This window comes from Lichenostomus cassidix, chromosome 2 (assembly GCF_008360975.1).
Source record: "Lichenostomus cassidix isolate B80296 chromosome 2, HeHo_3.0, whole genome shotgun sequence".
Lineage (NCBI taxonomy): Eukaryota > Metazoa > Chordata > Aves > Passeriformes > Meliphagidae > Lichenostomus > Lichenostomus cassidix.
The window spans coordinates 64,861,879-64,983,774 of NC_139482.1; the positions used below are offsets into that span (position 1 = coordinate 64,861,879).

Sequence of the window (121,896 nt, forward strand, 5' to 3'; positions counted from 1 at the left end):
GGTCTAAAGATACACATTTCTCACAGGGCTCCACTCCCCTCTGCAAAAGCTGGGGGTTGTTTCAGAGGAGATAAACCTGCAACACAGCTTTGAGGTGTTTCTGAAATCCCCCCCTTCCAGAGCCACTCAGAAAAGTGCTCTGAAAATCTAGAGTCAAGTTACAGGAGGTCAGGACACACTTAGGAGTTTGGCCTGCTCTATTTCCCTGTCAAACTGCAAAGAAAATGGGATCCCTCAGTTTTTCCAAGACTCACACCTCCTACAGCCTCAGTGGCCCTCCATGACTACCCACCCAGCAGAGCAGCAGGGCAGGTCAGGTTCAGCTGCTCTCCCCCAGGCTGTGGGGATGAGGATCAATGCAGGTGTTTAGACCTATGTTACAGCTTTTGACCTCAGAAGTCCTCCAAATCCCTGACCAAAGCATAATCAGCTAAACAGCAACAACAACAAAATAATCACTAAAGCCAATTTAAAAGCACGATACCTGAGATGGTGTCAAGATGTTATGAAGTCCAAAGTGCAAAGTAGCAGCTCCCCATGAGCAAAACAAATGGGTTGGCTCTTAGGGGTTTGACCCATGTGCAGTAGGAATAACTGATATCCTACTCTATTATGTTATGAGCATGTTGGATCTAAAAAAAGAATAACTTTAAATGTTATCAGAACTATCTTTTCTTCGTCTCCCTGTGTAAGGGCTGATAAGAAACACTGTGGTGACATTTGCTAAAACTGCATTTGTACATATCTTTTAGCAAGGACAATGACAGGAGGAGGAAGTCAAATCCAGTCTATTTTGTTTAGATTTCACTTAACAGTTGTTACAAGTTCATGCAATGAAATCCACAAATTAATTCTCTCACTGAGTTTGTGGATTGTCTGTAAATGGCTGAATAGAACAATACATCTGAGTGAGTTCTTTAATCAGAAGATTTCCCTAAAAATTTGCAACAGGAATTCTCAAGCTGTCTATCCTTTGTAATCATAAATATGTGATGTATTCAAAGTACAAGGCAGATTGGATCAGTTTGAATGGCCTGATGGAACATATGAAATTGTTTCTGAAAAAACATTTATAAATCTCAGCTACACTTTGCAAAGGAAAGCCCCATTAAGAACAGAAGGTCATAGCATTTGTGTAAAAATTTCAAGCCTGAAAAGAATAAAATAGTCAGAGAACAGAGTAACATAGGTCTATGCAATACATTTGAATCTGCAGTTCCTCTTACCCTTTCCATTTCAGGGAGGAAAAAATGCACTCATTGTGTCAATAAATCTCTACATTAGAAGGCATTTTATTGCAGGCCTAAATGCAAGTCTGTGCTAATAGGACATAATTTGGCTCACAAAGCTGAGGACTTAAAAGCTAAGAAATGGCAATCTGAGATATCTCCTCTGACATATGCAGGCATGCACACACCTCAGTATGAGACTGCTTGGAGCTATAGCTCTCCAAGGCCTGTCAGGGATGCAGAATCTCTCTGTCCTTCAAAATACAAGGCCAGCAGTGGGAACCACACTTTGTTATCTGCTGGGGAAGGGATGGAGTACATCCTGGCCAAAATAAAGCTTATGGATAGAAGCAATATTTTTCATTAGCCCTATTAGGATAGTTTGGAAAAGGAGAAAACCTTCTAGGCAGACAAGTGCTTTTACAGGTCAGAAAGAGAAACAGCAAATTCTGAATAAAGCTGCAGGCATTTGCTCTGGAAAAAAAAATGAAACAAAAAACCCCTCTCCAAGCCCAGGACCTGAGCTCCGTGGAGGGAATGGCCTCCCCAGCAGATAATGCAAATCCCTGTAGATGCTTGCTTGCCTATCACAGGGGTTGAGACCTGCTTTACCCTGAGTTATGCTCCATGTCCTGGAGGAGCTCTTTCTCCCTGGCAGTCACTGACTGTGGCTGCAGAGGCTGAGCAAAGCCAGGCTCTCCAGTTCCTCTGGGTGGGAGAACAGTCATTGCACAAGCCTCAGGAGGATGGGGGCAGCACAAGGCAGGAATTAATCCCTCTGCACGCATGACAAGTCAGGGCATCTCCACCACTCAGCCCCAAAACAGGAAACCCCACGAGGCAGATTATATCCACACAGGTCTGGGTCTCCCCTCCCCGCTTAAATCACCTGCAGCCAGCCTGAGGCATCACTGTGCTCCAGCTGCCCATCAGCATTTTGGCACTTGCTCTCGCAGATCTGTCTTCCAAGAAAAGTTGTTTTTCTTGTATGTTTCCTCATGATGTTGGCTGAAAGGTCTAAAAATTGTGGGAGCTGCATTAAGGAAAAAAACCCAACAGATAAATGGAAAGGATAAACGGGAACATTTTGTAAGTAGTAGGCCAGATATAGCAAGGTTCCAAGGTGGGTCTGTTAGTAATTTGGGATGCATTTCTCACTTAGGAAAGCTGGTACCAAGAGCTGCAGATCGTAGGTGAATCATCAGGTATTTACTAAAGAGTAAGTGGGGGTAGTGGCTGGGCTGGCTGCCTTGCCGATGATTTTCTGAAGTTGGAATATGCACATAACAATTCTTCTCTCCTTATCTATTCCTCAAAACTTCTTGTAAGTATGCATGCTTGCAAGTCACCTCAGGTTAGCTTTGTCAGAGTAACAACAGATCATTCCACACACAGGTTTGGCTTTTCTGAATTCCCTTGAAGGTTGAAAGCTATTAAGTTGACATGTTTTTCTCTATGTGATTCTCCTGGTATGTCTTTGTGGTGTCCTGATGTCATACCTAACCACGAAAGACCATGATCTAATATACCATAACTGTTAAAAAATATAGTGTCCGACACATTGGTTTCCTAACCTCACAGGGAAAATATTTATGCCATAAAACTTCTTAGCTCTTCAAAAAGAAGTGCCCTGAAAGATGACATTTAAAATATGATGTGGTGTACTTGGGGAGCAGAACATTAAATAGGTGAATTTGCTTTTTTTATTATTTTATTATTTTATTATTTTATTATTTTATTATTTTGCATAAACAATTGGTACTTCTAGAATACAGAAAATATTCTAGAGACACGAAAAAAGTTTATTTTAATGTCCAGGTCTCTTTTATACCACACTGGTAGTTCAGCAGTTTGGCATTGCTGGAGCAGCATAAAGCAGCCTCTGGGTGAGAATGCAGTTCAGGCAGCGGGGAATTGCCATTTAACAAGTCGATCATTTGCAGGCTTGAATTGAAGACTTATAGGAGAGAATATGCAATTCATCTGCTGCAAAATGCTCTTGGTGAGTGTAAGGCAGCAGAAGATATTTTCAGGACATTGTGTACAGGCAGGAGACTGTGAGGGGACAAAAGTATATTAAAAAAAAAGACAAACCCTTCAAGACAGACTTCAGCATTGCCACTTATCGCTGTTTTGTTTCCAGCAACTGAGATTCTGTGCCTTTTTACAAACACACCATTTGTGTTTAGAGCTAAACAGGTTTATCTCGAAATGCAGCCCTTTTCCTGAGGGCTTGTGGCCTGTGCAGCTTTCTCCTTTTTTTTTTCTTTCCCCTTTGCCCAGCTATGGCTTTGTTCCCACATTTGACTAAGGTGGAAGCTGGCAGGCCCCAGGAGGCAGGGGAAAGGCTGGAATTTCCCAGGTCATATGCAGGACTCCAGCCTTCTGCTAGGCATGGGGCACAACCTCTGAACAGGAAAGGTGCTTACAGCTGCTTTCTGCTCTCCAAGACAAGTTTTATAATGTCACTGTCTAAATTAATTCATTCTCTGCAGAGCAAGAAATACAATCACTGCTACCACAGGCAATCTTCAATGTATGCATTTCTATTTCCCCCTCCTCACAGTGAGGCAAGGAAAGGGTGTCGCTCATTTCTCCCCTCACTGACATCTCTCAGGCTTTTCCAGCATGATAGTCGTGCAGCTGATTGTGGCATCTCAGTGATCCCAAATCCGGAGGTGAAGGCATGGGGGCATCAGGTATTCCTGGTTGCAGCTCAGGCTTGGCCAGATCTTCCTGGGGTGCAGGCATTCCACGTGATCCCTTACCCTGGTCTGACCCCAGGCTCCACACCTGGGCTGATGCAAGCCCAGATTTGGACCTGAGCTGCATGCTTTGGGACAGCTCCAGTGCACTGGGCTCTGCCTCAGATCTGGCAGGCTGAAGCTCGGGCTGCAAAAGCTGGGAAATCAATCTAAAAATAGGTGTTTCAGTAAAAGTTTGTTTTTCAGCTCTGTTTTCCTGCCTTACACGCTAGAAATGTGGGCAAGTGGTTTTTGGTACCAAGAGCTGCCTTTTCATTCGAAAAGAATGTCCCCACCAACCACATCCCCATGTAAGGAAAAAGCAGCAACTTACTGGTAAAGCTGTTAAGTGGGAAGGCAAAATTACATTCTCTGTTAAACCTTATTGTTATTTAAGTGAGGCTTCGATGGTTTCAGCTGCTCCTTACTGGGAGTGACTTAGGCACGGAGGTCAGCATGAAACCCACTCACCCAGCTGAGGGCTGCTAAAAGCAGGAGCCTCACCAGGCTGCCAGGCAGAGCCTCTACTCCCTGCTGCATCCTGCTTGTCGAGGTCTGTGTGTTTACCTAAATCAGAGAAAGCGTGGGATGAAATACCTCTTCATTAAGGCTGCAGCTGGGGCTGTGCCTTCCAATTCATTGAATGGCCTGGCATAACTAACATTTTGCACTTGTTATTTTTGGACTGAATGAGGATGTTCCCCCTGACAACATGAATGCATGGAGAGCATTATGGAAAAAAGTGAAAAGTTTCCCTTGCCTTGTACAGAAAGTGTGCCACATGCAGCTCAATCTGTCGGCTGAGGGAATTCATAAGTTGTTACCTGAAAGCTGTTACTGAAACTTAAAGGCTCACAGGAGCACAAGGCAGTCACTGCTGGGTATTTGGATGAAAAGAAATTTGATTAGTATCCATATATATACATATATGACAAAATATCCTGAAAGTAAGAAAAGGGTGGAATAGTTTTTATTATGAATTTGTAGACTAATTCTGGTTTTATAATGGAACAATCTCAAATTCGAATATCTGGGGAAACAATAAGCAAAAGGAAAAGTTTGGGAGGTACAAAGTCTGGATACAGAATGGCATTTTGGAGTAGGGATTCATCTCCTGTTAAAAACAAAACCAAATGCTGAACTCTTTAACCCAACCACAGTATCCTGCTGATTCAAGAAGCCCCTCCATTCAAAGAATGTAAACTTTGCTATGACAGGAGCTGAGAGCTCTCTTTTATGGAGAGCAGGAAACTTTTCTAAAGGGCCAGTTTATGACCTAGTTGGAGAGCTGGAAATAATTAAGTGTTCTTGTCAAAGGTCAAAGTCATAGGGTTAAATTCCTAGGAACTCAAAACAACCCTCGGTGTCTGTGCCAAGACTGATCATTTGGCCCCGTTCTACCCACAATGGGCAGGCAGTGAACAGCCTGGGACAGGAGTGAGGCATGCCTCAGTTATCTGCCCTTTCCAATTCCAAGTCTGACATTTTTAGACCCATCATATGCTCGTGGTCTAAAAAAAACAAAGCTGAGGTTAAACAAATAAAAATAAAATCTGGAAATAAAAATTGCAGCCAGATGACCTATTTATAGCCACATCAAATATGAACAAAATGACAAATGAAGATCCTGATTCATATTCCACTTCTGATGTAACCCTGCTCAATTTGATGGGGCATTAGACTCTTCAGGAAGAATCTGGCCCTTGGGGAGCTGTCACGCTCTACTGTGTAAGGAAAGACTGCACACAAGAAGTGTCCATATCAGTAGGGATCTCAGAACTTAAATTTGAAGCTGTGCATGTTGCTATTCCTGGGCAGGGCTCAAAACCGCAGTGAGGTGGAAGGGAGAATTCACTTTTTGGGTGTTTTTTCCCAAATGATGACATCAGAGAAGCAGCAGACTGTCTCCCCTTGTGACACTTAGCTGGAACACAGTGCAACCATGAGTTGCCAACACCTCTAACACAAGGTATAAGCTTGTCTAGTGAGACTCTGTCCAATGCACTCATCAGACTGAAAGCAGAGGCAGAAGGAGAGCAGAGGTGGAGAGGACTAACATCTCCTCCATAAACTGAGTGATACTGCGGACACACATTGCCCTTGGAGTTGCTTTTCCCTTGGCTTCTCATTCAAAGCCTTTTGCCCTGGTGTCTCCAAAAACTATTTTACTCTTGCTTTGAGCATCTTTATAAGGCAAAAAAATCACCCCAGAAACCCTTGGAGAGTGTTTCTCAGCTCTAATTGAGGTCAAATTGTCTGTTACAAGCCAAGCAGATTTTCCCGCTACACCAGGAGAGCAGAATTACAGTTTTGCCCCAGTGCTTTGAGCTCAAAATCATCTCCATTCAGCCTTGTGCAAATAATAGGGTCATTCTCTGTCCAAATCCCTTGCTTAAGTCAAGGCAACCTATCTGGTATCAAATTTCTCCTTTAACTTTCAAAGTCTCCAACCTCGATTCAGGTTGGATCTGAAATGTCCACAAAACCTGGTGGACATCTTGCTTCCCAGTGGGATGAACTGAAGTCAAATTATAAATACTTATGAGGTTTTGTGACAGATCAGGTCCTGGCACAGTCAGACAAGTCAGTCTTTACTGAAGATAGCCCTTCTGCCTTTGCCTTTTCTAATGCTGTGGTTCTACTAGTCCTCAAGTAATCCTGCTCAATCAATTCATCCTTATTCATCCCCCTCCTTCCTCCCCGTTCAAATTTCTAAACCTGAAGAGCAGCTGAGACCATCCGGTGACCTCCTTCACTGACTGCTCTGTCTTTTATGAATCTAAATTGATTTCCCTTGCATGGGAACATCCAGGATCTACCCTTTGACCTTCAGCCTGAGGTTGTGTATTAGGAGTAAGAGAGAATGTGAAAGTGGCATTTGACTGTCAGCATTGGCAAGAAATATGAGCCATCCTCTGCTAGGAAACAGTCTGTGTCCAGTGCCTGGAAATATGGGAACTGCCAGACTTGCTTAGGAACAAGGGTCAACATCCTGTCCCTGATGCTAGCCAGCACCAGATGCTTGAGAGAAAGGTCTGAGAAGCCTGCAGCTGGGCAGATATGGGATAATCCCATTCTTATCTCCCTGCTGTGGGGAACAAGCAAACATGGACACAAACACAGAAGCATGCATACACACTGGAAACTGCATGCCTCAGAGAGCTCTTTTCCTGGGAATAGTGCAGTATTCTGTGTCAAGTTTGACAAAAGTGTGTTTTAATACACATTACTGCAACATCCAACAGACCCCAGGGACTCAGCTCTGTTAAGGAAGAGAGTGAATATGGCATAGGATGACGAAGGTTCAGGAACTGTATTTAGCTCTTGGGTTTCTGTAATCAGTGTGTAGCTAATAAGTCGACTGAAAATGGCCATGTTCACCAGCCCAGACAGGAGCTAAAATATCATCATTTTGCAGAAGAATAATGTTGTTGAAAGAAATTACCAACCCTTCACCCCTATTCTATATGTGGGCATATTTTATAACCCTGGTATATTCTTGATCATGATGTAGGGTCCTTTTTCCATGCTTCTAGGGTCAACTGTTAGGCTTCCAGATTATGTTAGGCAAGTAGTCAATAATGTTCAAGTCTCTAAGGTATGTTCAGCTTGCACTAAGGCTCCTCCTAGTCCCTATCTACTGGAAGGGAGATGAAGTAGGACCAGGCTGAACTTGGATTCACTGCCCTGAACAGATCACTCTTTCTACCTATGATTTAATAATGTTGGGTTTTGTTGGTTTTTTTTTTCATAACAGCACTGATTCACAGGAAAAAAAGAGGCTTTCTTTGTGTCAAACTGCAGCTGGGGATTTGATGTGAGGTTCGTCAGGGATTCTGGAAAGCTACTGGGACAGCCACTGTGGATTTCCTGGCCCAGTTTCTTTCTGTGTTTTGAGTATATCTGCTGTCACATATATCTGGTGATTATGAAAACATTACTATGTTTAATACCCACAGCTCATATGAGAGGGGGAGGAGGAAGTTTGTGCTGACCTGTAAGAGAATCTTCTTATTGATACAGTTGAGGAAAACAGATCTCAGCACACTTTGCTTATTTAATTAGTGTCTGTTTCTAAGCCTCAGCTGTCCCACAGAATTCTTTCTGTAGCAGTAATTAAAACACATAAAATTGTACAGAGCTATAAAATGATAATCCACATTATCTGATACTGCTGCTATTTGATAGCTCTTCAAACAAAGTACAAAGCAACCCTGACCTTCCTAATGGGCTCTACTTGGAAAGAGACTCAACCCAAAGAGATATGTAACTCTGCCCTCTAAAATCAGTGGGCATAGAAAATAGGATTGCAATTTCTTGGCAAAAAAAATGAGTTTCCTTGGTATTAATGGAGTAAGCTATTTTTAGTTTTGTTCTGAAGTCTTTGTGAGGGGCCTCTCTGAATCAGTCCAAAACACTAAGTCCTCCTCCCTAATCTGAAGAACATTGTATTCTTTCTCTTGCAATGCATGCTATTGAACAGCAAAAGAATAACCTCATGGGCAGGTTTTTCTGGAAAGGTTCCTTAAATAAAAGCTCCCTCTGTCCTCCCTCATCCTTTGTAGATACGGTTCCATCCAGGGGTTACCAGCTCCTCTGCAAGCAAAGCACAGCCAGGGCTGAGTTCCAGGGTTAGCTCTCTCCTAGGACTGCTGCATGTCACACTTCGTTCCTCACTTCACAGCAGGCAAACTTTCTTCTCTTTCTCTTTCTCTTTCTACTCCTCCCCATCCTTTCCACAAGGGCAAAAGGCCCATGTAACTGCTTCTTTCCTCAGGCAGGGCATCATTTAGGAGAAAGAGTACATCCTCTAAATACTGCTGTTTCCAAATAGGGAACTGCCTGGCCATATCATGCACAAGCTGATCTGATACAAATTAATTCTGCTAGCTCAAGTTGCTTTAAAAATGTTGATGGTTACCCTTGCATTGGCAGGATTGATACCAGAGCCGACCTTGCCATCAGTACAAAGCCCTGGTAAGAGTGTGGAATCAGCATAAACCCTGTGCTGCAGGTTTTGGCTGACTGAGCAGGGTCTGGCCCACCCACCACATCCAAATGTCACTGTGAGTCACTCCCTGGTGAGGATCAAGTACATACTCATGAGTGGCTGCTCTACAGAGCCTTGCAACAACGAACATGATGCTGGGTGGTCCAGGGCCCCAGCAGGTTTGGCAGTGCCATCCACCACTGCACCTCTGTGCAGGGACTAGAGGAGGAGAAGGCATGATTCCAGCTTGTCAGTCACTTGCTAGCCCAGCAGGCAGAAAACTAGCCCTTCCTCACACCAAGCTGTGGTGTTTCAGCCAACTGTTCCCCATTTGACAGAGACAGACGCCTGAGACCCCTTTACATGCGATCCTGAGGATTCCAGTCCTCTTGAACTCCTGGTCTCCCAAGGTGTACTTCGCATCTGATGTGTCCCTGCAATACCAGAGTTCAACACAGACCTCAGTTTACAACCAAGAAACATCTCTTTATGTCTTAGTCCATCTTGCCTTCCCTGAGTATCACAGTCCAGCACTGGTCCCTCTCCCTCCGCCGCTAGAAAAGCCAAACCCTGCTGGTTCAGGGACTGTTTCCTGAGCAGCCCCACAAAGCTGTTTGGCAGCAGCTGCCCTGTAACTGATCCCACCAAGCTTGGTGGGACAGGCCTAGGCTTTCCAAAAAGAGCCACCTCAGGATGTAACAGGAGAAATTAGAGGACATTACAAGCTCAGAGCCAGAACAGTGCTGGCTCTGAGGATGTTATTCAACACGGTCAATCTCTGTAGCTGTTAAGAAATAAATTGCTACATAAAGTCGTTCTGTAGTCAAGCAGAGCCTCAGAAACATGGCAGTCACCAGAGAGCTGTGGAGTCCTGGTCTTGCTTGCTGTTAGAAACACTCCCTAGGTTATAAAAGCTTGCAAGGAAAACACATTCCCCCATAAGCCCAGTTGCCAGGGCTGAGGCTGCATTAGGTACCTGGTCCTGCTGGGTGGCCCATCACCAACTCTTTGAGCTGAAACAAAACCTTTTTCCACAGCAAATGCTTTCTTATGGAAAAATCAGAGGTTAGTTAAATGAAATTATCTGCCATGTACTTGTAATAAAGAGTAAAATGGTAAAAAAATGTCTTATATGCTCTTAAACTCAAAAAAGTTTAATCAAACCACTGTTGGTTTCAATACGCAGCCCAACTCAGTGTTTTCCACACAAAATGGTTTTAAAAAGAATGTCTGTTTTAGAGGGACCCTCCACCTTCCTATTTTCTCATTAAATAGTCAGGATAATACCACTGTTTTACTGTTAACAGGGAAATAAAAAAGTTATATATAGGCAGTTCAGAAACAAGTTTTTCCCTGCTTTTACATTCATGATAAATTACACTTTGAAGAAATAGAAAGATATACGATTGTGGAATTTTTTTTTTAACGGAAAGAAAATAGCAATGATTGCTTTTTTCTGATCTTGACATAAGCCTTTTTCCCTGGAGACTGCAGGAAGAATTTCCTGTATTTTCCCATTAGCTATGCCTTGCTCTGCTTGATGCCTTTCTGTGGTGCTCCATTCTCAGGGGCCACATTTGCCCATATGCTAAGGCCCTGCCCTTCCAGTTTCCTTTCTAACTTCACATATCTGTAGGAAGGAGATGGCATAATTGAAATAGGATTAGGCCTTAGTTCTGTAAAGTTTTCTTTTAGCAAGCTGAATATCATCCACACTAAAGAGATAATGTGAATTGGTTCTCTTAAATTCAGAGGATGCCCCCTGAAGAACATCACTCCATCTGTGCTCCCCGTTCATCTCTTTTTAGCCCTCATCCTCCCTGCCAACTGAGTCCTGCACTAAGGATAGTGAAACTTGACTATGAGTTAAGGAATAACTGTTCCTTTTGTTATCTGTGCCGTTTCCAGACTCTCAGTTGATTTCTAACTTTTAGCATGCCTGGACGTTCTAAAATTACAGAAAAAACATATATGGAAACTGCAGTGTTCTGTTCTAAACAAAGCCCAAATGCATTTTCTTCATTTCTTTACAACACCCCAGTGATAATATGGAAGCTATTGCCAAAGGATAACTCTACAGCAAACAGCCATTATGTGCAGCACCCTACTGTGTTTTTTGGGAATGGGAGGTATGAACGTCCTTCACATACTTCACATAAAATGGGACACATGAAGATACTTGCAGGTATGTGCTCTCCGAAGAAAAGCAGAACCAAAAGCACTCTCATAACTTTTATCCCTGGGAGTGATTAAATGCAGATGGCTACCAGGAAAGCTGGGTTTTGCAATAGCAATCATATAGGATCCTTCAGACTATTTGGCTAGTAATTTAAGTTAGGAAAGCTATTTGCAGAATGTGACCTCTGGAATGTAGTTATTCCAGGAAGATGTAACATATTATCAGGGAGTGAATTCCAGGACTGAGTTATTTCTGGTAACAATTGAAGGATGACAAAAATATTTACAACTAACTTATAAAATAAAAACATTCAAATATTTGTCAAGGAGTTTATTTACAATGAAAAGTTTCTGCAGATCTCATTAGTTTGTACTTAGGAGAGAAATAAATGGACAGAGACTTTGGAAATGATCCTGTATGTTCATTTACAAGATACATACCATTCCCATAAATTTTAAACAATGGGGCAATAAACAGCAAAGACTAACAAGACACGCAATCCATGAACTGCTGCAAGTGCCCTGCACATATTTCAGCCCTTCACAGAAATTCTCCATTTCTTCACAGCTGGTCTCCATATGACCCAACAGCTCGGTCCCAATGAAGACTTCACCCTTGTCCAAATAAACCCAAAGCAAAGGTAAGTCAGAGCAATGGCACTGCAGCTCTTTGCATGGAAATACAGACCTGTGCAAGAACAAGGCACAAGAAACATGAGGGAAGATTTAAATACTTCCTGTGTAAAACTGCCCACCAACTAAAAAGCTTTTGCTTTCACCACTAGATACTGTAAACCTTGCTGCAAATGAGGACACAAGATTGGGAAGGACTTTCCAACCCCAGGTCATACAATGCCTTTCCATCTGCACCTTCAAAGGAGGTTTGTTTTTTGTCCCACTAATACTCCCTGCTCTCATGGGTAGAGGTCTCCTTTCAGAGCTGACATGAGCATTGGAGGTTCATTTATTCTTGTGTCAGTGCTCTTCTTCAGCCTAAACAGCTTTCTTCTTTTTCCGGGGTGTATTTGCTGAAGTGTCTATAAACAGCAATTGTATCCCCTTGAAGCTTTTGTTTTGCAAAGCTAAACAAACTAATTGGCATTTTAATACCTTTTCCTAACAAAAAAACAACCCCTAATCATATGCTTAATGAACCTAATGACCTCTCTCTGCATTTGTCCCTGTATGAATTGATTTTGTTAGGAAGTAGCTGACTAAATTTCTAGATAACATCTTGTCAGTGCTTTGCAAAATAGCATTGATATTTCTATGCCCTGCATGGCAGTTTAATTCCCTTTCCTTAAGGGCAGGTCATGTTAGTGACCCGGGTGGTCTTGTGATCAATTAGCACACAACTGGCGCCCTCACATTGTTCCTTCCCGTGTGTACACAAACCAAGCACGGTGACTGCACGAGTCACATTCAGGCTGATCCTGCAATTCCTTCCTCTAAAGCTCCTCTTGCCTCCTGCACCAGCCTTGGCCCAGAAATGCAGCTTTAGATGGATGAAAGGTATTTCACCCAAATAAAGCTTTGCCTCTGAACACCTCCCACTTGGCAACAACCCGCAGACCTTAATGGGTGCCACATCTACACCTTTCTCTTTTTCCCTTCCCTGTACACTACTATCTGACACTTCTCCCCAAAAGGGCCTCCCAACCACCCTGCTCACCCCTGTCTTGTCAGAACACCCCCCACACAGCAGCCTCTGTGCTGCTCTGTCGTCCATAGAGTCAGATTTGCTGCTGCCTTGGGATCAGCCTTGGCTGTTTTCCCTAGCACCCAGAAAAAGAATAAGTGCTTTACTCCCAGATAGTCTCAATTGCTCTGTCCTCTTCCTACTACACCAAAAAATACTGGAACAATGCAACAAACTCTTGCTCAAGCAATGCCAGCTACGTACTTCATTATTTTAGGGACAACATTTTGCAGTAGTTAAAGATAGTCCTTGGGTTTTATGTTATTTACTTAAGTACGTGTTGAGCAATCTAACCTTAGCACAGATAAACAAAGTATCCCAGAGAATTTTACCACAATAATCTACGTGTCCTGAGAGAAAATCATGCCACACAAGTTTCCAGTTAGAAAGCAGTAAAAAAAAAGGAATTTGAAGTGCAGCTGACTAGAAATTATGAAGCTGATGCCAATCTCTTGTTTTACAGTATTTATTTCCATTTTTTCTTTTGACTGCAAGTATCCCAAAGGTGGGAGGTGAATGAGTACGCTGAGGACAACTGAATTGGACGTATCAGGCCCACTGCAATGGCTCAGTTTGTGCCACACCTTTCCTTCCCAGAGATCGCAGACCTGTCTCGTTTGTGAGACACAGCAGCTGCCTGGTCCGGTGGCGATTGTTGTGCACCATTGGCAATGCTTCCTGCAAACTTCTCCTGCACCCTGGCACTGAGGTGATCAGAAAGGGTTTGGGTGACACATTTATAACCCAGCTGTGTGTCATGCAACACTGCCACTTAGACCGTGCTCAGAATCCACCTCTTGGATATGTATTTTCAGTTTTGTAAAACACTCCCGGAAGCCACTGTTGTCTTTTCCCCTCAGAGACACCACTTTAGTCAGCATCCAAACCAACAGAAGTCTTCCAGTGGGTGAAAAACATATCAAGTGCTTTGTGCTACAGCCTTCCTGGCAAGACACAAAACTCTCTAAGTCGTACCCATTTTCAGACTGCAATGTCAAACCAGATGTGGGACCAGATTTACTGTAAAAGGTTCCTTCTGGGCCATGAATTGCCCAGTAAATCTCTAATGCCCTGAGCACAATTTGGAGCAATTATAGCCTCACTTGTAAACCCAGTGGGATGTAACATTTCACATAATTTTGAGACAAGCCCAGTTGAAACTCATTGGATGGTTTTACTTTTTGGTATCTGCCAATGCTCCAAGACAGCTTCATTCCCTCAGCAAAGGCATTAATTCAGGGTGCCAAAATGAGAGGGAGACAGTATATACCTGGTTTCAGTATCTCCATATTTGTGATTCTTTTAATGTAGATTGTTGTCCCAATGAAACAGGAAAAGGTTTTTTGGAGTATTTGGCAGAGCCAGAACCAAATCCCTAAAACACAGATGTATCTGAATACAAGTTTTTCAGGAAAACCAAAAGAAGCTGTTCCAGGATACACACTGATACAGACATCCACAAAGTATAATTTCCATTTTTCAGCACCAAGTCTCACTGGTTCCTTGTTCTTTATTGCTGTAATTTTTCAAGGTTTGTACTGAGGATCACTTCAAATGTGTCCATCTAATGTAGCGGCCAGGAGGAGAGGAAGCAGTTTTTAATGATGTTGAAAAAAATACAGGCCAGAAGTCAATCCTGACACAAAGAGACTCTGCAGTTGATATTGCCAAGGAGAAGATAAGAAGGAAGGCATTAAAAACTTGCTAGAATCTCTTACCAGAGACTTCACTCCATAGCAGAGCTGGGAAAAGAGCCTCAAGCCTTTTGGCTTTCAGTCCACTGCCTTAATCTTTTATACCGCTTTTGTGAACCCTTAGCTTACCCTGGGGTGGCACACCCACCTCTCCCTGAGTATTTATTCTGCTTGCAAGCTTCATCACAGGCCAATTTATGTCTAGGCATAGGAAGATCGAAAAATAAAAAAAAAATGCAAATGAGCCACAACCAGAGACTTGCTCTATTGAGCTTAATGAGCTGAGCAGTGCTCCAGGAGCAACTGAGGGACTGCAGACCCTGTCTCAGAGTGGCACAGGGCTAAACAGGACTGCCTGCCATGACAGCCACCTTCTGGAGGCAGTGAAAATGGGAAAGGAGCAATTACAGAAGTCCTTGAGCCTGCTGTGTCATTTTGTGCAATGTCTGTTTCATGTCATGTCTCATGCAACAACTGCACTATGTAAAAGCAATTTATGTAAAACTACCTTTTCCTGAGGAGCTGAGATGCAGATGCAGACACAGGTCTGGGGGCTGAAGCTCAGACAGAACTTGATGAGCCTAAACACTACAAGACACTAATTACCTCGAAGGGGACTATAAGCATACAGATTTGTGGGGCTATGGGAGGATGATTTGGCCACAGATTTAGCTAGAAAAACAGAAAAAGTTGGCCACTGGACTTCAGGGAAAATTGTTACAGATACTGTTTGGGAAAATAAATGGATCTGTTGGACCAGCGTTGAATAACAAAAGGATTTCTTTTAAATGAGGAATACATCCGGAAAACTTTGGCCAAGCAACACTGTAGGCAGTAACAGAATAAAAGAATTAACAGACAGCAAATTGTTCAGTAGTAAAGCCACTGGTGTTTATACCAGGAGTCCTTCTGTGAGGAAAAGGTTCTGTGAGCCAAAAACGCAGCAGTAGCTGATGTTTGTAATGGGGATGCAGTCTGAAAGAAGCTGAAGCTGCCTGAAAGGAAGAGTCTGTTTTCTTTTGGTGCTTGAGCAACACCTTGCTGGTGTTTTTCACCAAATCTGTGGCCATCAGGAAGGATTGCTAAATTCCTTTTTTAGGTCAAGTAAGCCTGGAACTTATTATACAACCAAAAACTTTGGAGAAAAATAATTTTCATACATGGAAAAACAAATTGGCTCCCATGTCCATTTCAAATAACAAGACACACAGCTGGCACCAATCTGGACACACAGCATCAGTTTCTCCAGCCTTGGAAAACGAGAAGCTGGGAATGAAGACTTTGACTTGAAAGAGAACAGAAAAACTAAGTAATTATATTTTTGCTCAACAAACTAGAGCAAAAGCATCAGGTTACTCTTCTTCATCTAAAGTTAACCTTTCATTTCTGGATGAAGGAGGGTCCTCAGACACAGTTCCTTACATTTACTTTAAGATATCTCTTATTTGAGTTTGCCAGAAGCATCTATCCCCATCCCAGCTAGAATTTCCTATTTGAAATTACACCTCAGAGTTTACAAACCTATGATGAGATTTCTGAGGATCAGGCAAATACTTCACCTCTCCACTGACACAAAACCCAGCAATCTCAGTGAAGCAGAATTTAATATTAAAAAGGTTATAAATGCCTACAAAAATATAAATTATTTTCACCAGTAACAAGCATCTTTTGTCAATATGTCACAGTTTGCCCTGAGGACTGTGCAGGTTAAGAAAATAATACTTTTACCTCATCAGAATAACAAATTTGGCCTGTTCAGGCCTGATGTAGTCTAACTAGTTGGATTTTCTAAGGTTTCCAAATGCCTGAGGACCTTTTCTGCCTTCTACCTGCCCTGTTAATTTGGAGGTAACACACACCCATAACCCACATACATGGTTGCAACTCCTGTCTTTGCTAAGGAAGATTCATTTCTGCAGAAAGCAGACTTTCCAAACATGGTCCACAGTGGCACTGAGATGTCTGTAGCCTCTGGGTCACTGTCTAACAAGTAAAAGGTGCAAAAGAGGGAGGAGTCCTTGTTGCTAGAGCTTGCTGCCTGCCCCTGTTTCATCCACAGCATCTCAGTGCAGCTTGGATCACAAGCCAGAGAGCTCAGCTAAGAGGTTCTGTGGCCAGGTTGAAGCTGATAGAGTTTATTCTTGTACACATGGTCATACTTAGTGGGAGCTGGTACCTTAGCCAGGCTGCTGTGCCTGCAGAGGTGATAACCTCTGGACCAGGCCAAGGCAGGCAACATGTTTTTGTGGGCCTGAAACTGAAGCCCTGGTATTGCCACCTCAAAATGAATTAGCACTCATGGAGCTAGGAACTGCAGCCAGCTTGGATCATGAAGCACAAGGGAAATACAAGCATGACCATCTGCTGGACATTAGTACCTTTCTCTTGAGTTAATTAGATTTTCCCCTGCCTCGATCTGAATTTTCAGAGCTACAAGGCTCTTTTTTAGCACTGTAGCAAGGTTAGAAAAATCCTCAGGAATTGGGACTGCCAAGTAAACCATGATGATAAAATGAAATTATTACCCATCATAGCTCCACCAAATTTGTTGACTACAAGACAGTCACAGATGACCACTGGACTCTCCCTTTGGGCTCTCTGATTCAAGGAGCACTCAGCCCAAATGTCTGACAGATTCTGACAAAAACAAGGCTTGCCACATGGAGAGGAAATAACTAAAACCGGAAGAAAAACATTTGTGGTTTCTGTCTTATACAAAAAAAAAAAAAAAAAAAGAGGGGAGATGGAGTAAAAATGTACTCCTACAACAAAGCCTTCCCTATCAAGCCAATGGGCAGATGTGGTTTCCTTGGATTACTCTGACCTCACTGATGACACGAGGAATCTGATGAGAAGGGGCAGAGGAGGGGATCAGGAACAGCATCCCTGACAAGGTAAGAGCCACCCAGCAAAACCTTTCTGTTGTGATTGCTGATGTTCTGGAGAGGTGCTGCTGTCCAGTAGCTGAGCTTGAGCCTGCAAAACCATAAACAGCCTGGTCCCTCTCCATTTAGATGTGCAGTGACCTTCTTGATTTTTTTAACAACACTAACAATTGCTTTGAAGTCTGTGCTTGTTAAAGGCCAAATTAATTGCTGTTTTACCCTTATGGACTTTTTTTGTTGAAATATTTTTTTCTGTGTGACAACTGATCATTGCAATTTAACTCCTCTGACTACTTGGATCTTGGTAACTTGTTTAAAAAGATGTGTTTCGTGAGTAATCCTGCCTCATTTCCAAGGGCAAACCAGGAAGCTGGCTGCTAGCAGTGAATTTATTTGCCACTCCTGTTTGAAAAGGGGTCAAAACCCATGTACCTGCTGTTTGCCAAGAGGAAATACACTGTAAAATCTTCTGGACAAAGACCATCCTTATTCCAAGCTATGTGTTATCAAACAGGTCATTATCTCTTAATATATCACTGATTATATTTACCAGATAAGAAGTTTTTTAATTTCTTTTCAGCATTGAGTTTACAGTAAAGTGTGCTTCAGTCAGTCCTGGAAGCATAAGGGTATACTGATAGTTCTCTAAACAGATGCTATATATGTGAGAAAGGTCAAATATAATTAAAGTAGAGTTTTAAAGATAAAAGATATCACTCTTTGCAAGTGCATATTTCACCGTAGGTCTGCCTCAGTTGATCCTGTTCATTCCAAGGCTTTCTAGCCTACAGATTTTCATGTGGCTGAATTTACACCAGAACTTTTATTATTTATTTAAGCAATTTACAGTGATGCAGGAACACAATGTAATTGCTGTACTTTCTAGTCTGTGGTGGTGGGTGAGCTGTTTTCTAATGCTATTGGCATTTGATTTCTGAAGAAAAACATGTTTTGGTAAGGAAGCGTCTGTGAATATTTTTTGAATAACAACTACAAAGCTGTGTCAGCAGTACCTGCCCCTCTTTCACTTTCTGCAGCTGTGCACAACTGATCTATGCGTGTACAGAGAACGAGCATGAGTACTGGGGAAATATTACGTGGTGACCTGCCACAGGCAGCCCAGCCTCTTTTAGTTACACCATACAGGGTGTGACAGGATATGACAAAAGGATATGAGAATAGGACTGGAGGCACATTTTGTATTGAAAGCAGCAAATGCATTGTTCTGCCCTCTTTTGGACTATTTGAAGGAATAATTGCCTGGGCTAAAAAATACACTTGGATAAAATGCTTGTAGAGTAAATTTTGCTAAGTAATTTGCAACACAGGTGAATTTGTACTGAACTGAACAATTCTGCCAAAATGACATGGCAAGGCCGGAGACACTTGTGTAGCAGCCTAACCTCACTAAAAGCAACCCTCAGCAATCTCCTTGTAGGTCACTGAAGTCTGTAGCTGCACATGCAATGGACAGACATCCCTAAGCCAGGAAAAAACAGAGGGAAAATCCAGCTCAGGGCTGAGGCTTCCTCTAAAGCAATGCTGCTTCAAAGGGTCTGCTTAAAAAAAGTTAACCTTTGCTTGTAAAAGCATGGTATAAACAGTATAAACAGTAGGCAAAGCTTAACCAAGGATGGGCGTTGGAGTGTTGTGCTGATGCTAAGCGTATGGAACATGAAAATTTCTTTTGCCTGCTTCTCAGGAAAGCAAAAAAGGGCTGATAATAGCAACTTGTGTTTCATCAGAGAAGCTACACTGCCTCTTGAGATAGGCTTTGACTCACTGGGAAGAGCCAGGGGACCTGCTGTGTCTGAGAGCTAGCCTGCACCTGGATAGCAGAGATAAATGGCATGTGGGCACCAAGTTTTGAAGGTGGGTGAATCAAAACACCTTGGAGCAAGAGGATTCAAAACTCAGGTCTGTGGCTGAGAACATGAGAGGAATGGAAACAGGGAAGGAGGAATCTGGTTTTTCAAGCAGGAAAGGGGATGAGGAATGGAGAAGCAGCTTGGGGAAGATGTGGCATTCTCCATCACTCTCTGAACAGTCCACATGAATTCCCCCTGCCAGTCATCCCACCTACCCTTTCCCCAAAAGGGAATTTTTCACCTTACCACTACACCACGCATTTTAATCTGTGTGGTTTCCCACAGAGCACAAACTTTAAGGAGCTGTTACAGAAAAATGTAACAGATTCCTGTTACCAGCCCCCTACTATGTATCCAGCCTGTCCTCCTACATCCAGACTTAGGACTGTTCTCAGCTCCTAGAGCTTGACCTAAGTAATCACAGTGGGCTAATTGATAACCACAGCTAAGATGATTTTATAGCTGCTCTGAATAACTTCGATTGTAGGTAATGGCTTGGTTTTCACAAACAAAATCTTTCTCATTAGCTTGCTCTCACTTAAATTTGCTCTTTCAAAGCAAAGCCTTCTCCAAGTGCCCTAGCATACAAGCTTGGTGACAGACATTTTATCAGAAGTAGCATATTTTAAACATATATTGACATTGTAAAGACACCTTACAGTTGTACTTTCAAGAATCAAAATTGGAAGCTATTTTTCTTGCCACTCAGTAGGAAAATGAGTGGCAAGAACTTTGAATTAATTAAATACTAACCAAAGAGAATGTCCTGAATATCAAACACTTAAAATACGCTAACAGTGTCTGGGGAACAGCCTGAAAATAAGAGACTCTTGTCTGCCTGTGAATGATACAACAAATAGTGTAATATATGCCATTACTTGGTTTGGAGCATGCAGTGGGCTGTGCTCAGACCCTCAGACATCCTGTCCAAGGTCACATCAACAGCTCTCCTCAGTCATCAGTTACAAAAAAGACATCTAAACAGATTACTGAAATTTTAGGCAGACAAGCATATTACAGAGCAAGAAATAATGGTTCTCAATTAATCTTCGTGATCCCTCTGATTTAAAACTCAGCGGTTGTGTCTACATGGCATGACAAGAAAAGCTGATCCACTCTGTATTCCTTTTGGAGTGACACTCAAGACATTGCCTAGACATCTTCCCTGAGGTAAGGAATAAACAGGGATCCAACCCAGATACTTGTGGTCTTGCCTATGCTTAATTACTGATCAAGATCCTCCTACCCTGTGCATGAACAGCACTCGGCTCCCTGCCCAAAAAGGGTATTCAAACCCAGTGTCTGCATCATGAGTTCCCTGCCCAGGCAAGAGAGCTGGAACTAGGTTGTCCATAAGGTCCTTTCCAATCCAAACCATTCTGTGATTCTGTGATCTTCTACTTGTCTTTCAGAGAAAGACTAATCTTGTTTTCTGGACCTGACTTGTTTTTATGGAAATGACTGCAGTAGCCGTGCACTCAGCATGAGCAGGAAAAGCTCTCAAGGATTCTGTGGCCTTTAAGGATGCTTAAACCAGAGCTGATTTAAGTTCTGTGACATTTTTTCTCTAAGGTAGCTTGTCAGTCTGTTGGCTTCCTCCCACTGGTTGTCTGATCCTAGAGAGGGACTAAAAGGCTCTTCCAGAGAAGTATTAGGGACTGAAACACCTACAAAGAGGTTATTTTTTCATGTGTTCATGGAAAGAATTAAAGAAGGGAAAATGAATCTTACTTCACACATCATCTGAAGTGCAAGAAATGACTCCTTGTCACCAAGGTCCATAGGCTGAGGGATGCTGCCTTGGCTCGCTGGGCACCAGAGTGTCCTTTCTTCACAAGCTTCACGTGACATGTTGAGGCAATCATATGATGGCCTGCTGAGGGACTTGGTTATAGGGGGTAGGTGACTATGAATTACCCACATCCCTATCCCCCCTCTTTGCCCCAAGCCACAAGGAAACAAATCAGCTTTCACTTAACTTCACCTCCTTCCGAGTAACAGCTTGTTTTTCTCTGAATAGATGAACTCTTGCCTGCCAATACAGCATCTCTAAATGTCTCAGGCAGGACACCTCAGCTGGACTTCACTTTGCCTTACATTACTCTTGTATGGCTTTCTGAAAATAAGACACCCTTTTGTAATGATAGCACTGATGGTTTCTACAATGCTTTGTAATTCAAAGCGGTACAGAAAAATCTTCCTTTTCTGAGCTGCAACAAAACAACTTACAACTTCAGAAAGAAACTGTGCTTCAGAAATTTTGATTTTCAGAGGGGCTTTCTCCTTCCTCTGGAACAGCTGAATGCTGATAGACAAGAGTAGCAAATTATGCTGTTTCTCCATTAATTAAACAGCAAATTAAAGCTAGAACACCCGCCATGCCCTGCCCAGGCCCCACAAAAAACATCCCTCTTAACACAGGATATCTTGATCTGAGGTGAGGAGAAGGTTTTTGCAGTCATTTAAGCCCCCATGCAGATACACAGCTCACTTTTCAGCCCAGATAGGGATGTGGCCCACTTCAATGGAGTTGAAAAAAGAGCTCCTTTTTTGCCTTTTGTGAGACAGACGTTCTTCAATTTATTTTATGGCTACAGATGACATAGCTGTCTAGAGGCACTCTGGTGAGGAGAAACGAGGAGGAGAAGAGCCAGCATGGGGGTGGAGAGCTGCAGCTCTGCCCCTCCATTTGATGTGGTCTCTTTTAAAGGTCACCCACTGGGACCTGACATCAATCAAACTATTTTTGTAAAAATGAAGATTTATATAACGCATTTGTGCTATAGCTCTTGGTTCTTTTTCCTTAAATTACTTAAAGTAATATAATAACTTTCACAGGCATATCATAAGAGACTGCCAACATTTCAAACATTTCCTTGATGTAGGATGATCACAATTGAAAGGAATGTGAATTTTATCCAGCCGTCGGTTAGGTTTTGTTTTCCTTAATCCCTGAGACTAAATCATTGGATGGTTTTCAGCCTCCAAACTAAATCTTAATTGAGTCTAGCTGTCATTTAGGTTACTGCACAACTCTTATAACCAAAGCACCGGGGTAAATTTGAGGAAAATTTGAGACAGTCCCTGGGATGGGGACCCTCAGCACTCCCCGTTAGTGTGAGCCAGTTGTGCAAGAGAGCTCTCCAACATTTAGGAAAAAAGCAATCACTGTTTCTCGTCACTATTAAAGCTCCTTCATTTGAAGTGTTCTCCTACTGAAACCTGTGAGCAGTGCAAGCCAGCCAGAATTCCCACAGACTGAAAATACAGCTCGTGGTTTGTGTCCCAGGGGATGCCATTTTGCTTCATGCTGCATACACGAGTGATTTTTCTTTTCCCCTTCAACACAAGAATTCAGCTTGTCTCTTGAACTGTACAAAACCAAAACCTTCCATCCCCCAATAAAACTCACTAGCAGCAGGGTTCCATCTAGATCTCTGCAGAGGTGTTGAAGAAAACAAGTGGTTCAGCTGTGATAATGAAACAAGTAGACAAGCTCCTGACATGGAGGAGAAAATCAGGGATATTTCAGTGCCATTTCAACTGCAATAACTTGGAATACCTCCAAGCACTCTGGCACACAAAAGGCAACATTTTTCCACAAAATTAAGTTAGGTCCCTTTTCATCAGGAACAGAGGGAAGTTTCTGTCCCCTTTGCCAGGAGCATCCACAGATGCAAGGAGATAGGAATGGAAACATCAAGAACAACCCCCTGATCGCCTCCCTAGTGGCAACAAATCCATGCCAACACTGGTGGAGGGAAAAAGTCCTGCCAAAGGTGGGAGTGAGAGAGGAGAAAGAGAATAGTGTGTTTACCATGTCCCAAAGTTCCCCCTCACACCCCACTCCAATCTCCATGGCACCCCTCAGGCAACATATGGGAAGGTCTGGAGACTTTGTTTAATTTGGAGAAAAACCTAGAAGTATTCTCAGTTCTCTGTGACTTGTCTGGGGAAGAACCACTTAAATCATAATGCCAAGGCTTAGCTTTAACTAGGATTTTAGCCCCAAGTCTTACTTAAAGATTAATAATTTAAACTGACTCTTCAGGTTCTGCCAATGCCAGTGAAAACAGACAGGCTATTTCTCACCCTGAAAACAAGTAGGGAATAGGTGAAATCCAGGAAACTCTGGAGGGACCTATTTCTCCCTTTCTAGAAGGACTGTGGATTCCTAGCCTGGGACTGCATGTCTAACTTTCTGACAATTAAAATCAGGTCAGAGGTGTCTGGGTTTCTGTGCCATGGCTTCTCCCTTTTAAACAGAGAGTTAAACTCATTCTTGCTTCACAAGGGAGTCAAAAGGGTGAATTCAACACTGTGCACACCAACACTGTGCTGAAAAGAAAATAAAAAGCCTGTACACAACCAGCCTGAGCACCTCAGCACTTCATGGCTTTCATTCCAAACAGCACCAGCATCTCCTAGAAACAGAATTAACTATTCTTTTTATGTGAATGGTTGAAAGTTCACACATCAAATTCCTACTTCTATTTCATGTCAGGATTCAGCTAAATAATGAATCCCAGTGAGCATTTTGAGTTAGGAAAGTATTCCCAATAAGTACCAACAGACTTTTGATTTTTTTTTAAGCTATAATGAATGCATAGCTTAATGATAATGAATGAGTGACTGCTGCTTCTTATCACAGCTCTCAGTCATAGCAAACCTTTGCCAAAACCCTACTAATTGAATAGTACAGACTGGGGAGTAACAGGTTGCCAGAAGGGATGTGGGAGTGCTGGCAGGGAACAAGGTCCACATGTGCTAGCAGCACACACTGGCAGCAGGGACAGGTGGCAGAGCCCTAGGCTGCACTAGCAGGAGCACAGACAGCACGTGTGGTGAAGTGGTTTTTCTCCTTTGCTCTGTGCTCATCAGAGCATATCTAGACACCATGTCCAGTTTCACCCATCCCAGCCCATCCCCTGTGCCAATACAGGAAAGAGAGCAATAGCCTTGGGTGAGTTAAGTGCAAGACCACTACAGTGGTCATGGCTGGAGTGTCCAGGCTGCAAAGAGAGGCTGAGGGACCAGGAGTCGTTCTGCCTAGAGAGGCAATGGCTTTGGGGGTGATCTGTCAGTGGCCCTACAGGACCTGTGAGAAAGTGACCATGAAGACCAAGACAGGCTCTTCAGAAGTGCTTGGTGGGAGAATGAGAGACAAAAGCTGTACTTCAAAACAGAGGAATTTCTGACTTGATATGAGGAAAGTAATTTTCCCTAACAACAGCCAAAGCACCAGCAGATTGCCCAGAGACATCTCAACATCTCCATCCCTGGACAAAGCCCTGAGTGATCTGGGCCGAGTTCATAGCTGGCCCTGCTTTAAGCAGGAGGCTGGGCTAGGTGAGCCCAAAAGGACCTTTTTCTACCTGAATTATTCTGATATTCTTGTACTGTAAACTGTTATTTGTCATTAAAGGTATGGGAACAGTATCAGTTATCACTGAATATCTGTTGACACACAGGGCAGTTAAGCTACAATGACTTGTAGGCCTCCTCTCCAATAGCACTGCATCCACTTAGTTAAGGACCTTCTGAGGCAAGAACTCCAAGATGATTGTCTTTATAACTACGTGAGTGATCATGAATAAATGCTGATCTGCCAAGACCTGGTCTGGAGCCAGGTGAAGTAACTGGAAAGTTTGAGGGTACATCAGCTGATGTAGATATCCAAACTTGAACTCATTATTGGCAACTCAATTACTCTCTGTGAAAAGACATAAGTCCACATACTTAGGCAGAAAGCTAAAATAGGTCAGACTGATTAATGCCAAAACATATTTACTCTTCCCTGACTACAAGGGGAGTCTGACTATTCCAACTGTAGCTGTGTACAGTGCACACCTGTGCAGTTAGATCAGCTGGCTGCTGCCTCTACTGACTTCAGTTGTGGGGTGAGGTGATGGATTATGCTTGAAACCTATCGAGGTCAGCACAACCAGACTGAAATAAAATGTAGAAAGTTCATGCAGAAATGTATTTCTGGTGCATCTTCCAGTTTACAGCTCTAGTCCTGCAACTTTACAATTGTAACGATTATTTATTGATAATATATTTTCCTTCTTGACTATCATGTGTGGAACAGTCTTGAGGATGATAACAAGAGACTGGGTGAAATTTTATAGTGGAAAACATGAGGTAAGCTGAGGAGAAAAATACCTGTCAGCTAGTACATCTTACAAGCTATGAATGTACTGTGAGATGTAATAACTTTCCCCTGAAGCCTAGATAGATTGTGCCACGCTTCTTCCCAAGTCCACAACAAGGGCAGTATGAGCCTGTTCTTATGGTCTGAGGAAAAGGTGGTGCCACCTTCCGTGTTAGTGGGGGAGAATTTCCAGTAGATGGGGTTGAGCTGCCCAGGCTGAGAAGGACTTTGGGAAGCCAGAAAAATCTGGGGTTAATTCTGTGCTTTCACAGAGTCTGTTTCACAGTCTGTTTCTGTTGGCAGAAGCAGGAGGCCACAGGGTGAAGTGAACCAAGACTCCAGTCCGGGTTAAAAATAACAGCGTGGGAGGAGAGGGCTGCTGGAGGGTAAGGAGAGAAGGTCAGTGGCCAGCTCTGCTTCCAGATGGGCAAATGCCTGGGAGGTGGCACAGGATGAAGGGTGGGACTACTGCTCCTGGCAGCCACCAGCTCATGGTGGTTGGAACCTGCTGAAGTGGAAGCCCAGCCAGCTGAGGAGCTGAGCCTGGGTGAGGGAAGGTGAATGAGGGTCTGACTGATGCCCCAAAACACTCCCAGTGGGGAAACAGAGCAGAAAAGAGTGAGTGACCACAGCTGAAAGACAGTGTCATTCCCACGCACTGAAAATATGTTTATTCTGGTCAGTAATATGTTTAGGTTGGAAATTAGAATAACATTTCATTTCCTTTTCAGTTCACTTATTTTCTTCAGTCTTCAGCATTTTTGCCTCCACAAATGAAACGATGTCCAAACCAGAATCCCTTCGGCATCCACCCTCCATTAACAAATGCCTGCAAAATGACTTCTCTGTCAGCACCCTGATGACAGGCAGAGCTACAGTACTATAAGCATATAAATGACAATCAGGTCTCAATAGCTTGCATTAGGCAAACTGAAATTAAGACAATGACAGACAAGCTTCCAAGTACAGAGGTCTGAAGAAATGTCTCGTGCCCAAACCTTGTTTCCTCTTCACAAATATGCCAGCCTATGAGAAAGTGTGAACTTCCCCCATCAGCCTTCCTCACACGTTTCTGTGTTGTTTAGTTTCCAGCTCACACTGTCCATGTTTCCATTTTATTTTATTTTGCGTTCTTCCTATGTTTACTAAGCCACCTCCAGGTACTCACCACCTCTGTATCCACACAGAGCAGCTCGGGACACAAAGTGTTTGCATGGGAGAGAGAGGATGAGGAGGGACAGCATGAGCCACAAAGGTCTTCCAAGGCACTTGTTTGTGTACTTTGGAAACTCCTTGATACAGATGAGTCCCTGAGTATCCAGGTATCATCTCTAGCTTTCTCCCTGCACGTTTTCTCCCTCTCCTCCTGCTGCAATGAGAGTGGACTCCCTGACACTTGCTCTCCATGCAGCTGGCAGCAGGCACACAAGAAACCGTGGCTTGTGCTGTGTGAGCTGCCACAGAAAAACCCACACTGAATGAGCTGCACATCTAGAAACAGCTCCCACCCAAAGGAAAGCATTACAATTGCCATCACAATCACAATTATCACAATTAACGTCTCATCTCAACTCCCAAACACCCAAGAGAAAATTCAGATCCATTTCAGACCCTCTTTTCCCACTTTTGGAAAGTAGCTTTGCAATTCTTGTGTAATTACTCAGAAAAAAAATTATAATAAAGCCAATTATATTCTCCTTGAGTCATGCCACTTTCAGGCTTAGTGCTGCTGAGCTGAATTCCCCAAGCAACCTAACCATGACAGCTCTGTGGAAAGCTGATGCAGTGTTTGGGAATGCCAAGCCAAGCAAGCAAGCAGTTTATCAAAACAAGCTTTTCTAAATCTGTCCCATGAAGCATAACAAGCGCATGGGCAACACCATTGCTATGAAAGGAGGACATGTAGGACCCCAGCCCTTAAAGCTACTCTATCCTTTGGCTCTAGCATAGCTGCAAAAATAAATATATTTTAAAAATCAGCCCACGTAAGGGTCAAAGGGAAGGCCCCAGTATAGACACATTCATGATAATATCACAAGTCCTTCTTCCAGTGGTAATGTTTACTCCAACTGGGAAATTAATCTGGGCTACAAATGCGTGCAAAGTCAAGGTTCTTTCAGCATTCCAAGAAATCAGAGTACACAAAAAATCATGGGATGTGTTACTCACTGCCTGTGCAAAGAGCCTTGCTCTGCAGTGTGTGCACTGGAAGGAAGAGGAAGGCCTTACAGAAAGAATCAAGAGGCCTATTTATTCTGCAGGCACTTTTTCCTGGCCCATGGCATGTTAAGCAGTATTGTTCAGGTATCAAACACTCACAAAGAGGATGGATACTCATACACACAGGTTTTACTGCACTATTGCAGCTCACACATGCCAGACAAGCTTCACAGATTGCCTGTGCTGACCTCTGAGGTGGTAGAGGCAGATAATTCAAGAGTGACACTGTTATCTCTACACTGAGAAATGACTCTCTGTGCCTCTCTTTCAACTCCTGTCTCCCTCTCAGAGAGGTTAGCTGCCTCTCATTCCTACTTAACTCCCACCACACATCTCCCTCTCCAGAGTGCAATCATTTCATATAAACTATACTGTGAAGACAGGTGTGCCTGCTGCCCTGCCCCTTTCAGCCTCAAAAGTTAGCAAGGAATGGCTTTGCAGTGTGCCTGCTACCTAACATAAAATGCCTTCTCTTACGTCCAAGTGCAGCCAAATGTCTAACATTTCCATCCCTATTGCACCCATGGAGGAAAGCTGGTGATGGTCAATATTGATTCACATTTGTACAAGCTAGTACTTTCAGTCACTGACAGGTCCCTGCTGTCCCAAAACTAGGATTCAGATGCCACAGTTAACTGAGAAACTCATTCTGATATTGACTTTCCTAAGTATGCAGTACATCTCTTACTGCTCAGCCTTTAATGTGTTAATGGACAGTTTGCCCAATACTGTGTTCTACATTATTTATATATTGATGATATAACAAACTTGAAAAATAGTTTTTGTAAGTTGATGCAAATATTCAGTGCCTCATGGACCCATGAAAGAACCATCCTGGTATCTTCCTTTGTATTAAGAACTTTGTCCTTTCCCATTCTTCTTGAAAGGCTGCCCACAGCTCACAAACTGCAGTGAAAACCTTCACCTTTGCTCAGTATTTGCAGTGTTCAGAAGTGGAACAAACACAATAGTATCATCCTGGCTGTGGAACCAAATAATTGGTAGCCATGAGGTGAAAACAATTATTAGATCTAGATTTCAAACTTGTTTGTGTTTTGAACAGGCCCATGATACTGACCCAAAATCTGTCTTTCCTCTCCAGGGAATTTAATCACTAAAATAGCAAAAATCATCTACAGGGCCAGACCTTCTTCTCTTAAGGCCCCCACACTGCTACCACAGAACCACCCCAGTGACCCTTTGCTGGGTCTTCTCACACATTTCAGCTCCCAAGAACAAGACACCCTTCCCCAAGGGACCCAGAGAAAGCCTTAAGCTAGGGGGACAGAGGGATATCCTGCCTGCTTCAACACACATTAGGAATTGGCACTGAGGGAGCAGGCAAACTGAGCTAAACACAGAGTACTGAGTGTGGGATAAATCAGCTCTGTACAGAGCCTCTGAAACTAGTGAGGCCTCACTTAGCCTGGCCTGCTTGAACTATAGTGCCCACAGTGTTTTTACCACAACACTGTGCCTTGACCACGTGCTCTTGTTTACCAGAATCCTATTTTTTTGAAAAGGATTCAGTGCTTACTTCATGTAACAGGCAAGCTCTGCATCCTGAGTTAAGTGGTTAGCTGCTGACACTGAAAGCAAAAGACATTTTTGTTGCCCATTTTCTAGCTTGAATTTGTGCACCTCCAGCACCCAATCACCTTGCTATGTCCAGAGATAATCTGCCATTATTAATTTTCTCCCCACTTTCAGTTGTTGGTGGACAAATATAAAATGTCATCTTTGACAAAATAAATTGATTTAGATTCTTTTGCCTCTCTTTAGACAGTACAGTTCAGCCTATGCTCATGCAGCTCAGACAGTCTCTGTTCTCTGCCCATCTGTCAAAATCCTTTTAAAACCATAAACATTTCAGAAAGGGTATCATTAATGTTGTACACATGGAAATATCACCTCCTTGACCTTTACTCAGCAATCTGCTCCCATCAGAGTCAGTAACATTTGCTTTCAGGTACACTGTATCATGCAGGGAGTGTGTGTTTAGCTGATTACTCTTTATAAACAAGCCTGAGTCACTGGTTTCCAAAACAATCTCCCAGTCAAATAGCACAGCTATAAAAGCACATCTTTGGTCTGAAAGCACCTTGAATTTGTCTGAAGATTCAAATACATATTTTTGGGGATGAGATCAGTTTACCAGATGTTGCAGAAGTTGCTAAAGAATAGGCCTGTCCTTGACATTGTCATTTATGACTTCATCACTGGTTGCACCATCATTGTCTTAGTCTAATGAAACATGGCATGGCTTCTTAGGTCAAAACCCAAGCAACAGAGTACTCTGAGCCTCACAGAAAGACCCCTTTGGTACATCTCTCAGGAGCATCAATTCTGAATGCCTCCTCATTTACTATTACTTTAGAAAGCATGACTATTAGCCAGATTGCAATTAATTTGATGCCTTTATTTAGTCTTATATTCTTAGAGTTTGGGGTCTTTTTACTCAGACCATCATGTGGAACAAAATTGTGTCTAACAGAAATTTCAATAGATGTATGTTCAAGTAGATATCAAAACCACTACATGTAATCAAACAGATACCATCTTACCAAAATTACTTTCTAATTAGTTCACAAGACAGTTTTATACTGATTGCCATGAATTTTATCTCCTTTTCCTAGTCCCTTCCTAACTTCAGTTCTATATTGGCTTTCCTCTGATTTGCCCCAGAATTGCTACCCACTTTTCAACTATTTGAGTCATAACTCCCATTTTTTCCATATTTTTGGCTTCAATGTCCTGACAACAGGCTTCATTCTTTTCCTGCTTCTGGTGCTGAAATATGATGGAGGTATATATGAGTACAGTAAGTAAGAACATATTTTTTTCTCAGGCTGCAGTAGAGAGAATAGTGATTTTGTCTTGGTCATTCTGACTGCCTCTACACCATGTCTCCCCTTTTGGATTAGAAAGAAAATTTCTGTATATAAACACAAGCATGATTGCTTAGGGGGAAAAGAAAAGGAGAAAACCTTGTTAAAACTCTCAAAACATTCACCTTTGCTCTTCTTTTGGTCAGGGGAAGAAACCTGTTGCAAGAGTTGTGGGTGGAATCTATCCCTTCTCACACCAACCTCTTTCTGAAGTGATGCAACTCCATCACTCCAAGCCACATCAGTTGTTAGGCTTTTTGCAGCACCTAAGTCAAGCATAGCCAAATCTGACAGATCCCTTTCCCAGCACTGCAGTGCACATAACCAGTAACAAGGGTAACCTTCCTGCCTTCCTTCAGCGCCTTCTTTCACTGAAAGAAGCAGCAGGTTTAACTCAGATCAAGGAAACCAAGCAAATACAATGTGGAAAAAAAAAGCTCCACTTTCTAGGCATATTAGTTCTTGATTCCTCTGATTCACTCAGGATAACCTCTCTCCATTGCACACACATTAGAGCAAAAGCAGATGCCAGAGGAAGGAGGAAGGTACTACTGACTTTTAGGAGATGACCAGCTGTGCTTGGTGCACAAACTTTAGTCATTACCACAGGTCTGCAAAACTTGTGCTATTTAAAGAAGGGATAAAGCTGTGATAATTTGAGATTAGCTGCCTGTGTAAAATGATAGTGAGTGACAGGAACATCCCAGCCTGGACCCAGTAAGATGGATTAGTGAAGACCAGTATCTCAAATTTCAGGCTGGATTCTACTGCTGTTTCTAGTTATGTAAATGGAAACACAAGGCAATCTATCAATTCACTGCTACCTCACACTCTAACTCACTGCTAAATGCCTGCAATGGGAGCTCAGGTGGCCTTCCAAACCCAGGTGGAAGGTTTTAAGAACTGAATTATTACTTACATACCACAGGAAAGTAACTGATACTCTGAAGTGTCTTTGACTAATATATTTTGTCTAACATTTCATGTGCTCCAAAATTGAGTCCTATTTATCACTTCTGGCAAGAAATAGGATCACTTGTGTGGCAAGCTTTACTGATTAAGGTTGAAAACAATTTGTACAATATTATTGCCACCTCTGTTGAAGAAAGAGCAGCTGCTACCCCTCACACCAGCTTTAAAGGGTAAAGATGGATGGCTAGAAATCTGCACACGCATTCATGTGGGGAACAAGAGGAAAGGAAAACACTGGCAAGACCCGTGCTATAAGCACATCTGGGCTCAGAGAACAGGCATCCACTATTTAAGGAATGGCTCCCTGATGCTCAGCTTTGAAAGTGGAACAAATATTTAGTGCTGGCTCTGAATTTTCCAGCTTTTGAGTTTAAAACAACATGAAACAGCCTTTGCAGCATGCAGCCATTCCACACCTATTTGCTCATTGGATTTGGCTTACAAGGCTACTCTAGGGATGGCCAACCTTCAAGAGGAGATCCACTACACCTTGGCTGGCTCAGGAGTTTTGCCACCGAAGATCATTTGAGGTTTTCAGAGGCCTCAGCAGCCTTTGGTTTGAGCACCGTTTTCTTGCAGATGGCAATACTTGGAAAACTAGGTAAGAGTTAAGGACTTCCTGGAATTAAACAGGGGTGTGACACAAGATGATTAAAAGGATTCTGGGAGAGGGCCTTGCACAAAATCTTGGACTCCACCTTTTTCTTCCTCTTAGTCAGCAATGTGTTTCCTCTCCCACAACCTGCCGCGGTGTTCTCCCTTTGCCAAGCGCACTCACTCCCAGCAGGAAGGGCAGCAGCAGCTATCACAACAGCAGGGTGGCTCAAGGGCAGAGAAAGCTTGCACTGGCCTAAGTTGTTTGACATAAAGTATGTTTATCAAGAGGCAGCAGGCAGCTGACCTACTGGGAGGCACCTCTTTGGTCAGCTTTTTTTAATTCAGGAAAGGGCAAGGTGATTTCACACTCATCTGAGGTATCAGTGGAAGGTGGAGCAAGAATTATTACATAAAGCCTTTTTCAACCTAGTCCATGCTGCTTTCTCAGGGCAAGTCGTCTGGGACTTCCCCAGCAGCTCCACTGCCATGCTTGTGCTTTGAGATAATCCTCTACAACTTTAGGTTGGAAATTTAAACATTTCAGTACAGAAGAAATGAGTATTAAGGCTGCTCTTGATGGTAGCAATGGATGGATTTGCTCAGACTCTGTTCATGGCAAGTCCGAGGCTGTGACTGCTCTCCTCATTGGCTCTCAAAAGCAGTGGAGAGCAGGGGAGATAAAAATGGTGGCAATAAAACTCTGAAGGAGGAAAACTCAGTGGAATAAAGCACCAAAGCAAAGAGACAGAGAAGAGAATTCTTGAAATAAAATCCTATAGGAGGTGGGAGAACAGAAGAGTAGGTCAATCGCTAACAATTCCTGCCCCATCAGCAAACAAATCATTGCTCCCAGGATCTTGTCCAGTTTATTTACAAGCCTATTTAACAGCAGTGTCAGCAGCCCTACAGACCACACAGCTTTACTAGTGGCTGTGGGTCAAGCAATGGGTAAGGAGGGTGAGTGATTTCAGTCCTACTTGGTGACCCTAGGTTGCTGGAAAACCCTGTAGGCACGGCAGCCTACTTGAAAAGCTTTATGTCCATCACAAGAGATGTAAAAAATGCTCCACCTTACCGATACATATCTTTAGTGGTGTGGGAAGGAGACCTCTGCAGTTCCTCAGTGTGGCAAAAAGGGGTCTGGGCACAGCTATCATAGCTGGGCCCCCACCTTGCTTCCTGTAGGGTGAGGATTTCAGAAAAAGCTGGAGTCACTAGAAGAGAGCAGTGGAGGTAGGACCAGGATGAAGCTCAACAAAACTCAGTTTTCATGTTGCCCAGCCTCCAGATACATGCTCATGCATTCAGTGGCATTTCACTGCACAGCCCAAACCTCCCCAAACCCTCTTCAGAGACACCATCCCTTTTACTGTATGAGTGCTGTCTGGAAAGCATCAGAGAGAAAGTAGTACACCTAACACCAGGTGGGAAAGGCCTCTGGTTTGAGTAGTTCCACTAAGAGACTGACTGGGCCAGATTTCCTTCTCTTCTCAAACAGCATTTGCAAAACTATCTATTGTTGAGGACTCCTTTACTACTGAATCCATAATAAAATGGACTAGAAATAATTCTCCTATGTAGGAGAAAATATTTGAGGCTCTGAGAGAATTATTCTTGAGAAAATCCTAAATGTACAAACCCCCCAAAACTAAAATACACATGGCTCTCCTCTCTCACTGTTTTTTGTTGGGGTTTTTCCCCAGCTTTGAGCACTGCAAAATATATTCCATTTCTTTTCTTGCTTTGGGGTTCTTATGACTAAGTGTTAAAATGAAGGTAATTTTGAGGTAGAGCGTTGGTTTTGAGCTAGAGTTTCCTATGCAAAAATATCAAAACAGGCCATTTAAATTAAAAAAATCTGAACTTTTTACAGCTAAGTCTCTCCGAACTATTAATTCTCCTAGAAAGGGTTAGTTTTAGACAAAGTAGGATTTTGTTTTGTTACAAAAATTATCTGGAAAAAAACATTCCCAAACAGCTTATCTCTAACAAGGCTGTCAAATGCCTTGTGTTCCTGTTCCAGGGAAGCTGTTTTGTAAACTGAGACTTACTGCTATTGCAAAAGCAGGAACACACTCCTCTAACCTCCACAGCTTCCATGCTTAGAAAAGCACGTTCCACTACCACCAGAAAAAAAAGATTTATCGTAATACTCCTTTGAATGCACAATCTCCTCCGTCATCCAACAATAACAAAACAAAACAAAAACAAACAAACAAACAAACAAACAAACAAAAAACCACCCAAAAACCTAAAAAGCCCAAAAGCCCCCCAACCAAACAAAGCAAATAGACTGAAACTGCTTTCTGATTGACCCTGTGTGCATCTGAGCACTATTAGGGCCACCAGAAGGTTACAAATCCCAATCTTGTCCAGTGTTAATCACCTAGCACATTTGAAAAATGTGTCACCTGTTGAAAAGCAGACCTATGTCCTCTCTCCCAGCATTTGAATCTGCTGCCAGATTTCACAGAGTTGGCACAAGCAATGAGATTCACTCCTCTCGAGATAGATGGTTCCCACAGAACCAGGGGACAAAGTCAAATAAAAATTGAAAAGTGGTATTTTAGGCCTTGTTCTCATTTGTTATATGTAAGGGCAACCACACATTTTTATGGATACAGCCAGGTCAGCTAAGCTAAGCAAACAGAACGTCCCCTTTCCTTTTCCTTTGCTGCTGACTTTTTCCCTTTGAAATCAGTCTCAGCTGCAACTGAACATTGCTTCATGCAGTGTAGTTGTGCATAACACACCTGGGCAGAACCTCAAACGTGGTGTCAGGTCTTCACTGCAAAGAGTTCACTGGTTTCCTTCCAGAGATCCGCCTTGGAAAACTGCAAATCTCCTTGGTGCTCCAGTAGGTGACTTTTTCCTCCACTGAGCCATTTGCAGTGAAGACGTGTTCAAGGTTCTGCCCAGGTTGGCGCTGAACATCTGTGCTGCAGTGAACAATAGTGATCAATTATCAGATCTATCTGTAGCCACAAAGCATGGAATAACTCTTCCACAGGAAACTTACTGTCCTAACAGCCCAGAGATGAGAGCAACAGATCCAATAGCTCTTATTCCCATCTGAAATAATGTGGTTTTGTGTGGTCCTCAAGACCCCAGGGAAAAGGGATGGTCTTTCCCTCAGGAGGAGCAGAGGAGATCCAGCTCCTGGTCAGAGCTACACAACACACCACTGGACTGGGCCATTAAGACTACATTCTAGAGTTATTGACCTGGCAAGGGAATACTCTGGTTTGATTATCAGACTCCCTGAATGAGGACAGATTTGCAGCACTGTGGGCAAGGACAGCCCCAGCCCCACTCTGCCCCATGGCCTGGGCTCTCATGAGCTGAATTCCCCTGGAGCAGGCCCAAGTCTAAGTCAGGTGTTAGTTCCTCATACCATCTCTTAGAGGTGGTACACCCTGTGGCAGAGCTGCTGGAGCATGAAAGTCTCAAGAGTTGGTTTTATACATGAGAAAACTGAATACAGGGGTTATTTGCATGGGCTGCTGAGCCACTTCACACAGCATGTTTCATTACAGCCCTGTTTGCCTGCCAGTGGATATCCACCCTGCTGCCACCCTGCACCCACCTCCCCCTCTGTGCCCTGAGCTCATCTATCCCCAAGACAGTGAATTCCAGGCAAGCATCCCATGCAACAATGCAGACCTTGCTACAAACAAGTGTTTTCCATTATTGCTGGAGTTTAAGGAAAATAGCTTACAGAACTTTGGGGAAAAAAAGCCAAATCAAAACCCCCTTGTATATATATACATTTATGTCAGAGGATTGCTGAACTTGGAGAAGCATTTGCTGCCAAGTGGCATGCCCTTCTTTTTGTCAGCAAAACCAACATATACATTTGGGCTTGGATGATTGCCTAACTGGGATGCTAAGGAGATGTTTATCTAGGGATGTAACTCGCTGCCACTGGGGGAAGAAAAAAAAGCCCACAAAAACACAGGGCAAAAATGAATTACAAAAATGTCACCAAGTGGTGTTTCTGTATTTATTCCAATGCTGAATACAATTACCCTTTGGCAAATTTTCAAATTCTGTTTATTTGACAGGGCTGCAAGTAAGCCAGGGGAAAATCAGCATGAAAGGGAACAAACTGATATTCCTGATGCAGAACTGGATTGGCGCTTAGAGGAAAGCATACCCAACTTAACCTCCAAATGTCACATGCATGTCATAACATGAAAATGAACTAGGCACTATTTATAGGGCTTCAAATGAGTAGCTGACAACTGATACTTAACTATGCACACTTAAATACATTTTTTTCTCAGGTAACTCCTGCCTTTCACATAAACACATTTGGTTTCAATAAAAAGATATGCTTGGGACTTGGGTTTTTTTTTTGAACACGTAACAGTCCAAACTAGTCCTTTTGTCTGCAATTACTGTCATGACAGCTCAAGCTGTAGTGGACTTCATTAGCAATCACTCACCTCATGAGACATATCATTAATGAACTCCTGTCACCTTGGATAGAAGTCCCTTCCATTATTGTTACACTTTTTCAGATAGTCCAGCAGGTCTCCACCTCACATGGAAAATCATTCACAGCCGTGGAAGGAACCAGAATACTTCTGCCAGCCTGAAGGTAAAAGAGCACTTGGTCAAAGACAGCCATTCCACTGCAACACCGTGTCTGTGAGATGGACTTTGCTGCTTTGTAGAACATATCCTGTCACCACGGCAGGCATTTTTGTGCCAAGCAGGGGTGGCAAACACCTTGGCTAACAAAATTAGAGCTAAATGACCTGATGTCTTGCTCAAGTTCAGATTTAAAAGGGATCCACAGACTTAGACTTCATTTGCCTGGTTTGTCCAAGAGGCCCAGATTAGTAGAGAACTGGACCAATAACAGGTTTGCATATAACAAAACTGGAGGAGGTTGTGGTTCTCTTCGTACCCTACAGCTCAGCTGTGATGCAAGGAAACCAGTATTTAATTCTGTTCCTCTGTCTCACTTGATCACCCATGCCTCAACTCTTGAGAACATACTTAAACCACCTAGCTGTAAAGCCTTGCAGGGAAAGGAGGAGGAGGGACTACTCCTCTGGTTTGCTTTCAACTGTTCCTGTTAACTGGCTGCAAGCATCTCGATCCACCTGTGCCACAGCACTCAGGCCAGAGCTGCAGAGCAAAAATCATCAGTGGCACAGTGCAAAACCAGGAGAGCCATGCTGAGGTACCCAGGTCACCTTCTCATGTGGGAGAAGGAATATAAGCACAAAATTTTAAAACTGTGAGTTAAACAAGTGATGACATTAATTGTTATCCTGTCAACTATGCCAGTTTCTACATTTCTTTATAGTTCTAATTTCATGCTCTTTCCCGTAGAGAGCTCATATTAGATCAGACCACTTAACACCCCAGCATCTTAGAACCAAACTATTTTACTATTTCTCCTGCCCCTGTTAAGTGACATTTTATAACTACTAATTCAATGATGCCTCATTACCAAAGAAATGCAAGTTGGCATAAGCTTTTAGTGCCAATTGTAAAAATAGTTCTTGAAGCAATGCAATTGCTAATTATTCATAGAAAGAGATGCTAAATTTTAAACTTGGAAGCTCTGCTGCAGTGTTGCTCGTTTTTCTTATAGGCTTTGTTTTGAGTATGAACTCAGGGAGCCAAGAAATTCCAAGAAAGTGGGGGAAGACAAATAAAAACAGAAACTGGGAAGGGGTGAAGCTGTAATATGGGAAGCAAATGGACCAGAAGAACCACAGGAGTTCAAGAACATAAAGCTTTTAAGGCAGGATGAGTGACTGTATCACAGCGGTATCTCCAAGTGCATGATTTCTGAGCAGTGATGGCAAAGTGTGTACCTCAAAGCTGGGGAAGAGGGCCATGTAGTGATTACTTTACCTCCCATAATATAAAACTGCTGAGGTAGACCAGGCAAGGTTAGAAGCAATTTGCAATCCCTATGGACTGAAAGCTGCTTCTTGACCTGCCAAGGGCTGGATAAACTTCAGCTACTACTGCTACAGCAAATATTTGCAGCATGTCTCAGGCACACACTTCAGAACCCAGCATTCCCCTGGCAGCGGCGTTCACCTCAGCTGGCGTTAGCATGCAAGGCTGCAGACTGCCTTGGAGAGAGGGAAGGATTCTGTTTCCCCTGCTGTCTCTGCCAGGATGGCACTAGCTTTTGGCAGAGGGGCTGGGCACACCAGCACAGCAACATCATCGTCTGCTGCTGCGACCAGACCTGAGAGGAGCTGCAAGCTGTGTCTCATGGGAGGGGTGTGTGTGTAAATTTAAGTGTTTGATGTTTGTCTTGCAGAATGGCTTATTCATAATCGTTAACTGAAGGAGTGAGTGGGTGGGAAAAGGCACTTCTTTATAGCAGCAGCTTTGAAGCCAAACTGAGCTCTGACCTGTAACCTCTCCTCCTGCCTCTGGCACAGCATACAGCAAATGTAAGCTCATGTACAGTCACAGCTGCTGGTCTGCGTTATGTTCACACAGGCAGGAGCAGTCTGTGACAATGACTTCCTCAAGGATCCTGGCTGCATGCTACGGGTGGCACTCTGAGTGTTCCCATCCCCCTTCCAAATACATGGGCTTGAACAGGGTGGAACACCATTTTCCTGACTGCTGCCTGGGCAGAGCCTGACATGTGTCTGCAGCTCCTTTGCACTGGCACATCGATATTTATGGCTTGTTTATTGCCAGGGACCACTCTGGTCCCTGATAAACTGAGCTTGTGAGCCAGAGACTGTGGAAGGCTACAGGCTGATGACTATCTGCATCCCATATCCCTGCATCCCAGGGGGCTCCTGGCATGCTGATGGGAAGCATAGGGCTTGAGGAGGCAGATTTTTGCACCCCTAAAGGGCTCTGCTCTGCCACCTGTGACTAATTCTTCACCTAAATTAGAACATGACCGCTCCTGCTGATACATGCACTTCCAAAAGGACAGCCAAGCCTTATTTTTCCTTACCTCTCAACTACAGTATTTACTCTTATTTTCACATTAACTCATGTGTGCTCTGCTTGCTGTTCATGAGGCTCATTAGTACCCCCTGTTTCATGGGGTTTACCTCCTCCTACCCTCATGCACACTACCAGGATGTACCTCCCAAAGTGTGGTGGGAAAGTGGCATGGCCTGGTGTGTGCTGAGTGCTTACTGCTGCAGGACTTGATCCCCGTTGTTCTGTGGTTTGATCCCAACCAACAACGAAGTACCGTGCAGACACCCACTCACACTCCCTGCCAGCCCTGCAGTGGGATGGGGAGGAGAACTGGAAAAAAGGTAAAGCCCATGGAGTTGAGATAAGGACTGTTTAATAATTGAAATAAGATGTTGAGAAAGAGAAATAAAACCCAAGAAAGACAAGTGATAACCAACACAGCTGCTCATCACCTGCTGACCAATACCCAGCCTGGTCCCAAGCAGCCATCAGCCCCTCCTGGGCAACTCCCCCAGTTTATAGATTGAGCAGGATGTTCTATTGTATGGAATATCCCTTTGGCCAGTTTAGGCCAGCTGTCCTGATCATGCTCCTTCCTGCCTTCTTGTGTACTTCCTTGCTGGCAGAGCATGGGAAACTAGAAAATCCTTGACTTAGGGTAAGCCCTACAGAGCGACAATGAAAACATCAGCGTGTTATCAACATTACTGTCATGCCAAATCAACAAATACAGGACTGTACCAGCTATGAGGAAGAAAATTAACTTTATCCCAACCAAAACCAAGATACCTATCAATCTCTTTATCATTGCTCCCTACTTGCAAATACATTGAGAGAGGCCCAAAGCAACAGCTTATACCCAAAAGTTCTCAAAACTGTAAAGTACAAAAGCATATGTCAGACCTTGTATCCATCTGTTATAACCGCCCATGCAGAATTTCCCAACATTTCCCTACTGCTCTGCAACAGATGGGAAAAAAGCTGCTGAACACTCCCTAGACTTAGTCCAGCTTGTTTTTTTCCTGAGCACTGAATTAGTACTACTGAAAAACAGGCCTGGCACAGTTTGCTAAGGGAGCTGACAGAGCTCAGCCCAGGAGCTACAGAGCATGCTGTCAACAGAGTGTCAGCAGCGTTTGCTGTGCCACATGGAGAAAAGCTGCAACATCCACACTCGTCTAACATGGAAACACAAACAAATTTCATCCACCTCCAGGAGCAAAAAGGCTGGAAAAATTAATCTTTGGTTTTGTTTTCTTCCTCTTGCTAACCTCAGGCAAGGCAGTTACCATCCTGCTGAAACCTGTCATGCCAAAACAAACACCTTGTGTCAGCAGGATATGTGCTGTGGCCCACAGGGTTTTTTGTGAATTAATATGGCTAAATAACACAGGCAGCCACCAAAACCGCTCTTCTCCCTTGTCCAAGTGAAACTTCACTATTGACCCAAGCAGCATTGTGCGTGCCACATTTAGCTGGTACTGCAGGCTCCTGCATCACCCTGCTCGCTTATAGCTCTCAGAAAGGCTGAGAAGGGCTGGGTCTCCACTCACTCAATTGTCCCCCCACAGACTCAATTGTCCCCTCACAGATAAAGGTTGGATGAATAATAACCAAGCATGGGTTTCACAGCAGTGTATATGCTTTAAATATGTATATCTGTATGTGCACACACATCAGTCCTCCCTGCAACATCTTACTCCAGCACTCCCAGCATCAAAAATGTTTACAATTTGAAAGAACTCTAGAGTTACAAAGTCGAGTACTCTGAACCCAGACTGTACAAACAGCCTTTGTATCTGCATTTCTTAGCTTTAGTCCTCATGCAGATGCCTTTTATCACATACTATTTGCCCATAAATCCCCTACCTCCTTCAGTGCAAATTCAGTCAAGTGTTAGTCAGGGGCTGTGCTCTTGTATCCTGTCTACAGCAGCTTTTAGTTTTTATTTTTTATTTTTAGAAGAACCCAGCTTTTATTTTTGTAAAAAGTCATAATATGTTGCTGAAGTAATGAACAATTTACTGAAAGAAAAATCATGGTCTCTTGTACCAAAGAAAGTTCCCACAGTTTCAGACTGCATCCATAACATTTGCACAGTTCCTGCAAAATGTCTACTACTTTATATAACACCAGGCTTTAAAAATAGTTAATTCATATTCATCTACTTCCAATTAATTACACTGAAGCATTTTTGGCCTGCTGTGCTAGGACAGTAGGTACATGCAACAACAACCAAAAGCAGAGGGCTATACTTAAACTAATCAAGTAGCATAAGAAAAATGTTATGTATGAGTAAGAAGGGTTTGGGATTTTTTCCTCTTAATCTCACAATTCATTTTGACCTTAAACAAATCTGGTTTTCATTTAAGCAAGCCTGTGAGCAAAGTTGGGTCAAAGTAAGAAAATTGTTGTCAGCAAGTATTATAAAAAATTCAAACATGTGGGTTTACCCTTTCCCAAAACAAAACTGTTTAAGAACACAAGTATCTAAATTGTGATATAAAAAGCGTGTTTTAAGTGGAAATGAAAAGTAATATTTCAGATTGCATATTTTTACACCACTCCCCCCCAAAAAAAATTGAAAGTAACAGACTTCAGCTGAAGAGATGTTTTAGACATGACTTTCCCCACTCATTGAGAAGTGGCTCAGATGAGATGCCTGATGGCAGGTGCAGCACATACTGCCCTGGATGATGATGAATTCATTTTCAGTGCTTCTCTGCTCCTCCAAAACATTGCCTCTCATCACTAGGCAGATAAACACTGTATGGACATCTACAACAGCAGCACTACCTGAGAGCCAACACAAAAATAACTACATATGCACAAGGCTGAAGGGGGTATACAGCATATCTCAAATAGGGCATGGAGCCATGCACTGTGAAAAGGAAACAGAGACTGACTATGCTGAGTGACAAGGAGAAAAGTTTTATGATTCTATGAACTTAAACTAAAGGTCATATAGATGACCTTGACTTTGGCGCATACTCACTTCTGAAAGTACCATTAGTATTATTAAAAAGCACAAACTCACATTAATAGGATGCTTCAAGTATAACTTTCTTAATGTTTTACAATAACTATACTGACACAACAGATTTTCACTTGTGAAAACGGTTCTTTGAGCAACACTTACACCTCTCTACTAGAAGCAGGGCAATAACCCGTCATTACACCCTTTATGGTCCTCCTCACAAAAGGTGAGACAGACAGCTTCCAGCAGGTTTGCAGGCTGCTGCTGAGAAAGGAAAGGCAGCCCTGAAGGACAGTGACTTCTGGGGTAATTCTCTCCAACCAGATGCTCTCCAGATTGCTGAATAGACTGAGAGCTGTTTATGGTCTAAGTGTGGAGGTTAAAGTCGCAGTTCAGCAGCAGCCGTCAGACCAGTCCCATGCAGCCACATCAGGAGTGGCTCATTGCAGGAACGGGGACAGGTTACAGGGTCTGTGCCTGTGGTCTGACCCAGAAGACATCAGCCCACCTGGTCTAAGCCTGGCAGACATCTAAGCACCTTCAGGCAGGATCTTCCAAGCCAGAAGCATCTGGCAATTCTCACTGCAGGTTACCTGGGAATTAGGGTATGTTCTCTGTATGTAGGGTATGGCCTCGGCTCCCATGGATGTTCTGAACAGCAAAACCAAACACTAATCTAAGCATTAATCAAGGCTTATGCCTCAGCCATGTAGTGGGAGGTGTCCCTGCCCTTGGCAGGGGGTTGGAACTAGATGATCTTTAAGATCACTTCAAACCCCGGCCATTTTTTGATTCTATGATCTATCCCTCTATTTAGCCAGCTTCTTCTGGTTCTCTTCACTCTGACCTACTAACTCTTTCCTCCGCATTTCTGCATCTAGCCAGAAGAATTCTTCTATTTCCCCTGTAAACAGAGCATGTTAGATGGCTATTACCAGCTGCAAGTGGAAGCTATTTACATCTGGAATCCTGCAATATGGAATTGTCAAAGATGAGACCCTCCCGTGATGCATAAAATGTGTACTCTGTTGCCAAAGCCACCATTGCAAGTTACTTCAAGTCCTCATACCAGTGCTTACTCTCTCACTGTGACCTGCTCAGGTCACAAGGACTGCCTCTGCAGCCTGTTCCTTACACTGTTCTCCTAATTAGAAACCAGTAACTTCCTGTAGCACTTCATTCATACATGAAAGAGCAAAACTTTGAAATCTATAATATATATATTATATAATATATAATATATATTATATAATATATAAATATATTTGATGAAAATAATATACCGAATAAAAAGGGAATTCAGTGTCAAGGAATAAATAATTGTGAAGCAAAGTCACAGAGCATTCGTTCATTATGGAACAAGAGGAGTGGGGGAAATGCCTTATGGCAGATCTGGAAGGCATGTGGGCTGTGTCTTATTTTCTTTCCTCACTGCTATGAAAGGGTACAAAGTAAAATCATGGAGTATACAGAGCAGCAGTCAGTCATCTCAGTACAATGTTGTTCCTTCTTTAGAGGAAGGGGGCTTAAGATTTTATGTTTGCCTTTGGCAAGTATTTCTTTAGTGCTTTTATTTAAAAAAGGATTTTATTTGGAGCTGTCTTTCTATCATCTTTAGTGCTATGACTTACTTTCATAAACCCCATGGATCATAGAAGCGTAATTTTGCTCTTGGTACCATTTGGGCAAAAGACATGGTTTTTGTGTGCCTCAGAATGCACTAAAAGAACTGAAGGCATTAATTGAAATGTAAGGGTAATGATCCCAAAGCACTCATTTGAGAAACCTTTTTTACCTCTGAAGTGCTATTTAGTCACCTAAGCTATAAAGTCAAGCTCAAGTTTCCTCCAGCCTTTGGATCATGGGATTTAGCGTGAGGTCACTGCTGCCTAACACGATGCAAGTAATGCAATTCCCTTCAAGAGCCTCTGAAGTAAGCAAGAGAAATGAATGCTCTAGGTGCTTCATAAGCTGGTTTCATGCCTTACTCCTGGGCAGTGTCAAAAATCCAACACCAACTGATGAAATAACACGTCAACAGACTTCAGACTTGATGCCCTCAACAAAAGGCCATTCTGCTTTACTGTGTTGTATGGATCCCTCAGCCAATGACTCCCCCCAGTTCTGTGTTCCTTCCCAGCTGAAGCATCATCAGCAGGTCAGTAACACATCTCAGGAAAGCAAGGGACTGCTTGAATCAAATATATTGCCTGTTCTGCCATAGTTGAGAGTTATTGCTTCATAAATAACTCAAGGAGCCTGAGCTACACTGTTGATCCACAAGCAAAGGAGCTGACACTGGCATTACTGCAATGGCATTACCTCACCCTATACCTATGCCTGCAAGATTCCCACTGCCTAGACAAACTCCAGCAGTGCCAGCACAATTCCCAGGTTGCAGGAGAGATAGATATTCAGCAGAAGCAAGAATCCTGCACAAGCTGTTTGGCCATCACTCCCTTGAAAGGACACAAGGCAGGCACAGACTGCCCTTCCTCAAGATCACACCTTGCAGAAGAAAAGGTGGCCTGGTGGGAAATGAGGGAAATGAGGCTTCTGCCCTCTGCATCAAGAAGAGGGGCCACAAGCAGCATATGGGTCACACACCACAGGGGCTAGAGAAGAAGAGAGAAAAAGTGATCACTAAAGCTTCTTCCAAACAAAGTCCAGAGAGAGATGAACTAGGTAAGGCCAAAAGCAGCAGTTCTTGAGCAAGGCAGCACATGCTGCTTTCATGAAGAGTCCCCCTGAAGTTGCCTGTCACCTGGCCAAACTCTTTGTCTAATGTCTGATCACAATTATGGATGCACATTGAACTAAATACACTGGGCTTGGGACAACAAGTCACCTCTGGCCCCTTCATTCCTCCAGACACTTGATGTGTTTGACGTACAGGGAAGTTTTTGGTCCTGTTCTTTAAATCCTCTGTGGGTTGGATGGGCAAGCAATTGGATTCAACATGTTGAAAACATTTTAGAAGTTGAGAGGACAGAAGGAATAAACAAGAAAAAATACAACCAGCAGCCAGCAGCTACTTTCACACAAAAATATAATTTCTGTTCTTTCCTGGGAAGTTCTGCTTCTGTGCTTAAGACCCAGACAGACAGGAAAAGCCCTTGCCAGGACATCAGTTTTCCTCATTTGTGGGAAAAGAGAAAGGAGGCTGCTGTGCAACCTCTACCAGCCGTCTTGCTGTCAGCTGAAGGACCCTACAGCTTACTCAGGGCCTTTGTTATAAATGTATTTTGGTTGGGAGTGGCAGCAGCTGTTAGAGCCATGATGGGAGCATACCTTGGGCAGGAGTTATCTTGTGCAGTCATGTCTTCCGTAACTTTGGACAAAGCATTAATATTGTCTAGAAGACCTTGGGGCAGGAAGGAAGTCATGCCTCCTGAGTTCTCCACGTTGTTCCAAGAGGACAGTGAAAGTATTTGAAGTGCAGGAGACACTGTCATATCTCAGAGACCCCTCCTGCCTCAACAAGCCAAAAAGAAAAAGAGTCATTTGTTACAACCACTTTCCTAGATTTAGAAGTACAAATAGCAAAAGTTACGAAGCCCTTAAGAAAAAAAGTAAGTGTGCTCTGTTTCCAAGGTTTCCTCCAGATTGATTCTCCTGGCAAACAGCAAATATCTCAAAGCCAACTTTACTCAACTTCATCCTGTGAGTTGCATGCTCGAAGGATTAAGTTATGGTTTACTGCAGCCATACCTGGAGCTCACCTAAAACTTCACACCCTCCATGGGTAGCATAAACTCTTTGCATATTCCTTTAACTCACAATTTTCTCACAAGTTTGCTCAGCTATTTCCTGACAATTCACATGGGTCATTTGGTGGTTTTTCCCATGTAGTTCAGGCCCGCCTTTGAAACCTGAAGTATCTCAGAAAATTCACACTGAGTTATTGGTCATAGGCAGAGTGTCACCTATAGCCTTAATGATCAGGAGGCAAATTCCATGCAGGATCACAGTTTCAGTGTCCCTTATCACGAAAAGGGCAGGGCCTCAGCACTGTTATGTTTATGTTGCCCAAGACAACAAGCAGGTTTACAAAACAAACCAAAATGACCTTTGAAAGTCGTGACAGCACGACTGGTCATTTTAAAGCTAGATTAATGATCTTCAGTGTAGAGATCAACCCTTTGTTTTATGTTTGCATAATCCATATGGTGGGTCTGGCTCTAGACACTGTCCCAACACGAAGAACAAGAAAAGTATTTTTCAAAAGGCTGGGTTATTCCAGCTCGTAAAGAATTATAATTTCAAACCAGAACTGTGATTTGGTTGTGCTTTGGTTTACCAGCTGCACTTCTCTCAACACTTGTTAGTGATGCCCACAAAGTAGCTGATTTTACCCTGGATGAGACCTGTTTGTTCTTTTGGCTCCCCAGGACAAAGCTGCAACATAGGCTGCAAATATGCAGATGAATGAACTGCTGAAATAAGCATCCCAGAGCTATTGAACAGCTCTGGGTATCAGCCTCCCTGATAAATGTATTGGGAGCAGTAAAACAAGGCCATGCAGCATGCATCAGTTTATGATACCTGCCAAAATTCCTTAGACCTTAACAGGGATTAAAAAAAGCCATGCCATTGATCAAAAACATATATTGCTGACAGTGGCAAAGTTATTTAATGATATTTTGGAGAGAATCAGAGCTTTTTCCTGAGGAAAGTCTTGTGCACCATTGGGAGAGGCATGCAGGGAAACCCGGTTGTGTTGGTTTGAAAACAAACCAGTGGGAGATCACAAGTCAAAATTGAAATTAAAAAAAAAATAATTGAAATAATACAAGGAAAAAGCACTGACAAAGTCAGATACAACCTAACACCCTGTTAGGGTGGTAGTAGCAGTCCAGCTGAAGTAGTCCAGTTGAAGCGGTGATCCTGTGAAGGTCTAGTCTCCAGCTGAAGATCCAGTGGTAGCTCTGGTCCTCTGGGAACCCAGTAGACAGGGCTCGCTCAGGCAGTTCCAGGGCCAGGTTATATCCAGGTGGGAACACCTGGTTCCTCCCTCCTGGGCAGAGCATCCCACAATGGGATGAGATAAGTCCATGAGTCACACGGTGGGTCCCTGATGGCCCATTGCCTGTCATGCGGGGTGGGTCATTAGCAGCTGATAACAGCTAATGGATGGCCCATTGCCTGTCATCTGGAGTGGGTGATAGCAGCTAATGGCCCACAGCTGGTGGTAATAGAATACTTAACTACATCAATATTGCAACCTAGGACACCGGTGTAGAACAGACCTGTTTGTATTGGCAGGAAGGTGAGCAAATGGAAAGATATTTTCCTCCTTTGCTCATCTCTGTTTCATTGACCTTTTCTTTCAGAGGATGGAAAAAAAGCATTTGGGTCTGTGAAGAAATATTTGGAACAAGGAAATCCTGCAAGTGGAAAGAAGTCTTACAATTGGGAAAGGCAAAAAACCAGCCAGTGTAACCACAATGCTGGATTTCCTACGGAGATAACCATCATCGATGCACAAAGCTCCTGTGTTCCTTCAATTAACATACTGTAGGTGGGAGCCAAAAACACTGGATAATGGTAAGTTTCACTTTCAACAAAGTGAAAAGCTGTTTTAATAGAAGCATAAGTGCCTTTCTTTTCAGTTCAGCAAGAAAGAGAGTATTTTCTCAGAGGCTGACTGAACTCCCACGTTGTTCAGAAACCAGGCAGAGTGCTTCTTGTTAAGCTTGCTTGCAATTAGTCGTGGAGTCAAAGCTAGCAAGAGCTGGTATCCTGGGTAAGGATGATGCTGCAAGTCTTGGTAGTAAATGCATTTTCACTGAACATATTGCCAAGAAGATTTTCTCTGGCAAAGAAGGGGAAAGCTTGTCTCTAGTAAATGTTGTCTCAGGGGATTGGTACAGCCCATTGGGGTGCAGCACATAAGTATAAAGACATGAGCAACTTTGTCCATCTTGTCATTAGAGGTGAACTTTTGAAGATCACAATTCTCATGTTTAAGGGAAATTTTTAGATGCAAAGAGGAAAAATTCAGCATCTCCTATGCTAAGGATAGTCTAAGACACTTTAGGAGGCCTTGTATCCCACACTTCAAAACTTCCACAAGTTTCCAAATTCATGTTTTCCATTTGCTGGTCCACAGAACCACATCAGCCAAATTTCCCCATAGAGGACAACACCACAGGTAAGGCAAGTAGGCTCAAGGCATGGACAGTGAAAGACAAGGAGGTTCAGAATGCTGCTGACCTACACATTTAATGAAGTATTCCTCTGTTCTGTCAGCCTAACACACAAACATATAGGCATGCCTATGCATTACCACTCACCTACTCTTCACCATTTGAAGTCTAGATGGCCCTTGAGGCAAGAATCACGTCATGCAGAACAAAGCACAAACTCCATGCCATAATAAACATTTTATCACTAATGAGACCAAATTGGAGCTGAACTATAATCTTAACTTTGCTCCTTAGCTTTCGCACCCAAAGAAGAGTCATAGAAGCTACATCCTTACACAGGCGATAGAAATGATAAGGAAGCACATTTATGATGTAATTAAATAAATCATGCTGGTCTCCCAGTAACAAACCCATTTCTAATTATCCTGGAGTCATCTTATCTTGCATGCGCTGCTTGATCACTTGTTTAAAGGGCTGCCAGAGTGCCTTGTCAGTAGGACATGGTTGCCAATAGAAACTTCACAGAACAAATCTGAAGCCAGGCTTGCATACCTGTCCCAGTCTCTAGCACTGTATTCATTCTTGAGAAAACTATTTTAAAAGAAAACCACAGTGCAATTTGGAAAGGGGTCTGGGTGAAAGAAATCAAATAAGAACTTGGAATCAATGATTTCATAAGCAACATAAAAGACTTTTTTCCACTTGTTAGTGTTTTAAAAAATGAAACTCTTTCCAACTTTCAACATCAAATAGCCCAAAAGTAAGGTTGTTTTCTAGTTGAGTTTCATAAAGGGCAGAAAGAATCTCCAAGTTTTTCTTGAAATCCCCTTAGATCCCAAATCTAACCTGCATCTCTTCGTATTTTTCAGTGAATCATTTAACAGAGGTCCTTTTCCAGAAACCATACTAGTTCAGCATTTACTCCTTGCCCTTTACCACATTTATTCCCCTTGCTTTTCACTGTTCCCACTGTAAATGAAAGTCATGGTTCTTTATACCCCTTTTAAAGAAGATAAGTGCATAAATAACTACCAAAACTGTGTCCCACAAAAGTACGTCAGTTATACAATTAAACATTTTCTCCTTCTCATGATATGTTTTATTGAGGTATAAATCAGGACTACGAGGCAATTTAGCACAGACAGGAATTTTATGGAGGGGGGGGTGCAGATCCCCTGGGCTCTTCTGGAAAATGAGAAACATAGATGATACAGTGTGCCGGGTACAGGATTCACAGGAGCTAGAAGGCACTCCGTCTAGACTGAGATTTAACTCTCTCATTTAAATCAAGTGAAATAGGACTGTGCTGGATGCAATTGCATTAAAACCTTTCTGTGTTGGATTAAGGAGCTTTTTGCTAAGCCAAGTCACACTAAAGAAATTGTGTGGGCAGAATGAATTGGTGCCAAATCACAGGGAGAAAGCAGGATCTGAAAGGTAGCAAGTGTCTCCCTATGTTTAACAAGGCTTTAGCTGTGCTCACATTCTTCCACTAAGCAGAAACTTTCCCTTCTCTCCTGCTACTAAGACAGGCAGAGAAATTCTTGTGGCAGACTTTGCTTTCTTACAGTCAGGAGTCTCAGTTGCAGAGCCTCCTTATTTCCCTCTAGGAAGGTGTAAATTGAGGTCAAATAAAGAACTTTGGCTTGCTTGCATCTGGAATATGCCCGGAAAGAGACAGGAGGATTCAGATATAGCTTTTTTCTTACTCTCAGAAACTGGCCAAAACCACCTCCCTGCACTTTGGCCAAAAGGAAGGGAAGTCTCTGGCTTGCAGTGCTGCCCAGCAGAGGTGATTGTACACATCTCATAGCCCAACTGAGAGAGGAACAGAATCACTCCATCCTCCATCAATGGAAATTGGGCATCTCATCTGCCTTGGTGTCCACCCATTCAGACATCCCCTCCCACCATATCCCCCAAGTCCACACTTGGGATTTACAGAAGGAAGCACCACAGTGTTTTATTTCTCCAGCCAGCCCTGCAACCAAGGATCTGGGCCATCAGCATCCACCTCACTTAACAAAGACAACTAGCCTTGGTTGTTCTCTCCACAGTCAATAGAATCTGGTATTAGTCTCAATCGGCCCAGGAGACACCTCACTCTCAGCATCTCAGCTAGGCAGAATACAGTTCAGCCTTCCTGCCCAGAGAAATATAACTTGTACCTAACACTAACATTTTCCAAGAAACAGCCAATTAAGCTCTGCCCACACATCTTAGTGTCTGCACAGTAGTGGGGCAAGGGCAATATTTCCCTCTCTGCACAACCCAGCACACCCTGGATTCAGGGTAGCTGCATGACTAAATTAAATTGTCCTCTTAGCTGCTTATTTGGGAGCAGATGGCAGAAGCAAGACACAGCAATTAGTAACAAGCTGAAACAAGTCCACAGGCTCAGAGGACCCCCAAGCAAGTTATATTTGCATCATGCACTTTCTTCTTGACATGAAGCACCTGAAAGTACACAGCATTAAGTTTTTATCCCTATGAGCCCTCCACTGTCCAGCACTGCCAGCTCATGATACATTCTCCAGAGAAAAAGACTATGTGCCCCACCAGATCCCAGATTTTACAAGAATCCCAGCATTCAACTAATTTTTTTTAAGCAAAAAAATACGTATTTTTTTACTCAACCCTCAGTGCTTTATCTGCTTCTGCAGTTCAGACCACAAAACCAATTCCCCTGGTTTGTTCAGGCAGCAACAACACACCCTTCCTGAGGATGTCCTCTCCCAACACGCCATCGTGGATTTTCTCTGCACATTCCCTGGTGCCTTGCTCTACAGTAAAGGGAGCTGCTCTGTGACACTTGTCCAGCAGCTCATCCCCAGCCCCTGACCTTCTGCACTAGATCCTTGGCTTCCAGCTGAACATATACACCCTGCCTAATTGTTACGGTTTCCAAACAATAGCTAATCACATGTTTGGCATCAGCAGCAAGTTCTGAATCAGGCTTCAGTAGTATTGTCTGATCAGTGGCTAGCAAGGGGAGAGGCCCCTTGCCAACAGAGAAGGGAAACTGGGATTAATACTTGTACTAAGACCCACAGAGAAAGAGTGGGAGGGCTAGAAGGATTCCATGTAAAGAGGGTAAGGGTTCACAAGAGAGCACAGTACCTTTCAACCCTCTGTTTTGTTTTGTTCCATAAGGTGCAGTAAAACATATTTATACCCTATTCCTTAGTTTACAAGGAAAGCAGGTTGCCTTAAACATTTTAGAACTGGTCTCAGCTGAGCAGCAGTTCTCCCAGCCTGGATTTGGGGGATTACATTTCACTCCATGAATAATATGTTCATTCATTTTTTCCATCTACAACTTCTACCTCCAGTTGACTGAGATGGCTTATTTTCATCTCTACTGAAACTAAAAGATAAAGGCCTGAAGCAGCAACTGCCTGAAATACGCAATTACAGAGATGCTGTGCACAGAGCTTTAAGTCATTAAAAACCACCATGGAGAAAATTGGATACAGTGTTGAGTGAGGCAGCAAGAAAAACTAAGCCCCTTATAATGGATCTTGAAGAAAAATACCAAGTACTTGGATCTCATATACATATACATATACATATATATATACATTTAAGGGAAAAAAAGAGCTTCAGACTAAACTAGCAGTGGAGGCAGAAAATATACAAGCGTGCAATGTAGAATTGTTTCCCATCTGCTGTGTGAGTAGTTAACTCATCAAAATACACTGGCCACAGTTTATCTAAAAGAAGCCTGGTTTTGGGAGCAGCTTCTGCATTTACTGTTCTTTAATGCAGCAGTAAGACCTCAGGGACAACTCAAAAGCGGGAAGTCCATCCCCTGATAATCCTCATACAAAACAGAGCAGTCCTCAGGACATGCTGGCAGACAAAGCAAAGTGTGGAAAAAAGCCTAAGCCTGCACTGTTTTATGCCTGTGTCCAACCCAGTAACTCCTAGACTGCAGCCAGGTACAAGTTTAAAGCCAGCTTAGTCCTCCTTCCTTTCCAAGTATGCCAAAGTGCAAGGGAGGCATATCTTATGCTCCAAGCAACTGGAGCATAATGAGAAACAGAGACTTGACAGAAGTTTCAATTATGGATTAATGCACCCTTGACGAACTGGAGAAAGTATCCCTGAGATAACAAGGATGAGTGCAGAAGGGAGAGCACGGGGATCTAGATGACATGTTTATCAGCTGTTGAGCAACCTGGTATTGAATAGCTGGGCTCTTCCAGTGTCTCCTCATACCATTTTTTTAGCATTATTTTGGCCAATTAAAGACAACCTCTTGCTGTTCTGTTTCACTGTTGTGTGGGGTTACCACAGTGTGTATCTGGATCACCAACATTTGCCTAAGAAACAGCCAAGTAAACACTCTTTTTGTACCAATATACAGCCTTTCTTTGAATGTCCATTTTATATAAATCCCTATCGCGTGGTCACCATTGCTATTCCACTGAAAAAGGGGTGATCCAGAGCAGCTAAACCTACCAAATGGGCTGGAATCGGTCAGTGCAAACACTAAATGCTTGGAATCAACACTGATGGTCAGAAGCAGTCAGATGCCAGGGAGAAGTCAGGGAGAACTCCCTTTTGCTTTGCTCAGTTTTGATCTGGCTGAAGCCATTAAGCCTGAAGAGCACCAAGAAAAAAGCAGAACGAAGCAAAGCTCCTACCTTTCACAGTTTCTCTAATGTAACGTAAGCAGAAACACTCAGATTTTACAAGAAAGATGGATCTACAACACACCCAGCAATGCAAACAGCTCAGCAGAGTGTGGCAAGGCAGAACACCTCGAGGGCCACCCTGAGAGCTGCCCACACGTGAGCTGGCACACGCAGGGACACAGGACCAGCCACCACACCTGCAGGCTGGGCTCAGACCCAGGGCAAACATTTGCCTTTCACAACAAAAACAAATGAAAGGCTTTAGGTTGCCCCAAATGAACATAAATATTTTTCTTTAGGAATTCTTCTGTTTTGTTGTTTTTGTGTGTGGGGGTTTTCTTTTCTTTAAACTAACAAAGAGCAGTGTAGAAGCGAAGGGGCTCTCTGAAAACACTTTAAAGGTTTATTTGCTTTAATACTAAAGCAAGAGGATCTAGCATCTTCTTGAGTCTCATAAATACATGCATCTTATTAGCTGCATTATAATGTCATTACAGAATGGATTCATTCATGTGCTTATAAATTATTCTGCCTTTGCTCACGTCTGTTCATTTCCCAGAATATTTTTAAAGAGTCTTATTTAACTTTAGTGTTTTTCTCCCTTCTCTCGTTTGTGACATTTCTGTATGCTCATGATTATTTATTTGGCATGGCATTTTGGTGCAAGAGAACAGACAAGCCTTGTGTGCATAAATAGCACAGAATTTCTACTCTAAGAGACCTGAGTTCTGTAATTTATAGATGGCACAATTAACTTAAGAAGTGGAAGTTGAGAGGTTTTATCTATTGATAAAATCTGTTGAGAGGTACAGCTTTTGGCAAGACAAATCAAAGTCATACCATCAACTTCAGCTTTAGACAACTTTTACCCTTGGCTCCAGTCCCGACATTACACCTTGAACCTTTCTCTGCTATTGAACTGAAAAAACATCTTGACTCTATTGCAGCTGGCCTGCTTTAGAGCGACTGCAATACCACCAGCAGTGGCATCCTGAGCCTACTCAAGTGGACACAGGAAACACATACAGGTGGCTTGGCTCAGGCTCTCTGCATGACAGCTTAGAGATAGACCTATATCCTTCCAGTGACACAGATCTCCTCCCAGACCCCAGCTGACTTCTTTCATGGCTAAGCCCAAAGCCATTTGCAAGTAGCAGAAGGACTTTATCTCTTCACTGGATTACAGTACACCTTGCTAAAAGAATCACGCTTGGCCAGGCCAAGCACCGAGACGCTTCCCTCCATCAGCACGGGCCATGCCTGCCTGCCCACAGCTATGCAAACCCTGACAGCTACATACACCTGGAAAAGGAACTGCTGGCTGCTTCCCTCCCTGTTAATGAAGTACTTGAGCTGCAGCCGTTGTTTATTCAGGAACCTAATAAGAGATGACTGTGGCTATTTTCCACTTATCATTAGTTAAACAGAAATTGATTGCAGATAGAAAACAGCCATTGTGTTTTACTACCAATGATTTGTTTCCTGGGTTTTAAGGGCAGATCTAGTTTGGCAGATCTGTTCCCTTAGGCTGCAGACACTACAAGGTGTGGCCACACTCCGTGTTTACAAGCCATTAACAGAGATCCCTTTTGGCTTTTTTCAATTTCAGGCATGTCAATAAGTCTTAGAGGCTCTGTGTGAGAGAACACTGAGTAGAGCTTGGTTTGTTTGTTATCAGTAAAAGATTGTTGACATGCTTTAACTATCTCCTAATAGGAAAGCTATGCACTACAGGCAATCATTACTTGCTTTTAACAGAAGACCTCTGCAGCCTTGAACAGAAATGAGCAAAAAAGGAACCTAAATGGCTTTAATATATATAAAGCCTTTCAAGTGAAACATGACAGATAGCTCCAAAACACCCAGTTTAATTTGGCTGGGCCTTGTTTTTCCCCCTGTGCTGTACCAGATCAGATTTGTGAAACTACACCTGCAATAACCAGGATGCAAGCTTGAACTCTGTGAGGCCCATCTTTCCACATTAACACTGAAATGCAGATATGATCCCATTCAGAAGTTTCAGCTGGTGCCTATTAAAAATGAGACCAAGCTAATTAAAACAAGCAGTGGGTGTTCTATGAAGCAAATAGCTTCAGAAATCTTTAGTGGCTCCCAGAGTGTAGTGGGAAACAGTGCAAAGCACCACCATTGAAAATCTTCTCTGGAGCCTGTCTCAGATTTTTTGGCCTCAGATTTCCCTCTTCTGTGACTTTTCCCCTTTGCTACTCAGAGGACAGGTGCCCCAGGTTCCCATCTTGCAAAGCACCCTCCATTTACCAGGACTTCAGCAAATAACAGCACTGGTAGGGTCTTGTAAGACCTGATTCTCAGCATTTAGCTATACAGTATCTATAGAAAAATTGTAAGAAGTTACTGGCAGATCTCTTTCACTGTGTGGTTTCACCATCTGATGGAGCTTCCCTATCAAGCCTGACAGCTGGAGTACACAGGAACCCCCATATTTGAAACAACTGACTGTCCTTCTAATCTTTTGGTGCAAAACCAGCTGCCTTGCTAAAATACAAATAACCTAGCAGCATCCCCAAAGGAGAACTTTGTCCCTAACCTCCATTGGCTACATGTCAGTTCATGCCTCAGGTCTGAAAATTCATAGCCCTTCCACTGGCTTCTAACCCATACTGGCCATAAAGCCATCAAATACCTGCTGGCACTGAGATTCTCACTGGGATGGATAAACTCAAACAAAGAGATTGATAGATTGTCCTTCCAGGCTCCCCATGGACCACGTGAGCACAGAAGAGAAATGGCCCACCCTGAACCTTGCCATCCTCACTTCACATGACCATCCATGAAACCATACTTTGATGAAGCCCAGAGATGGAAAAAGTGTACTTACCTAGTTTTTCACCTTTCCCCCTCCAAACAGAAAGTTTCAGGGAAAATGTTTTCAGAGAGTTACTGAGACCAGTTGCAAAATTCTTTCCATAATGCCATCTACAGCAGCTGATGTAGAAAACACACAGCATAGATTGTAATGTTTTAAACACAAAGCTCAGTATACTGCTGACCCTCCCAAAAGTTATGTTACACTTTGTACCAACATCTAACTGATGACCCAAACTTGGACTAAATTTGCAGCAGGTACAAATTACACAGAGCATGATTTCTAGCAAATCTAGTTGGCTAAGTACCCCCGAGTTTTCTTTCACCTGACTATTTCCTATCCAGTACAATGGTGAATATCAAGAGTGACAATGAGAACTTTTTTCTCATATGACCAATTCTGTATTATTTCTCAATATTAAGCACCATAAATAAATTCTTATTTCTCTAGACTAAAAAGTCCATCACATGTCACAATCTACACAGTTTGGTATCATTAATGGATGTGTTTGCACTGCCTCTTGTGTGACCTCATACAGTGGTATGGCATTTGTTAGCTTGTTCAATGGCACTACAATCAACTTGCAAATTCAGACTTCATGAGAGAGTTTTTGTTCTTAAGCAGCAGGACTGCTGGCAGCACTGTGTATGTTGTGTGCAATTGCATGTGGTGTTTTGTGCAATATCATCTGCAACATTTTATTTTAGATCACCCCCCCTATCCTCCTCAAAATTTGACTAGACTAAGGGTGAGAATAGATTTTACAGTGGATGATTGAGAGCTAAAAATTCATGGGGCCTCAAAATAATACTTCATCTGTACAGAAAGTATGAAGAATCAGCTGCAAATACAGTAAGATTAATGCATTAATCATCTGCTGGCATTGCACACCCTGGGAAAGAGGCTAATTAAAAGGGATTTGTGGAAAGTCACATAGGATTATTCTACTAAAAGCAGTGGCAAGACATTTGGGTTATCAGTGATTTTTTTTAAGTTCTAATTAAGGTTCTAGAAAACAGTTTTACCAAGAAATTAAGTCCTCCAGCTTCATCTACACTGGAAATACTCTTCATATTAATTTTGCAAGCATTTATAGCTTTAGGTAACTTGAAAAAGTAAAGACTAGCATTCTATTATCTCAATACTTTAAATCCTCTTCCCATAAACTGCCAGGGTAATGACTTCCATTAAATCAGTGACATGGTCTCAAGAAAGAAGGTAATAAAGTTCTGCTGATTTTATCAGCTGAAGCAGGTGATGCACAGGACTTGTTTCCCAGAAAATTAAACTGGCAGCCAAATTAAGGAGCTGAAATGCCAGCTCTGCTATTCTGACAGGTATTAATTGTGCCAAGAACAGTGTTGAGTTTTTAAAAAGAAAACTAGAAAATGAGTAGAGGGCACAACCTTTTCTATCTCTCGCCCATTGAGGACACTGCTGTGCACTTCAGGAACAGGTGGTCCATACACCTGGTTTTCATCCCCTACCAGGAAAAGCTAGCTCTTTCTTTGCATTCAGGGAAGGAAATAGTTCACTTACAGAATATCTGTAGCATTATCAAAATTGCATCTAACAACAAAGAGTGGCAGATGCAGGCAGATGTGTTTCAAGCTCCTTCAGAGTGCTATTTGTAAGAAGAGATACAGAATGTGTCACTGAGTGCAGAGTCTCCTGTGGAAAGAGCTCAGGTGCTGCCTCAAGCCAGTCTCAGTCAATCACAAGTGACAGCATCTGTGCTGTCAGGAAAGTTGCATTCCCACACTTTGGACTATCACTGGACCTCTTGCCTTGGCTTCAGAGTAAAAGAAGCTGCATTGTCAGGGCCACCCCAGCCAAAGTTCTGGCTGAGGAGCAGTGAAGGATGATACAGAAGCTAATTCAACAGCTAATCCTTGCAGAAAACACACCCTCATCTCATGAGAGGGCCTCCCATTTGGAAATTGAAGTGTCTTACATCTCCGAGCCAGAAAACCTTCCTTACAGAAGCTGCAAGAAACAAGACAGAGAACCCTTTTTCTTTCCTTGATAACAGCCAAGAGAGATACTTCATGGTTTTGTAATGCCCTGAGCAGGCAAAAGTAGCTTCATGCACAAATGTGGTTTGGTGGGATGAATGAGGATGTGCATTTAATTTATATTTTGGATTACTGAAGAATGATGACTAGAGAAGGTCATAAGCCATGAAGTTCAGATCCAGGTCTGAAAGAGCTCCAAGCATTGCGGAGCACAGGGTGACAGGCTTGGAGATTGGGTTTGCTTTGGGTCATTGGAGAGAAAATGGTCAGCTTCACAATTTAGCTCTGGAATCATTCCCGAGTTTGTCTAGATTCATGGCTTTGGCTTGGACCTATTAGTGGTAACAATTGTGAGTGAAAGCACAAGGGAAGAAGAAAAGATAACACAATGGCATAAATTCCAGTAGCTCCTGGAAGAAATACATTTGACCTTTATTATCTACTAACTTTTGATGCTTAGCTCTGGTTTTTGCTTTTAAAATATTGTCCCTGGCAGAATGGAGTCCACAGAGAAAACAGACTCTGGAAAAAGTGTGAGACTCTGGGGAGACAGTTATTTACTGGCAATTTCACAACCATCCCTGCACTTCTAATGAAATTTCATTTGTCAAATTCAGTGCAACCTGGTGACAAGCCAAGCTTATTCTGTCTGCCTTTTAGCTTAGAAACATCCTTTTGGTCTCTTGCTCTCAAGCAGTGCCTTTAACTCATTTGAGATAAAAAGAGTTGCAGCTTGTAGCTAAAAAGCTGGCTAGAAGCTCTCATGGACACCATTTCTTATTTAATATGAAAAATGAGTCAAAATTTTGAACTGCTGTTAACACCATGCATAATAAAACATGCTGCTCACCAATAGCACTTCAAAGGGAAATATATACAGCTTTGGAAAAAAAACCAAAACCAACAACCCACAACTGGTTATGATTTTCTATGGACTCACCACTGTCTGGGATGAGGCCACCTAACAGGAGTCTGTACTTAACGTCTTTCCAGCATAGGATGAAAACTGTAACTTCTAAAGGGGGAATGGATTTTACTTGTTATTGATGTTTTCTAGCATGTGAGGCCTGGTTTGTCTACACAGCTTGTGTTACATTCCAGTGGTGGGTAAACCAGCTGAGCTATTTTGACTTCTCTTGGTTAAAATACTACTTTAAGCCTGTTGAATGTTTTTGCATGTTTGGGTCTTAGATTTGAGCTATCAACAGAAACAATCACAGGTTTTGTTTGGATTTACGGAAAAGGAGAATTAATGAAAAAGCCCATGAAGAGTTAGCACAAAAAAAATGATCACACTTACCCCATTGTTCAGGAAAAAAAAGAAGAAAAGAACCCAGTGATTTATTTTAGACAGCCTGAATAGCTGGAGACAGAGAGCTAAAATATGGCAAGGAAATTGCTACCCTAAACAAGGTCCTTTGAGCAATTTGTTGATTTTTTTTTTCTTTCTGCCTGAGTTATGAGCCCTTGGAATGCACATACCATTGAATTGCTTGGTAATTTGCACAAACATTTCTTCCTGAGGTCCTAAAGCCGCTGTATATCCCTGAATGGAAATATTAACATGATAGAGAGGGACAGAGTCCAGCTGTTTGCCAGTCTGGCTACCTAACCTTGTAAAAAGACAGGAGACACTCTGGCTTCTCCCATGAAACATGGGAGCAACTAAACACATGCTGTCACACACACAACAGTGAATATGAGGATACATATGTGCACTTGCCCTACCCTTGAAAGCTGAAACTTCTGCTCTAAACTACCCAAAATCTCATGGAAGCATCATTACTGTGGTATTGAACATTTCCTGGCTGCACACCTGGTGTGTGACTATCTCTACTGTATGGGGTCCTTTGTTCCTGACAGAAATGCTGTTTGTGTAATGAGATATTTTTTGTTAAAGAGGTTTGTTTGTGTTTCCATCTAAAATATAAATACAAGCATAATTATAAACATAAACACACCACAGTTTAATGGGATGACATTTGTGTGGGTGGTTTGGATACCTAATTGCCACATTCTGTACAAAGCCTGTGGTTCCAACCCACAGAACCTCTGCATGCAGACATCGAACCTTGTTTTCTCTTTCATTCTTCTCCAAACTGCTTTGTCCCTAATAAATGTTAAACACTGTGTTGTAGACAACAACCCCCCCAAAACACATGCCCAAGTGGAGGCTATGAGATCTACGCCACTCTTTTATAAAGGGGGCCAATGGCTAAATTCAATTTCTGGGACAGCAGAAGCAAGAGCTCAAGTCTTTCTTCACCTGATGTGAAAAAAACTGGTGTTTGACAATGGTTTTTCAAACTCCCAGGAGGCCACCTTATCTACTGTCTTACATGTTATCTGGGAGTGGTCCTCCCACTGTCTCACTAGAGGAACTTATTCCACTCTGCTCCCTCACCTAAACTGGGACAGAGATAACACAGGGAGCAAGAGGGTACATCAGTAATCCAGCAAGTTGGATGCTTACCTGTAAGCTGGGCATCAAGCTGCCTTTCAACATTCAATTACAGCAGGGACACCCACCAAGTCCAAGGAGGGAGAAAGAGATCCAAATTTTAGAAGCCCTCTTCTTCCAGTTCTTTGTTTTCCCTAGGGAAGAGTGGGCAGACTCCCTTGCAACTCTTCCTCTAATACTCCACCAGTCTCAGAGGCCAGGGCAGTGACCCACCGTGAATGGCACTGCTCACAGCCTCCACCCTGGGGAGGGACTGCTGGTGACCTCCCATCTCCCTGTCCCCCTCCTCCTACAGCAACACAGTTCTCAAACAGAGGCTCTGTTCTTCCCTTTTGAGGTGCATGGTGGTGGGCACCCTGGCTTCTAGCAGTAGTGAATTAAGTTCACTGACTCACACAGCTCAGCCTCCTGTCTAATTCAAAATTAATCTTAAAAAACTAGGGCTGAAAGAGACCTGCTGAGATCATCTAATATCATTTTCTGCCCACAGGCAGGGTCTAATATCCATGGGCTAACCCCAACACGTGTTTATCTAACATGCTCTGGAAGGCATACAAGAAAGGAGAGCCCATAACCTCATTCAGATTCCTGCTTCAGTACTTTATACTCACAGAATTCATCTTTTTTGTCATACAGTCAGCTAACTAATCTTTGCTTCAAATTTATTTTCTTCCTCCCCCAGCATGTCTGAAAGAAAATATTGACTTGATGTAGAAATACTGAAATGAAATTTCAGTTAAATCTACCCCAATGAAGCTAGTAATTAGTAGACAATTTTTCAAAGCAAAATAAAAGGGAATTGCTAAAAAAGTCATGTCTTAATGTTGTGTCACTGTATATGGAACCTCCTTTTGGAGCTTTGCTGTGGATGTGGCAGCTCTTTGTTTATTTTGAAAGGATGAGTTAACCAGTCACTCAAGGATGGGTAGGAAAAGCCTGAGGCTGGAGATTACCATGTAGCTTTCTAATTAGACTGGAATGAAAATAGGTCTAAATCCACTGAGTAAACAAAATACGTTTGCATACTCGGTAATTGATAATAATTATGGTTCCATTTAACAACACTAAATGCCTCGTTGTTATTTTGTGACCTCAGGCAAATGAGTAGGGTATTTGTTTTTCTTAAGCTGACAAAACTTGTAAAAGAGGCCACCACAATGACATTCCAGAGCACAGGGAGAGCTGTCATTTCATCTGCTGGCTGGTAAAAAAATAATATATGATTTCATAATGTTATCCTGCTGAATGCTTGAGGAATTGCACATCTCACTTGCAGAAAGGATCCGAAGAACTAAACATTAGTTCAACAGTCTAACTTGGTCCTACCTCAGAGCAGGACAAGCAGTCATGTACACCAGCAGCAACAGAAGAATGATCTTGTTCTTGAGAAACCAGTGGAAAAGTCTGACTTTCATTTCCTTACATAGAATAAATTACAGAAAAACAATCAATAAGCCAACTTGCAAAATACATAAATGAAAACACAAACTATATGATGAACATGTGTTAATTGACAGCCAAAAAATACCTAAAGAATCACTGTGGTTATCTAGGGAGGGAATAGGAAAAAACAAGAGTACATTTTATATAATGGATGGTTGTTAAAAGCTCACCTTTTCCACTGGGTTTTGATTTTAATGGTCAGAACTCAGTTACGGAAAAAGAGGAAAGATTTTCAGTGGCATGAATAGAAGTTATGCACAAGAGCTCCCAAACCCACAAGCCTGGTTAACATGTAGAGAGGTAGATTTGCAATAATAGGTGTGTTGAAAGCATTACAGCAACCACACATTGCCTTGTGCTCAGTTCTGAAAGCCAGTTACCAGTGCAGTCTGTGTAAATGTGCCATAGGACAAAACAGCACTCAGGGGATCAGTACAGTTTGTTAAACTTGTCAAACTGATTCCTAAATCGACCTACAAAATGCCTATCTGTATGTGTGTGCACCTGTGGGGCTGGGGTGTGCATGTGCCTGGTTTCCTCAGGAAATGACAGCTTAAGGGATGCACACATACATATTTCTTAGAAACTCCACTATATGTATGGATGACCATTTATTTGAACTTAAGAAACTTCCAACTCTTGACTTCCAGGGAGCCAAGGCTGATAGCTCACCCAGAGCGTAGCCCAGTGAGATGGAATTCCAAACTGTCTAAGAAGCCCTTGATGTAGATAAAGCAACACCACCAAGAAAACCATCTCTTTGCAGTGCAGAAATCCCCTTTGTAGCAGATATGCAGCTGCAAGTTGATTTTGCATATTGAAAATGCTGGGGATTTGTCAGGGACTTTGCAAAAGGAGATGATCTATCTGCACCTATAAGTATTCCTGCACACTTTATGAGACAGCTTCTTTCTGCATTTTTGGTATTTGGGATTAAACTCTGGCAACTGCTGTGGTTTGCAGGTCTGGGAGATATTTAATTTATGAACATGCTCAAAGCAAGCTGCTCAGATTTCCAAAGATTTGGGAGACTCATATGTATTTAAAAATACTTCACTGCATTTCACTGGATGAGTTCCAGATACTTTGGTGTCCTGCAAAACTTCTAGCTACCTCCTTTATGGCAGCCTGGATTTTAGACAAGGTCTTATTCACAGCCAGCATAAGTCCTTTTCAGCACTACCTGAGAGAGCAAGAACTGCTCTGCTGGGTAGTCAGACACAGCCTTAATCCTGTTTTGTTCATGTGAATTAATAAACTACTTCAGCGGTAAGCAAAACTATGATGAGCAATAAGCATGAAGTCTTCAGTCTCCTATTGGAAGGTGTTTACAGTAATGGACACTCATAAGAATATTGGCCTAAAGGAATGAGAGGTGCTAGCAGTCCAAGTGCTCCTTGGAAGAGGGAGAAGTAGATCAAGAGCTCATATTTCTTTCCATGTTAAAAAAGAAAAAAAAAAAAAAAAAAGACACCCCCCCAGTTATTACAGAAGGTTTATTCGCTGTAGTTTAAAAATGCAGAAAAATATTTTTATAATCTTAGGAGGTAAAGGAAATAAAACACTTTCACACGACATCTGTACTATATTCACAACTGGAAACAGGGTACTTCCTCAGACTAGAAACCCAAATGTTTCACCCTCCTTTTGCACCTGAGAGAAAAAGGAGATAAATCAGGTAGAAATATGCCATTAAATACCCCATACCCCCCAATACAAGCATGTTGTTTCTTTTCCCAGAAACTAAATAATTACATTGAAAGAAATGCCATTTGGCTTTGTTTTAAAATCTCTCCCACCAAAACTTCAACAATTCCATGTAGAAAAGCATGCAGGTTTTTTTCAATCTGCCTCACTATCATTACCTGCAATATACAGATTATTTTGAATACACAGAATTTATTTGCCATCTTGTCACTACTCTCAGGTTACAATGTTCATTTGATTTCATATACCAAAAATCTGATACACTACAGTCCCTAGCTAGGCTCTCATCCACCTACATTTTCAATACAAGAGGAAAACGTTAGTGGGTAATAGAGTATTCATAGATACAGCATGGAACAGAAGAAAAAAAGGAAATATTTTTCGCTATTTTCTTAAAAGTTTCCTTCAGCAGTGAACTAGAAAATAATTTCTATAAAGTTAATTTAGTTATAGAAAAAATATCTTAAGATAAAGAAGAATGAACAGTCCTAAACCAGCAGCCATTTATAAATCTGTATAGAAGAACTATATATATTGTATATAGATATACTCACAAAACTATGCAGCAGTGCGATATCACTGGTTCATATTCCAGGAGTAATGAAAGCTTCCCATTCTAAAAACACCTGCAGAGACAAGAGGAAATTCCCAAATTCTTTAATATTAATCCTTTTCTAGGAGAATTGCAATTCTCAATCCCATTTTGAAGAAGGTGATGAAAGTAGGGAACAATGAATTTCAGCAAACATGTCTTCCATTTTAAAGAAAAACTGCAGAGGGAAAATGGTGATGATATTAACATTTCCAGATCTTCCTTTGTTCTGTCACCCAGAAGGAGACCAGGTTAAACTACTGCATGTCCATTTACTTTTGTTTTTTAAGAATGATGGAAAGATTCTTAGATTAAGCTTTCAGAAAGAGGGTAAGGGGACAAGGGGGACAATTTTTTCTCAGTAGCCACCCAGGAGCCCATCTCCTCAAGAAATAGAGAGATGTTCCAACCAGAACCATCTGTGTTTCTGACTGGTCTGATTTTTGTCCTTTTGCAGAGGACTAGCAATGACTACAGAAGTCAAAGATCTATATGAAACTAGAAGGGAAGGTTTTTTTGATTCTCTAAGAACAGGCAATTCAAAGGTGAGAAACAGCATGCACTAGAGGTCTGGTACCTCTAGCAATCTAGTAGAAAGACACTGGACCTTAATCCAGTGCAAACGAGTGGATAGTCAGTCATGAAAACTGTGAAAGTAGAGGTCACTTCCCATGGCCATTTTGAAAGGCCAGGTCCCTTGTTAGTAAAGATGTGTGTCGATTTGGTCAAATCACTGTGTCTAGGACGACTTGTGCTAAGCCAAGGGACAAATCTGAAATTTTTATACTCCTTCTGTCTGCACTTGACACCAAGTGGGGCTTTCTTTATGTTTCAGATAAATTGAGTTCCAGGGGCTGTTGTTTAAAATAAAAAATAAAAAACCAAGAAAACTTTAGCCATTCCTTTTCCTTACTCAGGAAGACACCTTTTAAGTTGGAACCTCCAATCCTTCAACTCATCCTTTTAATAATTGATGTAATATGGCATAAAATAGGAAAAAATGTGTCAAATTGATTTCACATTTCTTTTTCTTTGAGATGCTTTCTGCAAAATTACATACTCCATTAATAAGCCCAGGTGCTTGGGTCAGAGCTGGTTATGCTTTCTCAGCCAGAATATTTACTTTCCAGTTGTACTTATGAAAGAAGACAGCCAACTTAAGATGAATGATGTTACCCAATACCAGTGCTTTGAATGAAGCATGCAGTCAGTACTTACTGACTGTGTTAAGGAACATTTATGGTATTTACAAAACAGGAGAAATGTTTATGTTTTACCATATTAGCTGTAAACTGGTTAAACTGTAAAATGAGTATGTTTACACGTAGATAAAATTTGCACACATGCAAAAATTTTAATGTCCATTATCAACTAGGAATTAAATTAGTGAAAGCAGTTATTCTTTTTAGAAGGTACAGAATCCAATATTTGGTTATCCTGACTGAAATCAATTTGGTCGATGAGTAGCGTATTGAAATCAGTCCTGACACTTCACAAACACAGTAGAATCTTCCCCTAGAGATAGTTTTAATTATCTGGCCTATGAACTTTGGTGTAACTTCTGCAAGAGCTGCTGCAATCATCACCACTGAGGTATTTGTATGCCAGGCTGGTAGGAACAGTTTGAAATGTAAGTGTTCAGAAAATATTCAGAGAAAAGAATGGCCTGGGGGCAAATTCTGAGAGTGCTATTTAAAGGGAAGAGCATCCATTTCGTCTGGCAAACTTAGGTCCATGTGAAATAAATTACATTATTAGCAGAACAAAACTCAGCTAAATGTACATAGAATCAGGCAGGGTTCAGATTATTAGAGCCACATACTACAGTGCAAATACAGAACAATTCTGCTGGTTTGGTGGAAAGGTCAGGGCCATTTTTGCCTGTGTCTGATATCCTTTGAACTTAGAAAATTCTATTACAGGGAAGAGACATGCTCACACATTAGCACATCAAAAACCTTGCTGTTAAATTGAGGGCCTGGCTCAATTACCACGAGATCCACCCATGAATGTGAGCCCCCTTGAAGATCTTTCACTGTTCCAGGAAGAAGCTTCACAGTTGCAGAACAGGGCTGTAATATTAAATTAGACATAAATATTGCATGTTGACATGGCTATATTTGGAAGATGCACTATGAAAATTCAACTAATGCAAGATTTTGGAAACCTTGAATGTTATGAATGATTCAGTAAACTGAGGGTATGTTTAAAAAAAAAAAACAAACCAAAAAGCAAACAAACAAAAAAAAAAAACCAGAAAGGAGATGGTGAATATGTATCTCGTTCCTTTGGGTTAATGCAAATATGCCCTGAGATGGCCCTTAGCTTTTGCAGTCCCCACACTTCCATGTGACTCAGCTTGGGGTTTTTTTCAGTATGGGCTGAAATTTTGCAGTAGCATCTTCTGTATGAGATCCACCAGCAACTACTATCTCTTAAGTCACCCTGCAAGGTCTCCTGCCATACCAGGCAAAGGATGAGCAGCTTAGGTCAGAAGCCATTTTGACATCATTGTGCAACTCATTGAAATCCCAGATGAAATCAAGACCAAAAGTAAATGGTTGTGAAGTCTGTGTTTCACACTCAAAACATATTTATGGGAAAAGGAACCCAACCTATGTATGATGATTATGCTCTACGTATTTTCTTTCGAGATAAAGAGAAGCCACTCCAGCATAAATGAGATGGTCTGGAAGATTATTAAAATGTAATACATAGAATTGGTATTGTTATTTTTGTATCAGCCTTTCCTTGAAATGAAATCATTATTTGTAGCTAGGTGGTGGTTTTAGAGAAGGGTTGCTTTTCTTTCATTATGAGGTTAGAGACCACAAATTATGCAATAATCTCAAGAATTCATCCTTAAAGACCAGTTTACTAACTAGCGGACAAATATTGCCTTCAAACTCTTCTTTAGTAGCAGTTTGAAACCATGATTCTGAGGGATTTTAGACTATAAAGTTTTTTTTTCCTGTGTCCTCTAAAGAAAAAGAAACATGGAGACTTGGTTCCAGTGCTAGCAGTAAATAACTCTGCATTGAGTATGTTCAGCAGTTCCAGTTCTGTCAAGTGTGGTGCCTCTACAGATCTGTCAGGGAGCATTAGCAGGCCCTGGCCCTCTGGCCAAAGGCAAGGGAGCGTGGCAAATGCCCACAGGATGAGGGTGGAAGTTTGAGTTGCACAGCCATGCACATCTCCTGGGCACACCAGGGCTGTCCTCAGCACCTAGCACAAAAGGCCTTCACTGTTTGCCAGTGAGTGGAGGAATGTAATTAACGTGGCAAACCCTTTTTCTTCTCAGTTTAATAGCAAATCTATCACAAAGGAGGACAGAGAACCTTTGATCTTGTATAGACACCCACGGACTGCTGAGCTCCCAGCAAAGCGTGTATTCCTCCCTGAAGATATAACTGCACTGACGGTGAATGATGACTGCCAGACAGCAAAAAAGAAAGATAGTCTTCTTTTCTGTGCTGTGACACTCAGCAGGATTGGGCTGAGTAAATGAATAAAGCTTCTTCAGTAGCACAGCTAATGCCGCTGAACTAGCCCTGTGTTCCTAGAAACTAACACTTTTAGAAGAAGCTTCAGGAGACCCTCTGCATTTGCTTTTCCTTATCATTTGTTTTAAGGAGTAGATGTTGCCACCTACATTTTTTCCATGCTAAGCCTCTTGTAACTGAATAAGAACTGGTTGGAGAAAGTAGCTCCCATAAGCACAGTGAGGCCCTTTGCAGACTCCAAAGCCAAAGGGCTCAGTCTTGAGCACTCACAAGGACATAGCAGATGCTTGGCAACCAAAAAAGAGGCATATAAGGATTCCTTGTATAGGAAGGCTTTGGTATGGAGTCAAGCCAGGATGCAAATTCTACTTAGGTATCCACCTAGGAGGATGAAAAAGTCAAGATTTATTGCAGTGGTACCCTCAATTTAAGCAGAGGTCAAAGTAGAAAGTCAGGGCCAGTAGTACTGAGCATTTGGGCAAGCATCTTCATGCTGCATCTTTCCATTTGTTCTCCTGTCCTATTGTCCAACTGTACCCAGCATGCAAGCTTAACCGAGTCTAGCCTTCCCAGCAGGCCAGTTGCAGCTCAGAGGACTAAAACAGTGGGTTTCACCTCTTTATGAAGAATAATGGTGAAGCACTTGTCACAGCTGGCACTACACAGCAAACTTTCTGAGTCCATTTTGCTCTTGCAGCTCTGTATTGCAAGCTACACAACCTGAAAACCACATCCTTTCTAAATGCGAGTATATGACCTAGAAACTCCCAGTGTGAGGTGTGATTTCCCTCTAAAAAACCGGAAAGACACATTTTGTCATGGCAGCTAGCAAAGTAGACTACTGATGCACAGAGCAAGATATTGATGCATAAGTTAGTGAATCAGTGATGGATTTAAGGGTCTTTTACATATGGCACAAATTAGTAGAAACAGAAACCTGAAAAGAGTAATTTCCCTCTACAGTATCTTTGCCTTCTGTGTGCATTCTATCAAATGAACAGGCTTTTCAGAAGTTCTGGGAAAAACTTACTGGCTACTTTGTGCACTGAGATGCTTGACTGAAATGAATCATTTTCTGTTCCATGCTGGAGGAGGGAAGAGGCCACTTTGTATTTGCAGGATCAAAGTGGCAGAGGTCATGGTCACCTAAGCAAGCAGGCTGTGACAACTTCACAATGGATGAATTTTCACTTGGCTGAACCTTAGGGACCAGAAACTGGCCCTGATTTTTCTACCGCTGCTACTCTCACTACGAAATCTTTCCTGCTCCCAGAATTCCTGGACTAAAATTTTACCTGGAAACAGCTCAAAACATATTTTGAAGATGTGGTGATTATTATTTTATGTGTTTTCTCCTCTGCATGTCTGGTTCCTGCCAGAAGAAATGATTTGAAGAGAGGGAGATGCAGGTCTAAAACTCCAGCTCAGTTTTGCTGAGCCAGGACCTTCAGATATCTTGGCTGTGATCCCAGTAAACAATTGAGGGGTTGGATTTGAAAGGCTCAGGCCCCCAATTCTCAACTATCCATGCAAGGGTGAGTATAATGCAATTGGACCTATTGGATATTGCTGTCTTCCTGGAGCTGCAGCTGTATGTCAGCTGGGGTACCCCGAGACAGACCTGTCCATAGATTCCACGTGCAGAAGCCCCATCTATATGTAATAAGTCAGAATTATTACCCTACACATATGAATGCAACTGTCAGCCACTTCAATATGAGTTTTATCGACAGGACTGGTAATGACAGTAATGACTCATAAAACTGAGCTGCTTCAGTGTAGCTTGTGGGTTCTCAACACCACCAAGATCTTGAACTAATCCAAGACAGACACCATCTTTAGGATGTATGGCCTAGTTTAATTAAGCAATTATATCACATATGTCCTTAAATTTGGCATGCCGGATATATTTTAGATTATCTGGGGGCACCTGCTTACACAAAATACATTTGAAATCTAGAACCACAATGATATAAACATGTCACATGCATGTTTGTTTTCATGTTCTGAAAGGCAGAACAAGCCCTGCAAGAGAAAACAACAAACGCTTAAGCTGAGCTAAAAGATGTCCAGAGATGCAGGTGGCAAAGCTCCCCTTTGCATCAGATGTCTTTCATTGTATCACCATGCAAAGAAAATGTTGAAACATGCAGACAGACTTTTTACTTGCCCAGATATTTGGGTGCTGATAACTAGCAAAAAGTGGGACAAAATCACGGGTTTATAAGGAACTATTTAATTTTTCTAGAGTGAAATAATGAAACATCTACTGTCATCCTCAAAGAGGAGAACTGAAGTCAGCAAACAGAGCAGCCTCAAAGCCTGAGGGAAAGGGGCAGGAGGAGCACTTGCTACTCACCATATGAATAGCAAGCAAAGAAAAAAGCAGACCTGACCTTTCAGGGAGACCTGGAAACAGCCCCAAGAGCACTGGTCATTAAAACAAAACAAAACACACAAAAAGGCATTAAGAAAACCTCACTCTAGTGGGAAGAGGAAGTGGTTTAAGGGGATTAGCTCCCAAAAACCAGAACTCCACTCTTCCTCAGTCTGCTGAGGAGCCCCAGAAATCTTCTATATTGAACAGGGCTGTGAAAATGGACAAATGTTGGCAACCACTCAACAAATGATAGTAATGTGAGGTGACATCTCTGGACCTCAACCAGCCAGCACACAATTGTCTCATTTTCATGGTGTGTCAAATTAAATTTAGACTTTAGCGCTTTGCTTGTCTTGCGCTGTTACCTCCTTTCCAGAGCAGAACACAGAAGAACTGACTTTGACCTGCAAACACAAATGCCAGCCTGCAAAAACTAGTGCTGAATAATTTCTTTTCCTAGCTGGGACCTTTTTACCCCCTTCCCTTTCATGTCAGTCCATTTCTTCACGAGAGGCTCTCCTGCATCTGTATCACAGATTTGGGAAGAATCAGTGGGTTTGTATTGAGTCACTGTTGGGAAATTCTCTCAGCCAGGAGCCTTTCATGTTGGGCAACAAGCACTGTGCCCCTTTTCTGACTGCCCTTCTCTACCAACCACACAAACAAACACAGCAACAACCACAAACCCTGCAACAGCTTAGTAACCTGTTTCACAAAATTGAAACACTCCAAAATCTTGGGATGTTACAGAGTGGCAAGGCATTAACTGGATGCAAAATAGACATCAGTTTTGTTTTGGCACCATAAAAGTGCAATAACTGATTAAGTGTTCTCTACCTTGAGACTAAACTGATGATACAGGAGCATCACAGCCACACTTGAGCCAGCTTTGATAGGACGAGGATTACATCCTCTCACTCCTTTACTGGAGTAACAGCCTCTTCAGCTGTGCAAACCCAGCTCATCTGGAAGTACTGTTACTGAAACCAGACACTTGAAAAGCCTTGATACTTTTTTTGGACCAGACATTAAGAGCCCAGTGTCTTGCTGCATCAAGGCAAAAAACATCAATCCTTTCAGTTGCAAAATTACTCAGAGATTTGAGCTTTAAAATGGGAGGGAGTTTATGGACTCCAAACAGGGCTTGAAGATGGTTAGTTGATTGTTTGACTTCAGGAGATCCTGAATTTGAATCTCAGACTGAACAGAGAGCACTTGTAGAGATGGATGAGGAAACAGAGGTATCAAAATGAAAGCAGGCAGTGCTGGGTCTGGGTGACTGTATGGGGATTTTTAAGAAGAGCTATTGGTATGACTGCTGCATTAGAACTGACTAAGTCTGAGTTTATTGCATGAAAAAAGGAGATGTCTTGAACCAGCTGCTTCTGCTCAAGCTGGAAATACTAGAAAAAATGCCTCTGCTTATGTCATTTTGGCACATCTGGGTTCAGATGATCAGTACACAGAGATGAATAAAAAACAGGGAAGGACCTGAACCAGAACTCTATCCAGTATTCATATATTTGAAGACTCACTGCATATGGATCAAACTTTGTAGATAAGTTCCATGGGAGTTGGATGCAGGAGGGAAAAAAAGCACAATGATTTCTCAAAAATACTGAAAAGCTAACTCTTCTGGAACACAGTTTTGTTGCACAAGCAGACAGAGGCTTACCAAGGACACAGTCCTGTGAAGCACAGACACACAAATTGATAAGGAAGCACTTGAGTATGTGTGTAAGATTAAGCATGTGCTCAGTTGCTTTGTTGATCAGGTTCTACTGCAGGTTCTACTCCCTAGCAGTCATTTCCCATTTGGAAACCCTTGTTAGGGAGAGAAAGGGGAAGAAGGAGGGTTGTTTAGCACAATATTTTTAGATAGATTTTTAATGGAATATTTGTTAAGCTTTCTTCCACCCTGACTCCCCCCTGCCCACTGTCTGGGTTTTGTGTATGTTTTTTTAATGGCTAGCAATGCATCACAGTACGGCTGCTGTTTAAATATTTGCCTGAAAAAAAATGTAGTCTGTGCTTAAGAAAAGTGGTTTGGCACAAACTGGACATTTTCAAACATCCATTTACCAGATGGATCACTTTGTTCAATTACAAAGAAAAAAAAGATGGTGAAAGAGTTGAAAATCGAGTGGAATGTTCCTAAGCACACAGCATTGTTTACTATCTGCATGTCTCCTGGCATCCTGTGAGAAACTATCAATAGGCTCTTCAAAAATGTTCCTTTCCCTTAAAAAGTCTGCATTTTTAACTATAATAAAACGGCAGTAAATATACTCTACAATAGCCTGATGGAAAAATGTGCTAAAGTATTTCTATAAATCAAATGTAGCAGTTTGGCATTAGCTCTGAGGCAGTAAATTTAGTAAATTAGGAACAGATGATTTTAAAATAGAATCTTACATAACTTTCTAGCATGATATATATATTTTTTTTAATTTAACACAAGTTTGTCTGTCTTCATAAAGTTATCTTGGCTGCTACCAGAATGTGGTTCAGTCTTTAAGGACCATCTTTTTTGTTATTTATCAAGTATAGAATGTTTTAAATATCAAAGTAAGAAGTGGAACAGATTCCTCAAAAGACAGAAAAGGCCATAATATGTACTGATCCACATAAGATGTGGAGTGCTTTGTATCCCTGATGCCCCTGACTATTTCATTCTTCTTATTTTGATTAAAAATAGTCTATTTCTCGATTCATCTTCTTTTTTTTGCCCTCCTTCCCTTTTCCCACAAATGGAAGGAAATGTCTCCCTCCATTACTCCCCAGAGTGGTTACAGCTCCTATAAAAGCAGCTTGGTCCAACAGACTTATCCCTCACCCATGTGCTTAGGTCAGGAGTCAGCATTTGAGACCTTGCATTTCTTATGCTATCCCACTTTTGTTCTCTGCTCCAGAATATCCATCTATGAGAAATAAGGAAAATGAAATTGTAAGAAGAATATAAGGAGACTGTGCCACCAGCTTTAGTCTAAACCTTTTGGCACTATCTACATATATATATCCCTGAAAACTGCTCTCCCAGCACACCTTTGACTTTCATGTTTCCGAGCCAACATTTACACCACCAAAGAGTCGTGTCAGACCACTGCTTATGTTCTGAGGACAGGGGATTGCATACATACGTCCTCCGTGGTCTTCTTTTCGGGCAAACACTCAGCCTGTCGTGGTCTTTCAATGGAAATAGCCACTGTGGAGCCATTCCACAGCAGCTGTGCTCACTGTGGTGCTTCAGTGACTGACTTGGGAAAGCATGGCCTAGCTACTTTTACATTGCACACTGTCCAGTTTTTTTGCAGTTTTACATTGCACATTACTGTCCAGAGAGCCAGAGCCAACACACTGTCTCAGAACTCTGAAGATAAAGGAGAGTCTCTCCAGTGGCCTGACTCATGGCTTCCAGACAAACATATTCCACAACGTTATGACACAACAAAAGAGCTAAGCCCCTCCTCAAAAGCTATAAGGACACATGGAGACAGATCTTTACAGCTCCCAGACAGGGCTGAACTCTGAGGATGTGAGGTGTCAAATCTTCATGTCACTTCTTATGACTCAAGCCCTCATCAGACTTGAGAAGCAAACATGAGTCAACTGGGATGTGAGGGAAAGGGCAAAGATAAGAACAGGAGTGTTGAAGGAGAGGCAAACAAAGAGTTGTGTGGAGCCTTCCTTTCATATGACCCCAAGACTCCATGCAAGTATGCAGACTGAAGCAAGCAGAACTGCGGTGGATACTCGTGAGGGCTGAGTTATCTGCAAGTGCTGTCTCCTTCAGCAGAGGCAGTCTACTGCAAGGAGCCAATTAAGTCCTTAGTCCAAGGCTTGGGATGCTGCACAGAGTGGGCCAAATCCTCCTTCCAGTGAAGCTGAGAAAAGCTTTGCCAATGGGAACATGCTCTGTCCTTTTCACCCTGTCTTTGGCTACCCTGTTGCTGGAAGCATTCAGAGTTTGCAAAAGACAGCAGTGGAAAAGAGAGGGAGCAGAGTTCCCACATTCCTTCTCTTATAGCATTGTTTCCTGAGAGTCCTGCAACACTCAGCAATGCAATGATCTTTTCTCTAAATGACACCACACTGAAATGCTTGTTAAAAATAACAGAAGAGGAGGAGGGGTTTGAAAGTCAGTCATTTTCCTTTAAAGAATGATTTTGGGAGAGTAGACCATAAACAGATTTAGATGGCAGCAAAGAAAACCATTTTTGGCAGTTTTGTGGAGATGCAAATTTACACTGAGTATGAAATGAAACTTAAACACCAACACCCAAAGAAGAGAAAAATAAGTCAGACAGTGTGAGACTTTTCATACGCTGTTTTCTGTTGTTATAGACGTCAACTGATCTCCACAGATCTGTCTGAAGCAAAAGAGAGAAAAGATGATTGCTCTTCTATCCTATATCCTCTTTCCAAACACCTCCAAAAGAAGAAATTTTCCTTGAAATTCCTCAAGCTTCAAAACATCTCCAAGATGAGACTTCATGGGAAGTTTGGCAGTACAGGCAAAACAGAACTTTCCCCTTTGTACTGTTTTGTTGGTTTTTTTTTAATCCCAGCTTGCATTTTATTGAAGTTTTATTTTTGCTTCTCATCCTACTGGAAAAAAACTGCCTGCTGGCTAGTGAACAGCTACTGAGCTGATGGCCTTACCAGAAAGAAATGCTTTTGGTTTGAAAGAGTTGCTGGTGAGAGGTGGGGAGAGGGAAAACATGAAGATATAAAATATAACAGCAGCAAATAATTTTTGCTAAAAGAAGTGTGGGAGATATGCAACAAAAGGTTCCTAAAATCAGAGAGAACACATATAACAAGCTTTGCAAGCAAAATGGACACAGTTGGCTAGTTCAGTCACAGGACAATTCCTTGAATGATGTGTAAAACTGATGGACAAATTATGGTCAGGAGAGATTGTATTTTTGGGTAATTTTTGATGTTTTGCCAAGTTCAAGTAGTGTGCCTTTTGCAAATCAGGGGAAAGAGAAAGTATTTAGACAAGGTTTGCTTTGGTCCTGTCTCCCAAAATGTGGTTAAGACACACAAATGCTCTGTACAGAGGATTGGTGGGATTTCAAGGATTTCTATGCAGTATTTTAAATCTAATATACATGCAAGGAGTTCAATACACACACCCCCTTTATACACCACTTTTGTAGCTTCATGTGTCTGTGCAACCTCCTTCCACGCAAGTTCAAAATGCTAGCATGTGTACTTAGATTTGGGGCTCTCCACCCTGACAACTACAGGACTGGGAAGGCAGGAGGAGGGGAAGTAGAGGCAGGCAGGAAAAGTAGACAGGAGCAGGGCACCATAGACTGGAAAGAGCAGAGGTGTTTGCTACCTTATTCAAGAGAAAGCTTCTGGGGATGAGGGTTGCTGCATAATATTCTGCATGTGCATGTGAGGAGGTGAGAGAGGTTGCATCTCCTGAGAAAAGACGTGCTGATCCTAGTCTTACCTTTCTGGGGTGTCACAGGAAAGTGACCCTATTTCTTTCTGACCATTGTTTCCTACTTAACTGTCTACATTCACACTCCTGCTTTCATTTAGAAACTCCTTTTCAGGTGGGCTATGTGCTCTTTGAGTCAGGATTTTGTTCCCACAAACCCAGCGTGCTGGATGCATGCATTCAAAAGAGCCTTGGGTGTTCCCAAATTGGGCTCATGGTGCTGTGATGTGCTAGATGACCTCCACCAAACCCCCCCCAAAACCTCTACAACCCAACCCCCCAAAAAACAAACAAAAAAACCCCACAACCCAACCCCAAACCATAATAATGTAACATGTTCCAGGTGAATAAAATCCCAGCTCCAGGGACTTGCCCAAAGTGGTGAAAATTCAAATAGAAAGTTCATGTAAAGATCTGAGCTTTTGGATGCCAGCACTATGACTTCTTGCAAGTGCATGAAAACCTTAACATGCCTAAGGTATGTGCCCAAGTTTCTTGTCTGAGGCAATTCCGGTTCCAATGCTGGAGCCCTTTCATCTTAAATGAGCTGCGATATCTAAACATACATTTCCTCTTGAGCAACCTCCCTATATTACATTTATCATATTTTATTCACGATTGTGAACCAGAGAGAACAGAAGCCCTTTGCCGTCTCCGTAGTTGCGCTATTTCTCAGTTTTTCTTAGGAGAAACAAGAAAAGCTCTTTTGGCATCAGTTAGTTGAATGGCATGCACGCCACACGTCTGGAAGCAAGCCTGTATTTTTTAACCCATGTATTAAAAACATTCAGTGCTGCAGGGGAAAATAAGGGAGTGTAGTCTGTGAGCACGACTGTTAGACTGGTTTGTTTGTTTGTGAAATGAATAAGCCTTTGACAGTATCTCTGGAAGGAAAAGGCTAGTGTGTGCTCCATGCTGACGTTCTTTTCCCTCTCCAGTCTTCCCTGCATACCTCACATTCTTCTTCCCCTCCCAATGCCATTGGTTCCTGGGCAGGCAGGCCCTGGAGACCAGTCTGCCCCAGCCCTGCACTCACCTTGAAGCCACGGGTTTCTCCCATCTCTCCTCTCACCAATGTCATCTGCACCAGTGCACATACAAAGGTTCCCAGAGCTCCTACTTTGCCTCAGCTCTGCAAAGGGTGCATAGCAGCTCAGCTACAATTCGTGCTGTCTTCCAAAAATTCATCCCAACACTGCTGAGAACATGAAGTCCCCCTGACTCACATGGCTCACCATCCCTCTCCATGGGGAGCTGCTGTGATGCACAGACCTGGAAAAGCTTTTCACAGAATTACAGAATATTCTGATTTAGATCATTAAGTTCAACTCCTGGCCCTGCATAGCATACCCCAAGAGTCACACCTTGCGCTTAAGGGCACTGTCCAAACACTTCTTGAACTCTGTCAGGCTTGGTGCTGTTACCACTTCCCTGGGGAGCTGTGCCAGTGTCCAACCACCCTCTGAGGGAGGAACATTTTTCTAATATCCAACCTAAACCTCTTCTGACACAGTTTCACACCATTCCCTCGGGTCCTGTCACTGGTCATCACAGGGAACAGATCAGTGCCTGCCCCTCCTCTTCCCCTCATGAGGAAGTTGTAACTGCAATGAGGTCTCCCCTCAGTCTCCTCTTCTCCAGGCTGAACAGACCAAGAGACCTCAGCTGCTCCTCACACGGCTTCCCCTCAAGGCCCTTCACCCTCCTTGTGGCCCTCCTTTGGATGACCTCTAAGAGCCTAAAGTCTCTCTCATATTGTGGCACCCAAAGCTGCCCCCAGCACTTGAGGTGAGGCTGCCCCAGTGCAGAGCAGAGCAGGACAATCCCCTCCCTTGCCCAGCTGTGATGCTGTGCCTGATGCCCCCCAGGACACTCCTGGCTGCCAGGGCACTGCTGACTCATGTCCAACTTGCCATTGATGAGAATCATTTCTGTGGCACTGATTTCCAGTGCTGGAACAGAGGAAAATTTACTTATTTTCAATTTTACATTCTCTATCTTTTCTCCAGAGTAAGATGTGTCTGTCCCTCATGCTGTTTTAATAGACATTCCACTGTTTCCCTTTCCCACATCCATTCTCCCCTGAGAAGGTGACTGCCTGCTTCTCACAACAAATGAAAATTGTAGGGGTATTTATTATCCTCCCCCTTTTTTTTTTTAACTGAATCAAACTTTTCAGGTTTTATTCACTGGGTCAGGAGGGTGGCGTAGTGACAGCCAGTGCCAGAATATCTAAATTCCAACTGCCTTCCATGATTTCTCAAGCTAACAAAGGCTGGATTCACTTTCAAAACCTTTTGGGTGGGAGGACACCAGTATGTTTCTTTTTGGCTGGCATTTGAAGCAAAACAGAGAAGGAGCTGCATTTATTCCCCTTATCTGAAGGGGGGTCATTAAACAGGGCCTTGATGGTTGACTTACAAAGTTAAATGAGCAATTGCTGATGAAACACTGCATAAAATGCCCTTCTCAAGAATGTGAACAGCTTTTGTGCCTTATTGAGAAAGGAGGTGGGATGCCTGGAAGATTAGTTTGTATATATTAAAGGAAATGCAGAATTCTAAAGCAAGGCAAGTGAACTAACCTTGTGGTTAAAAGGCATCCTAGGTAAAATGGCAAAGGACAGTCAAATTCAAGAAGGTAATTCTAAGTCAAAATTTTGACTCACAATTTAACCCTTGCATTTAAATCTCATCACTACAATGACAGCTACCCTTTCCTCTGTCTGCCAGGACAGACTTCTCATACTGTTAAATGGAATAGAACACTTGCTTAAAAGGATTTCCATGACTGGTCAAAGAAAAACAGACCAGACTTCGTTTCGGTTTGCTAAAATGCAAAATATTCCCTTCTTTGGATGAGAATGAAATATTTTTCTTATTATCTCCTAGTGAGGTAGGAGAGGGAGCCTTTCTGTGCAGACAGACACAGAATCCTGCCCACGTCAGTGCTGAACTTCTGTTAACATTCTTCTCAGGAAACAGCAGCGTTTCATCTTTTTCAACAGATTTGTCCAAGCAAGCAAATTCCACCAGTCTGAGTGTGTATACAAAACTATTCTGCACCAAAGAAATTCCATCCACTGCATATCCACTGAACCTGGGCAGCATTATAGAGGTGGCAGAACATGAAGCTAATTATGACTCCTTCACTCATAAAGTGCAGTGGCACTATAATTAAATTAATTTTAATCCAAATCTCCTGGCTAAGTATCACAGCAAGAAGTGATGCAGATGCTGCACAATATTATCCAGGAGATAGTTAGGCCTTTGTGAAGAGAGAAAAAAGAAAAAAGACAGCTCAATGTTTCCCAAACACAGAGCTCACAGATCCTGCCTGAAAAGACTCTCTCAGCTGTGAGGGAGACACTCTGCTGTGTCTCTTTTCTCAGATTGTGTCAATGGGGATATGGGAACAAGGGGATTTTTGTTTGAGTAACCTTTCAGAGCAGGATATCTGTCTCGTGTTCCCCTATCAATTGTCACAAGGTGATAGCTGGCTGATGTGCTTCAGTGGGTATTCCCTTCCCGGCCCGCTGGCAGCTCCGTTTCATGCTGTATGCCGAGGGCTGTGGCAGGCCAGCCGCAGAGCCCAGCCGATAAGCAGTTCCTGTGGCTGCCCTGTCACTTCACCTGCTGCCACCTCCCAGACACCTCAGCATCCCAGCTGGCAGGCAGGAGGGCAACAGGAAGACACAGAGCAGCAACGTGATTAGAAATAAAGCAAGCAGTAAGCTCAGCAGGATGGGGTATGAGAGCAGGAGACAAGCAGTGGGTTGCCCAAATGAGCAGAGAGTAATATTAATTGCCCTCAGCAAGTGCAAAGAAACAAACAAAAGCCATTGACAGAGGCACGGCGAAGTCACAGAACCCAATTGCTACTCTGCTAGAATTGCAGCAGAATAAATATGAGGCAGTGAATCAAGCCATTGCTGTGCTGCGAAGCAAAAAAGACACATTACATGAATTACCCTCCTGAGAACTTCAATAGGACCTTGTAGTTATAAATCCTGGCAATATAGCTAAAGTTGCCTCCGAAACACAGACATCAGTAATGCCTGGTACCAGCTTCCTCATCAGCAAGTTGCATTGTATAATTGAGCTGATTATCCAAGGCAACCGATTCAAAACTTTCCTAGGCTGTGCCTGAAATACAATATCACACAGCAAAGGCACGGCTGCCTCCAAGGTCACCAGGAACAGCAGAGTGCTTGCACTAACCACAAATGTGCCTGCTGCCACCCCAACTTCTTACAGTGAGGCATTGAGCTTAGTGGATCACATTTACAAATCTCTCTTTCAAGGTATATCTAATTTCTGATACCTGTGATAGACCCTGGAGCTCCACCATGCTGCCAGCTCCGCTAGAAGTGTCCCACTGAGTGGGAGGGTTTCACCCTGGGGGAAATTACAAACCTCCTCAAGGTAAATGGAGTAGGTGAGAGAGGGGGAGGGAAGGTGGGTGAATAAAATGAGCAGTGGGACTTCACTCTGCAGGTGGTGTGTGATGGCAATCTCTTTTCCTCTCTGTAAAATACCAGCTCTTGTATCTGCTCCTTCATACTTGTAAAGCACAGCTATCAACACTGACAGGCTTTGTGGATTTGTGCCCAAAGTGTCATTCCAGTGGCATCTAAGTAAAAGTATTTAATATGAGTTATGGAGAGCGATAAAGGCAAAACAATACACACACAGGAACACTCCAACTAGAATTTCATATTAACACATCTGTTACCTCATATTAAAATCAGTCAGGGACTTTTTACATGCATTAAAAGCAGTGCAAGCTAAAACAAAAGCAGAAGGCACAGCTTCTCAAATGTGCTTAGGTTTCACAATGTGACTGTAAAGCGTTCTGAAAAAACACCAATTACATGAAAAGTACCACTATTGGTGGGATGACTGGAAACCAGATGCACTCTGAGTTTAAATATAGGTGAAGTCAGAAATATGATAACACTTTTCTTATTTTCAATTCCAATACTTATTTGGTTCCTACTGATGTGGTTTTATATTCCTTTATGCATTTATCTTCATGGCAGTGGTGCCACGGGAAAAGGTTATACAGAGCTTATTCACGGAAGGGGATTTGGATGCTAGTCCAACACCATGCTAACACCTTAGCCATGGCATCCTCTGTACTTAAAAGAAATTTTCTACTTGGAGTATGAACGGCAAAAACATACAAAAATAAAACCAAAGGTTCTCTGATCCTTAGCTCTTCAGTTAAGAAATGCTGCAAAGAGATTTGCACTCTTCTGATAATAAGTGGTTATACACAATCACTGGAAGAATTCTTTTCTTAATTAAAGTGTCTAAGGACACAGCATACAAGTGAGTTTTATTCCCTTGAAACTACCCAAATTTATTTTGATGCTGCACTTAAAACAACACTGCCCTAAACCCAGTGCATATAAAATAACATCTGTTTCACGTTTCTTCTTGGGAAATCAGAAGAATCAAGAGCAACAACAAAAATGGAAAGACAGGCCCAAAGAAAAATCCCTGTGAGGGGTTAGAGCAGCAAAGCTGCAGCCCTGCCACAGTGACTCGTTCTGCACTGCAGAAAGGAGGAGCTCGCTCTTCTCACTAATTTCTGAGACATCTTTTGTACTGACAGGGACCCACACCCATGAGTTATTCGGGCATATGCAGTCAAGAAGATAGCACAGAAAAAAAAAGTATTTTTGCATTCAGTTAGTAAATTTGTACAGCACAGCCACATATTTTAGGTTGGAATTAGAGAACAGAGGAGATTGCAGATGAAAGTATGACATTCTTTATCAGTCAAGAAGCCATTTTAGCAATATGATCCCTCTCTAGAGGATTGGTCACATGAGAATTTAAGGATAACGCTGTACTATGGAATGTAGTTATGTTTGTAATCTGGTAATACAAGATTATTCTTTGCTATTTTTCCTTAGGCCACTAGAAATAGCCTTGAGTCCATCTGTGACCTAAAAATGTTGGGTAAGATCCAGCTTGGGTAAAAAGGAGAGAATTTATTTCCTGTTCCTCTAAACAAGCTGGAGTATGTCCCATACACAAAGATTCCTATTATGTGCACCATATTAATCATGACTGATTAAGAGATCTGACTTGAAAAGCATGGAGGATCACCATGCATCTATTTTCCCTGCTCTTTCTTGTTCCCAAGATACCAGAGTTAATTATTACTCTCCTCCAAATAATCCTTATTTACCATGGTCACTCTTTATAATGGACATGTCCAGGCCATTAAAGCATTCTTGGCCTCTGGTGTCTAATCAGTGCTAAAATAGCAGCCAGGCAAAGCGAACACTTGGCATTTTGATTTGAGCAGTAGTAGTTAAAAAATATCATCTTCCAAGAGCAAATGAGAACAAAAATAATTGCAAAGACAGGAACAAAGCAGTGCTCAGCCCCTCCAAGAGCTGCATGTGAGAAAGGTGGCTATGGGAGGGATGGACAGAAAAGGTTTACACAGTCACAGAATGAATTAGGTTGAAAAAGATCTCTGAGATCATCAAGTCCAACCCTTGACCAAACATCACCATGTCAACCAGACCATAGCACTAAATGCCACGTCCAGCTGTTTCTTGAACATTTCCAAGGTTGGTGAGTCCACTGCCTCCCTGGGCAGCCCATTCCAATGGGTTATCACCTTTTGAATGAAAAAATTCCTCCTGGTATCCAGCCTGAACATTCCCTGGAGCAGCTTGAGGCTATGTCCTCTTGTCCTGTCGCTGGTTGCCTTGGCAGAGGAGACCAACCTCTACCTGGGCACAACCTCATGTCAGGTGGTTGTAGAAAGTGATAAGGTTCCCCATAAGCCTCTTTTTCTCCAGGCTAAACACCCCAGCTCCCTCAGTCTCCCTTCAGAGGACTTGTGCTCCATACCCATCACCAGCTCCATTGCCCTTCTCTGGACATGCTTAAGCACCTCAGAGTCTGTCTTTCAGTGAGAGGACCAGAAGTGGACACAGGACTTGAGGTGTGGCATCCCCAGCGCCCAGTACAAGGGATAACTGCCCTGGTCCTGCTGGCCACACTATTGCTGACACAGCGCAAGATGCCATTGGTCTCTTGGCCACCTGGGCACAGCTGGCTCCTGTTCAGGCGCAGCACACCCAGGTCTTTTCCCACCGAGGAAAAGCCGAGGCGAGCAGCTTTGAAAAGGCACGGGCGGGGGTCCCGGGGAGCAGGGCCGCCAGCCCTGGCTGTGTGCGGGGCTCTCTCTCTGCCCGGCCATCGGCGGAGGGAAGCGGCTGAAGGCCGGTCCCGAACCGGTGTCCCTACCCGGTCCCGAACCCGGGTCCTTCCCCTCTCCACCCCGCAGCACCACCGCGCCGCAGTCCTGGCCCGGGGGCGGGGTTGGGGCGGGGCCGGCTCGTGCCGGAGCCTGGCCAATGGGGGCCGTGCTATGCAAATGAGCGCGGGGGACTGGCGGGGCGGCGCGCGGCGGGGCGCGCAGAGCGCGCGGGGATGCGGCGGGGCGCGGAGTAGCGCGCGGGTGGCGGAGCGCCGCAGCCATGAAGTACAAGGTGAGCTGCAGCTGCGGGGATCGGGGGGATCTCAGCCTGGACGGGCTGCAAGCGGCTGTCGGACTGCTCGGGGCTCTCCTCCGCACCCCCTGAGGGCGACCCGCGCACCGGCGGAGTGGCTGGGTCTCCCTTCTGCCGTGCCCTGCGCTGTCTCCAGGCTCAGAGCCCCAGGGAAGGTGTCCGGGGCAGTGCGAAACGAGGAGGCAGCGGAGGGGACGGGCTGGGGGGACCCTCCGGTGCTGTGTTGGCGGTGGGGAAGAAGGGGCTCCCCTCGCTTTTCCCGCCGGTGCTGGCGCTGGATAACGGGGTGAGCCCGGGATCGCGGGAAGGGTGGCAGGGCGGTGATGGCCAGCGCGGCTCGGAACAGGTACCGATCCTTGCCGGGAGCTCATTCACCCCCTTCCCAGCGTTTGTGGATGTGTCCTTATCGCAGTGCGGGCTGTTCGATGGGTCACAAGCGAGGGGGAAATAATCCCTGACATTTAAAAAAAAATGGGTAGCCTATCTCCCTTAGTAGATCCTATCATCCCCTCTTATTAAATAATCGCTTCTAGCAATCTTTTGCCAGAGGGGGTTGTGGTTAGTTGTTTGGGTTTTTTTCCAAAAGACACAAGTGTGGAGCCTTTCATCCTATATTATTCAGAAACGTCTGGGCAAGGTACAGAATTGCCCACGGGGCATTAGATTACTGTACAGACATACCGTAATCTTATGTGATTGGAAAAAAAGGGGGAGGGAAGGAAAAACTTTCTATCCCCTGCCAAAAATAACTTCGGTGTCAATAAAAAGGTGATTTTGGAAATGTCACACGTTATATACTTACTTGGAGACTAAGTTTCTTTGGAAGTGAGGTTCATCTCCGTGCTGAATTTAAGCAGCATAGTGGGAGAGAGTGCTGGTCCTGTAGCATTGTGTGTGAGAAGTACAAGTGATACCTAGGTAAATGTGCACAATTTTTTATGCTTTTCTATGCATCTCTGAGCTCCGACTAAGTTTTCAGGGTCTCTCAAGCCAGATTTTGGGAAAGGTCAGAGTTAAGTTTCCAAAGCTACTGCCAGTTTCTCCATCTCGTGGTGGTTAAGAAAGACAAGGAAAAAAGAAATTGTGTTAGATGTCAACAAAGGTAATCCATGGCTTTGACAATTTTGATGTGTATATGATGGCTTGTTTTTTTTTCATCATATCTCAAACAACTGACTGATCTGAAATCTGAGATAAGATTTATCTTTTTTCTTCTATTTATTCCACCTCCAATCAGTCCAGGTAGACTTTATACCTGCCCAGAGAAGCTGTAACTCTGAACAGAAAACATCAGGCACTCGAGGGTAGGAGAACAGTGTCACTGTTAGTCCAAAGCTCACAAACTGCTTTCAGACTGCCCATGGCCAAGCAACACTTGTATCCCAGCAGCAAAATAATGGTCCTGCATAGCTATACAGCCTCCTGATTTCCTGTACGTGGCCCAGTGGCACTGCAAGAATAGGGACTGATAAGGTGGCTCAAAAGGGGGAAGTCTTCCCTGCTCGATAATGTTTCTTTTGCCCTGTCTTGTGGGAATGAGCATTTTGGTTTGGGTTTGAGATTACGTAATTCTAGACAGAGAAGGCTAGACAGAGAAAGAACAAGCCATCAAGAAAACAAGAAAAAAAAAAAAAGAGAAGATTGAAGGGTTTGGCCTCAAAAACCTTCTCCTTGGACTACAGTGTTTCCTTTCCCTGGGAAATGTGAAGTAGTTACGCTGTTTAACTGGGACAAACATTGTTAGATCTATTTCGTATCCCTGGAGTAATATACAAAGAAAATACCTGCACATTTAGTCTTTGTTCTTTCTGTATTTTCTCTCTTTCTTTTATCTTCCTATAGGAAACCAAAAAAAAGTTTTTTAATTGTATACATGAAATAAAGGAACAGAGTGCTCATGGTGTGCCTGGGGACATAGCATCACTTCAGAGGAGGCTTAGCATCCAGGTGCAGATTTGGCTCTGTTTAGCCGCTCCCAGTGTTATACTAGGGCCTGTCATTCCTTACTTTCATTGTGATAGTCCATAAGGCCTCATTTAAAGAAATAATTGAAATGCTTATTAAAGTTTAATTCAAAGTACTAACAGTAGGACAGAACAGGAACTGATTCATGGGTGAGACCCTGAATATGTCTCTCCATCACTCATGACTTTGCTTTCAGTGTGACTAAACCCAAGGTCATTTCTGGTCTAGAAATCCTTTCTGCTACTCAAGCTACACATTTTTTTATTCAGACATTTACAAAACTTGTTTCCTCCCTCTCTTCGTTCATCTGAGCTTCCTTTATTGTCCATCTCACTCTTTAAGCATTCTTCCATCTTAATTCTCAAGTCTGAATCCACTGAAAGGGAAAATCCCTGCGGATTTAAGCAAGTTCAGAATTTGACCTTACATATGTCTCTACACCACTGTCCATCTTTTGCACGCTGTGTGAAATTCAGTGATTATATGACTATTTAAACAAAAGACAAATTTGACCCCAGGTTAGGTCCTGTTCTCCCATTCATGTACTACTTAAATGCCTGAGAACACAGAAGTTATTTTAACTGAGCTATGGAAAGAAAGGAAAGGTGAAGCATAATAAATACTTGTGTTGGTTTGGAGCATTTCTTAGTCCTACTTATCTAAAAGCTACTTTCAGAAACTAATTCCTGTAGGGGTGCAGTTGTATTTGGGCAACACCTCAGTTCTTTGAGGACAACAGCTTGCTTTTGTGCTAAATCCTCACGTACAACAAAACTGTATCTCATCAAGTTCTCACAGGATACCATTCCAGCATTCTGTAATCCAGGAGGTAGGGTCAGCCTTTGCTGAAACCAAACCCAGGCTGTGATTCCAGGGATGGAGCAGTTACAGCTACAATATGCTGTGTAGGACCAGAAATACCGGTGGGTTACCATGATCAGTGAAGGATATGGATGGGAGAGGGTATATCTGGCCACCAACTCCAGTGCTCTTATCTCAGGCAATAAAAGCGCAACAGAAGCAAAAGGGAGAAGACATTATCATAACAAGGCTTGTGTAGCTTGGTGGCTGTTCACATGCAAGACAAAATAAGAGGGGGAAGGAAGGAAGAAAAGGGGACTTATCTGTTTACTAAAACTTCCAAACAGTTAGTGAAAGAGGAGAGGAAAAAAACCTCACATTCCTTACCTCATTTAAGCCAAAAGGAATGACGTAGATGTAAAGTATGAGGTCTTCATTATCTATTTTTAGATAATTTGTTGGGCAAGGAAATACCTAAATAGGGTTTGAAATGCCTGCCATTTGTGCTAAGGCACAGTCCTGTAATATATAGACTTGATTACAATGTCTCCACGCCAAGACAAACAAAATAGTGTCCCTGGGAAGAAATACAATATTCCCAACCAGAAATGCTTGTGAAAAGCTGCTTGTAACCCTGGCAATGAAAGACTTTGAGTGCTGGACCATGTAAAAGGAAAAGAACTGTCTGTACTTTATTAACCAAATCCTTTCTGTTTCATTTATTTATCACTCCTCTTCGTTTCACTTTTTTTTTCCAGTATCTCAGCAATCACAGGGTGGCAATCAAACTTAGAAATAAATGGGAACTGTAAAACCTTGTAAAATGCAGTAGGAGAGGAACAAACCAACAAGGGGAAAACCTGTCTAAGTTTGTGTCACTCTGTTGCTGTCATGCATTTAGAATGGAAGTTTCATGCTTTTTCTCTCATCTGATGTGTAAGGGGTGGGGTGGCTGACGTCTAGTAGGGTCATGCCTAAGTCAACAGCAGCACTAGTGAGATGTAGCCAGAAGGACTGTCCCCTTCACGAGGCTTGGAGGCCACTGTCATTTTCAGATTCCTGCTGTAGCCTCTGTGTGCCCTCCTTCCCCTCCCACCCCTCCTTATAGATTTTTATTTGTATACTTGATAGAGCTAGGTGCCTCAATACCCCAGCGTGGTTGAGAAACTCCCACAATTGTGTCCACTTGCCCTATCAAAGTCTTGGTAGGATAGCAAAGTGCTTTTAATTTTGTTTTACAGATGGAGGTGCTGAGGCTTAGGGATGTTACAGGGCTTGTTTCAGGGGAAGAGCCACCACAAAGCATACAGTTAACAGCATTCATGTTTTTTGCCTGTGTTCTAAACTTCTATATTTTTATGCTAAGAACTGGTCCTGAGTAATGTAGCTGTAAATCTATTTAATCAGAAACTGGTAGCCTAATCTGTCTCTGTCCAGTAGTTCCTAGTATTTGATGGGGAAGCAGAACTACCAGATGAGCAGTCTTCCTTATTTTTTTAATAGTTTCAATTCAGTTTGACTCCAGATAGCACATTAGAGGCATTAGATATTTGTCTGGGGGATTTACTGTTGTTTTTAAGGTCCGGCTAGAGGTTTCAGGCACATTAGGCTATTATTTGGCCTTGAGGTATCTTGACTCAACTCTACTGATTCCAAACAGTGCCATACTATCAAAAAACCTCATTGAGGGGGACCTACCAGATCAGAGAGCAGAAAAACTGCCTAATAGTTAAGGCTTTATGGGAACATCTTCTGCAAAAGAAAAATGAAAGCACATTTCAGTGTTTATTAGCTTAGAAGGGCTGCAGAACTCTCCTATTTTGCAGAATATAGGCTAGAGTTCAGTGAAGTCTTGTGAAGAATTATTGTGAACTTGTTAAGTGTTGGAGCACAGTTCTTAAAACTGCAGACAAACTCACCTTTGGAATCTTATGGTCTCAAGCCCACCAACAGGTGGGGTTGGAAAAGACTATACTTGCATTGATACCTGATCACTGAACATTGAACTGCTGTGTGTGGTGTCTGAGGAGAAATTTGTGTCAGTGTATTGCCTGTGCTCCATTATAAATACCAGAGGAATTGCAGGAAGGCCAGGTGCATCTAGTACATACAAAAAAGTAGAAAAACCAGGAGCATAGAGCTTCCTACTTGTCATATTGCTGTTATCAAAGATATTAGGGGCATGGGAATGCCTTCTGTATACAGCAGATGCACTTAGGTCACTTAAGGGCCAATGTGAAGTCACTTTTGTCTCACTTATTTTATTTGGACTAACTTATCATGGCATTTAAGTACTTAAATCCCATTCATACCAACAGCAGTTAGGAACTCACCTGTCTCCCAAGGTCCAGATTTTAATTCCATTTTTGAAGCAACATAAGCACTTAGGAGTATGCACAGTCTCTGCCTTAGCTGCAATGCTTATAGAGAGCCCTTGTCTTGTACTGTTCCCATTTCTGGCTGCACTTGATGGAGACAAGTAGCTGAACTTCTCAGGCCATTAACATCCACACGCCTCTGTAGGAACCCAGTTTCAGTGACATTTGCAATCGTAAATGCGTAAGTCGCTTTTCAAGAGGCTTCTTTACGTAATAGATGCTTTCTGAGCATCCATGAAAGCAGTGGACATCTACCTGCTAGAGCAATACTCTGGCCCCCGAAAGGTGCTTTATGCCAAGCCTTTGGTAGGCTTGATCAGACACTCATCTGGGGCTGTACGCTGAAAATAATATTTATGGCAGGTATTCAGCAATATTTATTAAGTCAGGCTGCTGCTAAGCTCCATTTAGAGGTACTTCTGCCTGTAAATGGCTCTCAGCATCAGTGAAGCTGGGTCACTTTATAGCAGCTCAGAGTGCAGCCTCTGCATATTATTGCCTGATTATCACAGCCTGCTCTTGGCAAGTGACCGTTTTCTTTTGCCTTTTGGTCTAGACATTACAGTAGTGGAAACTGTCTTAATTTTAAGGAGCTCATTTTTCCACAGCAGATTTGGACATAGCTTGCGTTTGACATGAAACAGGACTGCTAAAGCTATAGTTTGCAGTCCTAGAAACACAAATGCATAACATGACAAAGATTGTATTTTTTTTTTCTCTGTAGGGATGAGGCCAGTTCTCGCCTTTCTATTTTTGTGTTGATTTTAAAAACACTTTATTCGCAGTCAGAGTGGATCAGCCTGCCCGGAAAAGGAAGAGTAGTAAGAATGGGTTTACTCTACAAGAGTGCAGTCAGCCCATCAGAAGCCCTTTCTTAAGCAGGCCCCATCAAAAGCATGGTTAAAAATTTTAGTAGTAGCAATACCATGAATCAATTGGTAACAACAAATCTTAGAAAATGCTGAAGGAGCCTAAGAGTAAATCTCAGTTCTTCCAGTTAATGACCTGCTTAGTTGCAGACAGAGAGAGGAAGACACAGACCATAAAAAAAAAAATCAATGATTCTCTTTCTAAAGAAGTTTTTGATCCAAAGGGTTAAGTACAAGACAACTAGAAATGTGTGTTCTGTTTAACATACAGCTTGCAGTAAGGTAGGGTCATGAATGCCCTTGTCGTGTGGACTTTACATCCATTTAAAATGCTTAGAGTAATAAACTAATTTTTACTGCTATAGAAGGGCGTAATTTACAGGCAGATATCTTCTTTTGTTTTCTCTCTCTCTTTTTATACTGCCTCATTTTGTTTGCAGCGCAGGAACTTCCCAATCTCTCACACGATCAAGAATACTGTTAAAGTTGTGTTTCAGCCTGAAGCTGTGCACAGTACCCACAGCTGCTTAAAATTCACCCACACCTTGACCATCTCTCTTCTCCAGGGTATTCTTACCCAGAAAATGTCAGCTTGCCAAAATCGAGCTGTCCTGGGAGGCTTGTTGGCTTTTGGCTGCTGCCCTGGGGAATGCAGATGACTCTGGCTGGACCTGGCAAGCATCAGCTGCCAGCCAGGCTTGGCTCCCCTGGAAGTTGGATTCACAGGCAACATGCTACCTGTCCTCCTCCCACCATCCTCCTGAGAGCTGGTAGGAGCCTGGAAATAGGAGTTCCTGAGCTTGTTTTTCTTTAGTAAGCTGGACTCTCAGGGCATCCTAAGTTGCAGCTGCTGTGTGGTATCCCAGATGGTGACACTAAATTAATAGAGTAGGGTGACTTTCCCTTTTACCAAAATTTTTTTGAGAGACTTGGGGGAAGAAGAACATGTCCCAGCTCATCTAAGTTCTAGATTTTAAAAAAAATTAATCAGAAAAAAAAATCATACTTTTCAACGCTGAAGACATCAGACAAGTAAGTTGATGGCAATACTGAGGTCCTATGTCTACACAGCTGTAGTTTCTCGACAGTCAAGTTGTAATTGTTTCCCCAGAGCTGCAGAAGGAAGAGTTAATTTTGGAAGGAGGGTGTGGGGTTTTTTTGGTAAGGAAACTTTGTCTGGGAGAAGACTGCTCACAAATGCCAGAAAATGGAAAACTGAGAACTCAAAACACACGTTTTGGGATTCTTTCTTTCCGTACTTTTTTATTTTTTCCCCTTCTGCTCTGCTTCTTCAATTCTTTAGCATTTAACATCCGATCTCCTTTCATTAAGTTTTTAATTGCTTGCCTGAGGGAAAGAGTTTAAGTTTTACATCTGCTTTTTGATTTTGATGTGCTGTGGTTTAATCACAGTGAGATCATATTTACTCTAAGGGTATTGTTTGCATGCTTGATTTTTTTTTTTCCCTCCCTGTTGATGTCACAAAAGGCACACAGCCTTCAGACAGATTTGAAAAGGCCTTTTAAAGTCATGGAACTGATCACACCCTTCCTTGGGTGGGGGGAAAGGAAACCGGTTACAAGGGTGAAACATATACAGAAAACTTAGTGAGTTAGGTGTGGTGGAATTTCCCAAAGTATTAATAGATCTTGAAGGTAAGTCAGGGGATGTGGTTTGTATTCCCAGAAAGAGCAAAGAGAATGGTATTTCGGCACTCCTGTAAAACCCCGTGAACTCGGGGGGCAGAGGAATAAGCCCAGGATATGTCAGCAGTGGATCAGTGCTCTGCCTCGCTGTAGGTGTGACTGTCACAAACCGTGTGGCAGGTCTGTGATGGCAGCAGAGCGGGGTGGGTGGTCTGCCAGCCCAGCAGCGCTGTGCATTATTCCCGGGGGAGTTGCTCAGGGTTGGGCGAAGGAGCATTACCTCAGCCATGCCCTTTTCCAGCAGAGCCGTGACCCACTGCGTCCCACTGCCCGCGCCAAGTACAGCCTCACTGTGCGGGGAAAGGACCAGCCCTGCTCCTCTGCAGCTCCCCCTGCGTGCCCGCCTGGCACCCCAGAGGCTCTGTGCCACTCTCCTGGTGTTTGGGATACTGTACAGCCTTCTTCAGCATCTGTGATACTATGTTTCTACAATTATCTGCGTAATACCTCTCATGCCCTCTAACTAAAATAAAAGAAAACTGGACAAGACAAAACTCAGTCAAGAGACAGAAGAGTATGATGTGAGCAAACAAAGAAAGCCTGGGTTTTTTTCCTTCTAGCCAGTGCAGAATTATCATTTTGTTGCTCTTCGTAGATACAGAGCCAGAAATCTTTTCTTTTCAACTCACTTTTCCATTGTGAAAAATCAGGCATGGCAATAAGCTGATGTACTCAGTGCATTATTGTGAAGTGTTCTATTCACACAGGCCAAAGCACCATTAGGGTCTTTGCTCTAACCTTCATTTTCACATTTTTCCTATTTTGCTTCCTCTCACATGTTTTCTAGCCTTCTGATTCCTTCTTTCATAGATGTACATTTGGATTCCCTCCCAAGCTGCAGGTTCACTGTGCCTCAGTTTTGCAAACTACTTTGCCAACTGCCTACAAAGAAAAGTGGATCCACAAATATCTCCTATTTTTTCAAAATGGAGCAGCTATGGTGAAACAAAAAATGTTCTCAGACCAGAGCACCTTCAGTCCCTCACATGTTGATGTCACATTTGAATCCCAGTCTTGGGTGAACCAATGGACCACATCAGCATCTTGGGCAGGAGTGTGAAGTGCCTGAGTCCTAGTCAGTCTGCTCACTGCCAGCCTGCCCCTGCTTGGTGGAGTATTATGTCTGCAAAAACCAGCAGTGAATATCCCAGAGCATGACAGCTGTAGTGCCTCCTTTGGCTTGCCCACGTGTGGTCCAGTAAGAAGGGGATATTCCCATTTTTCCTCCTTAACTTTCTGTGTAACTTGTCTCACTACCAAAAAAATCCCAGCAGGGCAAACTCTGAAAATGAGGCCTCTCAGGCAGACAGAGGGGCTGGGACAGCTTGGTGGAACACTGAAATAAGACACTTGCCACTCTGCCTTGCAGACCTAAGGTTTTTCATATCACAGCCTCCAGGCAGCTTAGTGTACTTTAGCATGACTGACAGCCTCTTTCCAGAGATGCACAGGACCAAAGAGTAAGGATAGTTAATGTGGATGAAGACCTGTCCTCCTTAGGGCTCTGCTGAGGCTGTTGGCTCATAGCTCTCTCATTAGCTGTGAAGCCAGTCTTCCAAATCTGTGTATGGAAAACTGCCGTAATTCCCATCCAGCAGGACTTGTAATTGTTTGGGTGAGCAATACTTGACCAGAGAAGTATCTTCACAAAACCAAAAGTGAAGTGGATTGTGGGTTTTGGTGTCAGAAAGCAAGAGAGTGCCTGAAAAGCAGAACCATGGACTTTGCCTGAGGAGTGAGCTGCAGCATTACCATGGTGAGCATTTACAGCTGGACTCCTTATTTTGTCATTAGCTGAGAGCCAAGGGAGCTCAGAGTTCCCAGAGACAGGCACAGGCTAACTTGGATGCTGAGGGCCTTTCTCATGCAGGACCTGTGACACCCTGCTAGTGCAGAGGCTCTTTCATATGTGCTGTGGTAGCACTTCCTGCCTCCTCTGCATAGCTATAGACATCAGCTTGAGATAAAAAGCAAGAATCTCCACACAGCTTGTTGCTGGTGATGAGTTGTTCCAGGTCTGTACATGGATGGGGGCTGTTATGGCCTAGCAGTGCCACTTCATAGTCCACTCCCCATGTCACTGCTCACAGAGACATGTCTAAGAATGTGCCATTGCAGCACTGTGTGTACCAGGTACTGCCTGTGCTCTTCACACTGCCTTCCTCCAGGTTCCAGGAGACCAGCAAATGACATTTTTCAAGGCTGAACGTCTCATTCAGTGACCTCTGTCAACTTCTGTTAAGTAGCCTTTGTGATAAGTTGCTTGTTATAGGTAGACCTGTTACCTGCTGTGCCTCAAGAATTGCTTTCCTTGCCAACACAGCACAATGAATTCTTTATTTCAGGGGCAGTGGCAGTGAGAAATAGAAAAGGAGATGGGAGCTGAAAAGAACTGAAGTTAAACTGTCCAATGACTCTTGCATTGAAGTCTTTCTGTCAGAAGGCACAACAGAGCTAACATTTCCCTCTCTTCTACCGGTCCTGCTTGTAGGCAAACCTTGTATCTCGGAACAAAATTCACTTTTAGCAGGGTTTTCAGATCAGTCCTTTAGTTTCACAGGCAAATCACTGCTGTTTGGCCTAATGCAACCCTACAATGGTACATCAGTGGTTAAGTGTACTTTAAATAGCAGTGATTAATTTTTAAGGAACCTGAGAGATGAGACTCTGTGTCAAGAATACTATGTGATGGATAACTAAAAGTGAACCAACCAAAATTAAGCTACTGGTTTGTTCACAGACAGTCCCCCCACCTTTCCTTCCTTTGTTCCTCCCTTCCTACTCCCAGGCTAGCTAAACATAGAAGATGTTTCTCATTTTAAGAAACAAGTTTGTCCAATAACAGAAAAAAGGGGTCCCACCCTCCTTCAGTGAAGACCAGGGGCAATTTTCCCAGTTCTGTTTGCACATAAACTCTACACATAGGAAGCAATATTAAAAAACAAAACAAAGCAGAACAAAACAAAATGCCTTGGCAGCCAAGCACAGAGCAGGGATCAGTATCCTCAGACTGCACCTCTGAGGGATGCGGCAGGAATTCTTTGAGCTCATGGTTGGCTGAGCCTTTTCCTCGAGCGTTCATTCATTGTGGAGCTGGCTGAGAGGAGTCAAGTCGGCAGCCCTGTGCTGGGAGCTTGGCACCGCAGCACTCGGCCTTAAAGAGACCATTGTGTTTAATCTCCTAGCATGTAATTTATTATTCCTGTGTTTGCTTCCATGGCTGTGAGCACCTCACACACTCTTGTTACCCACGTCACTGGTGTGTTTACTCTAACAGAAGTAGTAGATGTTTCCACTACTCTCTTTAACTCTTGCCTCTTCCCTCTTCTGCCACTCAGCCTCATCAACAAAGAGCCTCTATTCTCCAGACTACAAGTTACAGAATGCTCTCAGTTCACTGCAGAGAAGGGCAGCCAAAACAGACCATGATCTTCAAAGAATTTTCATGTGTCTTCATCCACCTGCAGACATGTTAGCCATCAGTTGCCATAGGCTAAGGAGAGAGTAGACACCTTCGACAGTTCTGTAACAACCTCATTTATGCAGGTGAATTTGGCCTGTAGTTCCTTCAACATCTGAAAAGAAAAATTATTTACAGAGTCTTATTTTATTTAGTTTGGGTTCTGCAAGTAGAACAGTTGACAGTATTCAAAGCAGCATCTTTTGCTTCCTAGGACATGCATCCTAGATGCAAAAGTAGGAAAAATCTAAGGCATGCAGAGAATACAAATTGCATCTTTCCAGCTTTTATCTAATGGACTTAAAATGGCATTAAAGGAAACCTCAGACAGAAGTTTCAAATCCCAGATTCACTTTACCTAGAGAGAGAGCTTGAAAGCTTTATTTTTGTCTCAACCAACATGTAAAATTGGGACCATGGGCACTGTATTCTGCATTTAATCTAGAGAGTATCCGTTTCAGTTCCAGTTCTTTTAGACAGTTTCTGACACATGACATCAGGAAAGTCTGCTGGCCTTTTCCTGCAGCATGTTCCAGCTAAAATCCCCAGGCAGCAATCATTAGGGTCAGGCTCCCTTTTACTTTGACCTGCTGACAATTGAGATAGCACTTTGTTTAACAGGAGACTGGAAAACTTCCGGTTTTCAGTGATTTTACATAAGATGCTTTCTACTGCACTCATGAGCCCAAGGTTAAGAGGAATTTAAGCTTCTTGAGAACAAATGTGGGGATTTTTGTTTTGCCTGTACAGAGCATTAACACAGTGGGGTCCTGACCCTGGCTTCAACTTTCAGACATCCCAGTATTGCAAGCAAGGCTTGAGGACACAAAAGCTGAACTGAATCTTTCCAATGATACATGAGTTGTAGGGAAGCCCTCATTATTTGAAGTATGGATGCTATAGCACAGGGGCCTCAGGAGAATGGCGCTGCTGCACAGAGACCACAGGTACTTTCAGATTTTGAGGAGGGCACCACTACAGCTATCATGTAGTTAATTTATCTGGACCAAAGGAAGAGCAACAGAGACTTCTGTTCTTAGTCTTATTAAAAGAAGCTGGTAGCTGCCAGTATCTTCATTTTATGAAGTACAGCTGATTTCTATAACAAACCAAAATCTTTTCCCTGTCTAGCATCATGTAATTTTTCCTCTGCCTTTACAGAACTTGAATTTGTAGTTCTGCATCTGTGCCCTCCTTTTTTTCATTAGAAATATAAAGGGACTTCTGTGCAACTTGCCAGTTGTGAAAATAAGGTCCAAAACAATTTTCTCCTTGCCCTTTCTATATTGCCGATTTGTCTATGAAACAGCCAAGGTTTTTTAAGCATTGAGTCATACAAGAAGGTCACTGCTGTGCTTTTGTCTTCTCATATCAGATCTTAGTGCTTACTGGGTGCTTGTTCTCAGTTGAGTGGACAGATCCATGCCTCTTCAGAGCAAGCCCAATTAATTTCATGTTTCATATACCTGTCTGCAGTCTCTGAGCAGATGAGACCAATGAGAAGGAGTATTGAGATATGGGCTATGATGCCCACAGATTCAAAAAAATTATTCAGATTTGTCAAGTCTATCAAGATAAGGCCCACGAGTGTTGAGGGGTGTCTTTGATCAGAACTTCTTTCCGTGTGTGGAAAAGTAAAGACTGACATCTTGATCACCACAGCAGGTTAAAGGCTCTGTGGTTTCCAAAAGCTTTCCTGGAGGCTTTCTGTGGTCACAATTTCATTTTTCTCAAGGCTGACTCTGCTGACTCATGAAAGTGACTGTGACACTCTTTCTGCAGCTCATATTAAGCAATCCTGTGAAGAAAGAATGAAGTCAGGGAAATGCTCAAAACACCAAAGAATTGCTTAAGCAGGAACAGTGCCTTTGCTACTGGCACCAAGCAACAGGCTTAGTGTTTCTAGTCCCAGTGTTTATTTGGAGGAATATTTTGCCTGCTTCACTGCTCCATCAGTGACTGGTGCTGGTGGCATGGCTCTGAGCTATTTAAAAGGCCTTGGGGAAATGGCTGTGAAACAAGTGGCAACCAATTAGTATAATTCACATACTGGTGCCTGAGTTAGCACTGACAATGAGAATCTGAAGCTGTTTGCAGCAAAGAAGTTCTTGAAGCACATCCAGAAAGTGTTAACATGCTGTGTGCCAGGTGGTGAGAAGGTCACTGGGACAGAGATAATGAGCAGCTGGGAAAAAAATTCACATGGGAACTTTCATCTGCTCTAATTCTACCACCATTTCAGCTTTGTTCTGAGAATTGCTTTGCTGTAGAAGCTAATCACGTTTTTCAAATACCTTTAAACACTAAAGTATAGAAGAATCCGCATTTATCATTGATTTAGCCTGCTTGGTCTGTGCCTCCCCCACGCAGCTGTAATCTTCCTCCTTTAAACAACTCCTCTGTGTAAGCCTTCTGTAAGTTGCACAGGCTCAGCGAGTCCCATTAGTAGATTTCCCCTGTGAAAGACATGCTAGAAAGAAATGTAAAAAGGATAAGAAATTAACTTGAATATTCAGATTAGGCAGGGCCTTTTCTTTTCTGAGCTCCATAGACTCAGCTAAGCAGCCTGGTACAGCAAGACCATAGAGGTAATGCTCAAGAAGAGGTCGCTCTTTTTGACCATGCTTAAATAATAGTTCTACAGCCCTGCCAAGGCATGGACAGAGGTTGCTCCCTGCTTTATCTATATTCTCATTTCTTAGTGTTGTTGACTGATGAGCAGAGTAGATGTACATCAGAGGGAATGGTGGGCCCCAGTGATGCTGTTTACATGGGAGTTCAAAATGCAATCCTGCTTTTCCCAGCCAAAACTTAATTTATACTGACCTCACTAATGATGCTGATGAAAGGCAAAGTCAGTGTTTTCTCATACATTTGAAAGCTGATCCCCCATTCAGAGAAGAGGAAACATCTCGTGCACCCCATTTCAACACTACATGTCTTGGGAAATGCACATTCACCTACCTTTTATGTGACATCTGAGCTTATCCCCCTTCTATCCACCAGTCAGCCTTGCTACACTGAGCAAGGTCAAATAAAAGTCTCTGTCTGGAGGAAGCACAGGGATGATGGGAAAACAGTGTGTCAACAGGAAAAAATATAACATGTGAGGGATGATTTAAAAAAAGTTCTGCTATGTCCAAGGAGGAGGATGAATATGACAGATAAAAACACTAAACTGTTCTTGATGCTATTCCTTTGACAGAGGAAAGATAAATATTTAAGACAGCTGCATATCCTTTTTGGTGGATTAGCACCATTTCTGTTTGTGTACTGCATCCAAATATTTCAGCTTGAACACTCCAGATCCAGGGCTCTGTATATTTTTTCTAGTGCTTACAATTAGATTATAACCATCTCTGCTGACTGTCTTCCCTGAAAATCAGGCAGCTATGGAGCAGTTGTTTTCAACACGTCTGGAAATATCACCAGAGCCAAGAAATTAAATCTTCATGGCCTTTTTGAGGGGTCCAAGAATGTTAGTACAGACAGCCTGCCTGCTTTCCATTGGATACCTTGGCCAGTTATTCAGAACTGGATGTGCCATACAGGCCTGCAAAGAAAGAGGAAAGGGAGGTAGTTCCATCTGTGAGAGGAGGTGGTACTTTTTAGTAACACATCACCACCAACAGTCTTACATTGACTCAGAGTTAGCTTAAAACTTCATAGCAGAGGTACTGCTGGGAGCAGAACCCAAACAGACCAGAGGCCAGGGCAGGCTGCAAAGCTTTTCTGAAACACTGGACAAATGCTTTCTAGAGCTGTGAGAAGTTCCTTGTGTTAATGGTACTGCTCCACTTGACACAATCAAGCAAAATGTGTCTAAGTGGGGTTAAACTATGTTGACACAAGTCAAAGACACTCCTTGGCTGCCCTTAGGCTCCTCCTAAGTTACACACAGAGGCACTTTATGGTGCTGGTGGTACCTACATTCTTACATTCTTTGGCATTGTGACAGACCTGCAGAGATGGGTCCTGCTTCCCTCATGGCACAGCTGTGACCCCACCTGGGGTCACTGGGCACCGTATTTTTTAAATTATATTTTTCTCTTCAGCATCTTGCTACAGAAGGTGGGACTGAGAGGAACCATGTCCTTTGAAGTTGTTTTGTAGGGTTTTTTGTGGTGGTGGTTTTGAGGCAGCAGGGGAGGAAGCGTTTTACCTATTTACCTATTACGCTACTGCTGTGCTGTGCCTGAGGAAGTTTGCAGAGCGTGAGAAGGCACAAAGCTACATGCAAACATCAGCATCATAGCTCAAAACCTGTGACATTTTGTCCACTTGTATTTTAGACAGTTTTTCTCACCAGGTGGTCTACAGATCCTTGACTTTAAGGCACCTGCAGGTGTCAGCTAAGAAAAGCCAGGCTATTGTCTTTACACTAATGGGATCTGCACCTCCATAGAAAGTCTTTTGGGAACCCACAAATGTAAAAGTATTTGGAAAAAACTACTCTGGATTATGTCCTTGTGAGTCTTGTTTGGGTTTTATTTTTAATGGCAGCTAGATGGCTGGAGCAGTACACAGAGCACGTTTATAGGGAAATCAGTTTCAAGAGATGAAGGTACAAGCCCCTCATTCACAGGAAGAGCACCTCAGTGCCAGGAGCAGAATTCTCCTGACTTTCTGTCTGTTCAGGTGACTTGGCCATATAAAGAGCTTCTTTCTGACCCACTGTTACTGGAAAATTTCTCACTAGCAGCGTTGCTAATGTATAAACCTCTCATTTTTCCAACTTGGGACAGAGGAATCCTGTGCTGCACAATTTCTGATGTTATTTCAATTTCCTGCACACTTCTTTTTCAAATTCAGTTCTTATTTCTTATCACCTAGAATGTGCTTGAAGATACAGAAAAAATCTTTGTTTGTTGATTTGCTGTTCTTGCTTTGTTTGTTTGTTGATTTTCTATTCTTGCCCTTCTTTCTCCACAGAATCTTATGGCAAGAGCCCTGTACGACAATGTCCCCGAGTGTGCAGAAGAGTTGGCTTTCCGCAAGGGAGACATCCTGACGGTGATCGAGCAGAACACCGAGGGTCTGGAAGGATGGTGGCTCTGCTCCTTGCATGGCCGGCAAGGCATCGTCCCAGGCAACCGTGTGAAACTCCTGATAGGTCCCGTGGTACAGGACAGTCCCTCTGGCCAGGATATGCCCAGCTCAGGAATGATAAATCAGCCCTTCAACCACCAAAAGATCTACCAAGTGCCGAGCTCACATGCCTCAGCATGGGACCCTATCTACCAGGTGCCACCTTCCCACCAGAATCAAGGGATTTACCAGATACCCACTGGTCATGGTCTGGTGGGACAAGATATTTACCAGGTGCCACCCTCCATGCAGAGGTGTATTGATGGTCCAGCTCCAGCTAACAAGGTGTGTGCATTTGCTTTTACTTCACAGCTCCAAAGCAGCTCACTTGTGCTGAGAGAAGTATGTGAGCTCGGGTTCCTCCCAAGCTATTGAGAGCTCATTTGGCCTGTGGCACTCTTGCACTGTATGTTCAAAAGAGCTGCTGCAGCAAGATGAACTCTCCCACTTATAAATGAATGGTTACATCATCTGCCCAAGTAATTTTTGTTTAATTAAAAATGATATCCTGTCTTGCTGGAGAAGTCCCAGTGGGTCTAAACTACAAAGAGGAGTCAATGATTGATGAGACAAGGGCCATACTTGTAAAAGCAAGGGAACAAGAGGATGATGATAATGGGGGATGTTTTAATACTAAACCTAAACCTTTTAAGAGTGCACTTGATGTTTATCTACAATTGAATTTCTTGGTTGAAAGTGAGAGCTGCAGAAGCTCCACAATGCAACTATTGCTGCAGCAGTTGAGAGTTCCCAAGGCTCCAGTGAGAAGCACTACATTATGTTGGTCCTCCCTTATTCCTGCTGTCCTGCTTAAGTTCTCCCCATCTTCTGCCACTCCCTCATTTTACCTTCACAGGAAACCTGCCAGGTGCCTTGGTACACACAGTGCCAGGTACCCTGGTGACTGAAAAGGATTAAGGATGATACCCAAGGAAGGAAGGAGATTGTTCTGGCCTTCCAGGCTTCTTATTACAAAGCAAAAAAAACCCCACTTTTTCAGTCCCTCTATTCCCGGTTCAACAGCTCCAGATATCAGCATCCTCCTTACCTTTAGAGCTTAAAGCATAGCATTAATATCCAGTTTATGTGAGCAGATGATGTCTCTGTCAGGAAATGCTTTACTGGTTTAAACTTTCATCTCCTAATTTAGATTGGCAAGACTGTCTGTTTTGTGCTTTTCCCCCACTTCACCCACAAGTCAGCCTTTTCCATATCAGGCCTTTGGAAGACATCTTCTAACGTTTTTATTTCCTTGTTATAATGTCATTTTCCTTGATAAGAATAAATGGATTTTTTGCCTTCTGAGCAAGAGAGAAAGATCTGTGAAACCATTGCAAGTCAATTTATAAAGAGGTTTGCTTGTTCAGCTTTTCCACAGTTGTGCTTTATAGGCTGTGCAGGAAGATAATATGAGAAAATTGCTCTTGCTGCACAGGCAGAGATAGGAGCTTTGTTGGAGCAATTACGTGGGTTTTCTTGATAACTCCCATATCTTTTCTCTTATTTTCTCTTTTCCCCAGAGACTAGATATAGTGAAATCTTTTCTGGGGCAGTACTGTTTTCCTATCCACAGTAGACAGGAAAAGCAGTTAGTGAGCACTTGGTAAATAGCCTGTTGATAGGGCAGCACAGAAGAGATCTCATTTTAGGGTGTGGCTGTAGGAAACATTTTCCAGCACTGTTCAGAGATGCCTCAGCTATCCAGGTTGGGCACAGGAGATGAGCTATGCCTCAGAGCTCCACTGAGGTCTGTTGGAAAGTCCAAGATACTGGTCTGGAATGAGCACTATGTCCCTTAATTTTAGGACCTGACTTGCCCAAATCACTATTGGGATAGTTTGCTTAGCATAATGAATGTGTGTTTCTACTCTACACAGAAAGAATTTTTGAATGGATTCAAAGTTTCTTCTCCCTCCCCTCACCCTCTCCAGCTCCACTGAAACTAACAGGACATTCTGCATAATCCTGATTGCTGCTAGGACTGTGTTAGAACCCTTGAAACAGTGAGATATCTTTGTTTAGATGCAAAATTCTTGTTGAGATGCAAGAATCAGAAGCACCTGTTTTCTCCATGTTTCTGCCTAGAAATTTTTTCAGCAACCTTGATTATGAATTTTTCTGAATTCAAGTCACCTTTAGAAACTTAAGATCATCTATTTCTCTGAATTATGACTTGTTTTCATTTAACTCCTTGCAACCCATGAAAGGCCAGCTATGCTGCTAACTGTAAAATAACTAAACATGCCCATTTATAAAGCATTTCACCCTCATCAAAGTAAATGCCAACTTACTTAGCACTAACCAGTACTTGCTAATTGCTTTAATCCTGACTTAAATTTATTTAGCTTAAGGGCCTTTAGTCTCAGTATCCACTGTATATTAGTGGCAGGCAAACCTCATGGCAGCGTCCCACTGTGATCAGAGGTAGACATGTCTCTTGCTCCTTGGAATTGCTCAGTTCCACACTAAAAGGAGCCCATTGGGATTGAAACCAACGTAGGCAAGAGACAACTCACTAGTGAGGGAGGTGCCTGGGGTAAAACTACTCTATTCTTTATCATGCTGATCTTGCTAAACTGCTTTTTTACAGTTACAGCTGCAACTCTCTGCTAATGCCTTTGTGAAAGAAAAGCCTTATTAAGGGGAAGCACTTTAGCACTTGTCTCCTTTGTATGAAGAAAGTCTGCCCTCCAAATCCTCCTCCTCTAGGGATCAGTAAAAACAATCCTTAATATTAAGAAAAGCTGGACATCTTGAAGATTTGATTTGGGGTCTCTTGGCTTTGTCTTCCAAAATGAATAATCTCTTTTCTCAGACTTGAAACACCTGCTTCGAGGGCTTAAAGGAGCCACTCTGCCTCCCTCCATCAGCAAGATCAGCTGGTTAGCAAGCTGTGTATTTTGGTAGTCATAAGAGCATTGAAGGGTTTTGCTGCAAGCTCTTGCAATATGCCAGCCTTCTCCCTTCCTGGAGCTGGAGCTGGAGCTGGAGAAGAAAACTGTGTCCTCTGGGCACCACTGCAAGCTGGAGCTGCAGCAGTTGGTGTGCTATCCCTTTCTGCAGGTGTCTGCTTGTTTCCTTTGTGCAGATGTGTGGCTTGGCTGCCAAGCAGGTTTTGCAGGCAGGGCTTGGGAGCTGCTGTCAGGCAGGAATTGTCTAGCCTGGGGCAGCAGTAAATCAGCAGCAGGCGTGTTATTAAGCTGTGCTGAGGTAAGGCATCTCCTTAGCCAGCAAGGCAGAGAGAGTCAAAAAGGAGTCCTGAGGCAGGTAATTACAGCGATTAATTGATTCTGGCCAAACTGGTTGCTGGCAACAGAGCTGTATAGGTTCCCTCTATCAAATAAAAATAGCAGCTTCTAGAACTCACTCTACAGAGATAACGAGGGGTGGTTTAAAATTAGCCTTGGTTAGCCCCAAGCTTTTATAGCTCTGCTGCAAATTCAGTCACAAAACGGTTCCACCTCAAAGTGTGGAGAGTGTCTGAGGAGTGTAAAGATGTGAAAGCTGTATCTGAGAATTTATTCCCTCTTTCTGTGCTCTGCCTTGGAACTTACTCTCTTTTGCTGCAGCCAGCAAAGAAAAGGAACCTTCAGGGAAATCTGACATTCTGGATTTTATCCTTGTCACAGAATTCTGAGTGGTCTTGAGTGGTACTTTTGCATCTCATCTGCAAAATATGTGGGTTAATTATGAGGGAACTCATTCTGTACAGACTACTTTGAGAACATCCTTTGGGAAAGGTGCTGTCAAAGCACAAAGACTCTTGCATCTGTGATTAATCATTAGTTCACACCTAAGTTTTAAAGTAGGGAAAGCTACTACACATGAAAAAAAGTCATCACCGTAATTTAAAGAACTCATTTTCCGGTTCAGTGTTTCCCCTAGCTAATCTTTTGTGCTGTCTCTGCCACCTTGAAAACAGCATTGGCCAAAAAATTTACGGGAATTATTTCCTTGTTGGAAAACAGCTTTCTGTAGGAGCCAGTAGCTCTCAGGAGAACTGTTGATCAAGGAAACTCTGCACAAAACAGAATGAGACTGATGTTCGACCAGGGAAGAGGCTGCACTGTGGGAATTAACAACCCTGAACTACAGCTCCCACAAGGCACAGACCCAACTCAGGCAAATCAAGATCAATGCCAGCTTGGAACACATCAGCTTTTTTGTTTGTTGGTCTGTTTGAACTGGAACACCGTGGTTCAGGAAACACTTAAATTTATCCACCTTTTAAAAGTGGATAGAGCAGAATAGGGAAGGAACTCATCTTCATCCCTGGGCTATTTCCAAGTATAAACATGTCCTTGACAAATCAAGGGTTTCACACCCCACCATCCTGCTATCTCTGCCTTTTCAAGAGGTCACTGCCTTCAGCAGGACATTTGGGTAAACCATGGCTATGGGAATGGACCTTGTTCCCTGGTTTTTATTTATGTTAGAGTCATGCTGGTTCAATGCACGAGAAAGTGGAAACACCACCCCACAAGCAGCACCACCCTGGCCGTTCTGGCACAGACTTCAGTAGCAGGAGCCAGTTAGCCACATTATGACGTTTTTCCTTCCAATTACACAAGTACTGTCCTAGCTGGGAAGAAACAAATGGCTGCTTATGATGTTTGTTCCAGAAATAAGCCTGCCTTTACATTATTATCTTTTCTTCCTTGCCAATTTTCACATTCATGAAGTAGGAAGAGACATACAATAAGCACAGTAAAGAGTTGTGTGACAGCTTATTTTGTTATCAAAAGGAACGGGAGCGTATCTGGTGTTTTGCTGTTTGTTGGTAAAATTTACATTCCAAGATAATGTCCCCATTTACCCTGAGGCCTGAAATACCAGAGTTTCCTGTGATGGGGTTTCCATAAATGGCCCCAAACAGTGGTCATACAGTCCCTCTTTTCTTCTGCTTTTTCACATTACAAATTCTACTTTGGGGATTTGTATCCCTTGTAACAAAATATTTGTTCCAGTGTTAAAAGTGCTGAACACACAGGAAGTTTGCTGAGTGCAGCAGGAATGGTAACACATACCTCAACACTCAGAGCACCCTTTCACAAAGTGTGCTCTAAAGGATGAAAATACCTCAAATTAAACTTGAGCTCTGTGGTTAAAACAGCACACAGCCTTTTCCTTAGGCTCAGGAGTTTCACTTGTAACTTTCCATGTGATGTTAATAGTAGAACAACCAGTTTACTGATAAAAATCCCTCACCCACAAGGCAGAGTAAGCAGGAGTTAGTCACTGATGTGATTTGTAGAGAAGTATTTAAAGAAAAAGACTGCATTTTATTAGGCTGAGCAAACATATGAGCTCAGCATTACTCCCTGTTCCTCCCTGAGCACAGGGCTCTTTTTCATCAGTTCTGTTTGTAGACCAGAGGCATGCATTTTCCCCTGAATTATCAGAAAAAAAGGCCAGTCTTGCAATCTCATCCAATAACTGAGGTCTCCAGGGAGACACATCTGACTGCACAAGAGCAGGATCAAACCTTTCCTAAAAATATAATAATAATAATAATGGTGATAATAATAATAATACTAATAATAGAAAAATGCAAGCTTATGGGCTCTTTCTTGGTGGTTAGAAACCTAACTGAACATTTGGTTATGTCTGAAACAAAACACCGAATTCAGGCAATCTAAATTGCCCTCTAAGTCCTAAAAACTAAGCACAGCAGCAGAGCATTTTAGAAAAAAAATTCCACACGAGTGGAAAACTGATTATTCAGAAAGTGAATCTCATCGTAAGGAGGAAGTGTGGTCTCTGGAGACAGGAAAAGGGTAGATGAAGACAGGTTGCTGACAATCAGCAAATACAGTTCTAGCAAAAACTAAAGTCTTGGCAGGCATTCTATGATTTTTTAGATGTTTTGATTTGGAGGACAACTGATTAGCCTCAAATATCATCATTCCACATGTTTGCATGAAACATTTCAATTTTTCTTTTTTTATATAGCAGTGGAAGTATTGCTTTTTTTTTTTTTTTTAAACATGAATCTAAATTAATCTTTCTCCCCAAACAGACTGTTAGAATTGGAGCAAAGTGAAATTAATGTAGTTAAGTCCCTAGGAGACAGGAACCTTCCATATGACAGTCCATCCCTAATCCTTAGAAGACACTAATATGTTCCCATTGGGTCTTATCATCACAACTTTTACATATGCACAATCAGTCATGACTGAGGTCTGGTATAGTTATTATACAGATGCAACAAACAGTTAAGGATGGAGTTTATATCCATTTAAAAGGTGTCTATGCCTTCCATAAACTTGCCAAAGCAAGCTGTGCTAATATAAACACCAGGTACCAGGGGCACTTGCCTGTACAGCTGCCCTGAGACACCCATACAGAAATGGATCCAGAGTACAGCTTGTGAGCCAGAGAACCTCTACAAATCAAATCAAATCAAATCAAATCAAATCAAGTCGAGTTTCTTCCTCATGGAAGGTTTTATTTGCCTCTCTCTCTCAGAGCAGCGTAGTTCCCAGCTGAAATGATTTAGGGGCAATTCCATTGTTTCTGCCCAAGTGTACCTCTGAGAACACTCTTGTGGAATTGAAACTCTTTGGCAATACTTCATCTCAACCATGTTTTGCCCCCTGGGAAATGCCAATTCACAAAAACTGAAATTGTTGACAGGGAAGGATCCGTTCTGAGAAAAGTCCTAAAGGAAGGGAAACAAGAAGTCATGGAAATACCCTGTTGCAACAATTCCCAAATGAAGCTTCCCCCCAACTTTCCATCTTGAAATTCAATATGGGAAGGAAGAAGTAACAGAAGTAAGATGAAGCACCTCAGAAGAATTAAAATTAGTTGTACGGATTGAACCAAACTGGTTTTTGTTTGTGAGCCTTTAGAATTTCATGTCATTCACAACAAGACACTCTCTGCCCCTCCTGTCCAAACACTTCATCCTTTTTCTTTCTTTCCTCTACTCCCCCAAACTTGCCCTAAATTTGGGCTTCTGTCTCTGAGACAGTCATAGTATTACTAGCACAGAAAACAAGCACCTGTCTGTCCATGGTTCCTCTTGTAAAACCTTTTTAAAGTGGAGAGACTGGACAGACAGACTGGGATGGCCAAAGCAAGACACCCCTTTTTATCAAGGACAAGGTATCTGAATGCTGAGGTGCCGAGTTTGGCTACACACTTTTCATTTATCAAAACTGCAGCTCAGATTTAATCACAGGTTTCCAGAGAATGCTTTAGCAGATATGCACATTTCTCCACTAAAACTTAACACACTATATTGGGGGGGTTTCTTTCTCTGTAAGACTCATCCACAGACTATTTCAGAGTTCATGCCTGTTCTATCACCAGTCCTGTAACACATCAGATTTTTAGTTCTGTTGGCCAATGCATGCAAAAATGATGATGTCTCTTACTGCCTGAAAATGAGTAATTGTCATGGAGATGGTAAAACTCTTAGCAAGAGTGTTGGACAGCTATCCTCTTTCACACTCCTCTTAAAAACACTGCTAATTTAATAGTAATGGTATGATTTGCGCATCTCTCTTGTTCTCTTCCTCTCCTCCCATAAATGGGACATTCTCAGAAGTGTTGGTTTGACTCTCTTTAATTACATTTTGTAAGCAAGAATTACTCTTACCAGAATCTTGGAAATACCCCTTTGCAGTCAGCCTTGCAATTCAAGGCCAGCCAGCACCAAGCCTGTTCCACTGAAGCAAGCAGAAATGTTGCTCATAACACAACTGGCAGAAAGCCCTAGAGCTGATGTGAGAGAGAGCAGGATCATGTCACGAAAACATCATAAAATAAAGGGGAAAAAACCCAGTCAAATCTTGCCAGTGACAAAATTGTTGGGCTTTTTTTTGTTCTTTGTACAGCTCATTCAGTAAGATCTGGAGATACAGACCTTTTTATCTGCATTTACTTTGCAATCATGAACATCAGTAAGAAAAAATTCAACACTACCATCTAAAGCTACAGCTAATGCAATTCAGCACTATTGCACCACACTTTATACAGCTCTATCATTTTGCACAAATCAGAGTTTAGGACATTTATATAACTCCACAGATTTTTTTTCTTAATTGTTTGGGAAGACAATAAACCTGCACTTCAGATTTAGGTATTTTTCCTAAATCTGAAAAATACTGAAAAATAGTGTGATGGCCCACCTTTTGTGTGGTGATTAACAGAAGAGGTCACACCAGAAGTTTAAATATCAGGATTATGCCACTTGCAAAGCAGCTGGTTATGCCCTTTTCACCAGAAGTTAGGGTGTGAATCCAGGCCAGCTTGAGGTGTCACATGTTTTATTTTAAATTTGTTTTGCAACTTCTGCTCTATATCTTCAAGACTCACAATCCAAAACTTGTATAAGTCTTGTTGAAATAATACAACCTCAAAATTGTAACACCCACTTTTTTTACTTATTGTTGTTTACATGATAATACCACAGGGGCATTTTTTAAGACTGGACATCTACTGGTGAGGCACTTCATGGACACATTTAAAAGTTTCTGTTTAAATGCCTGAGCCCACAGAGATAAGCATTTTTAACACACCCTGAATAAGCAGGTTTTTTGAAAATGAAAGCAGCATCAAAAAATAAATCAGTTCCGTTTCAGGGTAGTATTTATCATGAGTTGTTATCTTCACACATCTGAATATTCTAAGAAAACTCACTGGTGAACACCCACTCAAAGACAGGCAGAGGTGTCACAATGCGCCTTGATGCCACATTTCTTTCCGATGCACACTAGAGCTGATAACTCGCTCAGCCCAGGAAATCAATACAGTCATTTCTGTTGATTTTCTCTCGCCTGGCAGAGACATTTGGGCCATAGCACTAGAAACAGCTCATAGTTGCAGCTACAAGTCCAGTGCATCAGAAGAAATGCCTCTACAGGCTTCTCCCCCTCTCCTCCAGCTTGTGAGACTTGACCAAAGCTCTCCAGCAGTTCAGTCTTGTCAGAAAATAATGCATCAGAACATGTTATAGTGGCCCAATGTTCATACATTCTTTGGGTTAAAATAAAGTGTTATGAGGTGATCATCTGAGACCTATGGCAACTTACAAGCCCAGACATTGATAAGAGTGAGTGTCCCCAGCACATGTGAAACTCCAACCTTTATTCATTGGCAGCAGGAAGATAATGCTGTATGTTATTGTATATAGCAAATAAATAAGTAAAAACATCTTTGCTCTTTTTTCAGAGCAGACAACAGACAGTGATACAATGGGTATTACTGTCAGAAATTTCAGTGTCAGTTACTGGAAATCCTGATGCAGCTTGCAAAAGACATACGTGGAAACAGTATGTGCTTTTTGTAAAAAAAGGACAGTTTTAGCCAGCTAGCCAGGTTCTTTCAAATACCAAAATTACCTTAGAGACTCTGTTTTTTAACCCAACCTTTCAGCAGTTCAACTTAGCCGCTGAACTTTTTCCCAAGGGAAAAAAAAGCCCCAAAACATTTAAAGAGACACACATGGCTTATGAAGCACCTGCAGCAGAAAAGAAAGAAGGGCCAGGAGATGGTTCACTGCTTGATCTGACATCATTTAATGGCTCCTGGCACTGCCTTGCAAAAGGCTAGGACTTCAAGCATGTAAGGATTGTTTTTCCCCTTAATGCTCTCTGATAATATTTCCCCGTATTCTCCTTTATGCTTGTTACAAGCTTAAGAGAGCGCAGGTGGCTGTTATATAAGCACTTAAGAGGGTCAGGAACAAAATTTCCACAATTAGTTTCATAGTAAATTCACAGAAATAATTTGCAACAGAAAACAAACATGGGTTTGGGTTGTTTTTTGGTTTTTTTTTCATTTACTTACACTTTGATTTACTTTTCCTATATCCAGGCTCTATGCCAGCCCCCTTTTTATGCACCACCAGTTGGCCTCCTCCAGGGCAGAACTCTTCCCAGGGTAAGCATCTGATGGCTGTAGCTCATCAGCTGCTGAGCACTACCTATGGGCTAAAGAGAAGAGCATCGTGGGGGAAAATACGTTTTAATACAGTTCTTCATCCCAATTTAAAATATACACCTCTTCTTTCCCACCTTCAGAATGCACTGTTCTGTTTAAAAAGCAGTCAGCAGGCATCAGTGGGTTCTTGGGGTTGAGAGGCCACATGGGGAAATAGCGAGCTGCCCTTTCCAGCTCCTCTCTGCCTGTGGTCTGGGTGGGGCAAGGTGTTGCAGAGGTGCAGCATACTTCTGATCAGTTCTCTCACCTGTAAAACTTACTTGTTTCCCATCATTCTGCTTATCAGGAATTGCAGTTCATGAGAACAGGCCAAACTCTGCCCTCCACAGTACACTCATAAATTCAGAGTAATTTTGTTTGCTTCAGTAGGTTTATTTGCTCTTTGTCCTTGTGAAACAATGTAAACTACAGTGTTTCATATCTGCTGTAAGCACGAGAATGGTCTTGTTGTTGCTGTAGTTAGGAATGTTCTCTGTTGCAGCCTAACATGCATTTTAATCCTGGAAGAAATAGAATGTTGTTTTTTTCCCCCCTATATTTAAGGAAGAGGGATTTAATGAACCACAGGACTGGATATTTTGTAAAGTACATGCACATTCAGCTCTTTTTTCTTGGTTAGGGACATGCCATTGGCATGGAAAAGGCCCAAGTAATTGCTTTTGGAAGAGCATGGTCTTCAGCAAGAACAGAACAAACTTTCTGCTCAATTGTCTTTGTTTTGCATACTGAAAGTTTGAAGGCTCATTACATGTTTCACCAGAGCCAAAGCTGGTCCCTGTTAGTTGCTCTGCATGGATTAAGTGGTTAACAATGTTTTGAGAATGTTGGGCTAGATAGTTTGTGGGAACACCATCTGTTTCCTTTAACACGTAAACAAGGAAAATTGCTGGTTTGAAATGCAGGATTATTTTTTATACTTAGATGACCACAGGCATACTTAAAACAGAAGAGGTAAAAGGAAAAATAATCTTTGTGAGGTATAAAGTTCAATGACATTTGTTAGAAAATAAATTCGTGAGTGCCAGACGGGGCTGCTATCCCTGTTCTCAAAGTGGGAAAAGGGGAACATTTCCTTGGCAGTCACCTCCTCCATTCTGAAATCCATCTTCCAAAGTACACTGCCATCAAAAATAAAAACCATAAAAATTGTTCAGCAATGCATTGAAAGGGCTGAGCATCACATTCAGAAGCAGCAAGTTCAATTAACATATTATAGGTGAATATCCAAAATCAAAAGTTACTTCTCACTGGGTTTGGCATCTTTTCTGCTTCATCTGTCCAGCTACCTCTCTCTTCCTCATACAGAAGAAGCAGCACAACCCCATGTCCTGTGAGGTCATGAGAGTAAGAACAGATGCCCCACATTTTCCCTTTGTCGAGTAGTTACAAAATTTTAGTTACAAAATGTTTACTCAAGATAGATGAGCTGCTTCTGTCTGAATTGACCTGGAATAAGCAGCCAAGAGGCATGTTTAGCATAATGAAAACCATTGGAAGGAAAGAGGAATGGAGGTACAACAGGAAACATTCTTGTGCTCAATGCAGACCAGATTATCATCTGTAGGGGATTTTATTGTGAAATTGCTCATAACGTGTTGTTAGTGGACAGTAATCCTCCACACAGGAAAACGTACCCAAGTCACTGGGATAAAAAAGCTGTCTTCCATGTTACCAGCAAATCTTGGTTGTTACTAGGTTTCTTAAAGTCATATATTTTGCCTTTCATATAACTTTTTTGAAAGCCTAAAGAGGAGCAGACATAAAAGCATCTGATGCATTTTTATTTGGAAAATAAATGCCACCTTAAGTAGAGAGCACTGCTAAACACAGCCCTGCAGACAGCTCAGGTCTTTTGTCCACAGTTGCACTTGCAGGCAGACTTTACTCATTAATACCCAGAATCAAGCATTTTGTGCTTTAACCTCTCACCTTCTTTGACAACAGCTAGACACACCCAGAGCAGGAGTTTGTTTTAACCAAATAAAGGAGTGACCCTGCTTGACCACTGCTTCAGGTCAGGTAAAGAGCAAAAGTGTCAAGATGATACAAAAAGTCCTGCAGTGCTGAGTGAAAGTGGCTTCCTTCAAGGGCCCATCTAGCTTTAGTGTTGCTTTTTAGGATTATATCACAGCACAGTAGATAAAACCAGCAGCTTCTTAGTACTGTAAATCTTTCATACAGCATCTGGTATGTCAAAATTTTTTGAAAAGTGGGAAAGGCCTCTAAAAATGACCTGCCAGAGAAACTGCAGCTGCATGAAACTCCTGTATGCAGAGTGAAGGAGAATCTCTCTGCAAGTACTGGGCATGAGCAAGCTTCTCTTCCATGTATGTTCCAGGCTCCATGGTGCAAGGATATCATCTGCTTTGTGACCAGGGCTTCTTGTTACAGAAGCAAAATACCTGTAAGAAGAGCAAGTGGCTTTACTTGTGTGTGCTTAGGGACATGGCTTAGTGGTAGACGTGGCAGTGCTGGGTTTATGGTTGGACTGGATTATTCTAAAGGTCTTTTCCAACCTTCTGTAATTCTATGCCTTATTATCTGTGCTGCTTGGATCAGCTCCCTTTTTGATATTAGAGGCCTGTGACTTTGCTCATGGAGATTAATTCTCTCAGCAAGAAGAGAATGGTGGTGTCTTTTATCCTGAAGGAGTTTAGCTGTTCATCTTCTGGAGTAGAACAAAACTGAGCAAGGAGTTATAAAAATTCCACACTGAGTGACCAATATCTGTCTTTTTGGGCCTGACACAGCCTGAGTCCTGCTTTGTCCACCTAGGCAACAAGCAGCAGGTGAAGCAGAGCCAAACTGCAGCAGTGCACCATTCCTCCTGCTGCCAGCACTGCATGGGGCCTCTGGCTATCCGCTGTGAACACCCTGCTGTTTCTTTTCTCTGCAATGGGCAAGCAGTTTCCCAGCATATCAGCAAGCAGCCTGATGCCACAGTTCTCACAGCAACAGAAGGGCTGGTGGAGATGGGCTGCCCAGGAAACAGCCCTTTGTTTGTAGTGTACATTGTCAGTTCTCCCAGAGGATCACTTTAAAACACCGAGTGACTCACTGAAGCAGCTCCATGGTTGTAATTTTGGAGCCCTTGTAAGGAACCTCTGAGTAAACATAGCTTAAACCAAATCCTGCTGTTCCTGACTTGGGTGGAAAGCATCTGACTGGCAGCACACAGCTGGGGGGAAAAAAGAGGATGCAAAGTATATATGGCAAACTATTCTAGTCTGATCACTAGCCGTCACTGGCAGAAAAAGCATGAAGAAGTGATGTTGATACAAGTTAGAATTTTCTCAGGCAAACAAAATAATCCCAGCATTACATGAGAGTGGCCTGAGAGAGATACTGTCTGGAGTGACCCATTATGGGAAACTTCTAGTAACTTCAGAAAGAACTTCCTGAAATGTTTTGCCTGTAGATACCTTTTACAATGCAATAGGTGACTTTGTGGGACAGGAACAGCCTCTTAATAACGCGGTATTTTTAGATTCTTTTTTAAAAAACTCATACCTATGTAAGCCCTATTAGTCCCACACCCAATTGAGCAGAGTTCTCTCACATGCAGCACTCTGGAGACTGTATCACTTCCAGTTCCTGTTGGCTGATGCTAATTCAAGGAGAAGCATTGCAAAATGCATGGTCTTCCCCTGCCTGCCAGGCGTGACTGTTCCTCCTTTCCCCAAGGCCCACGCAGTCAGGGCAGGGGCTGCTGCTGGGCTACTCATTACATCAGACCTGTCCTGAGTGCTGGCAAGGCACCCACCTGAGGGGAATCCAGTGGTTGTTTCATGGTACAGGGACAGAGACTACACAGCCAAATCCAGTCAGCAAGTGAAAACAAGGAAAGCCTGTGTTGCTAACATAGCACAGAGGAGGTAGTGGGTTAGCATGAGAGTCTTTCCCTGAAGACCTCAGTCAAGAAATACTGAAATCTGGCCAGGATGTGAGGATTCCTTACAGCAAAAACTGCCACGGGATCTTTACTGAGCATTTGGGCAGAAATGCTGTTGGTATGTCATGCATACATTTCTAAGGACCGTTAGGTAGCTCTGGTACAACATTTTCCCCAGCTGAGTACAAACCCACATCTTAGACAAGCCTATGTAATTTTTCATTTGTGCCTTTGGGTTACAGTATTTATATTTTGTTCTTAAAGCTAAATTGCATCAGCAGAGCTTAAGATGTCAGCATTTCCACTACAAACCCAGCTCTTTCTTGGGGTTAGGTAACATTTCTTTTTTACCACTCTATACTGAAATTCTGCTGTGCAGAGGCTGTCCAAGACTTAGGGCATTTATTTTTCGCCAGATTTTGTATGAAGTCATTATGGTAGTTAATGGTTTACAAAATGTCAAAAAATGTAAATTCTAAGCTTTCTTGTTTTTCAGAGGCTGTTATTGCATTATATACTTCAAGAATGGCTTGACCGTTCCCATCTCTTAGCCGCAAACGTAGAAAAACTAAACAGAGACAGCCAAATTGAATGTCCTGCTTTGGAAGGTTTAAGCATAGCTTTTCTATGTAAAGAATTTCTAAAGCCACAACTCATACTCAGTTCTCGAGAGTGCTGTGCTATGGAGCACAATAATACAAGGAGTCCTGATGGAGTAGTAGGGAAATACCTCTACAAGCAAAAGCATAGACTCCCAGAGCCTAAACATTGTATTTTAAGCCTTAGGAAATAAGTTGGGACACTCACACCTAGTAGGATCGGTGTACACAGCCCTGTTCTCAGCAAGTGGGTGGTGTAGCTATCACCTCATGTTGTCTGTTCTAATGGGAGGTCAGTGGGAAGAAGGGACCGAACTGTCAGACCTGCTGGAGAATCTGTGCTTGAGAAATAGAAGACAGAGTAAAGCACTAGCAAACAGTCAGGTCAGGGCTGGTCTGGAAAGAAAAGATGGTGCATTTGTAGCTACTAACGCTCACTTTAGGGTGCACAACTCTCAGAAGGGTATGCAGACTGGTGTTACTAACATTGCCATTGAAGCATGAATGTTAATAGGACTGGATTCTTGATACCCTGTACAGGGTAGAGAACGTGCCAAGATCCTCAGAGACTTAACATTTCCTCTTTTTCTTTTATCCACAGGTAATAACGCCAGTCAGGTCAGGACAAGGTTATGTTTATGAATTCCCTTCCAAACACCAGAAGGATGCCTATGATATCCCCCCTGTTCGCCCTCTCCAAGGGGTAGGTACCAATAAAAGTGCCAGCAGGGCTGACAGGGCACAAAAGGTGATGAATTTCTACCAGACTTTTATGAGCAAGGCACATTCTCTCATTTCAGAGAGAAAATATGTTTTAATTAGATGCTGTGGCTTATTCACAGATCACAGACATATTTCAAAGTTTTATTTGATGTTGGCTAAGATTTGGCAGCACACCAAACGCAAAAGCCCCATTTGTTCTCTCTGTTTTGATCAAAGAGTATATCTAAACAGAATAAACTTGCTGCCTGGGAACATTTTTTTCCCCTGTACTTTGTTGTTGCATAGTTGACAGTAATTCACTCAGTAAGGGTAAAATTATCGCCTAGATGAACAGCTGCTATGCAGGGAGTTGTTTTTACCACCTATTGACTGCACCATGTCCCTGAGCTTGAAATACATCCTTCTTCCTGGGGACACCCTTAGCAGTCAGTCCCCAGGACCACAGACATGTAAAGTGGATGCTTGCAGGACCTGGAACTCAACCACCCTGAACGTAAGGGTGTGATCAGTTCTGGTCACGTGTTGTCCCCTGTACCCAACAGGTATCTGTAATAGACTGACCCTGATTTACCTCTCAGGGTGGAAGTCAGCCTTGACTTCATCTCTCCAGCCTGCTGTCCATACAATTGCTCAGAGGAGACCTAGCAAAGCGCATTTCTTCACAACTGTCCAGAATACCAGGCAAATCCAAGCTGTTCTGCCATATGAAAAAAAATTTGAAGAGCTCTGGTTATGTTCAGACTTCTTGAGAGGAAACACAGAAACTATGAAAACTCGTCTGAGATCAGCGTTTTCTCTGAGTTGACTTGTTTCTGTAACCAGTTTGTTCTTTCTTCAGATATATGACATTCCCCCCACATCAGTTAAGGGGCCTGCACTTCCTGTGGGAGAAGCAAAAGCTTTAGGAGTGTATGACATACCACCTGCCAAAGGGGTAAGTATTGCTCTCTTTCTACAAGATCCTTTTGGTGTCTGACCCAAGACATGTTTAAACAAGGGTTCATGCATGATCCTGAAGGAAAAGAATCTTCAGTACTTCAAAGACTTCCTTGAGTTTTTAAACTGTTAAAACCAGTAAAGTACTGCATCAAAATTAAGGTGATAAACTATAAATTGACAATTAGACCTACATTATCTTTGTGGCAGCATGCTGCCTTTTTTGATTTTTCTGCTTATGAGAATTTGCATCAAGATGAGTGATAAAAAGTGAGATATTAAAACTGACTCTCAATCAAACTCAAGATAAGTAGCTGGCTCCTTGAAAGTCCATACAAGATCTTCCATCCCAGGATTTTATAGGCCAAATGGAAGATATAAAATACTTTGTTGTTCTAGTCAGAGGTTTCATGTTTTGTTTCTTTGATTCAGGTCTATGCCGCACCTCCATCTGCATGCCAAGATGATACAGCCCTCAGGGAAAATTTGCAGGATTTTTCATCTCCAGTGGGCCACAGTGTAAGACCAGAAGGAGTATATGATATTCCTCCTCCCATCACTAACGCAACTGGAAAAGAACTTAATAGATTTTCTCCTGAGAGCCTATTATTTCCGAGTGGAATGCCACAGACACAGAGTGTTTATGACATTCCTATGAACCATCAAAACCATTTTCTTGGGCAGCAAATTGCACCTGAAAAAGATGTTTATGATACCCCGAGGGGAATTGCATTCCCAGGACAACAGACTGGACTCAGTGAACGTCTCATTGCAGAAGGAAGAGAAGGTGTCTATGATGTGCCACCGCCAGTCCTCCAAGACAATAAAGGCTTGCAGGATGTGACTGATGGGATGAATAGGTTGTCTTTCTCCAGCACAGGGAGCACAAGGAGTAACATGTCCACATCTTCAACAACATCAAAAGACTCTTCTCTTTCCTCATCGACAGCACAGGACAAAAGACTAATCTTTGATCCAGACACTGCTATAGAGAGGCTTTATCGCCTCCAGCAGATGGTGGAGACAGCTGTCAATCACCTCACAGCCTTCATTACACCAGACTGGCGGTCCTATGGATATATGGAGAAACACATCAATGAAATTCATGCTGCTGTGGATAAGGTAGAGCAGTCGCTGTTGGAGTACCTCCAGTTTGCCAAAGGATCGGCAGCCAACGCTTCCTGTCTCTCTGAGTTCAGCCTCCTCAACAAAATGAGGAGGGAGGTGCAAAGGCTGGAGGACTCTCACCAGATCCTTACCCAAACCAGTCATGACTTGAACAGCTACAGCTGGTCTTTGAATGTCCTGGCTGTCAACAGAGTGCAGAACAAGTGCGATGACCTGGATCGGTTCGTTATGGTGGCAAGGACGGTCCCGGACGATGCCAAGCAGCTGACCACTACTATCAGTGTCAACGCAGAGCTGCTCTTCAAACAGGCACTGGGCAGCTCCCGTTTCAAGAACATCCCAGAGAATATAATGAACGCTCCTGACTGTGTCTATGACAGTCCTCAGATGCAGCGTCACGGAGAAAAAGCACAGAACCCCTGCAGTTCCCTTCCCCCACTCCTGGGCAAAGGTCAGCCCCCTTACAATGCCACCAGCGAAGGCTCAGAAAAGAGCTGGATGGATGACTACGATTATGTTCACCTGCAGGTGGGTAAACCCAACACCTTGTTCTGCTCAAGGCCATGTAGGAATTGTGTGTGGCTTTTGTAGAAGCTACATGCCAGAAAGCAGCAATCCATTGTCACCCTAATGCATATTCAACAGTAATTTCACCAGGGTGATTACTTCCCCTCATATAGGACTGTTGCATAAATAATAGTGATAGGTTTTAGCTCTGCCACACTATCCTTTAATTTTCACTGGTGCACTACCAGTGAAAGAGACAATACAAAGCAGACTTTTTCTTGACCTGTGAGTTGTCATTTAGCTCAGGAGCAGTTTTGATTTAACACAGTATCTTACGTTATGCAAAACAGGGGAAAGAAGAGTTTGAAAGGCAACAGAAGGAGCTTCTGGAGAAAGAAAATATCATCAAGCAGAGCAAAATGGAGCTAGAGCACCATCAGGTATGTTCTCCTGGATGCTATAGTTGCCCTGAAATGCAGCGCTCCTCTCACATAAGGAGCACTGGTCAAATAGAGCAGGAGGGGCCTTTCCCTTAGCAGTGTGCAAAGGATACAGATAAGAAAAAGTCAAGAGTTTTAAAACTTTTAACAGTTTGCCACAGAGGAGAAGCAACCCTCTGTGATGTGTCACAGCACGTCAGTCACAAAGCCAGTTTGAGAACTTGGCTTTCCTAACCCACCATTCAGGGCCTTAATCACTGGACCAGACTGAATTCATGTGCCACCTGCACATCTGCTCAGTGAACATCAATACCATCAGCTTAAATACCGTGCTGAACATCACTTTTAGTGCTAAAAAAAGTAGGGCATTTAAGATCAAAGGCTGTTGCTTTTCCCTCATATTAATTCTTCAGTATGTTGTTGCCATATCGTGTGGCAGAAAATTGTACAAGCAATGAGGAGGTGAGAGTTAAAGGGGTTTTCATCTCAAAATCCCACACAGATGACAGCTTTTTAAAGATTGTGGAGGAGTCATTGCCACTTGGATCCATCTCTCTCACTTGTGATTTCAGAATACTCCAAATGAGCAACAGCCTGTAAATTCAGGAGTTTGGGTTGTTGGTTTTTTTAAATGCAAATGAAGTATTTTAGATGTTTGTCTCTTCTGAAATTTGTGTATTTGGATTTGTGGTAATCAAAGCACTTGATCCTAGAAAACATACTGTTACTTTTTACTTAGCATAAGATCAATGTAGGCTACCCAGGGGTGTCCCGAGGCATAAAGTGAAATTGTAATACATAACAGCATATTACAAGAATACTCGCTGAAGAGAGCTTTTGTTCTTCCTTTCAGATCAATCAGTTCCAACGTCTGGAGCAAGAGATCACAAAGCCTGTAGAGAATGACATCTCCAAGTGGAAGCCTCCCCAAGCTGTCCAGACCTCCCATGACAGCCGCCTGCTTCTGTTCTACTCGGACCAGTGCGAGACTCACTTCAACTCCCTCCTAAATGCCATCGATGCCTTTTTCAGTTGTGTCAACTCTTCTCAGCCCCCCCGGATCTTCGTGGCCCACAGCAAATTCATCATTTTGAGCGCTCACAAGCTCGTGTTCATCGGGGACACACTCGCCAGGCAAATGACGACTCAGGACATGTGCAACAAAGTGATGAACTCCAGCAACCAGCTGTGTGAACTGCTCAAGAGTGTTGTTCTGGCCACCAAGGCGGCTGCCCTGAGTTACCCCAACACAGCAGCCCTGCAGAAGATGGTGGACCGAGTAACAGAGCTCTCTCATCATGCACAGTTGTTCAAACTCTCACTGGTCCAAATGGCTTCCTTATGAAATCCAGTGGAATCCAATCCACAAGCAGCAAAGCAGAAGAGCAGACAAACTGGAGCTATTTTTATGTAAATGTTATCTTTTTTAGATATTTTTATAAAATATTTTAAATACATTCTTATGCGTTAGAGAGTCTAATTAAATCAGGGATCTGGTAATATTGTCTGGTTCTGTATTATGTTTCTTACACACATTTAGATTTGTATACACAGCATATATGTATATGTTGCTACCTTCCCTAAAACATCAATTAAGCACCTTAAAAATTACGTGTCAGGTAAACAGTGCATATCTTTTGTATATACAGCCTGTTTCCTCAGCATATTTGTTAACTGGATGCTGCACTCCTTGTTTCATTCCATCTTGATACTGGTGCATGGACTTGGTTGTGAAACCTATTTGTAGCAATCCATGAAGCAAGTATAATGGTTCTCATAGAACTCCATTCCCTTCTTAGAAATTACTTTCTATAGGTTAATTCTGTGAAGTTTAACTCCTCTTTATGTTGCTTTGTTGTGTAAAACATTCGGTCATTCTGACCTACATAGATGCACAGCTGCAATGTGCAACACATCAAGCAAGGCATACAGCATTTGGGAGAAAAGCATTTTTAGGCCATGTAAGAAACAGGACCTTCTAAGGAGGAAGGCAGAATAAAAAAGATATATTTAATATCTTTTGGCATTCAGATTTCACTGTTTCTAATAACTGTGCAACGTGGGATTTCAAAACGTGGGTGGATTCCCAGCAATGTAATTCCATACCTGTTTACTTTGTATGTCCTTGCATTGGCAATTTAATTTAACAGTCAGGCTTGAAAGCCTTATTGTTTATGGACTCAGAGTTATCCTGAGGGCATACCAGGTTCCATTGAGCTCATCTTTGAGGCTGTGGATGAGCAATGTTTCAAAATTCCAATCCCTTTCAGAAGGATTAACGTACAAATTCTATTTGATATGGGGAAAAAAACTTAATTCGAAATAACAGGTATTTAAACATCTCTGTAACATATACAAAATTTAATGAACAAATAGCACTTAATTTTCTAGAACATATTATTGGGAATTAATTGCATCTGTTGCAATTCTGATTTCCATTCAACTTCTAGGCTTTTTCTTTCGGAATTCTGTTGTGTAGTTCTGTTATTGGTCCTTTCTGCACTACACTGTTGCCAAAAATGATGTCCTGTTTTAACATGGCCATTCCATCAGTGAGTACACACAGTCCCACCTAGTAATTTTCAATGTAAACCCTTAAGAATTGTTAGCAGAGTGTTAGGCCCCTTTAGAAATTTCATGTATGCTGGTTGCTCCAAAAGACATATCAGCTTATTTGTCGTCCTTACTTTCTGTGAACCTCCTAAAAATAAGTCACAGAACAACGTTTGCCTGTGGTCCCCAGCCTGAAAACCATGCTTCAAAGTGAGCAGTGGCTCAGGAAAATTCCAGGTGATTCTGGCACTTTTAAAGCAGAAACACTACTGTCCTTATGTAATTCAAGGTCGTCCCACATTAATATGTTCAGAGCCTTTGCCAGATCACTGGTGACTACATGGTGGTGAGATCAGTAGCGCCTGGAGGAAAAGAGGTACTTCTGCCTAACTCCTGGCTTTCCCATTTTGTAGCTGAACATGTGCCTTGTTGAAATGGGGTTTATTGTCTTAGGTAACAGAACCATTCCAGTAGTGTATGAAATCCTGCAGCCTTAATGTATTGTCTTAGAGCAAAGACAGCTTTTGCTACTGTTAACGTTCCGGAGTGCAGAATGTTCTTGGAAGGGCAGTGTAAGCCAGCACAACCCCAGCTGGCTCAGGATGAGCTCCAACTGCTCCTGAAAAGGCAGTTACGATTTTGTAACCTACAGCCAATTGCCAAAAAGCAATCCATGTGAACCTGTTTTGTACTATTGCTGTCTGCGATTCTTTTGGACTTCCTTGTCCGTTCTTCTCACTGTATATTCCGAGAAAGTGAAAATGTGTTTCCAAGTGTAGTGGTTATGTTGATACTTTGTACTTTTCAAAGGAGAACCTTTTGCAACCATGTATTACAGTTTGTTATCTTGTAGAGAATCATTTTGAAATTATTAAAATTACTAGCTTTTGTATATAAAAAAGGCAACCTGGTTTTTTTTTCCAGAGTCCTCTAATCATATTAAAATGAGATATTGCTGCTTGCTAATACTATCAAAGCCATTCTAAAATGAGGAATTCACTTTCTGTGTCTTCAATGGTCAGTGCTTATAGTGTGAAATGAGAACTTGAGGGTTTAAGAGGGACAGACAGTTTCTCTGCCTGTCCAGATGCAGCAGGTGAAGCAATTATCCAACTCAGCTACACAAGCTATCAAGTCTAATCCTGCCCCATTCTTCATGTGCATCCTTGCTGCATAAGCTGCATCCTGAACCATCTCATCCTAGCACCGACACTGACCTTCAGGTGAGAGGGGCAGTTCCTCTCAGCATGGCCCCACAGTAAGGTGGGGTCACAGAGCACAGATGTGCCTTCCACCCATTCTGGCCTGTTCCCTGTCTCCAGCCCTTACTAGTGATCCACGCAGAACTGGGAAAGCAACTTTGCTCAGTGTATGGACCTTTCCCCCCAGCCCAGTGGTAAGAGCAGCCCTCTTCTACTACATGCCATGTTGAGCGTTATGTGGGTGCGAATTCCATCTGAAACAACCTGGTGGCTTTAAGGATCACAAAGTCTTTCCCAAAAGTTACTTTCACATTTCACTGCTGCCAAGGCACTGCCCTACCTCCAGTCAAACACCCATGGGTGCCAGGAGGAGGGAGAAAGCCTGGGACTGGTGCTGTGTTTACACCAGTTTTCACCAGCAAAGGAAAGACGTTTCTTTCAGGGAGCACAAGAGCAATGAAAGCCTTGAAAGCAAAGTGCCTGCTTTGGTTCCATGTCCTTGCAAGGGCACACCTAGGGATGCAGGGCTGGTTCCACAGTGCTCCATTTTGTTTCCCTGCTAAATTTAAAAAGGTCAACTAACAGCAAAGAAGGGACTGGACAAACAAAATAGTTCAGAATAGAAACCAGAGCCTCCTCTTTGCTCCCTTCCCTGAGCTACAATGGTTCCATGGAGTTGTCAAGAAACTGCTGTTGCTTAGCAACCAAGTTGATGGCCAGTGTGAAATTACTGTCTCATGTCCAGTGTGGAAAAAAAAGTCTGCCTCACGCTAGTGGCAAATGCAGAACACACATGGCTCTTTACTCTGTACATTAAGTAATTACTATTAAATGTTAATTAGATAAATGCTTCCTTCCTCTTCCAGGATGATGAGCGAGGGAGAAAGAAAAGAGGCAAAAGCCATCCTTGAAATGGGCAGGTTTTAGAGAAGTTACC

The 121,896-nt window shown here is 42.6% G+C and overlaps 1 protein-coding gene and 1 long non-coding RNA gene across 3 annotated transcripts; one reads left to right on the forward strand and one right to left on the reverse strand.

Moving 5' to 3' along the window:
* Positions 1-17,287: 17,287 nt before the first annotated feature.
* Positions 17,288-120,658, forward strand: NEDD9 (neural precursor cell expressed, developmentally down-regulated 9). 2 transcript variants are annotated; one of them, XM_085051913.1, is made up of 8 exons: positions 17,288-17,428; positions 47,359-47,572; positions 98,873-99,313; positions 114,072-114,173; positions 115,032-115,127; positions 115,562-116,785; positions 117,115-117,204; positions 118,058-120,658. In XM_085051913.1, exons 2-8 carry the CDS (start codon positions 47,570-47,572, stop codon positions 118,547-118,549), a joined length of 2,448 nt encoding a protein of 815 aa, XP_084908039.1. In that variant the 5' UTR covers positions 17,288-17,428; positions 47,359-47,569; the 3' UTR covers positions 118,550-120,658. The 2 variants fall into 2 exon arrangements, with proteins under 2 accessions (XP_084908039.1, XP_084908038.1); XM_085051912.1 differs by lacking the exons at positions 17,288-17,428; positions 47,359-47,572 and adding an exon at positions 82,648-82,740.
* Positions 55,671-73,352, reverse strand: LOC146441522 (uncharacterized). The gene is made up of 5 exons (XR_014849948.1): positions 73,088-73,352; positions 72,901-73,055; positions 63,840-63,911; positions 61,462-61,553; positions 55,671-55,778 (listed from the first exon to the last, which is right to left on the reverse strand). It is a non-coding gene; the product is annotated as an uncharacterized LOC146441522 (long non-coding RNA).
* Positions 120,659-121,896: the final 1,238 nt, after the last annotated feature.

What these genes read in the sequence shown, in the direction of transcription:
- NEDD9 (XM_085051912.1), top strand. An exon ending in GTCCAGCTCCAGCTAACAAG is followed by an intron (nt 99,314 to 114,071) that starts GTGTGTGCATTT and finishes TTTTATCCACAG; the next exon opens with GTAATAACGCCAGTCAGGTC. An exon ending in CTGTTCGCCCTCTCCAAGGG is followed by an intron (nt 114,174 to 115,031) that starts GTAGGTACCAAT and finishes TTCTTTCTTCAG; the next exon opens with ATATATGACATTCCCCCCAC.